This window comes from Colletotrichum acutatum, assembly GCF_030867785.1.
Source record: "Colletotrichum acutatum strain CBS 112980 chromosome Unknown BDZ83scaffold_123, whole genome shotgun sequence".
Classification (NCBI taxonomy): Eukaryota; Fungi; Ascomycota; class Sordariomycetes; order Glomerellales; family Glomerellaceae; genus Colletotrichum; species Colletotrichum acutatum.
Window position 1 is genome coordinate 1 of NW_026849117.1, and position 120,486 is coordinate 120,486.

Here is a 120,486-nt window from a genome sequence, read left to right on the forward strand (position 1 = left end):
GCCCGCTCATGGTATTGTCTTGAACTGCTCTTATCATCGTATGACAACCACCAACCTAACGACTCTGAACGTGGAACAACTCGTCTGGGAACCGATGGCACAGTCTGAGCATCTATAGCATCTAATGTATAGCATATGGGTTGGATGAAGAGATTCACCCGGCTTGGCAGTCAGGGCGTTTACAGGATCTAAGACGAATGAACTCTGGACTCGGTTTAGGCTGAGGAGTTCGGAAGGACGGAGTGAGCTCAAGAGCAGATCAGCATAACTCAGCTGTTACAGGTCCATCAAGGCGCAGACTCGTTGCATACGAAGAAACATGCACCATAGCTGACCCAACTCCTAGAAAGAGACAGGATGACTTCGACCCATTCCGAAGTCCGTTAACCACACAGACTGCGCACGCCATTTGATTAGGACCTTGACGGAATCGGACTCTGTGCTGAGGAAGATCACTCTTGTCGAAGAGCTCGCCATGTCTTCAAATGCTTTGATCAGCATAGAGCGATCGTCTCTCCATTAGATTCGGGTAAGTCTGAAAGGTTTCGTCGATCCCCAAGCCTGAGTTGGTGGTCTTGGCGAGCACCTCGTTGTGGGTTTTGGGTGAGCTCGTGAAGAACGTAATGTGTACGGGAGTTTGGTATACCAGATGAACGATAGATTGATTCGGGGGCATGAGTTAGGCAACAAGTTGTGTAAAGGCGGACGCGAAAGACGAATACTTTTATTGATTTAAGGTTATCGGTGTTGATGACACAGGTAAACATGCAAGGGTAGACATACAGCTTGCGTCGGGGACTATTGATCGACAGGAGCTGCAGTATCGACCGCATTCGCATTCCCTTGGCGTCGATCCAAGTACGCTACGTGCTGTTTGAGAAACCTGCAGTGCTGCACGGCACTTGCGAGTCGGTGATCAGACGACGTTGGTTGTGAACGGCTGAGAGCGTCATGAACCTAATGCATACAGAGGCTATGCCATCTGCCAGCCATGAAGTCATCGTCACTCCTCAAACGTCTCCAACAAGCTTGCAGATGCCACGGCCTTGCAAGACCCGCACCTAACGGGGCTCCCGTCGGGCTGGGCTGCGTCTTCTCAAACTGACTGTAAACATATCAGCCTCCGGAAGCTCGCCGGCGCACGTGCGCTTTCGGCCGTGCCGTAGCCGCAGTCAAGCAAGTCGATCGGTGAAGTCCCAGGGGCTCGGACTGGCACGTTCCTCTCGACTAGCTGCCAAGCTGCAGAAACAGAGCCCACATGTTGCGTGAAGTTTTCAAAAGTTCATGTACGCCTCACGGGTAGGCATCTCGTGACGGTGGCTGCGGGCAGTCGGTCCCGAGGTGTGGGAGATCTTGGTGGCATTCAATAGACAGCGACGCGCCTCGTTTATGCCTAGTTTAAGAATGGAGTTGATTCAAGCTTCTCGAATCTTTCAAAGACCCAGAGTTCTCTGGGATCAACGCAACAATGAACGAACCAACCGAGACCAAGGACGAGGTGAAGGATATCGTCGAGGGCGGACCGTCGAGAGCCAATTCGGGTGAGGGCCGCCGAGAAGTACTTCAACAGTCGCGCGCCGAGTCGGAGAAGAGCAAATCGACTCCATCGACAGACCAAGGAAGACGAAGCGAGCAGGAGAAGCAAGAAAAGGTCACTCAGTCGACTGAAGATGACTTCCCCGAGGGCGGCACGCGAGCATGGTCCGTGGCGGCCGGCACAGCAGCCATCTTGTTCTGCTCGCTGGGGTACACCAACTCGTTCGGCGTCTTCCAAGCGTACTACACGCGCCATCAGCTTTCGGATCATACACCCGACGACATATCATGGATCGGGTCAATACAGGCATTCTTGGTGTTTGCTTCTGGTGCTGTGGGAGGGCCAATCTTCGACCGCTATGGCGCATGGGTGAGTGAAGCTCAAGGCATAGGCGTATTGGAATCGTAATTGAGAGGATCCTAACCTTGACTAGGTCATTCGTCCCGCCGCGATTGTATACATATTCTCAGTCATGATGACGAGCTTATGCAACGAGTATTGGCAATTCATGCTCGCTCAAGGTGTGCTCAGCGGCATATCAAACGGGTTGATCATGTTTCCAGCAATGGCGGCCACGCCTCAATATTTCAAGAGGAGAAGAGGAGCAGCCATGGGTCTCGCCATCGCCGGCTCCTCGCTGGGTGCAGTCGTGTTTCCCATCGTTCTCTCAGAGCTGCTGGACACGCTGGGATTCGGATGGGCCGTTCGCATATGCGGCTTCATCATGATGCCGTTTCTCTTGTACTCGTCCGTCGCCGTCAGGGCTCGTCTTCCCCCGCGACGGAGCCAATTTTTCATCTGGAAAGCTTTCCAACAGCCACTGTTTCTGTGTCTCACTGGTGGTGTGTGCCTCATGTTTGTGGGCATGTTCATCCCCTTCTTTTACTTGCCGACGTTTGGTATTGATCACGGCTTGACCCCGTCGCTAGCGTCCTATTTGGTGGCCGTCATTAACGGTGCCTCGATCCCTGGCCGCATCATACCCGGCGTCTTGGGCGACAAATTCGGTCGCATTAACATCTTATTCACTGCGGGATTATTGACCGCCATCTCGATTCTCTGCTGGCCCAAGGCAGTGACTGAAGCTGGAATCATTGGCTTTGCCGCAGCGTATGGTCTCACTTCTGGCGCCATCATCTCAGGAGGGTCCGTGGTCTTCACCCTCTGCCCAAAGACGCCGAAGGATATCGGTACCTACATGGGAATGGGCATCGCATTCGCATCAATTGCTGTATTGATTGGGCCGCCTGTCAGCGGTGCGTTGCTCAATCGGTACCACGGTTATGACCAGATTTCCATTTTTGGCGGCGTCGTTTGCATGTTCGGGGCGGTTCTGACGCTTTGCGCAAAGCTGTTTACGACTGAGGGTCTTTTAGGATTTGTCTGAGAAGAAGCTTGAATGACGGCTAGTCAGCCTTAGTATTCAGAAAGCTGAGAGGCGGCATAACGGTTATTGAGAGAGGGAATTACTGCTATCGTGGCCTACCTACGTCATGAAGAGGTGGACGGGGCTGGATTAGTTTGACCGAGTCTGATGAATGAATACCCTCACCGAAACCTTACTAAGAACTAGTAATAAACACTCAGCATTCAACGCTTTTGCCGATTCGGCAGCGAGCCGGCCATTGATAAGTCGCAATTGCCCCACGCGGACCCCTCATCTAAACAACGGCAGTCCGTCCTAAACGATGCTCATTTCCCGTTGCCGCACCGCTTGGCCCTGGGAGAATCCAAGGATCATCACGTCCATCAGTGTTGCATTTAAACATTAAACAAGCAAACAAAGCCACCACCGAAACAGGGGCACCGAGCACAACGATTGGCGCACTTTTCTGAAGCGGAGAAGAAAGAACTCGGCTTCCTCCTTGGGCCCTGACTGGAACCCTCTCCCCGCCCCGGCAACTCTCGATCCTTCACCGTTCACGGTGTGTTTGCGGAGACGCGGAGCACACGGCTAGAGGATTGGATGACGTCTTCAAGGGTCTTGCGCCATGCCTACCGTCTTGGCAAAGGATATCTCCAAGATACCACCCGTATCTCCGTCCGGATGACCATCCAAGAAAATAGGTTCCGACCTGGCTTATTTGTAATCATTAGACGCGTGGAACGGGGAGAAGCTTAAATCTTAAAAAGATGTTGGGCAATCCCGTCCCGTCCCATAGTTTGGTCCATCCGGTCTCCGTCCGCCGTGTTTTGTGATCGACTTACCTCCAGCCCAAAACCTTCAAGATGCTCAGCAAAACTATTGTCGCCGCCCTTCTGGGCTTCGTATCTCTAACCAATGCTGCTAAGAAGTGCCCCGTTGCCGATGTTTCCGCCATTGCCCACACTGGCACCCCAATTGGCGAGGAGGTCAAGTACAATGGGCGTGAGTCTTGTCAATCTCATCGCGACGTCTATCTGGCGCACAAGCTGACGCGATTCGTATGCAGTGACCCAATATGTCACCAAGCCAAGCACCCGTGGTAACAGGACTGTTGGAGTCCTCTATCTGACCGACGTTTTCGGGATTCAGCTCGCGCAAAACAAGCTGTGAGTATCTTATACCAGCCATCGACCATGGGCCGCTATATGGCACTACCGTGCCAATCCCGGTGCTAACGCAAACGGCCAGCCTGTCCGACAGCTTTGCCCGCGCCGGTTACATCTCCGTCGCGCCGGACCTGTTCAACGGCAGCCCGGCTCCGAACGACATCAACATCCCCGGCTTCAACACGACGGCATTCCTTGCGCAGCACGGGCCCAACGTCACTGACCCGATCATCGCCAACTCCATCAAGTACCTGCGCGAGGAACTTGGCGTGAGCAAGGTCGCCGTCACGGGATACTGCTTCGGAGGCCGCTACTCTTTCCGCGTCCTCGCCGAGGGCAAGGGCGCCGATGTCGGCTTCGCCGCGCACCCGAGTCTTCTTACCGATGAGGAGATTACGGCCATCACTGGCCCCGCGAGTGTTGCTGCCGCCGGTACGTTATAATCCCGCTCCCTCTCTTCCCAGGAGGGGGTACCTGCAGAAGGGTACCTGAACTGTTCCTTGGTATTGACAATGTCGCTGTAGAAACTGATAACCTCATGTCACCCGCTCGTCGTGCCGAGGTCGAGGCCCTCCTCAGCGAGACTGGCCAGCCCTTCTCCCTCGCTGTGTATGGTGGTACCTCGCATGGATTCGGCGTTCGCGCCAATATTTCGGACCCTAGACAGAAGTTCGGCAAGGAGGAGGCTTTCTTCCAGGCTGTTCGCTTCTTTGACACCTGGGCTTGATCGAGCCTACAATTCTTGTACATATTTGAAAAATTTGCTCTCCAAACGCGATATCGACTGTACTGATTGCTTTCAACGATTGAATTCCAACAGTCACCCGCGTTTCAAAGGCTTTGTCAATGTTGTCTGTACGGTGAGGTGTGAATTCGTTTTCGTCTATTCGTCTGGAAATTTCGCGAATCGTAATATGAAGTCCAATCGTTCGTCTCATCGTCTGTATCTGCGCAGGGAGGTAAAATCGACATGTTAGCGGTGATCATGAGGTTACTTGAGAGAGAGCTGATTCGGATCCGCTCCAAGGAGATGTTTCGAGAGCCTCGCCAGGAAACGTCGTTGAATGTGAGAACAAACAGCTCATCGGCACCATGGCCACGCTCGCTGTAAGCAGCAGGCGTTGTAAATATTCTCTGCCCAAGGAGATGTATAGATGGGCACGGAACTTCCGAGAACAACTTGGTAAGTTTACCATCGTGAAGATTCATCGGCGTGACTGCAGAATCGGAGAAGCTAAGAATGGTTAATTTGACCCGCCAGGGAACATACACCTCGCTTTCCATAGTCGTAGTTCCACGCGTCGGACGCGTCTAGACCTCTTCCTCATCCGACAATTGCCGCCCGCGGCGTCAATAAGCATCATTAAACTTTTTATCCCTTTCAACGTCATGACCATCATGTGGCATTTTCTTTTGGAAAGAAAAGCTAGGATCCAATGACATCAGGGAACCCCCTAGCTGCAGCCTGCCGACAAATTCTCCGGGGGATAATGGGCTACGACGGTAGTAACGAGCCTAAGCAGCGCGTCAAGCAGTGTTTAAAACTGGCGGCAGAGTCATAATCAGCCTTACCATTCCCACTTTCCGCTAGGTGTTATCCCTAGAAAAGTACAGCTAGGTCGGATCACTTAAGCTTCCAGGACGATCGCACATTCGCAAAACCCCCACTAGTCGTAGCACCAGACCAGGCCGGCGCACCCACCTACCTCGGTTTCGGTTTCGGGGTTTGAGGTACAACCCGTCTGTTCCTGTTTTGATCGTTTCAGATCGCTCACACTCTGACTCTACAGCTCATTTGTGTTCCTAGTAGGTTCTTTACGAAGTAGTTGAATATGCCTTACCTTCAATGCTAATGAGTTCTATCCTAAGTAGGTAGGTCGAACGAATTGTAGTCGCCAAGAAATTTACGGGCCATTGAAGCCCGCAATGCGCAATGCGCTCTGCCGCCGCTCGGCCGAAACCTTTAGGCTTTTGGTGATCGGCTCGTTAGACTTTCGAGTCTAACAGATGTAGCTGGACGGATAACCGGGTAGATGATGACAGAAAAGCTGTCACATGACGGTGGCATGCTGGCGGCACCCTCAAGTTGTAGCATAGGACTGGATCATCGCATACGGCTCGTACGGCCTGTGGTAGCCCTGACTGTCTAGACTCTGCTCTCAAGTCTGAAGAGGTAGTGGCACCTCTGACGAGGCAGTTCGAGGCATGAGCGGAATATGGTAATCTAAGTTTTTGTTCTTGAATTTATTTAGCTGATGACTAAAGTTGTATACTCCTGTCGCTTATGAATGCCAAAGGCCATTTGACCATTTCTTTCCACTCTGGATCCAAGTCTGATACTATTGCCCGCGCCGAGTTGATGCCCCATCCCTGCATGAACCACGTGGTAGCTTCCGTTGAGCGTACAACGACTGAGTAGTAAGCCAGCAGAGTTAGAGCTGCAGGGTCGCGGTTCCGCAGCAGCTGTAGGTACTCTTCTGTGAGGTTAATAGGCCATGTCAAGGCCACCCGCAGCTCTGGGAACGCCGTTGTTTCGACGGCGTGCATGATCCATCCGAGAAAGACGTCAATCTCCTTGCTGACGATGGCTTTGGTTGGTTCATCGGCGCTGGATGTCTTTAAACTTATTTGGAGGTTCTCGAGATGCTGTGTGACTGCCTCTAACAAAGGCGTCGAGGCGGGAGTGACCACCTCTGTGAAGAAGTTCCTAAATGGCCCGGTCTGAATTGAGGGCTGGAATGATGATAGGATGTGGCTCATTCCTCTAACGAGTAAGAACACATCTAGTACATCGTCGACTGTCGGCGCCTCTTGTGAATGAGGCGCTCCCCTTTGATACGGGAAGGTAGAGTATGCGTTGAGCAGCAGTAATGACGACGCCGCGAACAGAGCGTGGCAGTTTTCTGTCGTGATGTTCATGAGTGACTCCCGCATGCCGGCTATCGCATCACTCTGATGTTGTGAGGCATGCAAAGCATAAGACTCGCGCTGCTCCGGGTGCAGATAACCCAGATGTAAAGCACCAATGGCGAGGATCTCGTGCATTAGGAACATGTACGTCAGACCGAGCTTTGGTACTTCAAACTGCCAGATGCTGCTCACGTCCGATGACCTGGGCATCGTGAGACTGGTAGCCGTGGAGTAGTGGTGCATCAGCTCGAGATCTGTGATCCACTTGCTCAAATGAACCGGTTCCACGGGCTCGGTTGAGAACTTGACAAAGTAGGGAAACGGGTCGGGGCTCGAGGCGGCGATAGAGGACCTCCTATTTCCGATGGATGAGCCCCGGTCGCTGACGAAGTCTGCTGGTAGATTGAGGGTGGCCTCAAGCAGACTCGGCGGCGTCAATGAATGGTCTATCGGGCTGATTGATGGCGTTTGCGTCTTGCGGCTGCCGCTGGAGCCCTTCCGCGATGAGCTCCTCCGTTGGAAACTCGGTACTCTGGAGAGTCCTGCCGCGTTAGAATTGGATGTCGGCTCCCAGCTCATGTTGTCACCGGAGCCTCCGTCCACTGAGCCCTCAAGAAGACTGCACTGGGTGTTGTGCCTGATACAGGCGCCACACGGCTTGTTCTCATCGCACTGGGTGTTAAAGTGTCAGCCGGGCCGCGTTCAATATACAGGATGAATTGTGAGTGGTAGAGAGGTTGATGAGTGTGCATGTGTATGTGTGTGGATGAATGAATGAAGGGTGGTAAGTACTTTTACACGACGCTGTTTGCACCTTGCACAGCCACCGCGAGACTTCTTGTACCCTAGGCGCGGCATCTTGCAGCAAGCGGAATAAGCAGCCCTTTTACTCTTCCTTCTCAGACCTGGGCTGTTATCTCAGATTGGCGCAAAGGGACAACAGCTGCCGTAACTTCCCCGACCTCGCGTCCGATGAAGAGTGGGCAGGCTGGACCCCAGGCAGGCGAGCGAAGTGCCTTTGGGCTGCCAGATGAGAGAACCCTCACAGCTTTGGGGAGACACCTAGACCTCAAGCCCCCTTGCTACAGAAATCCGATGAGAGCGATGAGCAGGGGAAGGAGTCGGCAATCTGACGAATCGGTTGAGTACCAGTGACGAGATGTCAGCAAGATGTGGCTCTTCTTCACTTCAAGAGCGGCGCGGTCCGCTAAAGGTACCGTAGACAACGATCGTTGGGTGTGTTGTTGAAAGTCTCGACAAGCAGGTCGAGGAGACCGAAAGCGAATATGTGGGGTTGAGAGGATGGATGGATGGTTGGTTGGTGGGTGGTGAATGGTAAATGGGTTGGGACTGAAAGAGGAGAGGCAAGTCGGGGAGATGAGTGCCGGGGCGGAGATGGTCTGTGGTATTTTCTGCAGCGGAATGGCTGAGGTAATGGTTTCGTGTGTAGACAGTAGCGTGAATAAGTGATGGATGTAGTGTAAGGTAGTGTACTAAGGTAAGGTGAGTACGAGTAGTGGTGATGTGATGTATCTATGGTTCAGTCCGTCGTCGGGGAGGAAGCTTTCTGCTGGCGCGACGAAGCCGTAGTTGAGTTCAATTCCGAATGGGGCCGGTTTTGAACATCCGCCCAGGAACGAAGCGCGGAGCAAGCCACTCGAGTTATATCGTGAAGGGAGACGCGAGCGAAGCAGTGACCAGCGACCTTGACGGGGAAGATGGTTCTTGGGATTCTCGGAGTGACTGGGAGTGAGTCTGCCCCGTCCCGTGCTGGGCAGCGCCGGGGCGGGTATTGAAGAAAAGCTGGCCCCAAACTGCGCCTTGCTGACGAGTCAAGCCGAAGCACGGGTGGGTGCGTCAGAAACACAATAACATAGCGGCTCGTACGGATCTGGAATGGCGTGTGCGTGGAGAAAGTGAAACGAACAAGGCCGTATGCTGCCCGTTCCTATTGGAGCCTAGCCCTGTTGTTGACTCTCGAGTGTAAAGATTGAAGGGGAGGGGATGGGCAGGATTGTAAAGAAGCAAGAGTGGTGTGTGTCGGTGTGTACGGTTGCGTTTCGTCTAAGCTATCATCAGGCCGAAGGGCTCTTCCTATGTGGTGCCTGTGGTCGTGGTGGTGGCTCAGGCTCCGGCTCAGGCTCTGGGGTGCCACGAGAGGGGCGGTACTCTAATAAAGATTCAACACCTCTCTCGAGATCCATGTTCGCTAAATGACGATCCACGTCGGGTTGAGGGCTCCTGATCCTGCCCGTTGGAAGCACTAGTAAGGAACTACTACTAAGTAGGAGGTATCTCTAGACATGCAGACCTGAATATCACTCATGTGGCCAAGAGCCACGGCATCAAGACGTCAATTCATCCACCAAGCCTCCATCGACGTCGGCATGCGTTGCGTGGAGTGGCATACCCAAATACATGTATTGGGTGGGCAACGCAACACAGGCAATACGTGTATGGCTGGGATCCTCTGCGCCGCTCAACCACTCAACATCCACGCAGATGAGATAAGTCAGTGTGGCAGCATAGCATTCTGTCACCAAGGTTCCTACCAAGGTTCCTCCCAAAATTATCCTCCCGTCTTGGCCAGTGCCCATGCCATCACGCCGTGATCCCGGCGACGAGATTTGTGTTAGGCTTCCGGGGTTAACGGGCAGGACGGGGCCTTGCCATGCCCCTTTACCTCCATGAACCCTAAGCTCCCGCTACTACCCGGTCCCCTGTGTCCATCAATCCAAATCTTTCTTGACGGCTGTCAGCCCGGCAGTAAGGCACACTTGCCATCCCTCCCTTTTCCCCCTTCGTACCTTACCTGTTGCTACGGATGGCCACAACCTTTCCGGGGGCGTTACAGACTACTATCTGTAAGGCTGCATTCCACCTCGCCGAGTTATACCCCAAACGAGATCCATCGAGGGCATAAAACGGCCCAATGTCCCATTCTACCGGCAAGGACGTGCGCTCAAAGGAAATCAGCTCATCTACAATCGTGGGGCGCTAGCTAAGCATTTTTTCGTGGCGCGAGCCCACTAGCCACGGGGCCGGAGAGTATCGATGAAACCGAAACCGAGCGAACCCTGAAAATGTCTTCTAGAAGAACAATGATCTTCTGTGCCCTGGTGTCATTCCTCACCTGTATCCATTTGATCGCAAGCACCACAGCCCCACGGACTCGCGGGTTATTATCTTACAGAGATCGAAATCTCTACCCCTAGCTAGACTCTAAAGTCCATGCATATTTCCGGGTTTGTAGTCTCGTGGCTTGGCTTCGGAAACTGATGTCTTTGGTCATGTCGTGTTCGTCGCGTTCGTCGCATCCGTCGTGTTCGTTGTCGTATGACGTTCGAGACCGGTCGGTCCTGTCATTCTTGGGCGATAAAGTGGCTGAGCCACCCGAAAAATCTCGTACATCGGGTATGACGGATACAATCTGATGATTGCAAAGATTGGACATCCTGTCGTTCAACAGCCAAACATGTTTGGATCTGTATCAACATGATTCTTCTGCTCGCTCGCTCACTCTAGCTCGCTCTCGACTGGTTGGGAGTTTTTCGGATCTCTCATGGCAATGTCAGTCAGTTCAGACCACCAACATTCTCGCGGAAACAGTCCCTTGTCCTGAAACCGCCATCCTGGTTTCCATGTTCCTCCAACGTCGTTTAGGCCCCAGATTAAGCGCGATGGAACGATTCATCCCGCGCAAGGACTCCTCCGGGATCGACGAAGCGTTAAAAGCTTACTTTTGATCCCGCCCACCACCCGCCGCGGCGCCCAGGTTTCTGAAAGGCCCCTTCGTCGGCCAAGTCGCCTGCTGGCGTCTACAGAGTATGACTGCCGCATCGAATCTCACACAAACATGGGACGTAGCGGCTCTCACTTGTTCGGACCGGAAATGCAGGTGTCAGATGTCACTGCCGAGAACCTGTGTCAATGAAAAGACCTATAATAGCGACGGCAGCGATTAGATCTTCCCGGCTTTAGGATTGCGATCCGACTAACTTCGCTACAAAAAGGTTCCGTTGACTAGAGCTCGGATCGTGACCGAGACTTCAGTGGAGCCTACTCTATTTGCCAATCGTCGAGGGCATAGTCCCTCTACCTTATACAACACCGCTCCTGACTTATACATAGGGTCCAAAGGGATCACCGGACGATCTGGTCTCGGGGCAGAATGCCATCAGACAAGGGGTCAAACAACCCGAGTGGATGGATTTGCCCCTCTACTTCATCCCTTTAGCCTCAGCCCTTTGTAAGAAACGGCTATCCAGACTGCACGTCTCAGATTGTGTATCTAAACCACGGCACATTATCTGCGAGCTCAGCTTCCAGCTCCTTTTGCTCTGCTGTCAACTCTTGCACTTCAACCTCACTAGCAACTTGGTCTCTGCGGGCGTTCTCCCTTCTGCACCATGTAGTCATGAACATCGTCAAAAAGAAGGCCATGCTAGTGAAGGTTAGCACGCGTCATCACTGGCCAAAGTGTCATTATGGTTCTCCCTCACCTCACAAAGCCAATAAGAATGCTGTGTCCGGTAGTGTAGCGGGGTCCATCCCGGCTCAGGTATACATAAGACGCGATGATGCCGCCGCAGTTTCCACCCATGACTTGCATCGCAATACCAGTCCCCCGCTTCAGACTTCCGCCGATGTTGCTACTGTTCCAGGCAAGACCAAGTGGGATTTGAGGATAGATGCCTTAGTCATATCAGGTTAGCACGTAGGTAGACTTTCACCGTATCACAGGTCATGGGTGTAGAAGCTTACCGATCGCGGCGAAAATAGTGCCAGCGTATTGTGCAGAAGACTTGCTAGTACCCACTAGGAGACCGAAGCCCAGGATTCCTACCAACTGGAAGCCCATCAGGAAGATGCCACGCTGTCTCACGCGATCCGCATACCAACTGGCGGCGATCGTGAAGATACAAGCGAAGCAATACGGCGGCACCGACATCAATTGAGCGGTGTTCGAGGTGTAGCCCATGTTCTTGATGATGGTTGGCAGGAACAGGGCAATCGAGTAGATTGGACAGAAACCCGCCATGCAGATGAGCATGTGGATGTAGATCTTCCAATCCTTGATGGCCTGCCAGACATACTTGATGTTGAACTCGTTGGACAAGTGGCCTGAGTCCACTTGCAGTCTACGCTGGACTTCAGATCGCTCCTTTTCTGAAAGGAATTGTGCTCTATTAATGATGACGGTCAGTTGATACTCCTTGTATAGCTTTGCCTGAGTTATCAACTTACGTGGCAGGATAGTCGTAGATTGCCCAGTACGCAGTGAAAGACACCAAGATACTCAGGAGACCCTCGAGGATGAAGATCCATGCCCAGGCCGAGAGACCGCCTACTCCATGCATCTCTGCAATTCCTCGCGCGAGAATACCCCCAAAAGCACCGGCGAGAGTGGCTGCGGAGAAGAAGAGGGCCATTCTGAAGCCACATTCGTTTCTACAGTACCTGTCCAAATCCATGTCAGAGTTTCATGCACACGAACGGCGTGTACATTGGAGCACCAGAGGAGAGAGCCTTACCATTGCGTGATGTAGTAGTTGACACCGGGAAAAAGACCACCCTCGAAAACTCCGAGAAAAACGCGAGTCGCCATAAGCCCTGAGTAGTCCTTCACGAATCCTTGTCCGATCATCGACGCAGACCAGCAAACCATGATGAATGTCAGCCAGATCGACGGCCGAAGACGCTTCATCATCATGTTGCTCGGGATCTCGGCCGCGATGTAAAACGGGAAGAGAATGGCAAGGCAGTCGTTGTACTGAATGCCCTTCAGTTTGAGGTCCTGCTCCAAGTGGTCCAGCCTAGCGTTTCCAATGTTCGTCCTGTCGAGGAAGCAGAGCCTTGATCCAGGTTAGTATCAGTGTCGCATGGCCGGATGCTGTGGTGGCATTGGCGCAATGTCTGTGCGACGACTCACAGGTAGATCAAACTCATAAATGGAATGATGTGCCAGTCTAGCTTCCTCAAGAGCTTCTTAGTCGCATGTTGGTCGAAGGGCTGCGACTCGCCGACTTCGATCGATATGGTGCGAGCGTGTTTTTCTGATACTTGGGCGCTGTCGGACTCCATTTTGACAATTGACTTGCTCAAAACCAGGACAGAAAACCGGGGAAACCAGATCAGACGAACTTCTGGGGCAGACGACTTGGCTTTGCGGGGGAGGATGCGATTGCCGAAGTCAAGCTTTTAACTCCATCTCGAACCCTCACCAAGGATTTAAACCTCCCTGTCAGCACGTCTTATCAAAGCCCTAACGATATTGCCACCGCCAGCAGGGCAAGCAGCACGCAGGCTGACTGGAACTAGTCCTGGAAGGATTCATAAATGGAACATGCAGGTAAGACAGGAGGTTGGACACGCACTCGGGTTTCTGGCCAATTGGTCTGGACCAGCAGGCCTGCATGCATCTTGCAAAGGTTAAAGGCAGATGGGAGAGGGATTTCACTTGTGACCGCTGCGGGCCGAGTACCAATGAATCAACACCCGCGAGATCTGTTGTAACCTTCCCAAAGAAGCGATGAGACTGGGGTGACATCGGGGTTCTCGTTTCCTATATCTGGTTACCGTCGGTCTGGTTTTTCTGTCCTGCGACACAAGAGAACGCCCAACGGACAAATCGTCGCTTACCGCCGAGACAAGATAGGCGTGCTCATCACTCTGCCAAAAGGGCCAATTGCTGATGGGCGGATGCACGTCGGAATGCATGGTGATGAATAAGAAATGTGTTGGGCTGAGGGACGAGGCCTCGATACCTCGGCTGGCCGCAGAAGGGAGAGATTAAAGGGACACTGTTAGGCTTCTAACTGGACACGTGGAAAATCAGCCGTAAGACCACGTATTCCACAATAGGGGGCTTTAGTCGACGTGCATATCAAGGTACGGAAGGCACCCTGGTGTTCATCGGCACACAAATCCGGAAGATGCATCATTGTCAGCGATAACATTATCTTTGACCTTGTTATACACGAGAGTACCTGCATCATCCTATCTTAGGAAAAGATGACAATTTCAGATTCATTTTGGCTCTCAGAAGATTATCCCAGTGACTATTTCTTCCTTCTCAATCGCTCGTCTACGAGATGATTTAATCGTATGCATGCGAGTTCTTAGAATCTCAGGAAATTAAGCAAGGCATACATACAATTCTGTTCCTGCTCAATATCGAGGTTCCGAGGTTCTCAGGCGTTGAATTGAGTTACAGTCCACTTCAAGAAAGCAATTCGCTGAGGGTAGTCTATTTCGTTAGCATCACAATCCTATAGAAGATGCGATACCCTTTCATCCCACAAGACGTGAACTCTTTGCAATACAATCACTCGCCTGTGACGCGCTCATGTCATGACCTATGAACTCAACTTCGTTGGCGGGGTTAGCGCCGAATGTAGATGATTATACACACTGGTAACAATACCGTAGATGCTCCCCCAGGTCGTAGTCAAGGCAGCCATTACCCATACACCCTGGTTTCTGGTGCCGATCTTTCGATCATGGCGACTCTACAGGACATGGTTCCAGTCACGCAGGTGGTTTTGTGCTTCAAGATTGATAAATACTTGACGACTCTTATGTATTGTTCGCTCAATTCTTCCTGGTTCTATTGCCATCAGCCAGCATGCCTCGAATCAAGGACATCCAGAACAGTCTGCAACATCATACCAAAACACGTCACGGTAGTCCTCTACTCTTTCTCAGCGAGTTAGTTGCTTAACGTCGAACCCTGTATTCCTCACAGTTCGGAATCCGATGATATATGCCTCTCAAATAGGTCTCCAAGCCAAGAAAGTGGCGAGATTGGTCCTGATCAATGTATGGCCGTACTAAGGGCTAGAAAGTACAGTTCAGTTGAACGGACTTCTTCATGGTTGACTGCGAGCATGTCAACGAGGCTTGGTCTTTGTACAGCTCTACACCGCTAGAGAGAGGCGACTGAATTCATGTTCACTACGTAGAGGCAGCCTTAGACTTTCTTTTTCTTTTCTTTTTTTTCTTTTTTTTTGGTAGTGTAGCTCGCTAGAGTTCAACTCCGCCCTAGCCAAAGCACAAGCTCTGAGATACTTTATCTAAATCTGGACTTTGACTTCTGGAAGCCGAATGCTTCGTGAATGTCTTTCTCATGATCCTTTTCCCGAAGGACTCATAGACGGAAAGCAAGTGGTTCGCACTGGCCCGACTGTAGTACCGGTGAAAAGGGGGCTCAATACTAGTCGCACCGAGCCAAGTCTTGTCTGCCTGACGTCAGATGAAGCTCCTGTAGCCTCCTGTGTATTTCACCAAAGACACCATATGTGATATTAGTAAATTAATCTTAGACATCAGACAAGACAGCAGCCTTCTTCGGGTCAACATCCTGTGTACTGCTGCCGTTTTGATCCGGCGGCAGTGGACTATCGTTTCATTCGGCGGGTTGAGGACTCACGGCGGAGCCATCGATGGGGGAGCTGATTTTCATAGCAAAGTCTACCCACATTCATGTTCCTTGCTGGCGACTAGCTCTTCTTCAAAGTGAGTCATGATGATGGCTTCGCACAGCAACCCAAGAATGATGGTTCCCCGTTGCAGGGGCAACTTGTTCAGAGCCATGATACGTGGACGTTCGGCGATAAAATAAGAATTGCGATAAGCGCCTAATTCAGGATGCTCTATCATACATGCTTGTCAATCTGATATAGATCATAATAGTACGTGATTGACGGTATCAAATTGAAGAGGACCATGATATGGACCGTCATACTTTCATCAAATGCAGGCGGTAGTGAGGCAGGTTAGCAATTGCCTGATTTACTCAATTAATTCTTGTTCCCATTCAGATGATTCTAGTCCTTACAAATGAAGCGCAAAGATACATTCCGCGTTCTAGCTGTGAACGTCACTCAGACGCTCATCATGACTACTACCTACGTACTTGGCATTCGCAACTTTGCAGAAACGAACCCATCTCATTACCTGGCACATGTCGAGATACAGCTCTCCCAAGGAACGATGATGAGATTGTAAAAGGTCTGCTGTATCAATAGCGATTGATGCGACTAGGAGAAAATTCCAGTCCCAACTGAGTCCATTCGAATTTCACCGACATGCACTTGATGCCTCCTTTAAACGCTGGCATCCGTCTCTTAATTCCACAGAGGCGATACTCTCTCACGGTCATCTAATCACTTCTGAACCGTAAACATGTCTATGATTGTCTCGTATCTGAGTTGTGGAACTGGTCAATTCAATCGTCAACGTCATTCGGACTGATGCAGATCACATCAACCGATATTGGCGCAACGAATCTGTGGATTTATGAGCACATGGCGCAATCGGCGAATTACTACTGATTCAAGGCATCTTAACATAATTGTTCCGCTGCTGGCCATGCACGACTCATCTTCATCGTCAAGGTACATGAGAACCTGTTCCACGTGCAGGAAAGACGTAGTCGTGAGGAGCCTCGGGGCTTAATGACTCGAAACCCACCTGGAAACCCGCCTCCGAACCCGCCTCCAGGACGCTCGATTCACCGCCTGGTCTGACACTGAGAACCTGGGTGCTTCCCGCCAGCGGGAGAGGTCCCTAGAGTGGATTCGGCATGATAGGAGTGCATCGCTGGGGAAAAGCCCGGTCAATTGCAGTGGTGATTTAACAAATCAAGGTCATGGCGGGAAAAGGCACGCACTTAAACACCATGGGGACGAAGATAATGCTATCCTGCCTTCTTGTCACATCATCTGTCAGATTGCGGATATGACCGATAGGGTTACGCAAGTGTCAAATCTTCATCTCCTGCAGCTTCCGACGTCGTTGCTACGCTATCGGCGTGGGAGAGCTGCGGCGTGGCGGCACAGTGCCAAGATTGGTTTCGCTTGGCTATCCTCTCACGATTATTATGCAACGGCTGTCTCTTTCATTAGATCAATCAATTGCGCTGGATGAAGGTTTACACATTTATCGGTAGCAAGCGTATCTTGATCCCTCGGCTGAAGTCTGTCCTTCATAAGTCAATTAATTATTATTCCGCCTGGGCGAGTTTTCATTTTACCAGAAACAGCGAGCATTTCCCAAGACCAAACATTGTGCAACCCCGGGTTGGCTAAGGTTAATGACTTGCCTGAGCTAGCAAACTCTCACGATCGCAACGCCAGGTAAGGCAAGCCAAGCCTAGAGGTAGGCGCAAGCTGAGTGCTAATTACTGCTAAGGATTGGGAAGCTCAATCCAGTGCACGAAAGATAAAGGCCTCTACAGCTGGGAACGGCCCTTGCCTCAAAGTCTAAATGCAAAATAGGCATGCGGCAGCACGTCTTCGCCATGGGTTTGGAGCACGCTAAGCATCCGTTGTCACACCGGTGTGCGGCATGTGGCCATCCCATGGTAGAGGTCCCGGCCGAAGAAGTCCGGAGTACGCGGAAGGCCGACCAACGGTATCTGTCTCTTCCATCACACCTTACGATGATGAGCTAAAGCTTGGTTCCCGAATCCCTTGATTACTCCAGGTAATCTGCAGCACTTGGCGTGGCTTGAGGCGGGCGCTTGACTCAGGGAACACCTCGTTAGAGAAGCGCGGCTGTGGCGTTAGCGTAACTGGGCCAATTCACGCCGAACCGAGCTCCTCGTTCTCGTGGTTCCGCAAGGTCGCACCATCGCACATGACCTTTGAGAAGCTCAATATTGAAGGAAATGATATGAATTGTCATATTTGCGGGTGTGGCTGCGGATAGCTCAATCAACATCCCGCCTCCGGGTTACGTCAACATCCTGATTCTTTATCGCTTCCTCTTCAAAGTCCGGGCCCGCGTTTACGACTATCGCGTGGGGACTTTGACGTGATTCAACTCAATTGCTCCACAACCAACCCCATGTGAGGGCATCAGCGCGCGCGGACTTGAATCGCTCGCGCTCTACACGTGGTTAGCCACATGGAACCGAAATGTGATAGCGGGCGGGGTGTTTGTCAACTCGTGCGGGTGCATGAGGCAAAGGCAGGGCTGCTTGCGCCAGAGTGGATAGGTTGATAGAGTACCGCTTGCAGCAAACCGCCAAAAACCACTACGATATTTGAGTTTCTTTATATTGATCAAGCAATATGATCTGCCCACCCGTTTCTCAGTGACCCAGAGAGATGGCCGGAAAGGTTGCACGGGCTCACTAGACGACATGTCAACTTGAAACCCTGACCCAGCGGACATCGGACGAACCAATGGACCTCGTTGCCGGCACCAGGGTTCATGATTCAGACTTGGATTCACCCCGCCCACCATAGTGGTCGCTCATGCCGAATTAAGCTGCGAGGCTCATAGCGTTTTGCCTTGTTCGGAGACTATTGCAACCCCAACTCAAGAACACTCGCGTGGGTCGAATCAATATCAGACGCTTTGCATGCATGTGTAGTATTTCTGGGCTCTCTGCCAAGATGCAGATGACAGACTCGCAGGGCTCGCGTACATGATAACCTAGTCGGAAATAGACATTGACCAACGGTTTGCGGATATCCAAGGTCATTCGAATCTTGAATCCGGGCTGTCAAGTCCGTCCGAAGCACATGGATTCAACATACTTATCTCAAGGCCAAGCTCTCTGGTTCGACTTCCGTCTAATGCGTGCTTCCACAAGACGCCGAAAGCCGCATTTAGGAACGATGCCCCGAGTCTCCCGAGACGTATATTCGGGCTGGATAACATTCTTCAGATAAACAAGACCTCGATAGGTCCCAGTGTTCTGGTTCTTCCACGTTTCACCTAACCATGAAGAACCACGTGCGATGGCTCCTTGCGCTGCTACCTTGCGTAGCAGGTACCATCCTCGGCCAAGACAGCACCAATGCAGCAACTTCTCCCTTGGAGCTCATGTCTCAGATCCCTCAATGCGCCGTAAGTGTCGATACCTTCAATCTCTAGTCAACTTCATCTCACCGTATGGCAGGTCTCTTGTGTTACGACAGCATTCTTCAGTTCAGGCTGCGGGCTGGACAACATCGCCTCATGTGTTTGCACCAACGTCACCCTCCTAGATGGACTATCCGGATGCGTGCAAACATCTTGTACATGGCAAGATCAGCTTTGTGAGTTTCCAGCCTGACGTACCTAGCCTGGGTTTTACTGACGGCTTCTAGCATTGTCTTATATGACAGATGACCTGTGCCGTCCTTTCCCCCACCCATCTCGAGACACCGAAATCAAGCTGGTTGTGGCGGTGTTGGCCGTGATAACCTTTCCAATTGTAATTTTGAGACTGGTATCAAGATGGATCATAGCAAGCCGCTTGGAACTTGACGACTGGATGACCATAGTCACCGCCGTAAGTTGATTGATGCCTCAACTCTACTTTCACTAGTCCTCGGCGACTGATGCTTATTTCAGGCCATACTAGCCACCACCCTTGGTTGCGTTGTTGCGAGTGAGTATTTGATGCTGATTCCTTCATTCCTTTTGGTTCAACTCATTTACTGACTTTCCAAAGCCGCTGATCTTGGCTTCGGGCTTCATTACTGGAACGTGAACCCAGAAAATGCCCAGAAGATCCTTCAAGTGAGTCAGACATGAAGGCTGGAATCTTCGTACATCTACTAAGGTCATTGTGACTAATGGATTCATCCTAGCTCTACTACGCCGTGCAAATGCTTTACGTTGTCGTCCTGATTTTGGCGAAGCTGTCCATTATTGCCCTTTTCGCTCGTGTATTCCCCGACCGCAAGTTTCAAATCATCAACAAATTGGTGTTTGTGTTCCTCGTTGGCCACGGACTGGTCTTTCTCTTTGTCATCATGTTCGAATGCACGCCCATCGCTGGAATCTGGGACCGAACTATTGAGCGGAAATGCGTCAACGTCAACGCCGTTGCTATGGCCAGCGCGATTCTCAGCATCGTTGAGGATATCGTCATTTTTGCTATGCCCATCCAGCAGCTCAGCAGGCTCCAATTGGGTTTCAAAAAGAAAATTGCGGTTGGCTTCATGTTGAGTCTTGGATCATTGTGAGTATTAACGCTGCATTGGAACTTTGAGTCTTTCAGCTAACTCATATCTCTTCCAGCGCATGCATCACTTCAATTGTGCGATTGCGCTGGCTCGTATTGTTTGCTGAGTCTTATGACACCACATGTAAGTCCAGGCGCTAGACTACATCCCAAGCAGAGGACTGACATAGCCAGGGGATAACGTCGATGTGGTGACATGGAGCATGGCCGAGATCTCGTGCGCCTTGATGTGCGGTAGTCTTCCTGCATTACGACCTCTTCTCAAGAAGATACCCGGACTTCTCACGACTATCCGAGGCACACGCCCGACGGTTGAAGTCAAGGAAACTTTTAACAGGGCAAGCAGCCGGCTTTCATTCGGAGACAAGAAGCCTGTCGCCCCAGCTCCCGTCATCACATCACGACACCGATCGGTACCATCCCCCGAGCCCTCGCCTTCAGAGGACTCATTCATGATCAAGGTTCACATTGCGGAGCATCTCGATCCGAGGATGAAGCCACTGCCACCAGCGCCATTACAGCCGCTTAGTTACCAGCCTCCGTGGAGAGATAGCGCCACATTGCAGGCTCCTAGAACGCCGATGACCCCGATGAGCATTAGGAGTTTCCGAAGAGAGGCAAATGCAGAGTACGAGTTAGACTTGAGAGGGGTCGTTAATACGAAGACCTGGATGTAGAACGCGAACATGACTTCGAGATACCCATTTGGCACATAAGGATAGAGGTTAATACCCCAGTTTTGATATAGAAGTTACTTGAATGACATAGAATATCAACTTTATTAGATGCACCTACCTCAATTGCCTTACTTAATTGCCAACTGCTGTAGGACTGAAGCGTTGAATGAAGCTGTGGTCTATGACCATCATACTCATTATAGAACGCTAGAAGGATCGTTAAGATAGAAAAGGGACTTCATCTCTCGTGCGCCAACTTGGCGGAGAATTGTCCATGAAGTTCATTTTGCGGCGGGATTGAGGATGTCAGTGGACGATTGATTCTAGGCATCGTAGCTCAGGTATTGAGTTGGGTGGCGGTATTTGCTGTTGTGTCTGATGCGAAAAGTCAAAGCCTGTTCGAATCAAGATTATTGGATACGTTCATTCGAGTCTCATAGTCTAAGCACAGAAGCAGCCTGCAGTGAGTTGAAATAAGAAAGGTTCAATTGATGAGATCTTGAAGAACAGGGATTCATCTCGTCGGGAGAGTGAGTGCCGCTCAGCCAATCAAACCGGATCAATTCTCGGATCAAATACGACAAATCATCCGAGACCCCGAAAGCGAGGCCGCGGACCCACGTGCGGGGAGGCTGCCGAACAGCTTTCGAGCAGGTCAAGTCGACATTCTGCAATTCTTCAAGCTCTTCGAGACACTAGATTATGCGTCGACTAATTCAATGCTGACCCCCAGCTACCCCAAACTGATGCCAAGCGACGTCATATGCGGAATGCGCTCGTAGGAATGGACGAGGCCGTCCCACTCGAGCTACCGTCCCATACCTTTCCTAGCCGCTACCCAGCCTAACCGAATCTACGCTCGACGAGCGCCGCCCCACGATCGCGAACCATGAACGCGGGCGAGAACGAGATCGGCCCGGCAGCATCAGTATGCACGGCGTCGGAAAAGCACACGAGCGGCAGTGGCTGCTGCTGCGGGACATGTCGCAAGAACAAGAGAAGATCACATAAGAAGTCTCGCAATGGGTGCCACAACTGTAAAAGGAGAAAAGTCAAGGCGCGTGTCTACAGGCCTCCCCGCGAAGTTGAATCGCTGTCCACCCACGCATGACGCGCAATTGAACTTTAAAGAGTAATCAAGGCTAACTGTGATGGACCTGCCAGTGCGACGAGACCAAGCCCGAATGTGGCAACTGTCTGAGATTCTCGATGCACTGCGACTTCGCTCCTCCGCCCGCAAACCTACTCACCCAATCTCCTACCGACCTGTCGCCACCGGCGCCGCGAAAACGGGGCCGTCCTCGAAAGGACTGGGACGCCGTCCGGAAGTTACCGACGCCGAGTGCCTCCGAATCCGATGCGACCAAGACGCCGCGTACACCGGCCCCTGCAACCTCCGCCGAGCCCTCCTTGTCCTCCATCGCCCCCGCGGTGTTAAACCGAGACGATCTCGAACTCCTGCATCACTACATGTGCCATACGGCAATTACCCTCGGCGAAGCACGTGTATGGCGAGAGTATGTGCCGCGGCTAGGCTTCCAACATCAATATGTCTTTCACATGGTTCTGGCGATATCAGCACAGCACCTCGCTAGACTCCGGCCATCGGAGGCCGCCCGTTACGAGACCCTCGCAGAGCGGCACTCCACCAGTGCCTTACCGGCGATCACGAACCTTATGCCGAACATCAACATAGACAATTGTCAAGCGCTATACCATACCACTGTGCTGGTCTGCCTTTCGACGTTTGCGAAGAAGCCAAGCCCGGGGCATCTATTAGTCGTCGCGGAGGACGGCGAGGTGCCTTGGTGGGGCTTGCTCCGAGGCGTCCGTATAGTCGTCCAGAAGATGGGCATACAGGCTATCATCGCGGGCTGGGAGGACGGAAACATATCTTTCGAACACACCTGGACACACTGTCCGCCACTGCCCGATCCCGTGCACAAGATGGTTGTGTGGGAACAACGGTTCGAAGAGCTTGCCGATCTAGTGGCAACAACCCCTGAGCCGGAACGGCAAATGTACACAATCTCACTCGACTTGCTCAAGGACTGCTTCAAGCAAACATTTGGCACCGAAGCTGAGCCGGAGGCGCACGTCCAGGGCCGATTTGAGGTCGTCATGCGCTGGCTGTATAGCATGAGCGACGACTTTGTAATTCGCATCCAGCACAGGGAAGCGCTATCCCTGATATTGTTAGGGCACTTCAATGTCTTGGTCCAAACCCTCGAACATTTCTGGTTCATGCAAGGCTGGTCGGAGCATCTCATGAAAGGCCTGTTCGTCACTCTACCATCTCAGTACGCCCAATGGCTTCAATGGCCAGCTGAACAGATCAAGAAGCCGGGGTCCGTCGATCATGGCGTACTTTCGGTTCAAAAGATGATTGATTGATGCTATACCTACTTCACGTATCGCACAACACTATTCAACGTATCGATGCTCATTATCAGCCAAGCGCGGCGGCCTGATGGGCTACAGTCAGCGAGCCCTCATCAGTTTCTCGGCAACCTTCCGACAGCATTTCTCAAGGTAGTGAGAGCGCCAGGCCCGATCAGCGTCGACCCCATCGAAGGAAGAGCAGGTGACCAGACGAATGCATCGAGGGCAGGGTGGAGGCTGGGTTCTCTGCACCGCTTCTGGTTCATATTGCGGCTTCTGCTTTCGACGACACGGATTGATGCCGAAATCGTGCAATCATCCACAGTTTGTTGGTTCAAGAAATTGCGCCTGCATGATCTTGCGCGTCCTACGTCAGCCTGCATCCGATCCTGCAAGCACTCATCTCGTCAAGGTAGGTTGGCCGCTTCTCTTGAAGGTCTTTGTAACTGACAAGTAACGACTCCAGCGCGAATTACGAGCAACACTGCGCCGCGGATTGAAGACTGGGGTTTGAAGGATCCGGGATGCCAATCTCGTTGTTGGCAAACCTGGTTGTTGGTAACGCGGTCATGGGTAGACTGCTTCAAGCGTGCTCACACCGCTTCAAAGTCTCCATAGGAATCAGGGGCAGCGTCGTAGGTTGCTGCGCCTCTTCCAATGGCGAGGCGTCTTGTCCTACCTCGACCCAGCGACTCGGAATCGATGGTTATGGGACCAGCGGAGCACAGATCCAGGGACACGGAGCAAATCGGCCTTTGGTGGATCGGATCCAAGCAAGGGTGTGGCAATCATCCTGCTGGGCCCGGTGTCGAAACAATCGAAACGAGTGGTTGGTTTATGTAATTTGTGTGGCAGAGAGACGGAGGGCAGGGCAGATGTTTTTACCCGTCCGTTGGGAACACCACCTCGCGACGAAGTATCCGAACAAGCAAAATGGCGACGGCCGGAAAGCAGAGATCCAGTCCGCGTGGCCACTAGTAGTAGGCCTGCACAAACGCGCCCTTCACACGGCCGTTCCCGCCAGGGGAATACAGTTTCTGACCGCTACTCTGCCGAAACCCCGGGTTTGGTGACTCTCTCACATCTCCAGAATCAGTGCAACTGCTCCTGCTCCTCTGCAACTTTGCGATCACCCCTTCGTGATCCCCAACTCGTCAACCCTGAACCAAGATCGCCCGCATGAACCCCTTGTCACGAGACCGTAGGCTCGGAACAGGAATCCATCGGCTGTTCCACATAGAGAGGGTTCGTCCATTGAGAACTCCCGTAAAAAACCTTAAATCAGGCGGTGAAGAAGTCTATCATCCATCTCTTGAATCTTGCCGATGCAACGCAGGCCTTTCCACGTACTAGAATATCCGTAGAAGCATTCCAGACTCCTGGTCCCTGGATGAGTCTAGCGCTATTGAGCTAATTCTCCGAGGGCACGTCCATAGGATCACCAGTTAAACGACCCTGGACGGTGATCTAGGGCTCTTTGTGGCTCGATTTGAAGTAATGGCACTAGTTCCAGAGTTTTCAAATTCGTGGTAGAAAAGATCGAAATCCTTTTGCGTGTTGTTCGGGTACATGTAGTCGTGGGTTTCTTTGATGCAAGCGCGGACGGTTGGCTCCCAGGCCTCCCCTTCGACGCCAAGCGAGTGCGCAAGTTGCCAGAGCAAATCAATACTCGTTTTTTCACGACCAATCACAAAGAGACTATTCAGAGACGATATTGAACAGTCTTTGCATATGAAAAACGCTGAGTTGAACATCGTTGCTGGGTTCAATCTTCCCACGTAGTGAGATCCGATGCCAAAATCCTGTCCCAAACCACCCGTGAAGCCATGTCGAACGACCACAACCCACCCAAATCGCCTCAAAACGATTGGAAATCAATCTATGGCTTCAAGAGACATGTTTGCTTTATTTTGGACCCCTTTTACATTCTCAATTGCGACCAACGGCACTTGTTGGCGGTGGCGGACGGGGCCGGGATGCCCTGATCGCAATTGCGATCGAGGATTGCTTCTTAGTCGTAAGCCGCCCCGTTGAGCCATGGATCGACTCCCTCTTTCTCTCTCATTCTGAATTCACTTTCAAGAGTGTTCTCAAGTTGTTCACGACTCTTTGTTGCCTTTTCCCATCATCTAGGATCCGGTATTTGCGCGTTTGTGTGTAGTTCCGGGTTGATGGCTGCTCTCTATGTCTATCTGACTTGATTCGAATGGTGCTCAACAACACGCCAAAGAGGTGAGTTATCCCCAATCGGGTGTAAGCCGGACCATATCCTTGGCCATGGAACTACGCTATAATCATTGAGAGTTGAACTAACTTTGGCGATTCGGTCGAGGGTAGATCTACAAGATCGCAGGGTCATTTTACTCGGCAGCAACAGCCTTCATTTTCACTCGGCTCGGTTGTCAGCAGCGACCCAAAGTACATTGGACCAAGCAACAGACTCACAGAAGCCTGGGTTCGGGAACAGCAAGCCACATTTCCGGCAAACCTCATCAAGCTCTCCGAGCAAGGATTCAAAACCGAGGCCAAGGTCACTGAACATCGTGTTCAACGTATTTATCAGATAGGAGAAGAGGTCACAGAGAACCTCGCAGCGTTTCAGGAGCCAAGAAAACCACACTTTTGGCCATCTAGTAATCATGGGCGAGAACAGCAAGCGAGTCCGGCAGCGAAGCCGTGAGTCTGTCACTCACGGCAAGTCCAGCCAGGTCTTAGAGGTCAAGCGACCCAAACTTAGCACCAATGTCCCAGTCGATGTCATCCAACAACCTACTCCCCAGTCACCAATGGGCTGGTCTAGCATGAAGGACTTCCTCATGACGGAGCTTAGGAGGGAGATGGGTCTACCCCTGCATCGTCACCAATCCAAGGACAACGTTGATGAAAAGAGCGTCAACTTGGCCTGCCCTCTTTTTATCAAAAACCCGGCAGCATTCACTCATGTACGAAACTCCTGTACTGATGGAAACATCAAGGGTGGGATCGGTAAATTAATGTGAGTTTACCACCCCTGTCCAAGTCATGCAGGTATGGCGTACTGACTTACCCAATCCAGCGAGCATATCAAGCGAGTTCATCTGAGAAGTGACAAGCAGTGCCATCACTGTGGAGCCCGATTCGGCTCAAAGCCAGCGGAATCCAAGTCATCACACTCGCGCAGCTGCAACAAGGTGTGGTCACCTCACGAACCCCCCCTGCTCTCGGAGGACCAACAACGTGTTCTGGAGAACATTTCGGTGCGGGCAAGTGGGCAATCGCTCGACTATAAGTATCGCCACAAGCTTCTGATGAAGCTCTACCCCGGTCAGGAGGACTGGGCGAAGAAAGTGGAGATTTGTAAGTTGACTCAAGCGCACTTACGAGTAGTTGACATGGCAAGCTAACTCGATGACACAGACCACGACGCCTATTCCCCCTGTCTTTTGCCTACGCAGCTCATGTTCGATGCGATGGAAAAGGCCGTTGACAGATGGGAACGGGGATACGCCACGCACTACGACTCTGACGGAAGCGATGCGGACTCGGAGAGATCTCGCGAGTACCGAAGACTCTCCGGATCCAGCCCGAGTGCATCATCAACAGATGCCTCGAGCGCATACCCGTCTGCGAGCTCCGGTGGATACAGCCGGACTATTGGAAACGGCAATGGATACAGCTCGCATACTTATCACAACTCTGGCTATCAAGACCAGAGCTGGGGCATGGACAACATGTCTCTTGCCACAGCCTCTACACAACACGTTACAACGTTTGGCGCCACCTCTTCATCACACGGCTCTCGGAAGACCCGATCAAAGAGTCGGCCCGTCGAGGCTAACTACGCGGGCATGCAGCTCCCAGCGGACTACCAAACCTATTCTCACTCCGGCACAGTGGACGACTTTGACAGCCTCGACGCCTCAGGCTTTGAAGCCTTTGAGCCCGTTTTCGACGTCGTATCAACTGTTCCATCCGACTACCATTCTTACACCATGGACACTGACCAAGTCCTCCCCTTTGATTACCCCACTCAAGGTCACTACTCAAAAGACACAATCAACCCCAAGGACATACACAACACTTTGATCGGAATGGGATCGGCGACAATGCCGCGGTATCTGATGGATAACGAGGAGGATTCTGGTATTATACTGCAGGATACTCAAGAATATTTGGGCTTTGCCGGTCAAGCCAGGAGGTCTCATAGATAGGCGGGGTTTGGGCTACACTTACGACGCTTACGACGGAATGATGCATAATGTCACGGAAACTGACTAGGTTGGGCGCCGCGGCTAAAGGGTGCCGTAATTTACTTTGTATGAGTGGCAAATTAGTATCTTGCTATCCTAATTTCAACATCTTGCTTCTTCATCTTGCTTCTTCATCTTCTGCTCGCCTCCTATGACTTCCCTTGTGTGTCATGGAACATTTCTGCTGCTTGCCTAAGCTTCGTACGAGGATATATGTGTGTCTTTCGAACCCTGAACCCGTCACATTAGGATCAGAGATTCCATGCCAGAAGCATGGTCAATCCGAGGGAGAAAGACATCTTGAGATCCATTCCAAGTTGCCTAGCTCCTGATCCTGGCGTAGCCGTAGTCGAGGTAGTCGAAATCGGCGGAGATCCTCCCGACGTGCCGCTCGAAGAACTGCCAGAGCTCCCGCCACTTCCAGCAGCCTCGACGATCGGTGCCATGGCATCCTTGATGAGTAGATTGGAAACCGCAGCCAGGACGCTCAGACCTTCACCGATGCCAGTGGTGTTGTCGGCCGTCATAGGGTCGACGAATTTGCCGCTGGTCCAGTAGAAGCCGCAGCGATTGCTGACTCCTGAGTTTCCAGACTTGCATTGTTTGACTGCAGCTTCAGCGGAAGTCTTCAAGACTGGAAGCCACGTGTTTGCCAAGAAAGGGGCGAGTTGCGTGGCCGAAGAAAGCCACCGGTGCACAAATCCTTTGTAGAAAAGGGCGTCGGTGGGACAGTGACCCTCGGCTGATTCGCAAGCCGATTCAAATATGACGCCGTCAGGGAAGAAGTCTTTCAATAGAGTATCGGAGAGACCCACGGCACGGTCACGCCAGATTTCGGAGCCGTTTGTCTACACCGATATTAGTCTTATGATTCTCTGAGTCTCGAGCCTTGTGCTCGGATAGGAGAGCTTACGTTATTATACATGAACGCTGCGCCTTGAATGATCATGGCTGGTGTGTAAGACCACTGGGCTTTCCCGATCTTGGTGCAGTTGTTCTCTGCAAGTGCCCCGTCATACACCTTCCAGTTACTGGTGTCAACAAAACCGACTCCAGTGAGCCAGTCCCATCTCTTGTCAGAGTATTCCGAGTAAGTTGTGTTGCCAGTAAACCGAGCAAGCCGGGCCCCCAAATTGAAAAAACACGCATTGGAAGCCGCTATGTGAAGTTAGTCTCAACTGCACTTGGTCTTATCACAAAAACAACATGACTCACTATGCTTCCATTCATATCCTTTATTGGATAGAGGAATCTGCCAGCGAAGGCCACCATCGCAGGTTTCATCATAGCGATCAGGCGATGCTTGAGTCGTCCACACATTCTTCGCTAGATCGATCCACTTGGCTTTTCCATCCACCTCGGGGAACCCATACTCGGCAGCCATAAGAGCAGCCGTGCCCCAGAAACACTGATCCTCATTTCCAAGGCTAGCTGTCTGATTGGGAGGCATGTAATCGTCATCGGGTCCAACCTGGAACTGTAGTGCCTTGCTGACTGTAGCTGCGTAGCTGTCGTCTCCTGTCAAGTGCCAGTAGTCGAGATAGGTGGCGAAGAAGCTACCGCTCAAGTACCACCAGTATCTGTTGATATCCTCAGACGACCACGGAAGTATACCTGGAGTCTGTCCAGGCTCGTCGCCTTTGTAGAACGTCATAAGGTCCTTAGCAAGAGACCGTGATGACTCCTTGATGCTGTCTGAGCTGCTGATATCAAGTTCCGCGACGACATTGAGGAGGTGGCCAAGGAGCAGGAGAGCCCCTGAAAGGGTTGAAACGAGCGGAGATGGCATGATGCAATTGCGAATAGAGAGTATTGATTTGGAGAGCTCAACTGAACCCTTCCACGCGCTGATCAAGGTCAGGTAAAACTCAACGAGTGTAGGTAAGTGAGTTGGAAAAGCGCGTTCAAGTTCGCAAGGGACCAATTTGCCTGCGCGCTATTTGGGTATTTGATGTTTCCCCGCCTCGTACCCGGTTTGAAAGACAACGACTTCAGCGAGGACTTCTCTGGATGAAAAGACTCGAAGTCATGTGCATGAAAGGAAGGAAGTAATATAAATATTCTCGCGGAGTTCCATACATCGCTTACATTCGAGTCGGGCGCTGTTTACCCCTGTTGTGCCGCATCGGCTAGCCGCCTTCGATCGAAATGCTCTTGGCACCACCAGCACTAGGCCTGTTATGTCAACAAGTAAGCTGTTGCCTTGCTCGTATTTACTATGGCAATGACTGATTACCATGGCAGCTGCGACTTAAATACAGTCTCTTCCCAGAGGTTGAAGTTGCCATAACTCCGATGCTATGCTAGATGCCGCTCAATAAATCCACGTCTACTTCTAACATCAATCATTCGGCTGGCTCTGTGCTTCCAACTGGCGACTCTACATCCTCAGATACCTTCTCTTCCCCTATCCCGTCGGCTGGAAGACTCTGGGATTTGTCGCTAGCGGCTTTGGTCTTCGTTTCCACGGCCCTTTTGGCCTTCTTAATTTTCTTTGCGTCATTTCGCTCATTGGCTCCTTCACTGTCGGACTGCGAAGCGAGTGCCTTAAGCGCCTTCATCTTGAGTGCTTTCTTCTTCCTCGCCTTCCGCTCGCTTGCCGCTTTCTTCCGTCGCTGCGCTTCATCCATGGCGGCTTTCTCTTCCACAACCCACGCAGCAATGCTGTTGACGGCCTCTTCCGGTGCATTTCGGTGGTTGAGCAAGAATCCCTGCAATTGTGCCGGGGTAAATATGTCGTGTGGGACTTGGCAACTAAATCCTTCTGCCAATTCGTCAAATTCCGAAGTTTGCTGCTTCAGAGCTTCGCCATCCTTGTCCGTTACAAGAGCCTCGGTTGACAAGTGGGGTCGGTACATGCGCTCGAACATGCCCTTGGCGCTTCCCTTTGAGATGTTCCCCAGAAAGATCATTCTATCGATACGACCTGGTCTTACGAGTGCTCTATCAAGTTTGTGAGCCACGTTGGATGTCATCAAGACGATGCGGCCTTCTTGGGATGCGACTCCATCCAAGACGTTAAGAAGACCTGACAAAGTACAGCGGCATCGCCCGAAAGACCTTGCGGTGCTGGAGCTGCTGTCGCTGTCTTCCGATGATGAGTCGTCCGGCTCAAACTTCTTGCGATGCTGAATCCCAATGGCGTCGATGTCCTCCAGTAAAACGATGCATTTCGGCGGTAGCGCAGTGAACAGGTTCTCCAAGTCGTTATCATCTCTAATGCTGGGAATATGAAGTAGGTAAAGTTCAAGGTTGAAGTAACTTGCTAGTGCGAGAGAAAGAGACGTCTTCCCGGTACCGGGCGGCCCGTAAAAGAGGTAGCCTCTCCTGTACGGTATCCCCCTTTCTGTGTAGAACTTCCTGGTTTTTTGGTTGAGATACGTCTCGATATCATTAACAAGCTCTGTCTTCGTCTTCTCGTCAAAGTGCACGGTTTCTAGGGGCCGTATAGGTCGAAGAATAGTGGTGTCCCAACTTTCTTGGTTATACTGATTTTTCGTTGCTCTCACCGTGATAAAAGCTTCACGTTGCTTGTCCGCAAAGAGTCTACAGTTGTTGAGGAAGTTTTTGACGGGCTGGACAGCGCGCCCTAAGCGCATCACGACGAGCGGCTCGTCACCTTCCGGGGCGGCAGAGTATTCATCAGGAACACCTGTGTACGCAGAGCCGACGCGAACCGTAGACACTCTTCGGACCATGAAGAAACCTCCCTCATAAATAAACCAGGTAGTACCGAAGGTCGGCAAATACTGGACCGGTACCCTCTTCTCATGATGGAGGTCATCTCGCTCGATAGGCTTTCGATAATACCATGCCTCATTCTGGATCACTTCGGTTCGAGCCGTTAAGACACGAGTGCCTTGGCGGGTGAGAACATGTGCCCCGAGCCAGTTGAGAACTTCTCTGTTGAGTTTGTCGTTACTCCCGATTGAGATGGAAGCGGTGAAGAAACGGGTGATCCACCAGTATATTTGAGTCCCCAGCTTCTGAATGCCTGTCAATGCCCTTGGCAGTTCTCCTCCCAGTGTTATTAGCAGGATGATAGTGGTGATGTCGAGTTTGAGCCAAGTTGTAAAGAATTTGAATCCAGGTGCAGTACGTTCCAAGAAGTCGTTGAGTCCCTGATGCAACTTTTGAGATGTTGCATCGGTGGCGCCAGTAGCGCTGGTGAGAAGCGAGGCTTTGGTGAGCCTAAAGAGTTCGCTCATGATTGCTTTCCAAACGTAATTGACTACTTAGTGAAAGTCTGATTAAGACAACAAATTGGGGGCCAGCCTTGGCTTTAAGAGTCTTTTACGAGGTTTCGAGAGGCAAGGTACTTTAAGAAGCCGCGTGAAGCTTCAGGCAGAAACGAGGCTGCCTGGGCCGTCTCACCGATGTCCGCTTACCCTGGAACTCAACTGAAATCGGTATGCGGCGCTAGCCAAATGGATCCAAAAATCAGTGACGCATGACGGAATGTGGCATAGTCCAATTCGCTGATTCTAGATCGAAAGCTGACGCCGCTTGTTGGAGCCAATCGTTGGCCGGGAGCGCCTTGATCTGTGACACAGTGAGACAGTCAGTCTTGGCTGCGGCTTTGCTCACAAGCTCATGCATATGCAATTATGATTGTGTTCAGGTCAAAACACACCGATCCTAACAGATTGGTAAATCGTACCAGTCTCATAGGTGAATTAGGTACTTAGTTTGGCACTGTCAAACAAGTTTTGGCATTAGCGATAAGTCTACACGCATGGATCGGGATATTTCCGTCTTTGAGAGGACCTATGAGATACAGTCACCATGAGAAGTTGATAAAGTCAAGAAGTAATCTGATGAGCTAATAACATTCTCAAAAGTGTTCAACTTTCAACTCACTCTTAGTCAAGATGCAGCGACTTGATTTGACGTGGCTTCCTGCAGAAACCTTTCAATGCGTCTCCTCGTCTAGATGTAACTATATATATCATGAATCGTCTTATTCTGTTTAAACTCACGGCTTCGTTCATCCGGGTTAAATCAATATGTCAGGGCATACTTCGTTATTTGTAAATACCATAATCAATGGTTTACATTCGTGAGTCATACTCGAGGCTAGACCTGCTTCAGATCATTTGCATCACGTTACATAATCCTTGAGCATTAGCATAGCATTTTTAGCGTTCAGTAGATGTTGGTAGGTTCCCTAGATGGCACATATTTTTGAGGTTCCCGTGAAGGTTTTCGAATGTGGTCAGCAAACTTGGTTTCGCGGCTTAGACGTTAAGCCAATGAAGGTAGTGTGTGTGCCAGACTAGAACTAGAGCAAGATCTATGGCGAATTGAAGTCTCCGCCCACCCGCCTTTCTGCCAAGCAGGATACGCAACAGTCTGCCTCCGCAAGGCGGAGCGAGTTTATTGGTCATTATCTACGAGAGTCCTCTCGCGAATGACCACTTCTTCGGTAAAATCTAACCATTTTGAGGATGGCCTGCATCACACTCAGCCCTATTTCTTTCCAAAGGGCCTCATTAGTACCCACGCCACTTAATGCAGTAGGGCGAACCAGACATGGACGATTCAAAGATGTCAGCCTTCAACATACTTTCTCAGCTGTGCGTTCCTGTCACAGCCGCATGAACCGTTTGGGATCAAGACTGCATTGAGGCGGCAAAACACAGTCAGCCCTTTTCAACAGTGGAGGCGGACCATGCTGACGATTTCTGAACCTCCTCAATGAAGTTAAAGACCACCCTCTCCATCTACAAGTGTACCAACGGTGATGGTCTGTGTGGCGAATCATTTCTATGTATTGATGACGTCTGTTGATGTGCGCAAGTTATTTCCAGCGCAGTAGCAGCTTCATGGAACTTGCTGCCTCGCCGAGTATTATTCCCCTCATGAATTTGATACCGTGGGTTCATCATGCGGCCTCTGTCAGAAATAATACTCTCAACGTCCCAGATTTTGCGAGAGCGGGTGGGTAAAGCGACGTGAGCTAGCTGGGTGACTTCGTAACGAAGGCATTCTGAACAGACGAGGTAGCAGGCAGCGGCGATGTTAGCTTTCGGGGAGTGGTGGATTGAACAGTGCTTCTGCCCAACGTCACCCCAACAAAGACGGACCCAGGTCAATACCCTGCTTCCGAAGACCCTCACGTTTTGCACGTGGGCTGAGGGTCAAACCTTCCAAACAAAGCCTGCATAATGACACAAGGGTCGTCTACTACGACGCTGTTGTCAGAAATCGTTGCAGAAACCAACTTGGCAAGGCAATCATCGGAACTGTCCCCAGTCAAAGACTCCTGGAGAGAAAAGTCGCAGGCAAAGTCGTTCGGGAACATTATCCTTGATGCCCCTCTTGACGTGCGCACGCACCTCTCGACAAGACCCCTATCAATCTGAATTCGGCCCATTACTGGACAATGCGACCTCGTTGGGAAGTGCCGCTGAAGAATGCTCCGCATTGAGTGCGACGCAACGAAGCTCATGAGTCGCCCGACCCGCACGCAACTGCGTAGCTCTCGCGAGAGATGTGGCAGTTGCCGTACGTTAGTGGACTCTTTCCAGGGGTTCCCGAGTTCCGGGTTGAGATTCCGGGAAGCTAGAGGCGTGCTAAAGGCGCGTCTTTCAGGGATATCACCGGGGCCGCAAGGTTACCGTTTGACAAAGGAGAGGGGAAAGGATGGATTGCGGTGAGGCGAGGGGCAGACGCGAGTTGAGTGCTGGCTCCCACAATCAGATATCACTCATATTTAATAACATGGCAACCTCTTCCTTTTCCAGTCATTGATTCAAGCTTTTGACTCTTCTGGAAATTCCCCTGCCGAGCTTACCATCCTCGCTTAACTCTTCAACACAACCCACACACCACCAACCATGTCTACCACCAAGCCCACTTTCGTCCTTGCACCTGGTGCATGGCACAAGGAGACCTGCTACTCGCCTGCTCAGCAACTCCTCGAGTCTCGCGGCTACCCCGTTGAGGCTGTTGAGTACCCCTCTGTCGGCGCTGAGCCCCCCACCAAGGGCCTCACGGACGACGCCAACGCTGTCAGAGCGGTCCTCCAGAGACTTGCCGATGAGGGCAAAGAGATTGTTCTCGTGGTACACTCCTACGGTGGTCTTGTCGGAGCCAATGCAGTCGAGGGTCTTGGCTACAAGCAGCGCGCCAAGGAGGGCAAGAAGGGCGGTGTCATCACTTTCGTCTACCTTACCGCCTTCGTGGTGCCCAAGGGCAAGTGCATCAGAGAGATGCTTGGTGGCCAATTCCTCCCGTGGATGAAGTTTGAGGTAAGATGACGCCGAAAAATTTTGCGCACGTTTGTGTTGCAATCCCGAAACTGACACTTTCACAGGGCAACTACGTGGTCATCCAATCCACATATGTATCGACAACACCAGCGTTATACAAGGCATCCGCGGCAAGGCGCCGGACTCGTCACAAGACGCGTTCCTCGAAATCCAAGAAGCGGCCAGGATATTTGATATACGGACGCACTGGTCCCCGGGACACCAGGGCATCGAAGGAAACGAGGCCGCGGACCGGCTGGCCAAAGAAGGAACGACACTGCCGGCGCGGATGGGTCAAATGGCAACACTAGCGGGCATCAAGCGGCTTGCAAGGGAAAAATTACAAAGCCAGCACAGGAGATGGTGGTATAAAGAGCGAAGGCCGCGGTACGCGGACTTGGGGCTTGAGGCAGCTCTGTCCAGCCCTCCTGAACTGGCCTTGCCGCGGGCTACGTTACATCACCTGCTGGCGGCACGATCGGGTCACGGGGACTTCGAGCAATATCACCGACGTTTCAACCACGACGACGCTCTAATGATGTGCTCTTGTGGAGAGGCGAAAGACGTGGACCACCTGGTCTACTGTCGACTAACGCTGGCGAGGAGGCAACGGTGGCCGACCCTCCACTCTCGCAGTATGCCCGAGCCCATAGGTCCTATGGGATCTCTCGAGGCCTACTTCAAGAGATTAATCACCGACCCACGAGGCTTCGAGGCCTTTCTCCGCGTGACGGACTTCTTCCAGAAGATCTGTCTGCGGTAGCAGCATCCACACCTAGGTAGATGTGAGTGCGGACTACAAAGAACCTCCCGATTCCAAGGGACGATTTGGGAAAGAATGAAACTGGGGCACCAGCGGGAACCGGGGACAGACAGAACGCGTAGTGGCCACAAGGCATGATTTGGAGGACGATGTAAAGAGACGACGTACTGTAGAGTAGGTAGCCTTGGCTCACGGCCCTCCACGCCATATACCCTTCGGGAGGTCTGCGGTAAGGGCTCTAGCCCGGCCGCCACGGCGTTAAATACAACAACAACAACAACAACAGGGCAACTACGTCTACGCCCAGACTCCCGAGGAGATCTTCTACCACGATGTTGAGTCCGAGACCCGCGCCAAGGCTATCGAGCAGCTGCAGCACCAGTCTGCCCAGGTCTTCGACGATGTTGTGACCTACGAGCCGTGGCATGAGATTGACTCTATGTTCTTCTTCTGCGACGAGGACAAGGCAATTCCCCTCGCCGTCCAGCAGGGTATGGCCACTCTTCTCGGCCCTAATGCCATTACCTACTCTTCTAAGGCCTCCCACTCCCCCTTCCTGTCCCAGCCGAGCGACGTCGCTGAGGGCTTGGAGCTTGCTGCCAAGGTTGGACAGGAGAGAGTCAGAGCCTAGAGTTTGATAGATTTCGTCATTCATGTAGAGAGCTCAGCACATTAGATATCCTGTAAAATTCACGATTCATGACCACATCCTCCATTGCTACCAGTGCCATAGCCATGAAGGATTTCCTGACTCAATGTGAGGGCCAAGTATGAGAGAAAAAAAAAAATGGTCACATGAAACCCCAAGCGCCCCAATTTCAGTCTGGGTTCTCTCGTAACTCTTGTTGATCAGTAGAATCATTCGACTCGAGATGACTCACATCGGATGATTGTGCCCAGTGAATGCTCAGATACCTAGAGTCTTCCATCTCCATGTAGAGTCGCAGGTAACCTCGAACGTAGGTGAGGCACATTCCTCGGCGAATGTACCAGGTCAGAGAGGTCGTCTTGACTCATGTCGGGCTCTAGTGACCGGGTGTTTATAGTTTGGCGTCCATCAAACCGTTGGCATTCGCTTCGGGCCGTCCCAAGCAGCAGGGTCCCACTCCTGCCCATATCGTCATGTACGACATGAAGCTTAGATGAACACCCACGCTTCCTGCGTCCGAGCGTGCTGCAATGGTACCTTGCCTCGCGAGAGTCTGCGAGATCGCTGTGGTCGGAGCCAGATAAGGAGCCTGACTCACAACCTCATTTGTCTCCTCGGTTTTGCCTATTCTTTTCGGGGGGCTATCCTGAGGAGAACCTGGGCAGCCTAACGGCGCTATACAGGCATGGATGCACAAGAATTGTCCTCAAATCATCCGACTTGCATAAGTCCCGTCTCATCAGTAGAGGAATACGTGTGTAATAAAGAGTGTTGTAGGCTGAGCCCCTATGTAGTAGCCATTTGTGGCTGTATGCCGCCACATGTCAACCCTGTCAGACTATGTGTGCACTTAATCCACTTCCACGAATGACGTGAGATTCCTCTCCAAGAAGGCGGGGAATAGGCGCGATAGGCTGAATGGAACGAGGATTGCATCCCAAGGTTTATTCTGTGGAATGTGATACAAATTACGGAAATGAGCCATCATCCGCCGTCTTTCTTCAAATCTTCGCAGCGGCAACCGAATATGAACACTCATCAGGGCCCGAAAGATGGGGGCCTATATAGCCCTCTCAATAACAATCAAGTCCGACTCCTGCGGCTGAATCCATACCCCAACTCAGATGAAGTGGGCAGTTTAGAAGTAGGGGAATTGCGCGATGCTCCTCCATACTACGCCCTCAGTCATAGCTGGACGGGCCAGCACAGCTACCGGGACGTCCTCATAAACAGTCGAGTCGTCACAATCGGAGCTGATCTCGCCGCCTGCGTTCACAGACTCTCACAACTGGCAAGAAGCAACTCCGAGCTCAACCCCCCCGTCCGTCACATCTGGATCGACAGCATCTGCATCGATCAGTCCAACCTGGACGAGCGCGCGTCCCAAGTCTCCCTCATGGGCCAGCTGTACCGCGGCGCCATCAGAACGCTCATCTGGCTTGGTCCCGACTCGAGCGACTGCTATGGCGCGTGGGAGCTGCTGAACAGCATATACCGCGTCTTTAGGCAGCAGAATCCCATAGCCACGGAGCCGAATGACATACCCACCCGCATGTACCGTCCCTCTGCACACGAAGCCTCCGGTCTACCGCCGTGGGAAGACTTTCGGTGGTCGCATCTCAAGAGCCTCGTGGGGAGGCGGTGGTTTTCTAGGATTTGGGTTGTTCAGGAGGTCGCCCTGTCGCCGCAGGATCCCATCTTCCTCCACGGGGAGCAGTATTTCCCCTGGAGTCACTTTGGCTGGGCAGCGGCTTGGCTGCGCAAAAATGGCTATATGCGTCTGTCTCAAGTGCCCGAGCAGCTGCGCAATATCGACACCATGGCTAACCTCCAGCGGGCGCAGACGCTGTGGCCTCTTGACGCGCTCGTCTCGATCACGCAGGTCAAGTTCAACGCCACCGACCAGAGGGACAAGATCTATGGACTCATGGGTCTTGCTCGCGAGTGTCAGGATCTGGCTACTATACCTCCCGAGCTGAGACCAGACTATCAGATTGGAGTGACGGATGTATACCTGAGGGTCGGGCGATACATGCTGGAACAGGGCCAGTCGCTTGCGTTCTTGACCCGGGCACGTTGTGTCGATGGCAGTATCACCAGAAGACAGCGGGAGAAGAGTCTAGATATACCCTCGTGGTGCCCGGATTGGAGCGATTTCGAGAATCCCAACGAGGGTATCGCTACAAGTCTCTCGTGGGTGCATGCCGGAGACAAGTCCAGGCCAGCCATACTCGGCTTCCTCGAACAGTTCTCTGCAGCGTCTGGGCTTGAACTTGAGATCCGTCACGAAGATGATCCGCGGGTACTCTCACTCGTGGGTATCAAAGTGAGCACGGTTGAGGTGGCTGTGCCGTTTGGCGTCAATCCTTCTCGCAAGGTTGATCCCGAGCAGCCTTTTACGGAGCAGATGACACGCATCTTGTCAGAGGCGCTGAAGGTACTCAAAAAGAATCCCATACCCACCTGGACTAGACAGTTTGTCAGCGCAACTACGGTCGAGCAGCATTCCTTTGTCGGCCGGGACTGGGAGCAGTCTGTCGCGGACGGCGCGGCCTATATCCATCATCTGCTGCTAAACGAAGTATCACTTTCATCCCTTTGCGTAGAGCAGAGCGGGGACCCGAATGCTCTTTCCGTACTCCAGCAATTATCTTCCGGTGGGGCTGCAGACTACTACAAGAGTCTAGTTCACAACTATGGTTTTGATAGGGCCTTCTTGGTTACGGCAGATGGGAGAATGGGCATTGGTCCATCGAACATTCGGCAGGGAGATGCTGTTGTCGTGCTTGCGGGCGGTGATGTGCCGTACTGTGTGCGTAAGGAGGGAGACTACTGGCTTTTGGTGGGCGAGTCGTGTGTACAGGGTCTGATGAAGGGGGAGGCTACAAAGGCAGTGAGTCACGGCTTGTTTATGAAGGAGAGAATGCGTTTTAGATAGTTGTAACGGACAGATCATGTACTTGATGAGCGAGCGTCGCACTTTTCCTTTATACGCCTACCTCTTCACCTCGATAATCAAATCTTCACCACCAAGCGCGTCACAATCAAATGTCAAGTCAAGAACAGATCTTGCTTTGTGAGCCGTTCGAAATAGCCCAAAACTAAGTGTCGATGTCAAAGATGGACATATCTATTGACAAACTTACCTTCGGATTCACGGAAGCCGCCGGCTCAGTCGAGTCAAGTTTTGACTTTGATGCTAGTGTGGAACTTCCTGTACGCCTAATTCGTGAGACAATCGCGTTCTTTCCGATGTCGATGAACTGTAGTCCCCTTGGTGGGTATGTGGAGGTGCGGGTGGAACAATCCCAACTGGATTGACGTGCTCCGTCAAGCCCGAAAGCTCCCAAATGGGTCTCGTTGCTGTCTTCCTATGTGATGGATACGTGTAGAATACCCAATGCACTTCTTCTCGGCGTCTACTGCTACAAAACAGGCGTTGGCCCAAAAGTCCGGTCTTTCGCTCTCGGTGGCATGATACTTGATTGATTACAGGACCGATTTGGGTGCATCCCAATGTTTAGGTTCGGGAAAGGAGACAACTGAGTCTTCCATCTTCATACCAATTTGCCACCTTCCAAGTCCAGGCCAGAAGTTTTCATGTTCCCCGATAATGCGGCCTTTTTCATCAGTTTGTCGAATGTCGAACCAACCTAGACTCGTCTTCTTCGAGCTTTGACCTGGCGCAATGCTGCACCAGCGATCGGTCCCTGGTAGTTCCCCCTTGCTTCCACTTCCCTCGGGCAATGGGGGCTGAACAAGAGTTGCATCCACACCAACGTACTTCAGAATGTCAAGAGAGAGGGGGAACGACGGCACATATGGGATAGGCTTGAACGTGGCTTGGAAGAGAGGCGTGGTGCTTGCCTCCGACTCTTTGATGTCACCGGATGTGTCGTGAGGAAAGACTCGCACAGAAGTGCTGCCATCTGGGTTTGTGTTCCAGTCGAAGGTTGCTAGATGTTTAGGAATGTTCCAATCTTTGTCTTTGTAAGTAACAAGCAAAGTGGTGGGCGAAACGACACAGGAAACTTACTTTTTCGCCCATTCCAGCATGTGTACTTTTGAGAAACGTAGATCCTTGTGATTCTTGCATTCTTCTTTTTGATACGCTTGCCGTTCTTCTCAACCGTGTACTCGTGAAATCCCGGGCTCAAGATCAATTCGTCATAGGGACCGACTGGACTTTCAGTGTAACGGATGATCTGGATCATGCTGATCCCTCCAAGGGGACGGCTACCATCTGGGCGAATAAATGAAGAATTCGCTTCGAGTGGAGAGTACGTGATTGTCGGGGGATGCTCTGCCTGCTTTCTGGGTACCCAGAAGCTGAAGACGTAGACGTCGCCCTTGAGCTTCCATGGTGCAGGGACAGGGGTGATTTCGCTTAACATCATGACGACACGAGCTCTTCTCCCTCGATCTTTCGGGGGCTATGAGTAAGCCAACAATGATAATTATCCGGAGATGCTGCTGCTTTAGTAGAGAGAAATTGGGAGACTGGATATAATGAACAGAACATCTGGCGTAAACCGGAACATCTATGAAGAGAAAGGTCAGATCTGGAAAAGAGTCAAGACGAGGAGCTTGCCGGCGCATGAACGGTCTTCGACTATTTGTGGGGAGTAGGATGGATGCCCTGGCAACACTTTCTGTCCCCAGCCCCTGGCCTACGCAGTAGGACAGTCGTGGCATGTTGCATCCACTTATCCATCGTTCAGACTAGACTATTCGTAGTGTAGTCGAATACCTTCTTGCGGGGTTAAGCTCCGGGCCGCAATCACAAGGGGCCTCGGTGCTTGGCATAGCACCGACGATTGAATTGCCTTCTTCGGAAGAGGTAAGGGACCATGTGATAATTTCTGGTATGCCAATAGCGAACTAGGAAACCTCGCTAATTCCTCGAAGCGCGCTTTTCATCGTCATCTTCTTCTTTTGTTGTGTTGTTTCTAAATTAGGGGTCTCTCTTATCTACCTCACATGGGACCACCTTTAGTTCCTGTCCACGCGGTAGAGAGGCGTTGAACCTGACGTCTACCAGAGTCCGCAGTGCTTCAGAAAAGGATTCGCCGGACCACTCCAGGTTACCACAGACGAAGGCAACTTCTGTCGCAACTGAAAACTCTTGGATAACCCAGGTTCTGCTCCACCATGGGCTGCTCATTAACGTTCGTAGAGCCTGCTTCGTAGGTTGAGCATCCTTGGTGAATAATAGCGACGTGACATATCGATGGCTAAGACCTTTCTTTTCTTTTGCCAAGGTCTGTATCAGGTCGATAGCGTGGTGAGTATTAGCCGTCCCCTCGCCTAGGAAAACAATGACCTTCGAAGCGTATCTGTACACTGCCCACATCCTCTTGACCTGCAGATTGACTTCGGAGCGATCCTGTTGATTGATGCATACTGCATCAATCCACAATAAGCGATCTTCTTTTGCCGACCGGAGACGATGTAAAGCCGTTTCGAGATTTTGAGTGATCTTGAATGGCTGTCCTTCTAGAAGAATTTCGACTCTTTTCGTTGTGTCGCCCCATGCGTATGACAACGCCTCATACTGGTACGGAATTCGTCCCAATGTAGATGGCTTCAATTTGCAACTGATCGGCTGAGATCCATGGCCTGCGAGCAACTGAACGCATCGGAGAGCATAGGCGAACTCCTGTGGTCCGGATCCTTCAGGTTCAGCATCCTTTAACGTCGAAAATGGACCCATCGCCGAGCAATGTCTATCAGAGACGAGGTCACTAAAGTTGAACGCTTGTCGAGTACATGTCAAATGAGAGTGATGCAGCGGTCACTCCCGCTGCATAAAGCGCCGTAGACTTCTCTTGCTTGGTTGCTGTGCGATGTTCAAGAGAGAAAATGAGGGAGGGGAAGGTGGTGCCATGTACTGCTCAGGGCTTAGCGTCTCTTCTCAATTGGCTCGCCGGAGTTGAATGATCAGTGTCGCTAGGCCCTTTAGTTGGTTGGCGCCTCGTAAACGACCTAACATTTCAATTGTAATTGGAGCGGTGCAGCCTTCATTTGCCACGTGGATGTGGGCAGGAAACCGGACTACCTTGTTTTATCATTCAAAGATCCTGTTGTTTTTCAGTCCTTGAATACGATTTCACGGGAAATTTTTGACACTCGTCCGAAGCGTAATGACTCCCATGACCCCGAATCGTGCTCTCTTAGCCGACCATCCAGAGTTTGGAGGATGGTTAAGACGCGAGATGCTTTGACGAAACCCGCTAGAAGTCAAACAGAGACCTCTGCACAATGATCTATTTCATGTTTCATTCTCCTACTTACTTTAAGCACGTAGGTGTGCGTCGTAGAGGGTATCCCACGTGTTTGATGAAGTTGCGTGAGGGAATCCGTGGACCAGGGTAAAGAATGAGAACAGGAGCACCAAAAGATTAGTCGCTATCAAATATCAGGAGTAACATGTCGAGGGGGCATCGAGAGATCAACCGTGGAATAAATAGAATATACGGACACGCATTATCACCTTGAAATTCATCAACGCACCAAGAAGGGTTGATCTCATTGTGTAACCTCCCAGACTCACTCAATCACTCTTGATGAATACATGTCAGGGTATTGCTAAGAAAATGGCGCGTTATCCCATCACCTACTACGTAGAAGATGTCAGTATACCCGTCTCTAGTCTTTCTATAACTTTTGCTTTACTCTGAACTATTCATAGGCGAATATGGGGGGAATCAGGTCGGATAGCTATATGATTCTTTATTATCTTTGAGGAAAGCACGCACATATATACTGACGCCATCTCGCAGTAGATCGGATCTTCGATTCTCTGTCAACGGAAGTATCGAGTAGATCTTACAATCGCCCCCTTATTTATAATCAATCAAAAGGCACGGAGAGCGTCTCAGATTCACGCCGAGTTCTCCGACGCCGCAGTATGCAACATACGCGCCTCAATATTTTCCAGAACAGCCATCACTAGGCATCCACAGGACGTAACCAGAGCTATCTCCTCCAACGCGGTGACAAGGATCTGCAAGATAGACCCTGCAATTCTTCATTCATAACTTTATTGACCGCGTCATGATCTGGCGCCTTTTCATTAGATCAACCCACGGTCGGTACGGGCTCGGCCACAAATTTCCAAGTTTATCCGGAAGCCAAGGCACCACGGATTCCGAAACATGACCTTGATGGCTAAATCGGCTTATATTGGACAAAAGGCGCGCGGCACACAGCCTCTTATTACCATGCAACCAATATCCATGCTTCACGTAAAGCCGCGGATTCCTGAAGGAGGGGCAACTGGGCCTGGACTCTACGTCCCTGAGTCATGAACTTATAGGGCTGCCACGCCGCTGGAACTGTCAGTCCAAACATTATTATTAAAGTTTATCTCCGTGTGATTTAAATTATCCGCATCGTGTAAGCGATTTGCACCGTTGCTAAGAATAACCGCATCAACTGCTAGCAGAGAGCTCCAGGCACGTGGGCAAGCTTCCTCACGATTATGCTTGTTAATATGGCGCAAAGTTCTCCTGACAGTAAATTGATCGACTGAACTTTACGCCAAGACGGGAAAGTTCAGATGGCAGTTATGGCCGCAGTTCATCAGCCGCTGGCAGAAGAAGGCCTGTTAGCTTGTCTTAGACGGTAAGAATTCTATATATCCTAGCAATCAGACATGATCCGGTCTAAGTCAATTGCACCTGCCCATCGCTCACTATCCTTTGACGATTATTCAATCTTTACCTTCGCTCTTTGAGCATAGTCATTCTTTACCTGCCCTTCGTTCATATGCATCCTAATGGCCTACTCCGCGGGCTCGCCCTGCTGTTACTCAGCAGCGGGGCCGTCTCACTCCCGCACCAGGATAGCCGGAACGATCTGATGCACAGCAGACGCCATCTGATGGCGAGACAAGCCCCCGTCTCAAACACCACAAGACCAGCTAGCACCAGAGCCTCCTCCACACAACCCCTAATCACTCCCGACCCCAGAACATCCACGCGCGTATCATCCGCGTGGACAACCATCGGGACGTCTAGCTCAGCACCGACAACTCAGACAATCTCTGGTGGAGAGGTCGTCGTAGCAGTTATCGGAGCAACCTACGTAGCTGGCGCTGGTGGCGGATCCCTTGTGGTTGCTGGTGTCACGCATGCACTAGCTCCTGGAGCTGTTGTGTCAATCATCGGCACTGGAGCGAATGGTGATACTCCTGAGATTGAGAACATCTCGAACCCGGCCCCATCACAAAATCCACAAACCTCGGATCCGGCAGAATCCAAACCTCCTTCTTCTGCTCCGTCGGTTCCCAGCTCTACCTCCGCAGCCCCTACTTCAACATCTGCAACATCATCTTCTACGCCATCGTCCACGGCTGTACCAAATCCCTACATCATTCTCACTTCGCAAAATTCCACAAAAGAAGAGATTCAAGATCTCAACAGCACACTCTCAAGAGATGCTGCTCCAAGGTCACTAGAGGAGGTCATTAGTGATCGCACCGGCTTGGTGGCCATGTTCAAGGCGAACATCACCACCGAGCAGGCAGACGCTATGTCAAAGCGTCCGGGTGTAAGTCTAATTCTTCCTCCTTCCGCGAGACTTCGCAGTACTAAGTGAACACATAGGTTGCTGGGGTCACTCCCGACGAGAGGCTGGAAGAAGAGCAACCGCCGTCATCTTCTGCGCCGCCATCATCTGCATCCCGCCAACCAACGGCCACTGGCCCACCTGGCTCGCCGAAGACAAGTGTTCCTAACCCGGCTGACATCGCACTACAATCGGATGCAGTTGATGAACTCAAGGCTATCTCGCAACCAGCTGGAGCAAGCATTGCAGACTTGCCTGGGTTCGGATATGCTTCAGAAGCAGGGAAGGGAGTCACTATCTATGTCATTGACACGGGCGCCAATGCTGAGAACTCGGTATGACATCTCCAAAAGACATATCCCGTCCGTGACCAATTGCTAACCCATGGCAGGAATGGACAGGCATGACGGGAACGAAGGGCTTTATGTACGCCCCTGGTGCGACGAAAGATGAGACCGACTTCTTGAATCACGGCTCGTGCGTAGCTTCAAAAGCAGCTGGACCAGCATACGGCACCGCGAAGGGGGCCGATTTGATTGCTGTCAAGCTGCCAGGAACTCTCTCGCTTTCCGCTATCTTCACGGCTCTGATTGAGATTAGCAACGATGTCTTCCAGAAGAAGCTTGAAGGCAAAGCTGTCATCAATATGTCGCTAGGATCTCGTAAGTCTCACGTTGAGCCTCGTTCTCTATCAGCCTGGCTTTGCTGCACTTCTAAGAACACACTAATCATCCACCTATGGCAGGTATCCCTGACAAGCTGTCGTCTACCACCACCGCGTACAAGCTACTTCTTGTGGCCCTTATGGCGGAGGATATCGTCATCGTCACGGCTTCTGGAAATGATGCTGTGAGTCTTCCAAAATTGTGCCTTCTATCTTTGGATTTCCATCATACTAATCACGTTTTGTTGTTCAGCAATACGGCGTCGATGATGTGACGGAGTACCCTGCTCTTTTCGGACCTACCACGGATATCATCGTCGTTGGCGCGACTGAAAATGACGGCTACCGCGCATTCTTCTCTCAAGGCAGTGGAGATCAACTGACTGTTTCCGCCCCCGGTTTTGTGGATTGTGCCTCTGGCAGATCTGCCGGCTCGCAGGAGCTTTACGGAACTTCCTTCGGTGAGCAATTGCCAATTCTTCTCGCAAAAGTTGCACTTTTAGGAGAGCTGTTAACTGACGTTCAACCCCTAGCCGCGCCTGCAGTCGCTGGCGTGATTGCAGTCTGGCTATCTCAAGACGAGCACAAGGCCCGTCTCCAGGTTCCGGGCTCAGTTGCCACAAACGTCAAGGAGATGGTCCAATCTCTCGCATACTCAAGAGTCGAGGGCGAGCCCGCAGTCATCTGGAACGGCATTGACCCTCGCGGTCTGGCATGTTCGGCTCCTGGATCTTCTGCGGGCAGACGCCGCCAAGCGGCGCCTTCGAGCGGCGCCGGTGCCTGTCAAGCAACCTCCATTGCCTCCGCAGCTCCCACTAGTACCTCTGCTCCGGAAGCTCCGACTTCGACCTCTGGTCCAGCTGTAACTCCGGCCGCGCCCTCGTCATCGGCATCTGCACAGCCTTCCCCGCCGCCAAAACCTACATGGAGTGATGCTCCCCAAGGCTTTACTAAGGTTTTGGAGCAGGATGGAGTAGCTAGTGCCGACTACGATGCCACTTCTGACAGTGCAAGTGAAGGAGTGACGAGCGGAATAGAGCAGTGGTGTCTCTCTAAGTGCACAGGTAAGTTTACCCCATCCACAAGCTATCTTTCACGTCTGACGGCTTCTCCCGAAGACCAATGCGCCTCTGTTTTCCTTTACAGAGTTCTTCAATTCAACCGTGGTGCCTACAACCCTTATTATATCTGCAACAGGTTCGTTCTCTCTATTGAAGCGTCAGTGTGTACATCGCAAACGAAAACCTAACATCCGACGCCTTAGGTACAATAAGGTCTGGTCTGATACATTTATTCAAACCGGGATCAGTTCAAGTGACGCGGGAGTTGCGTTCAAGTAAGTTGTTCCGGGAGGGCCCTATTCGTATCTTCATGGCTAACTCTGTTTCAGCAAAGTATAGAATGCACAAAAGCATGTGTCCGCGCTTGACGTTTCCAGTACTTGCGTGACACCGTGATGTTAATGCTCCTACATACTTACTCAGAGTCACACGAATAAAAAACATATTTCAAAGCGTTCAAGCAAATTTCCCGAGTGCTCTCCATGTCTAAGACGACAAGCAAGAAGAAGTCTTTCTGGCTGGTCTCTAGCCTACCTGCTTATTGTTTCCCCGCTTTCTACGATGCTACTACATACATATTTCTGATCGCTTTTTGCACTATTCAAGACTGTAGAGGCGAATTTGAACAATTCCAATTCAATGACACCTCCAAGCTTGCTGTAAGAAATGCTCGCCGAACATGGGGCTGCAATCCGTGGCTAAAGCGGCATATCCCACTCATTAAGATAGAGCCGTCAAGTGCCAGCAAGATACCATATACAAAGCAAGGTGTTTTCATTCTGACTTTGGTACTAAGGTGTCTTCAAATCGCCTCATCTGCACATACTGCACGACCTGGTCCATATTTAAAAGAGGATCAGTAGACTAACCTTGGAAAGACGACGTTGAATATTTTCTAGGGACAAGGAGCCAAGGCAACAAGGGCACAGGCTGTCTGACATTTTCCGAATGCCAAGTTGAAAGAGACTCGAGCTGGTGCCGCCCCTGCACCAGCAGTTGCGCCCCAGACACAGTCAGCAGCAGCATAGCAGGCCGTGGCCACGCCGGCGCACCCAGCCTGGCAAGTGCCGTGGGCTAGAGGGCCGGCACATGCAACAGGAATATCTGCTGTGAGAAAGATTTGGAATAAGTAAGATACCACTGTGGGAAGTTTTATCGTGATTTGGTGCCTCTGCTGTCTTGGTGTCGTTATCAAAGATGATTTTCCGTGCTGTGTAAGGTGGCAAAGACTTATTGGCAGGGAATTGTTTGACTTGCAATGTTTCCATGAATCGCCAATTCAATTAGATATATAGATATGTTTTCCAAACTTTCTCCGTTGATGCGACTGTCACAGGCCCAGAAAAGTAGTGTGCGTCATTGGATTGCTTTTCTGATCGGCCTCCTGTGGGAAAATATTCATGTTCGAAGCAGACAAAAAGTTTCACCCACGCGAAGTCGAAGCACGGAGCTAATCCATCTAAGATACAATACTACCATCCTCCTAAATTTGCTTCTCACTAGGATATCACTTACTGGTCTTGAACTTTATCCCTTGCTTCTAACACTTATCTGATCACCGTATGACGTTTCGAAGGAAGCTACGAAATAGTTCATTGCTCTTGTCGGGGTTTGAAGTACACCCACAAGGGAGGCTTGTCCCAGAAGAAGAAAACCTTTTGACCATCTGCCCAAGATTTGCTCTCCGGCGCCAGCTCCAAGTCGAAGTTCCAAATGATGCGGGCAAGAATCAATCTCATCTCGGCAAATGCAAGGCTAGATACGCATCATGTTAACAACCATCTTGGTCAAGACCTCAAGGACGAGGAAGAGCGCGTTCAAGTACGAGAAAACATACTTCATGCCCAAGCAATTGCGAGGGCCGTAAGAAAACGGCTGATGCAAGTTCTTCTGGTCGCCATCGAAACGCTTATCATCCAACCAACGCTCCGGGATAAACGCGTCCGGGTAAAGGAACTTGGTGGGATCGTGATACGCAGCATACTGCCAGATACCAAGAGTCGTCTGCATGGTATTTGATGTCAGCATAAAACTCAAGCAAGCCGCGTCGTCATGGAGGTAGGCAGACTCACCCCTCCAGTAACCCAATCCCCGGCGATCTGCGCACCGCTCGGAGGCGTCTGACGCAACAAGGCAATCGCAACGGCAGGATAAACCCGCATTGACTCTTTGAGAACAGCAAGCATGTAAGGGAGGCTCTGGACGCTGTTGACATCAATGTCCTGCTCGCTCTTGAATGCTGAGCGGACTTCGGCATTCAGCTTTGCGAGGACCTCGGGGTGGTTGCCCAAGAAGTATGTCGTTGCCGCGAGAGTCGTAGCAGTTGTCTCAGAGCCAGCAGTGGTGAGGAGGACCATGTTATCCCTCATCTCCATCGGAGACATTTCCTACACATCATATCTGTGAGACGAAAACGTAGGAAATTTGGGCTGTGAACTTGGTAGTTGGTACTTACGAGCTTCTCGCCGCTCTTCAACAAGGCTTGAACAAAGTCTGGCCGATCACCTCCGATGGCCAGCCGTTTCTTCAGATTCTCCTCCGCCATCACCTGGCTTAGATGCCGCTGCTTCAGCACATCCTTAGGGACAAAGAGGAGGAAGTAGAGAGGCTTTAGCACGGAGAAGAGAGGGAAGTCGCTAATGGCTTGAATCCATGGAATTATCTTCATGGACGCGAAGAAGCTATCCACCCACGGGTGCGAGGCCGAGTTCTGCAAACATCCAAAGGATTCGCCGAAGGCTAGATCCCCAATAATGTCAAAGGTCGTCCACTCGAACCACTTCGAAGCATCCATGGCCACCGTTCCACCTTTGCTGTGTTCATGTACTCTCTGGATGAAGAGGCTGATCCATCGGTCCATCAGGGGCTGTTGCTCCGCCATTGCTCGAGCAGAGAACGCGTGAGACAACAGTCGTCGTGCGGGCCCGTGCCTCTCGCGTGATGCCGAAATAAGGCTCTTGTCCATCTCTTCGTTGCCGTACTTTGGGTCTTTTCCGTTCTCGTCTTGCCCGCGCTTGAGGTGTCCACAGACATCCTTCCAAGCGTCAGCGTGTGCAAGTGCCAGCTCGTTGGGTCCAACGCGGACGACGTCGCCGTAGCGCTTGTGCAGTTCCAGAATGGTCAGGTGGGGAGTGCCTCGGAGGATGTTGATGGCTGCGGGTAGAGGCGTAGCTGCCCATAGCTTGGGTCCCGGGTAGTGGCGTAAGGGGTGGAAGAAGAGGTTGTAGATGACCGTTGCCACTCCATAGATGCTTAGCTGGAAAAGTGGTTAGCTTGGGCACGGCATTTGTCCTTTCGACTGGCATACCGCAGCCGCTGAAACAAGCAGCGACAGCGCGACTGAAGGCATCGCGAATATAACGACAGGCTTCGCTGCCACGACCGCTAAAAAAAGAGGGAGAATACGAGGATCAATTGGAATCTTGTGACGGAGATTGTAGTTTGGTGTATTGACTGTTGCTAGTAAAATAATGAATATCGATGCCGAGGGGTTCGATAAAGATATTTTTATTTCATGTCTATTCTCGCAACATCAACTCTAGTCGTCCGCCGAACGACGGCTTAAAAGTACAATGCTCTCTTATGAGTCCGGCCCCTGGCTCCGGCTCGGTTGCGCGACGTAGCCCGGCCCGCCGATCTCCCCGGATCTCGGGTCCCAGTTTCCCAGCCGGGGGCCGTTTCCCGAGCGGTGGATCCTGTCTTAACGGCTCCCGACCTATCGCGCGAAATCCATTGTAGCGTTCCGCTAATGAGAGTCGATGCATTTCATCTAATGCATGGTGCTTATTCTCCGACATTTCGGCACTAGGATCTACGTTGCTTTCCAGCTTACGCCATTTGCATACGAAAGGGTTGTCATCGGTTGGATGTCAGCGCTGTCCGTGAACCATTCGGGTGAACATGGGTGCTTGTAAAGCACGAGTCAACCTCCGGGATTATGGAGATTATACCGGCACGTCTGCGGGTGCTTCCTAATGGCCGAGGCGATTTGATAAAGCTGTGCGCCTGAGGTGTGCTTGAAGACGAATCAGGTCCAACTTGGCAATTCAACGACCCAAGCTCGATGCTCTTCATCGAGGGAGGCAAGTGCACCATCCTTGAGCCCCCGAACCCATTTTTCGGACCACCATCTTGCCGGAAGCCTTTGGATCATCTTGCAAAAGTACGTGTACACAACCAACGCTTCCTGTGACGCATGACGACCCTGGATCAAGGCGATCAGATCTCCCCTGTGGTCCGATACGTTGCTGATCCAGAGGAACCCGTGGAAAATATCTCTGCTTTCTGGGAACTCGGCCAGGACCGCAAAGGTTGCTTCAAGCTCTTCCGCGGCATGCAGATACGTTTCGTAATGTTCGTTCGAATCGACTTCTTTTATGCGGGCAAGCAAGGTGCTGAGGTATTGCTTCTTTGATGTCCTCTCACGATCTGCGAGCATTCCCATCGTATAGCCAATCACTGGATGGGTTAGACTGGTCGTGGTGTGCAGTGCCATTGACGCCAGCGCGATTGACCTTGATCCGTGGAAGAATACCATCCAGTCCGGGGATGATGTTTCTTTCCGACTCGGACGGCCAAAGAAGGCATCTTGGGGGTGTTCCGTCTGTGAGATGACTAGAAGAGTAACAGGGATATTAGCGCCACATATCTGTCGAGAGAAGCGAATAATGCGTACTATAAAACATGATGAACATTGAGTATAGGAAAAGGTTTTCTCGCATGGCGACATCTTCCACTTGATCTATATGGTGTATTGATGCAATAGTCGCCGCTGTCGATGTGTTGTGATGCTTCAGTGCATGTCGAAAGAGGGCTTCTTCTCGCGCTGGGTTCAGAGTTGCTAGGTGAACGGCAGACAGGGCCAATAAGCTCCGCATGACGAAGTCACAGCGGAACCCGATTTGCGCCGCATTTCTCAGCCAGAAAGTCCTGATCACAGGGCTGACTGTCAAGCTATCATATGTATAGAGTGTCCAGTGATGTATGAGTTCGAGATCAAGCATATTGAGATCAAGTGCTCCGTCCCTGAAGGAAAGACTATGAGACAGATTTGGTGTCGTAGTCTCTGTGGGAGGACATAGTTCCTTTGAAAGGAAACTGCAGGCAATAGCTTGCTTGGTGCATTGGCTACATTGCGGTCTTCGCTCATCACACTGTCCCGAGTAGCAGTCAGATCTGGGCTCAACCTGACTTGGGGTGGCCGCCTACTTTTACGTGCCTCGTCTTACAGGCAATACATCCCGTTCGAACCTTCTTATGAGCTCTCTTAGGCCCATGTCGTAAGGAAGGAAGGAGTTCCATGCCAAGGTCTGTCGTTTACAGCTCCGGTGGGCACTGATCCAGGGGCCAAAGGGCAAGCGTTAGATGCCGACGTCAGGGGTTGCTGCTGAAGAGTCTAACTGCATCAAGGCCGGCGGAAACAGGGAATGTTAGAACGAATGAAGATTTATTTTGATCAGAATGCGTTCTTTGAAAGGATTGCAGCGGACGGATGGCCTTGCGGTTGTGTTACTGACGACGGACTTACGGGTCCCGGGCAGGCGGGTTCGGATCACTTGGCCCCACTTCGTTCTCGTCGCGAGTCCGAAGTGGGGCTGCGCTTCGACTTAGACGGAGGACCAATCATGGTTAACGAATTGCGCGAAAGGCCTACAAGCTCGTGATCATTGAACAACTTGATGAGGGATCTCATGATTGTACATGAGGCCATCATTGTTTTTAAGCCCTCGTTTTCTTGTGAAATGTCTGCTTTGGTTCTGGCAAACCTATCCGAGGCCTGGCTTCGCAAGATGCTCCGACCTGGACCATGACGAGTATTACCTGGAGCCTCATGAAAGCTTCATGTCGTTGAGCTGTAAGTTGAACTCGCAGCTCTCTTCAAGTTATATTTGGAGCCAAGTTAGTAAATACTTGAGGTCCTACCCCCTGTTTCTAGTGTTCCTAGACGTCTTACCTCCAGCCCTGAGTATCAGAGCCCGGGACCCATGCATACTTCCCGGGCTTTAAGAGACACCGCTTCCCCTTCCGTTCCACCGTCTATTGCAAAGACCATCGCTCCTACCTCTGTACGAAATAGCCCTTTCTCCTGTACAACATGTCAATGGCTCTTGCAACCCAGATGCCCCGCGCCGTAGGACTCGCGACGCGATCGATTCTCCCACCAGTCAACGCTCGATGCATAGCAACTTCTCCTACTTGCCAGAAGTTTGTCTCTCCACGCCCAAATCGTCGCGAAGTTGCTCTTCCTACACAATCACAGCCCAAGTTCCTGGTGGAATACGCCGTGTAAGTATCCCAGTCCAGAGCGCATCACCCATGGGTTACTCCTAATCTGTGCTTCACTAGAACCACCCTCGACAAACTCGCCAACTGGGGTCGTCAGTCATCAATGTACCCAATGACATTCGGCCTCGCATGCTGTGCCGTAGAAATGATGCACATCGCCGGGCCACGATACGACCAAGATCGATTCGGCTTCATGTTCCGAGCGTCACCGCGCCAGTCGGATGTCATGATAGTCGCGGGTACCGTCACGAATAAGATGGCGCCCGCTTTTCGCCAAGTCTACGATCAGATGCCGGAACCACGTTGGGTTATTAGTATGGGGAGCTGCGCCAACGGCGGGGGGTATTACCACTACAGTTATTCTGTAGTCCGTGGATGTGATCGCTTGGTGCCGGTGGATATCTATGTTCCTGGATGCCCGCCGACGAGTGAGGCGTTGCTTTATGGGATGTTGCAATTGCAACGGAAAATGCGACAGGGAAGGAAGTCGAGGATGTGGTATCGCAAGTGAGCTGAAGAGATCCTCCTATTGATCTGTTATCTACACTCATTTTATCTCAGCTCCTTGATGAGTAGGAAAGAATGGAATACATTAGATACCTGGCTTTGGTGAGAAGGTCTTCATTAGAGGTCTGACAGTAGAAAAAAGCTTCATGATCCACAAGTAAGTGGGAAAGGGTTGCACTGCATGAGGCTAGGTACCTTGATGGGTTCAATCTTCAGGTAAAGGGGAAAGGGGTCATAGGATCCAAAGTTGCCTCATCTGTTATCTGCCACATCATGAGTTGGATGCTTGAGTTGTTGTCTACTTCGGCGAAGTCTCCCGAGGTATTACTGCATCCGTTGCTCAATTCCTGGTGTGGTCAGATGAATTTTCTTTTTGGCATTGCAAACCCGAGATCGTTGGTCTCTTAAGTCCGAATTCGTGAACAGAACGGTCTCAGATAGAGAACAGAGACTCTGAGAGGTAAATGAGGGTATCTGATTCGATTTTCGATCTCTAAAAGCAAGTTTTCCATTGTACCCCTGAACGCCATGCCATGCGACATCCCCGAGAACCCGCCAAAGGACCGTCCGCTTAGAAGGCGGTTCTGCGCTTGCGTCCAGTGTACTTGGAGGTAGACTTGACGACCTTTCCCTTCCTCTCCATCTGCTCCTTCTTCTTGACGATCCACGCCTTGCTCCCCTTCTTGATATCACCCTTACCACTCTGCTGGCTGGCCTTCCTCCTCGCATCCTCGACATCGACGTTGTCCATGCCGTCAACGACATTTGTGATGTCGCCTCCGCGACCACCCTCTGCGGTACCGCCGACAGTCAGCACAAGGTAGAGCTTGACATTCTTCGTCTCGGGGTCGTCCTCGAGCAGACCAGCGCCGAAGCCGGCCTTGACTGCGGCCTGGGTAATCATGTTGCGCTGGGTATCGTTCTTGGGGTAGAATTGGCACACAGCGCGACCGCCTCTGCGTAATGATGCGTAGAGGCCGTTGAAGAATCTGGTGAGGCGGCCCTCGGGCGAGGTGTCGCTGCTCTCGGCGTTGCAGAGCCATTGAATTGCGGAAATGCTGATCGCGGCGTCGAAGGAACCGGCGCGGAAGGGTACGCCCTGCCCGATATCTGCGAGGAGGAGATCGCCCTCTACGTCTCTTTGGAGAGCAATATCGAGCATAGAGGGTGACACGTCCATACCGACCCAGGTGTGTGGCCCGCCGTCTTCGGGGCCCTCGGCGGTGAGGATTTCGCCGGAGAGACCGCTGCCGCAACCGACGTCGAGGATGAAGGAGGGCTGCTTGAGGTCGAGGAGCTCGAGAGCACGGCGGGTCATGGATGCCTGAATATTTTGGATACGAGAACTCGTCGTGTACTTGCGGGCTTCGGAGTCATTGTAGTGGATGTCGGCCGCACTGAGAGCAGAGAGATTTGGTCAGCTGGAGGCACATGGCGGGGTTGGAAGGGAGGTCTGTAGCTTACAGGGTATCCTCAGGGCGCGACATATTGGGCAGTTTCTGGTAGAAGATTGACCTCGGTTGATCTTAACTGGAGACTCCCGTCAATATTCGCTTCAGAGCAGTCCGTCGTCACTCCGGCGCATCGAAGAATTGGGCGGTGAATTGTGTGTCGTGGGAAATCCTCAAAAATTCGCAACTGGGGGGTCACGGATAGTTATCGATAAGAAAACGGTCAATCACAATCAAGGGTTTATCGATAAGGATATGCTCCCCGCAGCCAGGGGTTGGTGGGGTCGAAGATAGGAGGATGCGTCCAATTAAACGATCGCTTATCTCATCCACCGCGGATCATGGAAACCCCCGAGTGCCCGTCCACTAAGGTACCCGACGCGCAAAGGCCACGCTTTCGCAAAGTGGATTTCACGACGCGCCCTGGCCAGCTCCGTCATAGCTTCAAGAGGCAATGTAGGGAGCTTCTGTGCGCAACCCTCCTACCCCGGCAGACCAATAATTCACCAACTTCACACATTCGCTCTCTTTATTTCCTACTTCACTTCATGCCACGTACTACGACGACATTCTAAACATCACATCCGTCACCATGTGGATTCTACCTTTGGTCGGCTACCTTGGCTCCATCGTGGGCTTCTGCTTCCTGACCCTCGCCATCGGTTCGTCTTGACCCCCCGATTCTCCCTTGGCACTCAGGTCGAGGATGTTTCCTTACTGACACCCTTGTGTCCAGCTTCCGGTCTGTATTACTTATCGGAGCTTGTCGAGGAGCATACCGTCTTTGCGAAACGCCTTCTTACCAAGTTGATTTATTCGGTCATTGTCCTGCAGTTGTTGCTATGCATCGTCGACCGATTCCCGTTCAAGTTGACCCTCATGGGAGTTATCTCCCACGTCGTCTACCTCGGCAACATGCGCCGCTTCCCTTTCGTTAGACTGACTGACCCTCTCTTCCTGGCCTCTTGTGGTATGTTTATGTGCTAGAGACTGACGAAAACACACTATACATTCACATTCGGAACTAACTTTTGATTGTCTAGTTCTGGTCCTCGTCAACCACTACCTTTGGTTCCGCCACTTCTCTGCCGCGCAGCAAAGATCGTATTCGAATATGCACTCTTACTACGACCAACCCGATGTCCCGAGCTTTACCGAGATCGCCTCATACTTTGGACTCTGCGTTTGGCTCATTCCCTTTGCTCTTTTCGTGAGCTTGTCCGCTAGCGACAACGTCCTGCCTACGATGGGAAGCGAAGACCCGCTGCGGGACTCCTCCGGCAAGAGCAAGCGCCAAGGTTTCGTCAAGTCTATCGTCGATACAGTTCTTGGTGCGCTCGCGGAAGTCTTCAGAACAGTCGGATGGGAGCGGAGTTGATCTTCTCATGGTGTCAGCGGTAAAATAGGCGAATTTCACATGCGGAGCATGTGGTGTGTACAATATGTCGGTAGACTACGATAACGACGGAATTATCAACCCTGAGAAGGAGCGAGAGAATAGATACCCGGAGATCTTCTCCAACCAAAAGGCCCCCTTTGGCGTTGTTCTGCCCGTGCGGCCCTTTTTCACTGAAGCTCAGCCAGCATTGTCTCAATATATGGACAAGTTGCGGATCGATTCCACAACACCTCACCATGAGGCCAGCCCAGCTGTCTAATTATGCTTTTACTACCCTATTAGCCATGACCTGCCACGCAAGCGACCGCCTCTGAAATATAGTGTTCTCGGACTGCGGCCACGGTGAGGGGGCCAATCAAGTCAATACACACAAGTACTCTGCATGACCACTGCAAGCGAGGTCCTTGTTGGCTGGAATTTGACACGTTCGGGCGGCCAAGCGGCAAAAGACCATCCTCGAAGGAGCAAACACAAACTCGGTGACAAGGTGCCAGGCTGTTGGCGCGGTCGATCATCGAACCTTTCTTTCCCCTCGCACTCTGTCATGGTCTTTTTGCACCGCAATCTCCAATGCGTTCGCATTCCTCCTGATACAATGGACAATCCGGTACCAGGAACGAACGTCCGTGCCTTGCAGTAGCCCTCGGGAGCCAAAAGTACCTGCCACGCCTGCGTACTTTTGCCTTGTTGATGTTGCAAGGTTCTTTTGAGCGGCGGTCCGCCGCCCGAGTCCCGGATCCCGGAGGCGTTGATAGGAGACAATCATCCGCGGCTCCGGACCTCATCATCATCATCACCATCATGGGCAACAACTTTCAGACTTTTTGTTCTTGTCCATAGCGAGGAGTCAGGCGCAAAAGACCCCGCTGGAAAGCCCCTGGTCTTTTTGTTGTTGAGGAGGAGGGCGAGGATGAAGAAGAGGAAGAGGAGGAGGAGGGTCCTCACGCTTCGCTCCTCATGGTGGTGAGGAGCGAGGATTTCGAGGAGCATTCATCATGACTACAAAAGCTGGGCTATCGAGCCAATTCTCCCCTTCATTCGGTCGCTCAATCTCTCATTGCAATTCACACATCTCATCTCAATCGCGGTCAAGACGAACAAGCCCCAAATTTCCACCCTCGAAGCCGCCAAGATGTCTTCCAACCAAGCTCATTCCCCCTTTCAATACACTATCATCCCCCGGCCCAGACAAGAACAATTTTCAAGCGCCTTCGCCTACGCTCAGACCAGCGGCTCTGTCAGTCTCAACACCTGGCTGACAGCCCCTCCTTCGGCGGCGCCGTTCCACAACATTGCCGCCTACCGATCGTCTACCTCCGCTTCCGGCGGCGGCGCAAACGTGCGGGGCTCCGCTCCGGCTCCGAGTAGCAACGGGGCGACGTGGGGTAGCGGGCACGGCCGGCAGAATTGAGCGCGTACCTTGGCCGCGTCGAACGCCGGACGGCAGCAGACGTTTACCTATAACGAGTGACGATGATGGTTTTGGGCGTTTTCAGGGACGGAATCTGGGATGGATAGATGGGCGTTGGGACAAAATAGCGGCACAGTTGTACATGCGTGAAGGCTTGCGAAACGGGATGGCTTATTCCAGATTGTGCTTTTCTTGGGATGCGATCGCAGGTTTTAGGACAGGCAATATTACCACATGTTTGGTCCACATATGCCAAAATGCTTCCAGATGACCCGTGCCGCAGGAACTTCTCCGACAGTGCCAATATAGTCCATTGACGATACTTGTTGGCGGTGGTATGATCTCTTAGAACCGTTAACTCCGTGCTTGAGGTCTCTCGTATAGGGAAAGCAAGACCCCCAACCCCCAATGAAGTATACCTATCTCCGGCACCACGTCCTTTACGAAGGATTACTGGGGTTTTACATGTAGCTAAACGGGGATCTATGGCCCCGAATCAACATGAAGCAGCCCATCCATCTCGTGCTTTGTGATCTTGGGGTGAACTAATTCCAAGACTATCCGTTCCAAGCGTGCTTCCAGTGAATGCGGGCCGCCTCACGTCTTACGTCCTTTAGTAGTGTTTATCCTTCGTATTGGTTGAGACTGATGGGTATATAGAGGCCGTCCCTGCGTTCTCATCATCTTGTCCGAGGGGCAGTTGCAAGCAATACCTTACTCTCTCATCCCAAACTAAGCATTACCAAACTATTCAGTACGGCACAGAAAGCTATAGCCATGTCTCCTTCTTTCAACAACGAAACCAAAGCGAGCGAGCTGGTGCCCATCTACGCCCCCCACATCGCCGGCAAGACGATACTCATCACGGGAGTCTCCCCGGGCAGCATCGGCGACAGCTTCGTCAAGCAAGTCGCCATAGCCAAGCCAGCCACACTCATCCTAGCCGGCCGCTCACCCTCAAAATTCCAACCCCTCGTCGACGAGCTCGCAACCACACACCCCGAGATCAAGGTCAAGCCCTTGACGCTAGACCTCACCTCCCTCGCCAACGTCCGCAAGGCAGCAGAGACGGTCACATCTTGGACAGACGTCCCTCACATCGACCTCCTCGTCAACAACGCCGGCATCATGGCCTCAGCCTACAGCCTCACAGAAGACGGCTATGAGAGCCAGTTCCAGACAAACCACCTAGGACACTTCCTCTTCACCAACCTCATCATGCCCAAGATCCTCGCCTCCTCTTCCTCCCCGCGCATCGTCAACGTCAGCAGCAACGCCCATAGGCTCGGCCATGTGCGCTGGACGGACTATAACTTCAACGAGGGCAAGCACTACGATAAGTGGGTGGCCTACGGGCAGTCCAAGACGGCCAACAGCCTCTTCTCCATCGCCCTTGCTGAGAGGCTGGGCACATCAAAGGGTGTGACGGCGTTTAGTCTCTGCCCGGGGTACGTCCCTACGAACCTAGCCGCGCACGAGGCGCATGACTTCCCCGGGTTTCTGGAGGCACTGCGTAAGGCTGATGTGGTGGTGGGGAGTAAGTATATGTGGGGGATGGGGGATATCAAGCCCAAGGATATGGACCAGGGTGCCGCAACGCACGTGTTTGCTGCGTTTGATCCGGAGCTGAAGGAGAAGAATGGGGAGTTTCTTAGTGATTGCCGTGTTGCTGATCCTTGGAAAGAAGAGGTGTACCCGTGGGCTAGGAGTAAAGTCGATGGGGAGATGCTGTGGGCTTTAAGCGAGAAGCTTGTTGGGCAGGAGTTCAGATACTGAGATGGCTTATGTGTATTCTCTCCCCCTTCCAATAGAATACGGCTGTGAATAATACAACTTTCATCTCAAAACCATTACCCGCAGTAGCCGAGCGGTATACAACCTGTAGAATCAGGACATGGCACAACGACCGAGATTCACAGGAATTCGAACCTCACAAGTTCGGATTCTGAACTTTTGCTTTTTTTTTTCCTCATGAAATCGTCCCCAGCCTTCGCTTACTCATGCTTCCTTGTCCTTTGCTATTCCTTAGAAATCCGAACGCTGTTGTGCTTGATGCCTTGGGGGTTTAGGGGGTTGCGGAGGTGAGCATTAGTAATGATATAAGTGCCTAGGTAGAAATCCATAAGGACTGAGAGCGATTGAGGACGTGATGTTCGAGGGTCTCGGCGGACCTTGGAAATAGAGGATGGGAGGGTAGCTTCAGCCACATCTTTTGAGCACTCGCCACAGTTCCAGAAGGCCCGTAGCACAGCCACATAGAGGGGTATCTCAACTTACCTAATCACTCACCCGGGGCGACCAGACTGCTTAGCCACAGTTTTCTCTACACAGCCACTATACTCCAATCGTTTCACCGGCTGATCCTTGCAGTCCAACGAGTGGCGAAAAAACAACCACCAACAACATCTTGGCGTTGAACGTCGTCGTCTCTAGCACCACGTTGGCTGGCTCAAAATCCTCCTCACACCGGCCTAGTCGGATTTACCCGAGCTCTGATTGGGGCTTCGAGTGCCTCCCGACGCGTACGCTCGTCATGCGTAGGGTGAGACCAGGCGAAGAAGCGAGAAGAAGTGCGACTTTGCGGCGGCCGAGTCAACAAGTTTGACAGGAAAAGTGTGCCTCCATGGCCCTCCACCTCCCACCGCGGGCTTCCTGGACGTGCCAGACAGGGAAAATGAGGCTGTGCCACTGCCGAGCTACCGACGTCATTCGTCCAACCTCGACACAAACGCGTTGGTCCCCGTCCCAAAGTTCGGTGGCTTTGCGCACATGGGATTGCTTTCAGCTTTCTCGCTGCTGTTCAAAGTCTTTTTCGCCCTGCATAATGGAGACCGAGTGGTCCTCTAGGCTCTAGCCCACAGTATCCATTCCGTCAACCTCGACTGGTCTCGGCTCTGCTATCCGACGCCGAGTGACAGACGAAATTGCAGTATCCGTATTGCCGTCGGCGGGCGAAAAAGGGCCCAAACGGATGCCTCTTGTTTGCTGGGCTGCCTCAAGCCAAGCAACATCCATGGAATGCCAACTCTAATATCGCCGTACCGCCGTATGCCCCGGTGGCGACGCGGAAGTAGGCGAAGCTTTGCCCTTTCCCCACGCCCCAAGGTCGTCACTGAGGGCTGACGACGCGGCTTTGCGACGACTTGGAGCCCAGATCCAGGCACCCTTTCATGGCTATTGGACACACTCTCACCTGAGGGGCATGTGATGTTCGGTCGAGACACGTCTCGCGCCGCAATGCAGGCTTGCGCTGCGTAACTGCGTAATCCCACATAAGCTTGTTTGTTCTTTCGTATTTGGACTGGGCGAACAGTAGTCTCCTCTTAAAAGGCTCTCCCTTCCCAGTGTTGTGCTCGCACCCTGTTCTTGAGGTCCAAGACTTTTCCTTGCGCAATCGCCCACACCACACATCTATCGAGACCAGACTGTGATGGGATCACTGTACGAGGTTCCAGAAACCAGTCGTCACCGCCCAACTAACGTCTCTCTCAGACCCGAACGCGACATGGCTCCGAACATCGACTCGGCGCTGGGGACGGCGGACATGGCGAATGAGCAGCGCGGCCTTCTCGAGCTCATTGACAAGCTGCAGTTTGCTCAGCTCGACAACGTCAAGCTTCCCCAGATCGTCGTTGTTGGCGACCAGTCCGCGGGAAAGAGTTCCGTCCTCGAGGCCATCACTGGCACCCCATTCCCTCGCGATGCCGGCGCCTGCACACGCTTCGCAACCGAAATCCGCCTACGCAGGTCGGCCGAAGCGAGTCTCAACGTCTCCATCATCCCCGACAAGAACAAGCCTTTCAGAGATCAGGAGCGGCTGAAGCAGTTTGGCGGCGCCGTCGACACCGACATGTCCTTCGAGTCTCTGATGAGATCTGCGGTGGAAATGATTGCTCCCAAGAACATTCCGGGCAGATTCGCCGCCCGCGACATTTTGGTGGTTGAGAAGAGAGGTCCCGACATGCCTCTTCTCACTCTTGTTGATCTTCCCGGTCTCGTCAAGAACGCCAACAACGACCAGTCGATGGACGACATCAAGACGATTGAGACGCTTTGCGAGCGATACATGAAGAGCTCCCGCACCATCATCCTTGCCGTCGTTGGCGGCAATACCGACTATGTCCAGGCGCCTATTCTCACAAAGGCACGCCACTTCGATCCCTCGGGCAGCCGTACCATTGGTGTTCTGACAAAACCCGATCTTTGCGAGTCCATCGGCCTGGAAGACAAGTTCATCGAGCTCGTCCAGAATAGAGACAAGCAAAACTACTTCAAGCTCGGCTGGTATGTCCTGCTGAACCCTGGACCCCGCGATCAAGGCCAGCCTTGGCCTTCAGCCCGCGAACGTCGCCAACGTGAGGAGGAATTCTTCGGCCGCGGGAAATGGCGTGCTCTTCCCAGCTCCATGTGCGGTGCCAATGCGCTCAAGCAGAAGCTGAGCGTTCAGTTGCAACGTCACATTGGCCGCCACGTCAAGACACTTCGCAAGCAGATCCAGAAGGCGCTCGACGACTGCGATTCGGAGCTCAAGTCTATGGGCACCGGCAAGGACACCGTTGAGGAGATGCGCATCGAGCTCGTTGAGCTCTTCTCCAGCTCCAAGGAACTGGTTATCCCCGCCGTCTACGGTTTCTACAAGAACCCTCCTCGCAAGAACTTTTTCCGTGCCACAGCCGATCCTCGCGGTACTCCCGCTCAGAACTTGCGTGCCCGCGCCATCGAGGAGAACGAGAAGTTCTCCCACCGCATCCGCCAGAACGGTCGCAAGTTCGGCTTCTCGTCATCCACTGCACCCGGTACCGCAGACGGTGTTACTATCAGCGACAGCAGCAAGAGAGAATTTGTCGGTAGAGAAGTCGAGATGCTTCTGCGACAGATTCGCGGTTCCGAATTTCCGATGGACCCCAAGCCTCGCGCTGTCTACATGCTCTTCCAGAGCTACTCAGAAAACTGGCCAAAGCTCGCTCAAGAGCACAAGGACAATCTCGGCGTCGTGTGCAATGAGTTCCTCAGTGAGGTCATCGACTTCGCGTGGCCTCAGCGCATGCGCGAGCCTCTGCGCTACCAATTCCTCGATGTTCAGATGAAGAAGCTGCTGGCCGACGCACAGGTCGAGCTTGAGCACCTGACGCAAGACATGAACCTCGAGATCCAGCCGTACGACCCCGAGTACGAGGAGCGTCTTCGCAAGTGGCAGATCGAGACCACCAAGGATGGAGCTACCTACACCGAGGCGCAAGAGGTCTGCGAAAAGATGTTGATCTTCTATGAACTTGCGGCCAAGACCTTCATTCGCAACACCATTACCCAGGTTGTTGAAAGACATTTGTTGCAGGGCATGTACAGCATTTTCAACTCTGTTGAGATTCTCGGCATGCCTGCCGAGACGGTCGAAGCTATCGCCGCCGAGAACAAGGAGACGCGCGACCGCAGGATGACGCTCAAGACGCAGAAGACTGCGATCGAGGAGGCCCGCGACATTTGCGCCAGTTTGGCCATGCGGAAGGAGTTGAGGATGGTAAGTTACAGCTGTTCAGCCCCTTCACAACCGAGTATGCTAACGTTTGCTTCACAGTACGCCGACGAAGACCGCGATCTAGAGGACAACAGTTCCGACTCAGACGAGGACAAGCCAAAACAGGCAACCACGCGCAAGCCCGTCAGCAACAACGCCAGTCCAAGCCGCGAAACTACTCACCGCTCAACACGTTCTCGTGATGAGCGCGAAGAGCGTCCCTCAGCGAGAACACAGCCTACTGAGTCGGCGACCAACGGCTACTCTTACGGCGGCCACCAAGCACCCGCACAGGCTCCTCCCGTCCCGACCTCCCGACCGGAGCGCGCCGAGCCCGCTAGGACAAACACCAGCACGTCGCAGTGGGAGGAGGAAGAGTACTACAGGGCTCCTTCCTCCCAACAGGCTTCCGCGCCGGCCCAGGCACCTCCCCCGCCCCCTCGTCCCCAGAAGCTGAGACCTGAGGATGCGGCATCGGATGCGTATAGTCATCGCTCGCAGTCATCGATTTCAGAGCAGCAGCATGCTAATGGCTATGGGGGCTACTATGACGCCAATGAGCATACGCCCTCGTCTACGAGACGTGTGACTGCCAAGAAGCTGTTTGGTAGAGGTTAAGACCAGGCAAGCTGATAGATGAAAGTTTTCCTAGCTGGTTCATGGGATTCAGGATTTAGCGATGCTGCTTTTTGGCGTTTAGTCAGATAATCCGGATTTCTGTCTTTAGACAGGGGGCTTGGAGATAGGGAGACATGGGACGGAAACTTGCTAGATGCAGTGGCATGAATTTAGACAGTACTTCGTATGATACCAGACTTTAGAATTATACACAATTTCAGCTGACAAACCTGGCAAATGTGACTCCCGAGCATGAGCTTCGCGATGGCAGTTATGGGTGACCGCTGCGAGACCTTTTAGCATCGTATATGACACACATAGACTAGTCTGCTTGCAAGACTGTGCGTCTCTCGTATTCTATTTTTAAGCACCTATCGTGACTTGGGTGTGTTGGAAGAAGTAACTTCATAGTCGAAAGCCTTCCCGGCGATTTCAAGGCAGCATAATAGTAGAGTCAAGAGGTACAGCAGAGGGGAAGTCCACGGTCACAACACGACTTCATTTTTGGTTCATTAGTCATCAATTGTCATTATAGTATACATCTAATATGCTTTTCCCATCCTGTTGTGCAATGCAATATTTCCATCAATCCATACTTGGCTCTCTTACTCCTGGGCAATCTTCAAGACAGCCTTGCCAAAGTTCTGGCCGGTAAGCATGCCAATGAAACCCTCAGCAGCCTGGTCAATGCTATCCGTCTGGTGAATCTTGACCTTGAGCTCGCCGTTGGCAATCATGGGCTGCACCTTCTCCTGGAAAGGCTTGTACTTCTCGGGCGACAAGTTGACGAGGAAGCCCTGGAAGGAGAGCTTCTTGGCGACGAGGTGGAAGAGGCCGCGGACGCCCTTCTGTTGCTCGCGCGGGGTGTTGTAGTCGGAGATCATACCGCAGCCGATAATGCGGCCCTGCTGGTTGAAGGACTCGAGGGCGGCCTCGAGGTGGTCGCCGCCAACGTTCTCAAAGTACATGTCGATACCCTGGGGCGCGAGGCGCTTAAGGGCGTCGTGGGGAGACTCGGTCTTGTAGTTGAAGCCGGCGTCGAAGCCGAGCTCGTTGAGGATGAAGTCGAGCTTCTCGTCGCTGCCGACGGAGCCAATGACCTTGACGCCCTCAGCCTTGGCGAGCTGACCAACAATCTGGCCGACGGCGCCGGCGGCGGAGGAGACGAAGATGGTCTCGCCCTTCTTGGGCTTGCCAATGTCGTAGAAGCCCTCGTAGGCGGTCATACCGGGCATGCCGAGAGCGCCGACGAAGAGAGGGAGGTCGACGTTGTGGGTGTTGGGGACCTTGAAGAAGCCGGGGAGGAACTTGGCGGGAATGGCGGCGTACTCGGCGTTGGGGCCCATGAAGGAGGTGACGAGATCGCCGGCGGCGAACTGGGGGGCGTCGGAGCGCTCGACGCGAGCGACGATGGAGGAGACGATGACGGCGCCCTGCTCAAAGGGAGGGATGTAGGACTTGCCGGCCTCGGCGGGCCGCATGCGGCCGCGCATGTAGGGATCGAAGGAAGAGTAAAGGACCTTGATGATGATGCCGCCGTTGAGGTCCTGCTCGAGGTCGATAGGGCGATCCTCGGTGACGAGGTCCTGGCCGGCGACAGGCAGGCCCTTGGGGACCTGCTTGAAGATGAAAGACTTGTTGGGAGTGGGAGCCATTTTGGATATGTGTGTATGGGAGTGTCTAAGTGACGGGTATCAAGAACTGCAATATTGAATGGATAGGATGTATAGGGAAGAGGTGTAAGTGATTCCTTCAAATCTCAGCTGGAAGATATGGGATTGTCTTCGTGTTAAATATATCGTAGACAGAGACCACCAGCTCCATGTCATGACGAATCCCGTCAAAGAGTCCATCGGGCCCGCGCCGGGTCCGACCCTGTGGTTCGCTTGGAACGGTTCAGAGTCCAGCTCTCCTCCAGCTTCCTAGCAAACACGGGGCGACGGAAGGCATTGGAAACGGTAACGTCATGATGGAAGAAGTGCCAGGAGGGGCACCCACTTTGCTTGTTCGACCGGTGGAGATTCTTCGACAGCCGGGGGGTCGCCGGCATTGGCCATGCCCATCAGGCCGTGTTTTGTGATGGAAAAAGGATAGCGGAATTGTCAATCGGGACTTGGCCGCTGTTGCCCCCACGGACCCTTTCTTTTGATCTGTCAGCAGCAGCACTTAAACATGGGCGCTAGATTTTTTCTACCTTTCCATTTGCCCCTCCATCTTTTTTTTGGTGAAAGGTGCCGCGGTTCATGGCGGGGCATGTCCCTCTTTGAGACGCGGAAACACATACCAGATGTCGCTTGGGTAGGCGGTGTGTCTGAGAGGTTCAATCAAGCTCATCGATGTCACTACGAAGGCTACTCAAGACTAGGGTCTCTCGAATTCTCTGATCTGCGGTCAAGATCGCTTCGTCAATCGTCGTGGACTTTGACTTGCACAGCTCCCGCCATTGTTGTTTGGTGGGCCTGCTTGCTGTATCTTTCTTCATGGTTCGAAGAGTTGACGTTTCAATGGGATGGCCGCGGCCCAGGGAACTCGAGTCAGGGTGAGGCTCATCACTGACTAGTCTTGACCCAATCTTGATTGAAGTCGCCTCTCGATTCTCCAAAACGTGCCACAAGAAAATCTCTACCCCGTACCAATGAAGCAATGATGACAAAGCACAAGCTCAATGCCGTTGTTGTTCTGGCGCTCGACCACCCGGAGGTGGCTGCCCCTTTCGGTGGAGGAGGGCCCCGATAAAATAAGAACAGCGCAGAAAACATCGGTAGTCGCCTGAGCCGTGCCGGTTGGCAGGTCCGCGGGGCGAGCGGCCGAGGCTTAGTACACCGTACGGTGCTGCCAACTGGGTCATTAATTCGTAGAATCGTGGGTATCCGCAACGAGTCTGGACCACGTCTGCTGGGTGACAGGAGCCGAGGTCCGTTTCGCGCTTTGTTGGTGGACAGCAACGGGATTCTGGCGAGGAAAACGGGGTCCGGGGCAATTGTTGGCGTGTCGCTATGTTCGGTTGAATGATTGCCCCAGTGTCAAGCAGTTTCGACCCAGCTTTCTCTTCGTGATGGGATTCTGATTTCAAAGCCAAATTTCCGCCTGGATTCCACTCCTTGCCTCGCACTCAAACGGGAGACCCCCCCCCCCCTCCGCATCGTCGATCATTCATTGATTGTTCTCGAAGTCTCGAAATCTCCGATAGCCCTGAACCTCAAATCGTGGGCGGTAAAGCTGGCCAGGGGCTCTCCCTTGTTCCAGAGGCAGCGCAGTCAAGCATCGGTGACGGGATGCAGGTGCTTTGCTAGCATCCTCGCTTGGCCTCGGACTGTCGCCGCTTCTCGCACTTCGCGTTTCTCGGGCGCGGTATCCGCTGTAACTGTGACCAGTTGGACACCTTTGCGGCCATCGTCAACCCAGAACTCCTCGTAGCCCGTCGCCTCGAAGCCCATTTTCTCAAAGCATCTTCGTCCTTCTGGCGTTGCTGTGAGTGCTGTCAAAATGTCAGATCACATCGATATCCCCCATCCCGAAAAGATGCGTGTCAATCAAAGGCCTGCAATGCCAGCATGACCAGCCATCACGAATCACTTACCTGAATAGCCGATGATCGACCATCCCTTCCTCTCTGCAGCAGCTACGACAGCCCGCATCGAAGTCTCGGCGAATCCTCGTACCTTGCCCCGCGCTTCAGGCACATCGAACCTCTCGACGTGAAAGACGTGCAGCCCAACCTTTGAACGCTCGTCACCGTCGCGAGGGAACATACTCTCGGCATCCACTTCCACTTCTTTGATCTCGCCCGCCAGCAAGTCCCGCCACGCAGGCGCCAGGATCGGGAGTGCAATGACAGCGCCGACGAGTGTCTGGGTGCTGCCGCTATCCCCGGCATCGGCAGGGAGGTAGAAGCAAGTTGCCAGCTCGGGCGCCGCTGTCGTCCAGCTCCGGAGGCGGTCCCAGGTCAGCGGCGCGGGGTACATGTCTTGGTCGGACGCGAAGATGCCCCTGAGGACTTGATCTGTCATTGGGGCCTGATTCAGAGCAGGAGCTGGTGCTGGTGCTGGCATTTCGGCGGTCTTTCTGTTCGGCTTCGATAGGAGCCGTGATGGGAAAAAGTGGCGAAGAGGTGGTTTGTGGTTGTTGGGGTGCGGAAGTGTCAAGATTTCGATCATGGAATTGGGATTGCGGTGCTGGGCAGATGTTCCTTCTTGGCTTCTTTCTGAGGGCGACATGGTGCTGGCTCGCTCCTGGAAGGCGCTGAAGAAGCTACGCTGCAGGTGTTCCCCACCCAGCGTCGCCTACAACGTGTGAGCTGAGCCCAAGCACATTTCACTTACACCAAGGTCTCTCTCATAAAGGCACAGCTCGCAGTCACCACCTCATCGTTACAGCCTTGAGTGGCTTTTCTTGGTGGCATGCTCTGTTCTCATGACTCTTGTCATCCTTACATGACATTATTCTCATGTACCCCATACCCTGTGCCCATCTATACAACTTCCCTGCACTGCCGGCTTTTTGTTGGGCTCATGTGCAAATGCAAAAGCCTGGTGTTGATGTGGTGCCTCCCGCAAGCACAAGAACTCCTTTCCTTGGCATCCTCCTAGCACAGTCAGACCAACAACGGTGCTGTGCAAACTCCAGCTGCTTCCTCTCTTGGTTGCACAAGGGCCAACGACTACATTTCGTCGCCGAACTCAAACATTGCGAGAGGGTCAGGGCCACGAGAGATCCAGCGGATCTGACCAGTCAGAGGGTCCATGATGCACATGAAGTGAGTCGACTCGTTGGTGGTAGGATAGGTAGCGATCCAGTTGCGTAGTCTGGCCTCATCAACCCCAGTCATCTCGCCAGATTTGCTGGCCTCGGCATCAAGCTCCAGATCCGTGCAGCAACTATTCTGCTTGGCCCAGGTGATGTCATTTCCGTTGGTGATACCTCGGACATGTCCAATCCACTTATCCTGGAAGGCATTCTGACGATCTGCAGACGCCTCGATCCAGTCCTCAGATTCCATGAGCTTTGCCTGGATAGGGTCGGCGCTGTGGCGTACAGTCATGCGGCCACAGCAGTGTCGATGGTCAGGGTCATGATTGCACTGAATCTGAAAGACACTGCTCGTCTTGATCTTGCCGTCACGAAGGTCTTTAAGGATGTTCACTACCTCTCTGCCATCGCAGAGGGTCAGGTAGCAGGGCGACGCCTTGGAAGAGGCAAGCTTCTTGCCGATGGACCTGATGAGAGTGAGCTTTTTGCTGTCCTCAGGGGGATTGGAGTTCTTGGTATCATAGGCATTGGCATTCTTGGTGGAGATATCCTCATTGAGGATAATACGGCGGAGCATCGAGGGGACAGACTCGCGCAAGCCAAAAAGGACCTTAATTCGGTGCTTCATAAGGCAGCCTGCACCACACTCATAGTTTGGGCGGAAATTGAGAGAGACTGATAGGCCTTTGCTAAGATAGATATTAGCCAATGTCGGTCTACAATAGAAAAGCAAAGGCAGCTTACCGGACACCAGTCAGCATGCCGACAAAGCCGGCATAGGTGACTGATCTGGCAATCACCTCATTCGAGCCATTTCTCGTATCGACATATTCAATGATGACAAGGATATCACGCAGGATATCCATGCCCCACTGTGATGGACTGTCAGCGCCAGATATCCTTCGTGGGAAAGGGGAGGGAACCATACCTCAAGAGTCCGAAAGTGCATCAGACGGTCAGGATCGCCATCAACAGCCTTGCGCTCGGAGTCACCCCGGACTAAGGCAGCTCCAGATGTGCAACCAAGCATCAGGTCAAGAAAGGTATTGAGTGCCATGAGCTGGTGAGCGGGGACGCCAGCGACCTCAGCGATGGACTTGATCTCCTTGGTCTGCTCAGGATCAAACACCTTGCGGAGGGTAAACCGGGAAGTAAACTTGGCAAAGCCAGACAGGCCCTGTGGGAAGATCGCCTCAATCACCTCATCAAAGAGGGGGCTCACTTCTCTTATCTTGGGAGCAAGATCTTTGGCGAGCTTAATGTAGCGCTTTTCAGCAGGCTTGCCCATGTCGATCTTGTAGATGGGGATGTCATCAGGCTTGAGTGTGAGCATAGTCGGGAAGGCAGTGCCATTCTCATGAAGCGTGTCTTGCAGCAGGTTGAGGGGCTCCCAAGCAGCTGCCATCTTGAGGGTATTGCGCTCTATGTCGGAGTCGGACTCAGGCATCAACTTGGATGAAGCCGCCATTGCAACACGCGTTTTGGGCGAATAATGAGATGGACTGGATGTGTCAGATTATTTCGGGCAGCAGGAAATGGAAAAAATTGAATGGGGCCTTACTGTGATGACGATAATGTGAATTGCTGATCAGGCCTGGGGCCTTGTCTTCTGTGTCGATATTAGTATTGATGAACGAGGTAAGGTTGATGACGACGACGTCAGAGTAGCCACCAAAGATAAAAGCCGAAAATGCCCTTCTCACACGATGCCAGTAATGGTAAGTAGGTAGCTATGAAGAATATTATGGTGTTTGGGTCGGGTATCACAAAGGGGAGGAGGTACGCAATGTGGTAAAAAGGTGTGGTGGAGGAGAAAGACGAGTAGTCCAGGCAGGCAGTGAGATGGGTTTCTGGGTGAGGGCAGGTCGTAGGCGAGTACAGGAAGGCGCGTCTCAGAACAATATTGTTTGACTTTCCTTCCAGATAAAATTGGGGTTTCGAACTCATTTATCAAGGCAGGAGCAACCAGATCGGTATCTTCTAGCCCCTCCTTACCCAAGGGGAAGAGAAAGAGTATGGCAGTTGAGTATCTGAATCCTAAGTGGGAATGAGTTAGTGAGATAGAATGTGTCAACGACGCCTCTGGGAATCAGCAGAGATGCCAGTCTGAGAACCTGGGGCAAAAGAGAAAGTACATGAAGTTTTGAGGCAAAGACGACGGCCAAGAGGGGGAGAGGCTAGATCCTCAGACTCCAGTCAACAGACGTCATTACCGAAGACATTGTTTAACGATTATTCCTGGGTCTTCTCTTAGTACTTTCTTAGCATCGAGCCCAAGCCGAAGCATTATCAAGTGAGTAGAAGAAAGCGCTGGGTTCATGACTATTAAGTGTGATTACGAACGAATTCTAGTCTACCTCGCCCTTTGTCCAAATTATGTATAGTAGAATGGTTCTGTTGTGAGGACCCCATCGTCCGTGGCGCCAGCGTACACATGCTTCAGCACCCTCTTGACTCTTGCGCAGCATTCTATAAGCGCCGTCTATCTCGTCTCTCTCTCCATCGTGACACCCATACTACCCTTGGGCCTCAGGGTAAAGTTGGGATTTGCAAGCTCTACCACGCCAGTGTATCCGGGACGTGGCGAGAACTTGAAGTTCCGCACGAGAGCGAAAATTACGCTCTTGACGTTCAGCAAAGCCATGTTCTTAGCGATGCAGCCCGCAGGGCCCTGGAGGAACGACTCCATGGCGTACGAGTCCTTGGATGCGCGGCCGTCGGACCAGCGGTCGGGGTCAAAGATGTCAGCGGTCTCACCCCATACAAGAGGGTTGAAGTGTGCCACAGCCGGGCAGAGCGTCACTTGTGTGCCCTTGGGGACGATGATTCCGCAGACGGTGACGTCTTCTGCTGCTTCGCGAGGGAGAAAGATTCCTATTCGTGGATTTTTGTCAGCAAATCAAACTTATACTGAGGGGTTTCATAAGTCTTACCCGGGGAGTAGAAGCGGAGCATCTCCTTGAGGAAGTTGTTGACGTAGACCAAATGCTCGGTTTCCTCATAGGTCGGGTTCCATTCTCGAGGCTTGCCGGCGCAGAGACCGAGGACTTCTTGCTTGAGGCGTTCCTGAACCTTGGGCTCTGTAGCAAGGATGTGAGCAATCCACATGGTGATAGATCCAGTGGTTTCATGGCCTTTGAGGTAGGGTCAGCGTATGTCTTCAGTTGTTCACATTCTGTTTTGCCATACCTCCGGCAATGAAGTTCAGCATCTGTTGATGAATTGTTAGCACACATCAAAGCATCGGGATCATAGGCTTACGCACGTATTCCAAGAGCTCCAAGTCAGTCCAGTTGGTTTGGGTATTGTCGAATTGGCAGTCCTCCAAGATGAAGGTCAAGATATCTCGATGCTCAGTCATCTTCTCGTTGAGGCCCAGCTTCTTCTCGGCAATCATCTCCGCACGACGGTTCTCCACGCAGGTGAGAAGCATTGTCCGAATAAGGGCAACATCCTTCAGCCATCTCTTATTGCTAGGGAGAGGAAGCCATGAGCGGACAGGGATATGGCCATCGATGAAGGTCAAAACGTGGCCAGAAGAAGGTTGGCGGATAATGCGCTCGTACACATCGTAGAAGTGTGCTTCAGGGATAGAGATGCCGTCAAGATCACAGCCGATTGAACCAATGACGAAGACGTCGAGAGTCGCCTTTCGGATATAGGGTTCGACTGGAGACAGAAGTCAGCAACAGTTCATGGCCAGGAAAGGGAAATGATGTAGCATACCATCAACAAGCTTTACGTCCTCCCCGCCCATGTCTCGAAAAATTACTTCACACATCTGGTTGGCCTTGAGCTGGAAGACTGGCAGCATTGTTCGGGTATTTTGGTTCGAGAACGCCCCTATGTAGTAACGTCAGTAAAATAAACAAAGGAGGAGACAGCTGGAAATGAAGGAACTCACGATTCAACTGGGTCCGCTGCTTCTTTCTCTCCTCACCCTCCGAGAACATAAGCCCGTGTCCGGTTATGGGTGAAAACATGCGAGCTGCCAACTGTGACTTTCGAAACGAGAATGCCTTGGTCTGTTGAACTTCCTTGAAAGCCGCCAGGTTGTTCACCATGAGCGTCTCAGCGTTGAGCATAGAGAGGTAGCGCACAAAAGGCGCTTCGGGCCATTGCTTTGTCCATGAGACGAAAATATCGGCTGGCCCCGGGGTTCTGATCTGGTTGAGCATTTGACCGATCAAGAAATGGCCGCCCTATAAGTATCGTGAATTAGCACTCCTGCAATATTTCAAAAACATGGATGGTTGCGTCAATCCTTCCGTTGTATCTGTGAGCAAAATTGAACGCTCTTACCTTAGGTCCTGGAAGGTGTCGTAGTGGTGAGAGGAAGAAAGGATAGAGGAAAGCATTATATACTAGGAGAACAGCACACTGCAAGGTGAATGAAGCCAAGAAGATCTTGAATGCACCCAAAAGATCCAGATACAAGAACCTGATGCCAATAATTGCAAGTAGAAGCGATATGCCAATGCAAAGCTTCAAAGCCATGGTCTAAGGGGCAAGGGGAAAGAACGAAGGTGGCGCAACGTTCAGGTCGGAGAGAGAGATATTAATGAAGTGATCAATGATGAACCGGGATTAAGATAATTAGGAGTTGGCGCCAGACTTCTTAAAGAATAATGGATGGGTCGGATAGAGGCGGTGGGTCGAAAGGCGAAGTGGGTGGAAGGGCGGAAAGGTGAAAGCTCGAAGTCTGGAGATTGGAATTCGAAGTGAGCCTCTTTGTAAACATTGAGAATTCCTAAAAAATCGGACGACGCTCCTTGAGAAGGAGCGTATGACCATCTTTAAGGAAGGAGTAGCAACACCCACAGCGGAGGAAAAAAGCAAGCTATTGTCAATATTCCTCCTTTCACCTTTGCCTGCATTTTCTACCGGACCTTTGACCCGCCAAACATGTCACCCAGAATGGACTTCGTCCTAGACCGAATATGCAACTTCGATGCTTACCCCCTCAAGCCATCACAATCCTTCGTCAGGGATGTTTCAAGCCATGTCCGGACCAACGGTGTCGAAGACAAGGCAGGCAAGCAATTCCAACGCAAGTCAAAACGCCACCAACTGCAACCCCCAACAATGTTCGACAAGATGACCCCGGCCCGGCATCTGCACTTCTTTGATCACAAGACAACGATAAATCAAGTCTCGTTGTAACACAGAAAACAAGCCACTAGATCTGGATGTCCGGAAAGACACGAGTGCCTGTTTCGCTGTTTACATCCCTGTCGACGAGAGCCTGACGTTGATGAGGGGTGGGGTGGGGGGTGTAAGAGAGGATCTTAGGATTCTCGAGAGTGAGACTGATCCTTGCTGCCGTATGGCTGACGCCTACGCTAGAAGAGCCGATCCGCAAACCTCCCACGAGAAGGTACGGATAAGCAACGTCTAGTTCAAGGGGGGTTAAAAGGAAGCATATGCGCCAAGAGGCCAAACAAACTCATCTTCCACGACTGCCTTGACAGAGATTATTCTGCTGACCATTGAACTTCTTAGGATTGTGCCGTTGAAGCGGGGAAGTTAAAAAGAACCGCCAACGCCCGCCGGAAAGCATGGCCTCCGCAACAGGGTAAAGACCATATGGCATACAATGTGTGCCGGCCACGGCGGATGCTGCCGCGAGGTTGCACGGGTCCCGAATCTTTGGAACAGGGCTCCCCCCCTCCTCTCGGCAGCTCGTTCTCCAGGTCGAATAAGACATCAGAGATTGCATCTGCCTGCAGAGACACCTGAAATCAAGACGTGCTGATTCGCCTTGTGCCAACTTTGGAAAGTTCCCGACCACCCAATCATTCTAGGGTAAAGACAGTGGGAGAGAAAAAAGGGGAAACTATTGATGCCGGCGTAACAAGTTGGGAAGTCCTTGCGAGTTTGGTGTTCTCTCGGCCTCTTCAGCGGTTGGCTCTTGGGTAGACGACTGTCCTGTGCCATCCCCTCACCTTCCAGGGCGAACTCGGGTTCTTGCTCCTCGAGGCCTGCTCTGCAAGACGGGTTATTGCTGCATCGTCATTTTGAGATGCACGCGCAGTGCATGCTTTGCTCGAGATGAAGTAATCTCATGCATACTTCCAGATGTTCCGAGGCTGAACTGATTCTCTCGGCTCGCGATTGGTGGATATATGCGCTCCCCGCTGACTTTCCTGTGCGACAAAGCCGACAGATGCCTCCATGCCGCGGAGGCTTCTCAAGAGGAGGCTGTGTGTGATTCGGTGTTGTAGACAATGCCTCCGTCGATACTGTCTTGCCTCGCAAGGGGAGTCTGCCAGATCTGGGTTCTGGATACCGACATATCTCGCGCGCGGCGCTCCCATGCTGAGTGACTGGGTGTCGGTTCCCATGACCCTGTTTCTGTTTCTGATCCGGCGGAGCATCTGCGGTCGATCGTACAGAGATCTACGTACAGAGATCTACCAGAGAGACCCAGGATTACGGCCGTCTTCGATTCCCGAAAATCGCTTACACAAATTGGGTGGCTGAAACTCGGCCAATGGGGACTTGTGTTGTTGACTTCCGCGGACCCTGTACGATAGCCCCCCGACGCGGCGCTTCGAGGTCAGTGTGGCCTGTTTTACTGTTTCTCAAGAGTAAAAGTGAGGCAAGATGGAGGCGATTGGCGATTGGCGATTGTGTTGCTCCTTCGGCGACTGCGTTTTCTGAAGATGCCAGGTTGGGGATTCTCTAATGTCCGTTGTTATGGTTTAGTAGGTTTGTGATGGGAGCACTGTAAACCACATGCAATGATGGGAAAGGAGTCGAGACTCGAGAACTTCGTACAAGACTGTATGACTCTCTCAGTGAGTTGTGAGAGGTAGTCAATTACCCTCTCAAGTCATAGAGAAAATCACAAGTCGCACACAAAAGGGGGAAACTCGTCAGAGATGACATGCTGTCTCAGCTTCAACCCCTCTTAAGGTCTCATATGCCTCTCATCCTGCCAAGTGGGTGATAAAATAGGATGCTAGTCAACAAGATTTTAACGCCTACTTAACTACTCTTAGTCTTTCCATCTTTTATTCTTTCTGCTATTACTTTTCTTTTTGATATATCCATTGGAGAATACTCTTTGAAGACAGAATAGGAATAGGGATAATAGGAATGGAGAAAACAGGAATAGGGACAATGAAATAAAAATAATAGGAGAAGAGCTAGGGAGTGTACCTATAGAGCGACAAGCGATCTTGTTAACCGCTTGCGTGCACCTCCAACCCCCCTTAAGGCCCCACTAGGTAGCCCCGGGGTGGATGCAGATTGTCATCCGAGATTATTAAACCCCTCGATGCGAGATATGTCACAAGACACTATGAGCGTAATCTGGGTCTACCCAGGAGCCGGGCCTGCTAAATCGGTCGTGTGCGATCAACTGTCTCTAGAGGGCTGATCGTCAGACGTGAGCTGTTATTTTTGGGTCTGCAAATTAAGCTTGTTGGACATGAGAGATGAACAAACTATCGATCTTGTCCTCATTGACTCAAATGGGGAAGTTATACGTACTGGCACTAGGAGGCTTTCACTGTGTACGAAGATTCTGTCTAGTGGGAGTGGCCGGGAGGAGCTGAAATAATGGCCAGGTGCGCATCTGTGAAGCTTGCTTAGCTCAGGTCAATCATCAGCTCGCTTATCAAAAGAATACGGCGAACTAACTCTTCCATGTTAGTTGTATGATGTTTCTTCTACGCCGCCCGTATTATTTCTCGGACTCTAAAGTTGGGCAATCCCACAAGCTGCCAGTGTTGCTTACCATGATTGCCTGCGTGGTGACATCACTGCTCTCGTCAACAGAAGGAAGAGACTTAGCAAGTCAGTTGAGCCTAGAGATACTCCAGACCTCAAAGAGACAACAGGAAGTTATTTGAATCCAGACCTAAAAGCGCTCGTAATTTGTCGAGAGCAACAGGGAACTTCTTGGATCACAAAAGACTCGTTGAATCTACTTAAATATCTACCTTTCTCTTTTAGTTCGGCTTTTTCATGTGCGTTGCGGCTCCTGTTGATGGGTAAGTTAACTCAAGTTTTCTCTGAGTTGTCACTTACCACTCAACTAAGGTAAGTCAAACATCGACTCTCGGTCTTTGAGGCAAGAATATCCCGCCACGTGATTGCAATCAGCCTTCAACACAAATTGTCACAGGATTGTGCTCGGTATGCCAAACTGAAAGTAATCAACAACTAAATCGCCTCTAAAAGACTCCTCGTTGCTGCAACAAACTCATCAAAAGCAACCAAGTTGTCTCTCATCCCCAATCGACCCACATTCTTCAATCATCTACAAGACTGAAGAAACCACACCCAGAAGGCTTAACCTCGGCAAATCCCAAAAGCCCACCAACCAAACGGCCGAGACATCGGCGGCCGAGCACCACCTCGGATTGCCGATGTTACCCGAGCCAGCATGCCGCTAGCCCTCCGAGCCGAAGCCAAACTCACGTCCGAGGCCATGCAGCCAGCAGGATCGCTGATTTGTTGGTGCAGCGTACAAATGCCCCACGCACGAGGCGAGGCTGAGAACTTCATGAACATGATGCCGTTTCGTTCGGCGCAAGGCTAGATGTACTCCGAGCAATGTCGGTGATAATAGATGCCTGATGACAATGCGAAACTGGTTTGAGGGGACACGAGTCGTCGAATAGCAGCGCGGGCATTCGTCATCGACGGATAATGGACTAAGTTTAGACTCCGGGGCAATTGTCACCTTGAATATATAAAAGACAGCACATGGGGCCAGTGGACATTGGAAGGTCTTGTTCAAACAACGAAAAAGGAACTCATATGCTTTGCGTGACTCCTATGCTACGTACAACTGGTACAACTACAATCTCCCAGCAAGACCGAGCCTTCCTCCCAGTGTCCAAAACAGAAATCTATTCCTCCGCTTGTTTATGCAATTCGACCGCGTCGGTGGTATCTATCTCCGTCCCAGTCTCGCCTCATTTCGAGTCTAATCGCGTTGTCGGGGGGAAAAGGTAGGTAAATAGGGGGTCGTTTTGAGGAAGGTGGGAAGCCGCCCGCTGTGGTTGGTTTATCGTATCGCTACAGGGATGGTGGTTTGTGTGCCTGTAGCTGTATTTACAAGGTGTCCATCTTGTCAAGGATGGCCTTGGTGAACTGGTGGGTGGTGGCCTCACCGCCCATGTCACGGGTGCGGACCTGGCTGTTAGGTTGTTAGCAGCTATCCTCATTGCCATCCCAGCAGAGATGAAAGAACTTACCCCTCGGCAATGACACCGTAGATGGCCTGGGAGATGCGGTTGGCGTGGTCATCGAGACCAAGGTGACGGAGAAGCATGGCACCGGACAGGATCAGGGCAGTGGGGTTGGCCTGGTCCTTGCCCTTGATGTCAAGACCGACGTGACGGCAACCGGGCTCGAAGACGGCAACGTCGCGGCCCATGTTGCAGCCGGGGACGATACCAGCACCACCGACGAGGGCAGCGCCAATGTTGGACAGAATGCCACCGTACAGGTTAGGCATGACCATGACGTCGAACTGCTGGGGCTTGCTGACAGCCTGCATGGAGGCGTTGTCGACAATCATGTCGTTGACCTCGAGGGTGGGGTAGTCATTGGCGACACGGTGGAAGGTGGAGCGGAAGAGACCGTCAGCCAACTTCATGATGTTGGCCTTGTGGATGCAAGTGACCTTCTTGCGGTTGTTGGCCAGGGCGAAGTTGAAGGCGAACTTGGCGATGCGCTCAGACTTGGCGCGGGTGATGATCTTGAGGGACTCAACGACACCAGGGACGGACTGGTGCTCGAGACCAGAGTACTCACCCTCGGTGTTCTCACGGATGATGGCGAGGTCGACACCCTCGTGGCGGGTCTGGTAGCCGGGGATGTTCTTGATGAGAGAGATGGAGGCGTAGATGTCGAGCTCCTGGCGCATGGCGACGTTGAAAGACTGGTGGCCGGAGCGCTCAATGGGAGTGTGCAGGATACCCTTGAGGCCGAGCTTGTTGCGGCGGAGGGAGGCGACGGACTCACGGAAGAGGTCCTCAGTCTTCTCGGGGGTGGTGGTGTTGAGACCAGAGACCTCAACCTGCTCCCACTCAATGGGGACGTTGTCGGCCTTGAAGATGGTCTTGACGCTCTCGGCGACCTCGGCACCGATACCGTCACCAGGGATCAACGTGACCGTGTACTTGCCGCCAAACTTGGTGGGCTTGAAGATGTCAGAGCCAACCGTAGCGTAGGCGCGCGCGGGCTGCGCGGTGCGCAGAATCTGCGTGGGGGAGGATTGTTAGCCATTTGTCCGTGGGTTATCGTGGCATATCTGGCTGCATGTGTGGCCATTTGCTGGTGGCCGGGTGCTTTGTGTGCCTGTGGATATGTCTGCTTCTCGTGTTCTCCTCTCATATTCTTTCATCTTGGCCGACGTAGTCATATTCTTTGCGTTATCTGCTGGGTCGCAATTTGGTATTTGTTGTTGTTTCTCCCCCTCTTACATCGCAGCCTTGCCTCTGCGATCACGATGCACAGACACACACCGAGAAAAAAACCACGTCGCGGCTTGCACAGCAAAAAAGGGACTCAATTGGGAGTTGGCAAAGAGGCAACGTACCTGCGCAGTGCGGGCGGATCCTCGGGAAAGCATCGTGACGGTCGTTGGTGCCTCGTGAGGGTATTCGCGGAGCAATAGATGTTGTTCGGGATCGGAGGAGTTGGGGAGTGGAAGAATTCAGAAAAAGAGTGGAATTCGAGAAAGGCAGAGTTGCTGGCTGTCAAATGCCGCAAGAGCAAGGTACCACGGCGACAGACGGGACGGTAACTGGGAACGGTACACGGTCAAAGTACAGACCGAAGGTGGCAGGCACTGAGGCAGGCTTTTTTTTTTGCTCCTACTCTTTCTCGGCTGGCCGTCGTGCTTTCCGTTCTTTCTCTCCAACGCCTGCGCAGGTGGGGCACCATGGGGATTCCGTAAGTGGCTGGTCTCCAATTCTCTGCCGTTTCCAGTCGTCTGAGTGGCTGGAATGGGCGCTCAGACCCGCTTTATTCTTTCCCGGGCGGTCGGAAGAATGGAGGACGACATCCGCGGGAAAGAGAGACTGCGCTGTGTCCGCGCCTGCTTCAATGTTCAGCCAGTGCAGCAGTTCTGTCACTCGGGAAGGGAAGGAACCAAACGTGGGGCACCTTGCTCTTTCCAGTCTTAGCGCCTTTTTTCTCTTTCTTCGCGGTTGAGCCTCGGATCTGGACTCACAGCATCTCATCACGTCACGTGCCTCAATTCAGTTGTCACTGGCTCATCCTCATCTAAGGTTACCAAACTCACCTCGACCTCTCATTGAGTGTTTATATGAAGCCTCATGTATCAACTTGAGGCTTCATCTCATCAGTAACCATACTTCTTACACGGGCGTTTACGGTCAACATCGGCTATTTCACATCTTCAATGAGCCGCGTCTGCCCATTCTTTCCGGAGAAATCCCCGCCAGCCCCCCTCTCCACTCCTTCTGTGAGACCGCCAAGTCGGTCTTAGGCCTCCCTGGCCGTATCTGCGATGTTGCGACTTCATTCGGCCGAGCGCGATCTTTACTCACGACAACACGGATATCAATAGAATGAGGACCGCAGTTATTGCCTCGACAAGATCGATTTTAGCTTACAATGTGATTCATTTTCGTCAAAATCAGAAAAAGAAATGTAGAGTTTGGCCGCTATTCTCAATCGAAGATTGCCGTGGCTGCGAAATCGCGGAGATATTCTCCCCAAAACATCACAACGGCTAGTCCAGCCAGTCCCCACTCTGCCAATGAATGTGGTGAGCCCGTACAAGAGAAGCGAGTACGGCCCTTTCCCGACAGCTTAATCAAGAATGTCGATTCCATTATAACCAGATGCTTCGACTCCCCATTCGAAACAGTCTGCAAACAAGCGTCCGCCATCGCTTTTGCCCAGGGGAGCTCCACCTATGATTTATCTCAGAATCAGCCAATGTGCCGTCTTCGCTGTCTTGCGCGCAGAGGGTACTTACAGTCCATATTCTCGATAGACAAGATGCGCTGCTGGCACAGCGCCTCGCTGAGTCCGTCTACTTTATCCTCAATGATGTCTTGAACAGTCTTGCCCGCAGGACAAGCAATGGTATTGTTCCTCGGCTTGATCCAGAAGTGAATCATGCCGACATCGTACAGCCTGGTCTTGTTCAACGCATCGTCGACCTGGCGGTTATAACTCGTGAAATAGTGTCCGTCCTTTCCACGTGAAACGTCCTTGACGAACTGATCGGCTCCTTGCTGTCGGATCACCTTGATGGACTGTTCGCAGAAATCCTTGACAATTGCTTTCACGGGCAGGTATGTCGGCCGGTAGTCTTTGGTGTTCCAGCATTCTCCTCTTCCATTCTCCAGCACCGCTTGTTGCTGGTATTGATACTCGAACTTTGCGATTCCACAGCCCTCGTAGTTCATATTAATTTTTTCACGCATCCAGAACTCATCGCCGCGGCCTATCGAGATACCGTCAGTATTGCTCGTCTAGGCGATGGCATGAGGTCGTAATAGGGCGTCAAGTAAGCTGATGGGGGCAGATTCACTTACACGGACCCGCGTTGCGCAAAGTACTAAAGACTTGCACGCAGCTTCCTTGACAATCCTCGCCCGTCTGTACCCAGTCGAAGGTGACTTTTCTAGCTCTGTCTATTTTGGCCTGATTGCCACCGAAGACGCCAGTCCATGGCCCGTCCGTCCAAGCTCCTCCCATCTTGGCTACTGTGCGGCACATCGTGTTGAGTAAACTGCAACGTGTTTGCTTCAGTATGCTCATTGAGCACTATATTCAGGGGACAGGTTATCTTACGGCCACCAATTATAATAGTAGACTTGCCATTTGTCAGGACAGGTGATGTTGTAGACGGGAGGGTCATCCAAGTCTGAGAGCGAGACACCATCCATATCGTTCACTCCCACTACGCCAGTCATACTGTTCTCCTTGTAGTAGGCGTTGATGTCCTCTTGAGTGAGGATGAAAGTCTTCGTCGGAGCTGCGTGCTTTGCGGTTTCGGGGAGATCGACATCGACGACGTTTGTTGGGGAGGCCTTGGCGATGCCGAGCACAGCGGAGAGCGCCCAGAGTAGGTTCAAGAAGGCCAGCATTGTGGGCGAGGTCAAGATCCTGTGTGACGAGAGAGGGGCGTAATGAGAAGTGTGATGCTTAGAAGCGAAAGCGAAAACCTCTGAATTATCAAGTACTTGAGGATGAGTATATGGCGACTGTGATGAATCTGAATGGTTGAGAAGTTGAAGAGCAGAAGTCATGAGAAAGCTGGTCTTGTCATTGCCCCTTTTATCTTCGGCCGTATCGTCTCGAAAACACCGGCAACGCTTCAATATCGCCAATCATCGTCAACCATTGCGTGCTCAGGAGATTTCGTCCCTGATGATCTGTGATACTATAAAAACGCTGGACACGATAAAGAAGTTCCTCAAGGTGGTAAGAGCGAAAATTTTTAAACACGATGTTATCTTTTGCCTCTGCAAAGCTCGTCCCACCATCGAAAGAGAATCCAATGGGGATGCACGCCTTTCGTTCCGTGCCGTTGCAGTGTGACCGCAAACAAGACCCTCGTCTAGAGCTTAAGACATCTCATCTCCCGGTCAAACTTGAAATCGCAATCACAACTCCGACGAGACTAAACCTGATGATACCTAGGCTACATCAAAGCAATCAAATGGTGTTCATCTGACCTAGGATGGCCAACACACAGCTACATTAGGAGGCACGGCATGGTACTGTATACCACGAATCCATGAATGCTATCTAACATGTGGAAACCCATCTCTCGCGACTTGAATTGTTCAGATCCCCGAATCGGTGCCAGGTCCGGAATTGATGACCGTTCGGGGTTCTCGAGCCGGGCCGTCCCAGCCCATGCCTCGAGCCCGACTGGATGACTATACACATATACTTTTCAGCTCCAGAGCTCCTTCCCAAGCTCCAGAATCTTGGGATTCTCAGGTCACGCGTCGTTGTCCATGAGATTAGATGAGCTTAAGGCCTTTGGTCTTGGGGCGAGATTTCGCCAAAAAAATGATATTGCCTAAAGATTACACGAAGCGTGGAAGAGCAAATTTCCGACGAAGTCGTCATACAGCACACAATGAATACCTCCGAAGTCACCGAGGATGAGATACGCTAAGTTGCAATTCGACATCGTAATCGCAGTGTTGCGGACATTATGCCAAAGCGAGATGGTCATCGTGATATCAGGCAACCATTTTCCATGATCCCACGTTTGTCTCATGCCGTGAAATTCTGAGAACCTCAAAGCGACGAGTCGGAAGTAACCCAATGCCTTGTCTCGCTTATTTTTGTGGCTTGAGAATGACTATTCCTAGGCGCCTGTAGAAGGGAACAGCAGACTTTGAGCAACTATCGTGGCATTTATCACGATTTCTTAGGTGACATGTGACCTCGATCAAGAGCACTAAAGCACCCAGCCGAATTTGTGTATCTAGAACAGGGCACCGCGGAAGCCTTTTCAAGGATTCCGATCCAAGATAGGTGGTCTGTTGTGTTCGAGGCGACCGTCCTCGTCCCGGGTACCGGCAGGAACCCGTCTCGTGACCGCCACACGCTGAAAGCCCGGCCTTTTCTCCGCGGGGCAACACCAAGCATCTTTTATTGGTAAATCGAGTCGACATAGTACCAATTGACTTTGTTATCTTTTAGCTCTCGTTGATGTCAAACTTCAAAGATGAGGCTGTAGAGACTAGACATTTAACTTCCAAAAGACAGTTGCAAAGGAAAGCTTCCAAGTACGCTTGCGTTCTACAAAAACCAGATGAAATGAAACCCTTGAGATCAGCTGCCAGGTTGGCTAGCGAACGAGATAAGATGTAGATGTGGCTAGCACGGCATCAGCTTGTTGAACATCTAGATTTCGGAGCGTACCTAGGGGGGGGGGGAGCCTCCTACACTAAAATCACGATCGACAAGATAGAAGGCAACATAAAATATTACATGTAGGCTGTGCTTGAACCATAAGTACTATGCTATTCCTGGAGCTTTGGATACTGAGTTGTTCTGAGTCGATCGTTAAGTTGAACCCGGGATCTACGGGTCCAGTGATACCCAGACGGCGCCAAACGCAGTTACATGTAGACATCGTCAACTTCCAAGCCATGACGGCCAGAATTGATTCCGACTGGCTTTTGTCTTTGAGAATTTGTGTTTCACGACGTGGTGGCCAGCTAGGCTAGGAATCACGATCGTGACTTTTTAACCTTGGTATAGCGCTTCTGAGGTTCCTTCACATCGTATCAGATTGGTGACGCAGCCATGCGTATATTTTGCCGAAATTCTCGGTTTCAGCAAGACACTGGTCATGAGTGCGTATTTCGACTTTTATCGCCACTCAAGAACATTGCATGTGTGAAGGGTGCATTCAATGTTGAAATTGTATTTCATAACCGTTCAATGTTGCAGTCTCAATCAATGCATCATGAGCCGTAGTATCATTATGATATCTCACGATCTATGGTCTATTATAAATCCAAGGATTAAGTTTCGAAAAGACGTATGCTCCGTATTCTAAACGACCATCGAGAGCGTGCACCCACCCTTCGCCACGCTGTCAAAGTAACATAGCACTGAAATCAACGCAATGCCATTTGAACAATCCTCCAGACTCAAAGTACCGCAAAAACAATCATTGCTTCTGCGCAATGATTCTATAACTGGTCGTCACCAACCGCATGGTGTCCATCTTGACAAAGGCCTGCCCATCCAGACAAAGTCGGTTGATGAGCGTCTTGAAGTGGGGCGGCAATAGGTGAACCTTGACCAGGCCAAGAATGACCTGCCGCAGACTGCGGAAGTAGACATCGGCCTTGTCGATGAGTGGCGCCTGCAATCCATCGATACTCGCGTTGTCAGACTTCAAAATAGCGAAACCGGCGTCTTTCAAAGCCTTTTCAAAAGTTTCGGGCGTCGGTGTCCCCACAGCTCCGATCAACGGCTTCGTCCGCCGCATCAGCTCCGCGTGCTCCGGGTTCGTCGCATCGTACGCAGGCAGGCTAACCCAATCCAGCAACGAAATCTTGGCACCGGGCTTGAGGACGCGGCGCAGCTCGTTGAAAAGCTTCGGGAGGTCTTTGCACAGGCTGAGTGCTTGGATCTGGTAGAATGCGTCAAACGAGTTGTCCTCAAAGGGCAGCGGCAGCTCGTTCATGTCCTGGATCGTGAAGCTGTTTTGCAAACCCATCTGCTCGGTGAACTCCCTGGCCTGGGCGATCTGGTTTGGGTCGATGTTGAGACCGGTGACCACGGCGCCGGTGACGGCCGCCATGTGGGCCGCGACTCTTCCGCGACCGCATCCGAGATCGAGGACCCTGTCTCCCGGTTTCAGACCAATATCCTGGGCGATGGACTCCTCGTACAGCATCTGGTTATCGAGAACGGACGACTTCTTGTCCATTAGAGGCGGGATGTACATCTTCTCCACGTCGCCCAGCGCGCAGAGATGATTCAGGACTCCATAGTAAGCTTGCAAGCAGTCGCCGACTTTAGCCTTGTAATCTGGGCCGAGCGTCTTCACCATTTGCTCCTCATCTGCCCAGTCAAGGCTGTAAATAACATAGGATGCCATGAAATCATCAACTTGTTTTGGCGTCAAGTCGAGAAGGTACTTGAATGACTTCCAGAACGTCTTGGTCCGCTTGGGCGATGCTGTGCGGTTGATTTCATGTTTTGCGCTGTTGTTGCTGTGGTTACTGTTGCTGCGGCCAAGATGCAGACCATGCTTCTTCTTCCACGATGCCTGAGCGGCGGGCTTCAATGTTGAGACGTCATCTGAGGTCTCACTGGGACGGGGACTCGTATCGCCGACTTGAGGTATTGTTGTCGCCGATGGCGGTTGCGCCATCGCTGCCGCTGCTGACATGACTGCTGGTGGGATGACAGATGACGTGCGTCTGTAGAGGATCCAGGGGGCTTGTGGTTATATCCGTGAATGAGAAGTAAGACAGCCGACGGGAGTGAGGAAATTAAGAGAGGCAGGAAAGCAAGCAAGCTGGGTATCACAGTGTGCATCCAAAAAAAATGATGGAGAGGCGAAAGGGGATAGGTGATGGGCGAGCCAAAGTCCTTTATACATGGTACTCTCATTTCTTTACTCGTCTCTTTGGCATTCGATCAATCATCAATGACCAAATGGCAAACCACCCAGTCAAAGAACGGAGAAAGATCTGACGGAACCGCAAACCGGATTGCTTTCTAATCTCTCGTGACGCTGCTCGGGATGGACGGAGGTATGTCCGATGATTCCGACTGGGCCCAACAATCACCAGACCACTCAAAAAGGACGGGAGCTCCAGCGCTGGGGCTAGCAGCCAGCCCATCATCAGCTAATAGCACAAGGGGCCGGAAAAAGCAGCGCCTTGGAAAGCTCCGAGCACATCAAGATAGAGGGAGAGGGAAGGGAAAACCCGTGGGCAGCGGACACAGCGGACGGACTTGACCCCTGGCTTACGCGCTGAGTCACCTCCGGGGCCACCTGATTGTTCGATAAAGAACTTGTACTCCGGTGCGGCGTGTGTAACTGTAATGGTCCTGTCCTTGTCTAGACTCTCTACCGCCTTGCAATAGTGTCCGCCGTTGCATCGCATTTTACGCCTCTCTCTTATTTGCCCTTGTCCATTGGCTCCTCTGTCCCGCTGTTTTCCATTCGTTGCGCGCGTGTGTTCGTTGCATTTCGACGTCATTGTGGCGCTCTCTGCATGGCTTCCAAAATTTTGTTGTTCTCTTTACCGGCTTACTCCCGGTGGATCATTATCAAAGCCCAAATCCTCCCTGCCCAGCCCCAATTTAAACCACTTTATTAAACACGTTCGGCATGGCACGCGGATCCCGTGTTCGTCGCGATAGGGCTGATGTGGCTGGAGCTGTGTGGTTAGGGCGGACATGAAGCGCCGGTGAAAAAGCGAGGGCGCCAGAGGTCATTGCGTCCGCTTGTGTTTCGCCATGTGTGGCTCAGCTGTTGCTCTGAGGTGTGGTTACGTCGTGGATTCATCACCAGCGGAGAGATGTGATGGATGTGTGAGTTGTCAATACGATGAAACTGCTCCCTGGATCAGAGAGGACCTGCTACTTGGATCAAGATTAATTAAGCTATACCTTGTCATCTTCTGCCACACTTGCCGTCCAACCGTCGTCACATTTGCCTTTTTAAATTACACATAGCCTCCGCTTAGTATCGTGCAATGTCTTGCTCTCATGAGCCGAAATGCAGCCTGGACGGGTCCGCATTTGCTGTAGCCCATGAGTCTATCCAAAGCATGCATTGTTCTTTACCGGGCTTACCTCGTCACATACGTTCGGCTGTTAGATGCTCAGGTAAATTTGTTGGCGTGTTACGGTCTTTGGCGGCGGCCTCTTCATTTCATGCGGTCGTCCGTACCAGGAGTGGCGTGGCCTGTCTCATTTCTAATTGTTGGAGTCCAAGCTCAAAGTCAATCCAAGTCATCGCCTATCGAGATCGGTTGAGGTACCCAATCATGGCTATCAACGGTATTCGACTTCGATTCGCCACTTCACTGTTATGCCTATCTTACCTAGATTGCAGGCGATCTTTCGTACAGTTGCTGCAAGGACGTCAAACAATGAATTCGTACAACGACTAACGGGTGATTCATGTCTTGAAATGAGGACTCATTCCTCGTGTGGAGGTAGGAAAAGGTGCCTAGGTTGAGGACCGTAGTATCTCCTGACAGAATAGCGCATGCCCTTTTGGCTGTTATGCCTCGATACAGTGCCTCGATACAACACTTGCATCAACAGTGGTCGTTGGCTTTGGATGACTTGCTGAGAGGAAACGCTCTTATTGTGATCTGCCATTCTTGAGTGGCTGAACTCAATTCTGAATCCGGACATCAAACAATATGTTCTAATGGTTCCACCGCCTGTAAACATTTGGAGACTGGTGCTCATGAAGGGCTGCCCCAATTCTGCGGAAGAGTCTTTTGAAGCCTCATGTAAAGTATTGAGCCTTACAAAGTCATGTTTGGAAAGAGAAGTGGTGTTTCAATGCAGACACCTAGAGGGTCTAGTCACCTTTCCCCGCCATCCGTAATTTGAGCCAAGATATAGAAATCCTTCCTCCAATAGCACTCGCAATCAGATGCCTTGAGCTCAGACGTATGGTAAAACGTTATATTACTGTTAAATTTGCTGCAGGGCGTTAACTTACAAAGCCTCTCTTCGAACTCTGCCCGTGAGCTGTTTAGATGTGCCATCGCCCCCATCTGTCCGGACCCATTGACTTGAATCGCGTTGGCATTGTGGAAAGCGTACGAATGGTACTTGATTGACAAGAGTAGTTGGTCGTTTTGCTAGGAGAACATCCAACTCCCATCGGGGCTTAAGTGTCTCTAACAAAACCAACCGTCCTTGTGCCTACATCGGGTATTGAGAACTGAGGCGTTGAGACAAGCGTAATAGCAAAAGGTGGGAGGTTTTGCCGAGCTAACTAACTAATTGACCGCATCCGCTGGCTAGCTTATATCACAACCTTTCGCCAACCGCCACAAGAATGATGGGACAGTTGCTGGCTTCTCACTCCAGACTTCGGGGGTACATGTAGCAAAGCCAAAGCCGCACCAATGGTCGAAGGTGTTGAGTACATCACCGCTGTCACGTCAATTATCTCAGGACTGACTTGATCCTACATGTGATCACCTTGAGGTCTAGAAATAAGTTGAAAGAAGATTTTCTGCAATAGATGATATGACCAACGGCGTGCTGAGGAGATCACACGTCGGGAAGATATTCACCGTGTTTCTCATATCTCTTTCTCCCATTCGCGTACCCAGTCCTGTCGAATGAGTTGAGGTAAGACCTTGGATCCGGCCATCTCGGCTCCCTGTTCAATAGAATATTTTGAAACTCTATGGACATCTTTGGCCTCGTTCTCGACAATTCAAGCACGTGCTTCAGGTAAGGCCCGCAAAGCCGACCATGATGAGCGTAGAGCACAACCTTCCTGAGCTCGGGAGCCCAGCTGGGCCGTCTCGCTAGCTCATCAAAGAATTCTTCGTGCACAAAGAGAGCTCTATTGGCAGCTTCGCCAGTTATCTGCAAGTGCTTCAGTCCTGGACAATGTTGACAGAATGCGATCGAAGATCTGTGACCCAATTGGGTGGTAGCCCGCAATTTGACAGAACGAAGATTAGGGCACGCCGCCGCCAGCCTCACAATAGTGTCGTCCGTCAAGTCTCTGGCGTGGTTATCGGGATGATAGCCGTCGCCCAAGTGTAGGAATTCAATGTGCCACAGGTTACGACAAACTTTGGGAAAAGAAATGAGCTCATCCATGATTTCGCTGGGGACATTGGTAAGCAGATGCAATGCTATTGAGTCAAGCGGTGCAATGAGCGTAAAAGCAAATCTGACTTCTTCTATAACCGAACTGGTCGAGGGTGAATGGGATATGCATCATTAGATAATAACTTACGGTGTCAGTTGCGTTTCGGTTCCGAAAACAATTTGTCTTGTCGAAGATCCCAGTCTGTCCAGATGTTCCGTTCCCCAACTCCGATTGCCTTGGAAAAGAATACTCTTGGTGCCCTTCTGAGCGTCTGGGCGCCTGATACGTTTCAACTGCTGGATTGATGATGCTGTTGATTTTGGCGGCTGGGGCTCAGACGGAACAGTGACTGTCTGAGGCACTACGGCAGGCAAGACCACTTTGTCCGTCGTCACCAATTCAATGACGTCGTCTCCTTCCTCAGGTGGAGTCTTTGAGTCCGTCGGTGTCGTTGTCATTGAAGAGGCTGGTGGTGTGGCCGATTGTGAGATTGGCGGGGGTTCTACATGTTGAGGTGCTTCTAACATCTTTGGTGCCTTTGGCTGGACTTTGATAGCGGGGGCTAGAGCTTCGTTTCTGTCTACCTTTACGAAGAAGGCTGCAAGAGAGCCAGACTTCCTCGCTGCGGAAGACTTTTCTGTCCGGATTGGAAGCATCTTGGACGATAAATATAGAAAGTCAAAGAGAATACCACGGTGCGTGATGAAGATGGAAATGCAGAAACAGTCGGAGAAGAAAGGGGGGGGGGGGGGCGAGTTATTAGGTTTCGCGAAGAGTGGAGGCTGGCTGGCAGGCACAACAACGATAGATGAAGTAATTAGCATTGTCGTCTACCTAGTCTAGGGCAGCAATTGAGGAGCATGTGACGAATGCCACGGTCATTCATTGCTGCAGCTCTGCATTGAAAAAGAGATGGCAGAGAGACATTATACGATGTCTGTTCTACCTTATTGTTCTGGTGGTAGAGGATACAAAATGTCTCGTTGCTGGTATTTAATAGTTGCCAGAGTCAGGATAGTACAACGCTCCGGCCCCGCGGAGTTGCCGGAGCACTACCGGCGCACTACCGGCGCGCCGTTGCCGCGTATTCACCGGTTTATATTAGCAGGAAGGGATCTAACAACAGATCTCACGCCATTTTCTTACAGCGCCAGATTCGAGCTGAGAAGCAGCCCTGTTTGCAACAAATATGTCTTGTTCTGCCTGTCATTGCAATGCTGCATGAATTTAGCATCGACGAGAGATTGAGCCCGGCACTGACTCTCTACTGTTGGTAGGACTAGTATGATGGAGAAGTGTTTTCCATGAGCTTTGTGCACATGCTGGCCACTGGCAACTAGCATTGGCGACGCGTCGGTCAAGGCCTATTAAGTCCAATGACCAGCGATGGTGCTCTTATATATAAGATAGCTTTGCGAAAAGGCCTGCGAGTACAGATGAAAGTGGCCAAAGTTGAGCGTGAAGTCAAGTCCTGTGAATGGGCTGCCTGCTATTACTCTTTATTTCGGGTTCGAAGGCAACTTCATATTTTCACAATTGTTGCAGCTCCGAGGTGAGGTGCAAAATCCACGACTTAGGCGACAGAGCCTATTTCTTTCTGAGGAAGTGACCTGTATTTCTTACACGCAGTTCGTACTGGACAGTTTCTCAGTTGATGGCGTTGATGCAAATCTTGGTCGTAAACAGCCGAGGCCTGACTCGGCATTCATATACGTTTAGCTGGTGCAACGCGTCGTAGCAAACTATTTTTGACGCATGCCATTGATGAGATGAGACGATATTCGCCGTGGCAGGATTTATGTGCGCTATCCCTATTGTCAGTTGTTTGCAGGTGAGATCATCGACGGAGCAGTCCGAAGGCTGCGGTTTTAATGTGCGACAGCTCCTGATCACTGAAACAAGGTATCCTCGACCCTAGTGACAAAGCTAATTTGAGCTCCACGAGCTTCTTTGAGTTTCATATGGACGGTCCAATGAATCTATTGGAAACCCCATGACAGGCGGATTATAGCATGCCATCTTAACGACGATCAGACTGACCTAGAACATCGCGTAGATCCCCCCAAACTCCACAAGGTGACTATGTGAAGGGGCAACGTGTCAGACAGGTCAAAGGATGCCTTTAACGATACCGAATACGTAAAATAGGGCTATGTATCCCGTTGACAGCGATCACGCCGAGAACAAATGGGATGACAGACAAGGATCTCGAATTTCCTGAATCATGCTCTGAGTCAACCTCGGATTTGCAAAGATTCTGGAACATTGGGATGGTCAGAGAATTGCAGGAACCCACTAAAGGACAAGTCGGGATAGGCAACTCGAGATAAGATTGGCCATCACTTCCCTCGTATAAATAGGAAACATCTCGTTCGTCTCTCGATTCGACTGAATTCAAATTATTCCCATCTTGTCTGGTGCAGAATCTCACTGTCAAGTACGATCGCATAGCCATATTTTGTACCATCTCGTTAGCATCTATTCGATCATCTGTCATCAAATACCCACTCAGTTATCTACCTCTTTTCATCCCTCAAAATGCAGCTGATCACTCTGACAGCTTGCCTGATGCTTTTAGTGAGCCCTTTGTTTGCTCGTAAGTACTTAGCCTTTTATCTGTAGCAAGTGTTGACTTTGGTGTCCTCATTCGCTGGAACAGAGAAATTGACTATCGCTTGGTTACTGACTTGCCCGACTTCACTCCCGTACCCGATGAGACATGATTGAACTGTGTAGATTGGAGTTGAACTAAGCCAAAACTAATGAAACTTCTAGAAAGTTGTAACAACGGCCGGGGGTTTTGCAAAGGCGGACGATGCGAGCCTAATAACGACCCGAGCGGCGCTGGCCCATTTGTCGGTAACTTCAAGGAATGTCAGACCGAAAACGGACGATCTCAAGTCGACGACTTCATCTTGGGAGGTGGTAACCAGGATGCTCAAGTCAACGCTGGCGCTGCTTGTAACAACGGCAGAGGAACTTGCAGCGCTCGCGGTGCTTGCGAACCTAACAATGACCCCAGTGGCGCTGGACCATTTGTGGGAACTTTTGAGGAGTGCTTCAATTAGAGACGGCGACTTCCACATTCAATACAGCCAATCTTTCACGTTTATTTGCGGGTATGGTCCCTGCCGAGTCAACCACAGGCCAAGTGAGACAGACGCGATGTTGTGTTGTTAGTCTTCATGGTGGGCGGCGGAGTTTATGTATCCTATCTTAAGTCCGGCTCTAATTTAGGGCAAAGAGCCTTACCAGGACCAGTCGTCCAAAGCAATGCCCCCATCAAATCTACCATAGCTCAAGCTTACCTCAAGAGCTAATTCCGAATCATAGTTGTTTTGGTAGTCAGCAAGCTGCACAAACAGTTGGTGGGTTTGACGAAGTAGGCCAGTGATCAGCGCAGTGCGGGGTAGCTCCTCGCCTCTCGGTTCCATCACCGACCCGCGCTGTGACCCCTCCAAAGTATGTCGCGATCGGGCTTGATGACGTTTGCGCTGCTAACATAGCTACTATATAGGTCACCTCTCTGCCCTTTACAACCATCCATAATCTTTTTTGTTAGTCAATTGACTGCTAGCCAGTCTCTATAGATCATATCATATTCAACCGTACAATATCTTATCCGTCAAGAACTCAGCACAACTTGCAATAATGGCATCCAAGGAGCTCCCAGCACGCCTGAAGGAAAGTATCGATAGCACCAAGGTCGAGTACCGCCAGCTCGGAAAGTCCGGATTGCGTGTTTCAGTTCCCATCTTTGGCTGCATGAGCTTTGGAGACTCTCAGTCCATCGATTGGGCTCTGAATGAGGACGAGGTATACTCATCGCTTACGCCATGATCTTGACCAACGTGGCTAAGAATATAATATGTAGGCACTTCCGCTTCTGAAGGCGGCTTACGATCGAGGGTTGAATACTTGGGATACTGCCAACGCGTACTCGAATGGCGCATCCGAGCGGACGATTGCCAAGGCCCTGAAGAAATACAACATCCCCCGCGAGAAGGTGGTCATTTTGACCAAGTGTTTCTTTGCTGTCGGTGAAGAGCCTGGTATGTGACTTGGTACTTTATGCTGTGACAATCATGGGTCGCACTGCTGACGACCTTCTCAATTTGCAGAGACTCGTCACTTCAACTACCGCGAGGAGATCAACAAATCGAAGGATTACCAAAACCAATGGGGTTTGTCCAGAGCTTCTATCTTCAATCAGGTAGAGGCATCGTTGAAGAGACTGGACACTCCGTACATCGACCTTCTCCAGATCCACAGATTCGACCCCAGGACACCCGTAGAAGAGACGATGAAGGCGCTGCATGACTTGGTGCAGTCGGGGAAAGTTCGGTACATCGGTGCCAGCAGCATGTGGGGTACTCAATTTGCCCAGATGCAGTTCACTGCTGAGAGGAATGGCTGGACGAAGTTCGTGAGCATGCAGAATCACTACAATCTGCTGTATCGTGAAGAAGAAAGGGAGATGAACCGATTCTGTAATGACACTGGAGTCGGACTCATTCCGTGGGCTCCTCTTTGTAAGTTAATGGCTCTTACGTTCAGGTTCGGCTCATGCTAATTGGTGACATCAACTAGGCCGTGGTCATCTAGCCCGACCCCCGAAGGACTTTGGCTCCACTTCACGCAGCAAGACCGAGAAGGAGGGTCAGCCCGGAAGCCATGGAACGGTGGAGCCGGATCTCACCATCATCAAGCGAGTCCAGGAGATCGCCGAGAAGCGGGACTGGCCCATGTCCCACGTGGCTCTTGCATGGATCAACAAACGAATCACGAGCCCCATCATTGGCTTCAGTAGCGTTGAGAGAATTGATCAAGCAATCACTGCCGACGGCAAGGTCTTGACCGATGAGGAGGAGAAGTACCTTGAAGAATTGTACCAACCCAAGGCCATCTCGGGGCATGCGTAAGCTGGCTGCGGGGAAGGATCGATCTAGCCTTTGAGCAATAATAAAGTAGAACCAATCGGATCTTTCTTCAAGCCTTTTCCGAATGAGTCTACATAGCATCAGAAGTGCACAATTTTGGTCAGCATCTTCCTGGAAGTTGGCAATAATTGACTCTTCCAATACATTGAAGAAGCTTCGCTTAAGCTATCAGCGCTCCCCGAGATCTGTCCCCCAGAACTACTTGAATTACGGTGCCGAACACGAATTCGGAGGTATGAATATTCGGACCCTAGATTGGCTGAAGCGGTCTTCGTCTGATGTGCCTCAAAATCCTCGCAACACAGACCGTCGCAGAACATGGGTTTTTGCCTGATTCGGCGACGGGACTCTAACCAACACGATCTCCAACCTAGCCGATGCAACCATTTCAAGCCGATTTCAGCTCTTGTTGTTCTTTTTCTCCGCTTACATTACACTACTCATTCATCCGGGGTCGTATCTCAAGTCGCAGCCATCTGAAAGCATAATCGCATGACACCTGCCGACCCATCGTATGCGGTCTCGCTGCCGAGGGTGGAAAGAAACGTGCTTCCACCCATAGGGTCAGGTTGCAGGGAGAGCTCCTCGTTGAAGCTCTTGAGAGGCTCAACGAACAGCCCACGACCTTGGAATACTGTCGAAATATAGGAACACTTCCGTTTTGGGCCATGCGATGCGAAGAATCACCCACAGTTTCCGCCATTACGCTACCTCCCGCGCGGCGCTACCTGGTTCATCTGGAAATAAGCTCATTGGACAAACCCAAGCGGAAGCGATGGGATCTTGGTTCATCGATCGTAATGAGGTCATTGCCTTTCCAACCATTCCGAGGACGAGCTGCAGGGAGAATGACTCTCGCGCCATATATCGATCCCAATCCGCCGCCACAACCCCATTTGGATTGATGGATTTGCCTTAGTGGAAGGTTGAGAACAAACTAAATGAGCCTTTCTCGGCTCTTGCATACTTTGCTACCTCATCATGATTATCTCGACTTTGGTCTTCATCTCTCTATGTGCCCAGACATGGGCTGCACCGCAGCAAGGTGGCGGCGGAACCCCTCGAGTCACCATCAAGGCACCTCAAGCAAACCTGAAAGGTACAACGAAAGGATTTCTTGGGGCCAAGGCTGGTGAAGTTGAATCATTCAACGGAATCCCCTTTGCCAAGCCTCCCATCGGGGACTTGAGGTTCAAGCCACCTGTACGGCTTACCGAAGCCATGGGCGAAGTCGATGCCACCACGGAACAACCAGAGTCATGCCCGCAGTTCATCCTACAGCCAGACTTTGGCTCGCCTCTCATCCCTCCAGACCTTCTCGATAAGGTCCTCAATCTACCGATTCTTAAGAACTTGGCCGTTGGACAAGAAGACTGTCTCACTATTAATGTGCAACGCCCTGCCGGAACCAAAGAGGGAGACAAGTTGCCGGTGATGTATTGGATCTTTGGCGGTGGGTTCGAACTAGGCAGCACCTCCATGTATAACGGAGCTGGACTCATCGCAGAAGGAATGTCTACAGGCAAGCCGTTTGTTTTCGTGGCAGTCAACTACCGTGTAGGTGCTTGGGGATTCATGCCGGGGAAGGATCTCATGCAGGAAGGTAGCTCTAATGCTGGTCTTCTGGACCAAAGGATGGGACTGGAATGGGTCCAGGACAACATTGCGAGCTTTGGGTAAGTCTCAAAGTCCTCTGAATCAGAAAGTGAAATACAAAGATGCTGACTGCTTGTCTGCCAGTGGCGACCCGGATAAGGTCACTCTGTGGGGAGAGTCGGCCGGTGCTATATCGATCTTCAGCCAACTCTCGCTCTACAACGGCAACATCACACGCAATGGCAAGGCACTCTTCCGCGGCGCCATAATGAACTCCGGATCTGCTGTTCCGACTGATCCAATGGACTCACCGAAAGCCACGAAGGTTTATGACAAGGTTCTGTCTGCTGCCGGATGTGATGGAGCACCTGATCGATTGAAGTGCCTGCGAGATCTCTCTTACGATGTAAGGCTATCTAGTGTACCTCTATCTCTGAATGTAATGGCTGACATATGCGGCTAGGACATGCGCAAAGCTGCAAACTCCGTACCAGGCCTTCTGAGCTACAGTTCAGTGGCTCTTTCCTACCTCCCGAGACCTGACGGGAAGAATATTGTGTCAAGCCCAGAGGTATTCGCAACGTCTGGGAAGCTACCGAAGGTGCCCTTCATTCTAGGAGATCAAGAAGACGAGGGCACCCTTTTCGCTTTGTTCCAACCAAACATCACCAGGACTCGAGAAGTTGAAGAGTACCTCGGCGAACTATACTTCAACAATGCCTCCCCACAACAAATCAAGGACCTAGTAGGCACTTACGCTGCCCGCCCATCTGAAGGATCGCCGTTCAGAACCGCAGGTTTCAACGAAGTCCGGCCGCAGTTCAAGAGACTAGCTGCCATCTTAGGTGACACGGTTTTCACCCTTACCCGTCGAGCTGTGTTCAACATCTCCCAAACAGTCCAGCCAGAAGTCAACACCTGGAGCTACCTCGCCAGTTACGACTACGGTACTCCTGTCCTCGGAACATTCCACGGATCGGATCTCCTCCAGGTATTTTACGGGATCAAGCCGAACTACGCTGCTTCGGCGACGCGGGCGTACTACTTTAACTTTGCTTACAATCTGGACCCCAATGACTCCTCTGGTGGCACGGGGAAGGCAAAGGTGAAGTTAATTGATTGGCCTAAGTGGAGAGACGGAAACAAGATGCTGCACATGATGGCCAAGAGTGCGGATTTGATAGATGATGATTTCCGACAGGACAGCTTCAACTTCTTGCTGAATAATGTAGAGAAGTTACGCTTCTAAATTTTTGGGAGATGGTACGGTTCGTTTTGGGCTTGGAGCTGGCTTCCATGGTCTTTTGAAGTTTGGGGGTTGGAAGGACAAGGTCTTTCGCAGTGCCACCACTGGCGTTTGTGCTATGCGCACCTATGGCGCCGCTCTTATCACTTAATACTCGACTAAACCAATTCTTCATGAATTTATACCGATTATTGTCCCAAAAGCATGCATGTAGTCGCCCTGGCCACCCCCATAACCATCTCAGTGTCAGTGTGGCCAATACGGTTGTCGTCTGATAACAAACTTGCGACGATAAAAACGCCGCCTAAGCTTAAAGGAGCAAACTGATGCGATCTTTCACATGAGATCTCGCGTCAGCATGACAACAGCCATACAACACCATTTTATCTGATTCTTTTTGTACAGTACTCTGTCTACTTGTATGACTCTCTCATTCTATCGGCTCTAGTAGGGTACTTCAAATCCGGCCAATTCCTGCGCCAAGTTTGACAATGGGTGCTACCAAAGGCAGAGGAGTGAGCTTGAACTGATAGGGCGCCTTGTAGAAGTCACCCTTCTGGGTAATGTTGACACCAGCTTTTCCCCAGTCATTGGCTAAAACCATATTAGTATATCCTAAGATTGACACGAACGAGTGACGGGACAAGCAAATACTTACGTGCACCAAGATTAGCAAAGCCATCCAATTCCTCGTCACCACAGACACAAGTATTTGGAGAGTCATCGGGGATTACGAGGCCGTAAGTGCTGAGCGCCTCACGGGTGTTTCCACGGAAGACGTTGCCCTCGACCAAAACCTGGTTGTCGGAGCGAGAGTGAATGGCCTGGTAGAGGAAGTCCTCGTAGAGGTTGCTGTAGATATGCTGGTGTCCAAATCGACCGGCAGGCCCGCGAGTGCCTTCGTTCTTCCAATAGTTGTGATGGTATGTGACGTGAAGATGACCGAAGTCGAGGTCGCGGAATGTAGCATCGTTACCGACAAGGGATGACTTCCAGTGATCGTGAAAATAGTTCCATGAAACGGTGATCCAGTCCGAAGCACGGATTATATCGACCTGACCGTCCTGTTCCACAGAAGTTAGCGACACTCTCAAGCAGGAAGTCCACACGAAAGCAGTTCACTAACATAGAAGTCCGGGCCTTTAGTGATATCCGAGGTGAATTCATTGTGATCCACCCAGACCCTAGTAGAATTACGGATCGTGATGCAGTCATTGTCCAAGATGTGGCTGATCTTGAGATTCTGCAAGATGACATTGGTTGCGTTGTAGACATTGAGGCCCTTGCCGGTAATGTGTGCTGTGTTCTTGTAGCCAACCAAGCTTTTGTTTGATCCGACGTTGAGGCGTGCGGGCAAGACGAACTCGCCCTTAAGGACCACAATCTTGGGATCACTGCCTGTCACCGCCGTCTGGAGCTCGGGAACACTTGAGACTGTCAAAGTTGGGCCCCCTTTGCCTCCGGTAGTCTTGCCAATTGGGTTGTCTTTGGCGAAGCCTTCAACTTCCCAGGAGGCAAGACCGAGCCAGTCGAGGGGGTTGGCTGTGGTCAAGCCTAGGAAAGCGTAGAAAACTACCGGGACGTTGATTCTCATGGTGGTAATTTTCTTGCGAAGAAAACGGGACCGGAAATGAGGAAGAGGGAACCGCACAAAGGGGAGAACGACCAATGCTGACGACAGAGTACGTGATCTACAAAAAGGGCTCATTGACTCGAGTGCCAGTGCCTGGTCCTACTTATACACAATTCATGGCAGCCATGAGCTCACTGTTTAATTATCAATCAGCATCCCTCATACCCCGAAGCGAGCCTTGGTCCCGAATCCAAGCTACTGGAGCTGCAGCTATTCCGCGATTCTATCAACGTCATGAACATTTTCCTATGAGCATGCGGAGAACCCTGTCTGCCTTGCAGAAATTACAGAAGCTATCACCAATGATAGTCATTCAAGATACCAGGTCGAGCATCTTGGCCAAGCCACACGACCACGGAAAGACCATGCCAAGATCCGGCTAGCGATGGCGGTCAGCCGCCAGTGGTGGAAAATGGAGACTCCGGGCCATGATGGGATGCGGCAGAAATGGCACGGGATGTTGCAGAGCATTTTCCTGTTAGGAAAGACGAGCTGTTGGACGCAGCCAAGGACGACTCCAACTGCTGAAAACCAAGCGAAATGAAGAGTATTTTGCCTGAGGTGATGGTGCTCGATGAGGGTTATCAGAGGAAGGATATCTGCAGGTGCAATAGGGCAGGTTGCAGGGACGGTGGGGGATGCAGTTGGCTGGTACTAAAGCCTAATCTACGGGAAATGGGGTAAACCCTGCTCCAATGCAACAAGAATACTTGACGTTGGTTGGATGATCCATCATCCCATCGAATAAGCTCATGGACTTCCCGGAAGTCAAAAAAAGACTCTAAGCGGCGCCGATCGGGAACAACATCAATCGTCCAAGGATCTTTGTGTGGAGTGCTAGTCGCAGGAAGAAAGTAGCAACGTACGGTTTAGAAGCTTGTGCACTTCTTGCATTGTCCAGAGCAATGTTCGCGTCTGGCTGTCCCAATTCTGAAGCCCAGACTTTTGAATATCACTCCGGGGGCTAAAGAATCATTACCCCTCATGGAATGCACATAATGCAGGGCGCTTATGCAATGCCGCGACACACAGGGTAAATCAGCCTAAGAAATTCGTGAAAACGGAGCTGGATCTCGTCCGAGAATGCCCTCGGGCTCAATGGTCCTTTCGTTCCTTGGGTTCGGAGGCGTTCGGGAATCCAAGCCACGCGGAGCCCTTGTCCAGATTCTTCCATGAACCACGTTGTCGAGTGACACTACGTCTAGTCGACCGATTCCTCTTGTTTCACTTACTCATTATTTCAGGAAGTGAGTCAAATCTTTCTCAATGCTGGTCGAGCTCAAGAATCCGGTTGATTCTCTATCAGCCCATCATCATGATATCTCTCATCGATTTCTGGGAAAGTCTCGGAGGCTTCTGAGACAACTCAGCTATTGTCTCAAGAAAGTTGTTCCATGCATTCTTTCCACCTGCAGAGAACTTTACGCAAGGGGCTTTCAAGGCGCTTGCGGTCTCACTCCAGCCCTTTCGGCCAAACCCGTCTGCTTCGGGACCTCAGCTCCGGCCCAACCGGCGATCTAGACTCTGCCCCGCCGACACGGCCCCACCAGGGCTTGCCTCCCTCGCTTGACGACTCAAATCCCACACTTCCTCTGCCCCCTACAGCAACGATTCGTATTGCCCAATTTCCGCCTCCTCTTTCAACAATTCAAATGGTCTGGTGGTGTAGTTGGTTATCACGTCAGTCTAACAGATTCGAGGCAACTCGGACTGAGCACACTGAAGGTCTCCGGTTCAAGTCCGGGCTAGATCACTATGGGCGATTGGTTTAGTGGTATAATGACCGCTTAGCATGCGGTAGGTCCTGGGTTCGATTCCCAGATCGTCCATTCTTTTGCTCTCTTGAGCTATTGTTGCTTTTGCGTTTGCTCTTTTTTTTTTTTTTTTTTTTTTGGCTTAATTTGGCTGTTCCTTGCCCTTCTCTACCCCTTGATATGGTTCTACTCGAAGCATCCCCCCAGCGACCTTTACATAGAAGAGATTTGACACAATTTGTCAGGCTTTATTAAATTCGAAAGGTCTATGGTTCTCATTTTGCTCTAATGACGAAGTAGGAAGATCGAATGGCTGCGCAGACGCCTACTCTTGTTTCGCAGGCTTGCGCCCAACCATCAGATACATGGGCGTGAAAATCTTCTCCTTACCACCGAGTACAAGCGCATCAGCAGCGACACAAAGGCTATCCGACATCTTCATCATCCCAGGGGGCGCAAGTCTCAAAGTCTCCATGAGTCCAAGGAACCCATGCGTAAACGCCCGTCCCAGCCCAGTCATGCGGAAGGTGTAGAGCAAGTCGCCCACCGTCTGCGCGTGTCTCCAGCTACCGGCATCCAATGGCCAGTACCACGGGCTCGGGTCCGGGCGCTCGGCCATGTCTTCGTTCTGGATCATTTCGAAGCCGGCTGCCTGGAAGGCGCGCACTGCTTCGGATGCCTTGACCATGTTGGCGATGCCGTCTCCTTGTTCAATGTCGATGCGGATCTTGCGCAGACGCAGGTCTTCGTTGTCGTACTTTTCCGTCATGACCCATTCGTAGACGCCAAAGACGCCGCCGGGCTTGAGGACTCTGAAGATCTCGGAGTACACGTCTTGTAGAGACGGGGCGTGGACTGTGGCTTCGATGGCGTAGACTGCGTCAAAGGTGTTGTCTTCGAAGGGTATTTTCTATGTAAGATTTGGTGTCAGTTGAGTTTACAAGAGTCCTTCGTTAAAAGTGGGATGCCATACCATGAAGTCGCCTTGGACGAATTGGACCTGCTTATCCAATTTGGACTGAACAGCATACTTCGTGGCCCGTTCCACCTGGTATTCGTTAATGTTGAGACCGGTGATGTACGCCCCCGTGAACTTGGCAATCTCCCGAGCAGGTCCGCCTACGCCGCAGCCAACGTCCAGCACCTTCATATCCTTCTTGATACCGATGGCGTGGGCGAGATAGTGTTCGTGTCTTGCGATGCTCTGCTTAAAGGATTCGCCAGCAGAAGGCCGAGAAAAGTGGAAGCTTTGGCCAAAGCCATACTCGTAGAAATCGGTCGCCAAATTGTAATATCTGGAAAGCAAATAGTTAGACAATGGAATCGCTTTTTGGTCTGGGTTTCGAGGACTTACTGTCGGGTAAGAGAAGCGTAGTCTGCTGTACGAGCCTGTATGACAACAATAGTTAGGCAAAGTTGGGTAAAAGTTTGGTCACAATGATGAACGTACCTCACGGTCTTCTTTCGTTTCTTTTTGTGCGCTCTTGTTGTCCCAATGACTGAAGTATTCGTCTGTGGCTGCTTTCTGGGCTTCGTAGTCCTTCTTCAACATTGCTGACATGCCGACATCTTTGAACGTTCCCTTGTGAAGAATCTTCTCAAACGTGGTATCTTTGGCCAAGAGCATTTGCCCTTCCTCTGGAATTGTTCCAACCATAATGATGAATAACGAGGTGAATTTCGTAGATGATGATAACGTGTAATTGTGTTGAAAACGGCTGTTTTTGTAATACCTGTAGTGGGTAGGAAGCTAGCAGAACTTGTTGAAAGACGCAGTTCTCGAGGTGTTGTTATCCCTGCTTTTCAACACGAGCGTCTTTTCTTGCCTTTAAATGTTTTTTCTTCGATTTCACTTACACCCATTGATCCAAAAAGTTGAACATATTGTATTTATCAATTGCAAAGTAAGGAAGGCTGAGATCTCAGACACGAATACGTGATAAGCTCTTCGATGATAATCAAATCCGAATACGAATGCGCCTTCCTGCCCCCCTGCGGACGTCAGAACCGTCAACTCGGGCACTGATCTGGAGTCCTTCTGATTCGTTGACGCTGCCTAAATGGGAAAGACGGTGGATCACGAAGATGATGCAACAACCCGTTCGCTCCCGCAGATCCGTGTGTTCACTCAATGGAGGATCTTGATGGAATTTGTGGATATTTCTCGAGATGTTCTCTTTATTCTGCAGGCATCATCTCGCTTTACCATGCTTTCTGATGAAATTACTGACATTCGGGAGACCCATATTTCGAGCCAATTGAGGAAAAGCGCCGGTCTGACCTGTCAGTGCCGCTCTCAGAGCCATGGACACGAATACGAAGAACGGCCAGATCCAACACTACTTGCCTTGCTATTGAATTGTCGGCACAGAGCGACACCGGATGCTGGCATATCGTAGGTGTTCATAATATCGGAATGAATGAATATTTCATGGTTTGAATCCTATTTACACTTCTTGCCATCATTGATATCCCTGTGTAAAACCCCGCTTAATGGCGCAGCATGGACCGTGGCAGCCACAGGCAAGTAGGCTCCATCCAGGCCCAGTGTTTGTCTCCGAGCCTGCTAGCAGAAATTGCTCGTTGTCCTTGAGATTGCTGTGGCGTTCGACTCCCCCTAACAATCATCAATCCGCCCCAAGTCGTGAAGCCAATGCATGATTTGCTAACACATGATCATGTTGTCAAGTCAGAACAATGGAGCAATGATTGTGATTACATAAGGCAATGATGAACTGATTTTCATCAGGCAGGTTGCAGTTGAGGGGCGAAGAGTTTGCGACAGGAACAGACAGGACTATGGGCTATTGTCATATCTGTAACGGGCCGAGCTCTGCTGTGCTCTCCGATGGCGGGGCATTCTAGCCGTAATGTTTCTGCCCGTCCCGTTGCTGGTGTGGGGCAGAGCTTGGGTGCCCGGGGACGGGTCCGGGCTCAAGGGTCCCGGGAACTTCGGAAGACAGCCGGCGGGCTTAGCATGTGATAATCGGAGCAGTGGAGATGAGACGGACCCGGCAACTTGGTGCTGCCCCGTTTTGATGCTGCGGTAACGATGGGCTAAGGCCCGAACCCGATTATGGCTCCACTTACGGTGCATTTCGAACGGAGCCGTGACTCGTGACTCGCAATGGTCCTATCCGGATCGTACAGTGGGATACTCGTGCCATCCTTGTCACTCCCGTCGGCAATCTTGTGTGGTAGCCTTCGTCAGCCTCAATGGCTAGTCATTTCCTAGGCTCACGTCTCATTGACACGATAGTGAGTTCGCCCTAAGCCGCCTTGAAAACCCCGGGTTGGCCAGATTTGCGGTTGTCTGTCTAAGGATCTGACAGTAGATCTGACAGAGCCGCATTATGCATTGCCCTGAAGAAGTCGGGATATATCATATATCCTGTCGTGTCACATAGATACGATGGATTTGGGGCAGAAGATACGATCAGCTGCTGACTGCCCGTAGATATACGAGGCACGTGTAAGATCTATCCGGTGAGCTTGGTTTCCACATCTGAAGATGATTGGAGGGCCAAGACTCGGGATGATCACGAAGGGCTGCGGGGGGGATGTCGCACAAGCGAGCAATGACGACAACGTGGCAGGTGGGAAAGGGTACTTATTGGTTCTCACGGATGCCTGCTTGATCTTGTGTCTACTACAAGTTCCATCCCCAGACTCGACCTCTTTGTTCCACAGTGCCCCCGTGGGGAGAGATGCTGTCGACTTTGTCGAGTCTCGACGATGACCCAGGAATCCAGGTGAGGCCGGCATCGCGCCGAACAAAATTGGGCAGAAAGATTGGGGAATGGTTGAGAGGAGCTCCTGATTTCAGCGAAATTCTGCTCGCGCGTGATACGTCCGAGTGCTTTTTTGAGTTTCGCGGACTTGGAACTCGTTCAGTCCGGGGGCGCTCACCCGCCCAACCCTCTTTCCGAAGTCCCAAGTTTCCTCACTCCACCGTGCCCCCCGCCAGAGACTCAGACAAGAGACCAGAGACCAGACCAACGAACCTTCAACGTTGCGTAAAGAAGGTATTGACCAATCGCTGGAACTCTGGTGCCAATCCCCGCCTAAAGTCCCGCAATATTCTTGAGGTGTCTGCTGGAGGCTACGCGGGGAAGAACGCTGCCGTTCGCCGTTTGATCATCAGGCGGTTTGCTAAGAAAAAGACGCTTGTCTATTGGGAGTTGGTACGGATACGGCACACGTACGCAGTAGTGTACGGCAATAGTGGGATAACTTGATGGGGGTCCATCGCTGCTAGATCTCTCTTCTCACTCGCAGCCCCCAAGTGTCAGGACCGTATGTAAAGAAAGGGAATTGAACCAACAGGAGCAACCAACGCCAACCCCAGAACACCCACAGCAACAGTCATCCCATCTGCAAGTGTTTGTTGCAGGGATGCCTAGTTTCAGCGACGTCAGGTAAGAAAACCTATTGGCCGTACCGCCATACGAAATCTCGCAGAAATCTTCGCCCCAATTGCCGGTGGGTGGAAACGCCGAATGTTCTCTGTGCCGCCATTCGTCAGACATGGATTCTTACACAGGATCTTTGCCAAGCTACTCCCTGATGGGAAAGGCTCGCTGACCCGAAGCAGCATCAGGTACGCCACATGTGCGCAGGGATGTACGCGGTGTCGCCGGCGAACACTTCTAGTGCACGGTACGGCAAGTCTAGACATCCAGCTGGCACTACCGTCTCACTCTGTGGTCCTGTCTTTTTGAGTTTTGGGCTGACAGTTTTTCTCTTCTTTTGGGTGAGGCGAGAAGTGACCGCTAATGCCTAAGCAATGCTATCCCGTACTTTGTCTGATGTGGGTTTCTTCTCCTTTTGCCGTGACCCTCCCACCCCTTTCCTTTCCCAATACTTGACCCATCCACATCCGTATGCGACCCAGCCGTTCGAGACATCTCGCTGTCAATCCCCAACCAGCAAACAAGTACCAACCACACTGCATCTCCAACCCCAGACCATCCATCCCTCGACTTTCCCCGCGCGAGCCAATGGGTCGCGGAGAAAGTGGAGCATAGCGTGGTCCTTAGTCCCGGATTCCAAGCCTTGGGTCCTAGACTGCTAGGGGGGACGGGCGAAAAGGAAGCCTTGGGGTCTTTGGTTTTGTCTTCTCGCATTGAAGTGCGGCGACTTAAGACACGGATGGTCCATAACGTCAACATCATACATACCTTCTTTCCGCCACTTGAGAATTGAATTTGAGCGAGCCAGTCAGAAGCCGCGCCGCTTAATCGACTACCTTGCTTCTCCAGGAAGAACTATCACCACCACCTCCTTGGCCCATAGCATCAGGTTGATCGAGCAAACTTCCAGGCAAGATATAAGATGATCTGAAATCCCCAAGTCCCAACACATCTTCAGAACATCAGCTTCAGCAGTTTCATCGGGATTGCCAACAATTCAAGCTCGAGCAACGTCAACTCCCTTTGACAGGAGTCCCAGAACACCCGCTCTGATCTTATAAGATCGAGCTCGAACCCACATTCATCCCCGGTTTAGCAACACTTCACCTCTCCCCATTTTCACCCCAGTACACCGCAACCATGGTGCACATCGGATCATCCGCGGGCAGGGCGCCGACCGAGACCATCCAGATCGACTCGGAGGCCACCCGCCGCATGTCCATTGCCGACGCCGACGCCGCCGGGCTCGCCCGTGAGGCGGCCAAAGCGACCGAGGCCGAGCTCAGTATGGGCCTCATGGCATCGATCAAGCTCTATCCCCGGGCCGTCATGTGGTCGCTCTTCTTCAGCACCGCCGTCATCATGGAGGGTTTCGACAAAACCCTCATCGGCAACCTCTACGCCTACGATGTTTTCCAGCGCAAGTTTGGTGAAATACAGCCTGACGGCAGCTATCAGTTGACTGCGGCGTGGCAGGCTGGTCTCAGCAACGGCGCGCTTGTTGGCGAGATCACCGGTCTGTTCCTCAACGGTATCATTGCCGAGAGGTTTGGATACCGCAAGACCATGATTGGTGGCCTCGTTGGCGTCACGGCTTTCATCTTCATCATCTTCTTCTCCGAGACCCTTGTCCAGCTCCTGATCGGAGAGATGCTCATTGGTATTCCATGGGGTATCTTCCAGACCCTGACTGTCACCTACGCCTCCGAAGTCTGCCCCACACATCTACGAGCCTACCTTGTGAGTCCCAATATTCCCGCCAAATCCCTTTTGGGGCTAATCGCTAACTCTCTATTCAGACTACCTACGTCAACCTCTGCTGGGTTATTGGCCAACTCATTGCCAGCGGTGTCCTTCGAGGTGTCATCACCCGTACCGACGAGTGGGGATACAAGATTCCCTTTGCCCTTCAGTGGATGTGGCCCGTCCCCCTCATCATCGGCATCTTCTTCGCCCCCGAGTCTCCCTGGTGGCTCATTCGCAAGGAGCGCCTCGACGACGCTAGGAAGTCTCTCATCCGCCTCACCAGCCGCAACCAACAGCAAAACTTCAACGCCGACGAGACCATCTCCATGATGGTCCACACCAACGAGCTGGAGAAGGCCGCACAGAGCGGAACGAGCTACATTGACTGCTTCAAGGGCACCGATCTTCGCCGTACCGAGATTGTTTGCGTCACATGGGCCATCCAGACCCTTTGCGGCTCAACATTCATGGGATATTCGACATACTTCTACCAGCAAGCCGGCATGGCCAAGGAGAACGCATTCACCATGTCCTTGGCCCAGTACGCTCTCGGCGCTCTCGGCACAGTCTTCTCCTGGTTCCTGATGCAGCACTTTGGCAGACGCACTCTCTACCTCTCTGGCCAGGGCATCATGTGCGCCATCCTCGCAGCCATCGGCTTCGCCTCCTTGGCTGGAAAGTCCAACGTCGCCGCACAGTGGGCCATTGGCAGCTTGCTCCTCGTCTATACCTTCATGTACGACTGCACCGTCGGCCCCGTCTGCTACTCTCTCGTCTCCGAACTCAGCTCGACCCGCCTGAGGACCAAGACTGTCGTGCTCGCGCGTAACCTATACAACATCACCGGTATCACGACTAACATCCTGACACCACTGATGCTCAACCCTTCTGCGTGGAACTGGGGCGCCAAGAGTGGTTTCTTCTGGGCTGTTAGCTGCGCCGTCTGCTTCGTCTGGACCTGGTTCCGTCTGCCTGAGCCCAGAGGCCGCACATATGGCGAGCTTGAGATTCTCTTTGACCAGCGCATCCCGGCACGCAAGTTCAGGAAGACTGAGATCGCTGGTCTCACTCACGGAGCTCAATTCACTGACAGGATCTCCGAGAAGGAGTCCATGGCAGCCGTCAGCCAGATTGAGAAGACTGCCTCAGCATAGAGGCCTGTAAGGAATTGAAGGAGAAGGAAGATTATTCCGGGATCATTTTACGTATACCATTGGATCAGGGAAGGTTTTGGATTTTCAGCAGCAAGCATTTTGCACACATATTGTCTTTAGATTTTTGTCAAAGAATAATTTCATAAATTTCGTACTCAATCGTTCCATATTGATCTTGTTGTGCCCAGACTGTCAACGCTTTCTCGCGACAGTTGTTTACATGCTAATTATGGAGATCTTTAGATGATGGGTTCAACATAAGATCCTTTACAGATGTCGGTTTTCACTCAAAACAGGAGGCTCTATGCAACGCACCCACCTTTCACTTTTCGACATAGTACTTACCTGAAGTGCAGTTATACTGAACTTGAAGTAGTGAAAACCAGCGGAAGAGAAAAACCATCATTCAACGAAATCAGCACTCATAACCACGCTCTCCGAGCCCCGGGAAGCGGGACGGGGCATGAGAGCCGGGAACCCGCTGCCGCAAAACCGGAGGTTGTGCAGCTGTGCCTGTGCGAACGTGTCCTGATCATTTTGAAGTTGGCCGGCTTACCCCGATGGCTGGATACGTCTTTACCCCCGCGATATCCAAGAAGCAGTATCATACTTGCAACCGGAGTTCACCTCCGTCACAGGAACATGATAAGTCTTTGTTGAATGCACTGCAAATTCCTGTCGCCTAGGATGGAATCCTGGACTAGAACTTTGGGTGACTCATTCTCTTTTCGTTCCGGTTCCACTCTAGGACTTACAAAAACTTAGGCAGCACACTTCCACTATAAGACCCGGATACAGCTTCTGGGAAGCCTTCTCCAAAGGATTCAGGATGTGGCTGGTGTAGGCAATTACAAACCTTGCCTGGTCGTGAGGATCGTACGCCAAGACGCCAGAGCTTCCGAAAGCCGTTGCCTAATTACAGCCTCCACAGTTGACAGGGCAGAAGTCGCTAAATTGAGGGTCTGATCCCCTGGAATCAAAGCGTCCCATGGCCGCAACACTCAACATCGAGAGTCGAGATGGAGGGGTCATCATAGCTGTTGCAGTCCTGGTTCGCCTAAACCATGACTGGAAGCTGCCAGATAGGTGCCTATTCGTAGAGGCAACAAGTGATCCGCCTTGGCTTGTCTATTGATAGCTGGTTTAAGCTTAAAAGTTGGAGAGCCATAATCCCATGCTGTCTGTGGTGGTGGTCCATGTGGATGCAGTTTGGTGGCTTACATGGGTAAAGCCAACAACAAGCCCAAACCCCGAAGATAATGAACAGACTTGAGAAGTCTTTGTCTGTGATGATTTTGGTAAAGATTGTAGTTGCTGTGAACCGGCATGAAACGTTTTACTCTGCAATTATTTGGTAAACTTCGGTTCTTTGTCTGAATGAAGGAAGTATTTGCTATTCGGCCGAGTCCCACGTCGAGCAGTCACAAGTCGTCTTGTACAACCCCTCGACTCCCGCTCGAAACTCACGACATCGCTTAGTCGTGATGCCATCGTCAACAGCCTCAAAGTGCGAGAGCAATTGGACTCTTGAGTCATTGCACCCGCCTATTCAAGAAGAAGACATGATAGCTCTCGCCCAATTGAGAAAAATAATCAAAAACAAATCCACCATGGATTTCCTGGGCGAAGCTAGCAAGCCTCCCCTGCAGCGAAACCAACGATCCTCTTCTTCCACCCATCACCACCCCCAAACCATCTACCCTCGCACAATCTCCGCTGCGCCACGTAGCACAAGGATCCCCATCCGCAAACACCAAGACGATTATTCCTTCTCCCCATCTCGCTTGAGGCCGTTACCCGTCTGTGTGGGGGAAAGGAATATAAGAAGCGCCCACCATGCCTCACCCTTCGCAGCTCATCTCCCCCCCGCCTCCCGGCACCGATCCTGCTCTTCTCTACTTTGGCGGTTGGCCCGAGATCACCTACCGCACCACCCTCGAGCCCGGCGACCTCACCTCCGACCCGGACGACGAGCTTGAGCCCCTTCTCGGCCTCAGCAGTAGCGAGATCATGGCCTACGGCGATCAGCAGGGCGCCGCCGCTGGTGGTGGTACTACCGCCGGCCAGAGCAGCATTCAGAACCGCATGTGCCCCAACATGCGTACTTGCTGGGCTTTCTCCTGGGAGTCGTACAATCTGAAGACTTCTGACAAGGCTGTGCTCCTTCGACGCATCTGCATGATCATCATTCTCGGTATCAGAACCGCCATCTCCATCTTCGGCATCGTTTACGACGTTACCTACGCCCAGATCGTCAGCCTGATTCTCGACATCATCCTCGGAATCTTGGGATTCTTGTTCATTGCCTGGGCCCTTGCCGTCATTGGCCAGGCCGAGGGTCGTCGCAAGGTTTTGGGCGTCATGGTTGTGAGTACTTGTCTGAGATGAGGTGGAGCTTGGTGAGATGAGAGGACCACAGCTAATAATATTTATTTTTCCACCATAGGGCCGCTGGCACTTCGACATTTTCCTGCTCGTCACCGCCTTCATTCACGCCGCCATTCTCGTCGGCAGCATCATCGGCTTTGGCAACGGCGGCCGTTACGCTACATGGCTCATCATGTGGCTCCTCATCTTCGGCGTCGCCTGGGTCGCTACCTGGCCTGCTGAGGCTGAGAGCTACGCCTAGTCGAGCAGCATAGCATTGCCACGATGGCGTTTTCTTGAAGCGACACATTCGAAATAATTTGCCAATTGAGGAGTTACAAGTCGCGTGATGAAATTGGGCTGGATCGAAGAAGCAGAAACTTTGGGCGTTACAATGCTGGTATAGAAGGGCAAGGACGGAAGAGAGGCCCATGAAAACCGATGCTTTACTCTGGAATTCGCGATACCCTAGCATAGGTAGCTGAGACTTGCTGGATTGCGTGAGCAGTACGGCTTGGTCAGGCTGAATGAGATCAAATGAGATACCAAGTGCTTTCATGAGCCTCGTGAACGCATCGCAATGAATAACGACTGCACTGTTGTTCAGTCCGACGTATGCCTCATAGAAACGAGCTAGAGCTCCCTGGACATATGTGTGGGATGTGAGCCACGCTCATCAGACCTCGAGGTGGGTGAGATAGGACCACGTGATGCGTGTCCCCTCTTGATCGCTCTGGATGAGCCAAATCCGGGCGAGGTAAGCTTGAGGATCCCCCAAGTCTCATTGCGCAAGGTGTCTGAGTGAGGCACCTGTGATGCATCGAGTCGCTCGAATCGCTTATCATTGCGTCGATTCGCTCGCGCGGTTCCGGAGCGGGCTCCGAAGATGCTGTATTTACCGGCGGTGAAGCGGGTCTCGCCCCACGTGATGCTTGGTGGTTTCCGAGCGATGGCTTGAGTGAGTCCTGTTGCGGCAGGTGATCTCATTTGAGGAGGTGTACTGGATTTCCTCCAGTTTTTTTTATCGCTTTACTGTGAGTCTGGGGCATTTCAATCACGTCTTCTCACTCTTGCGAGAATATCGCGCCAATTGAAGCACCTGGTTGAGGTTGTTGCCAATCCAATGTGAGATCTCAGAGATTGGCGACCCATTAGACGGTCTGAGATGTCGTATAATTATCACAGGGTAAGGCTGCTGCGAATGGGGGGAATAAGCTCTTTTTAAATTCGCTCTCAGGGAGTATCGCATGCAATCGTGGAAATGAAAGACAACTTGGACAGATAGACAAACCGACCGACCCTTATTGAACCCCAAAAGAAAAAGAAGGAAAAGTCCAAGGGCTACCAAAAGAGGGCGATTGACCCCGCTCATTTGTAGCCCAGTCTCTCCAGAATAGATTGACCAGCGGGAGCGCCGCCTTGTCCCTTTCTCAGGCCGGCGTCGACACCCTTCACATAGTCGAGGACGCGGATGTGTTCCTTCTTAAGCTCCTCAAAGTCGTGGGACAGCTGCTCGTGCCATGGGTACAGGACGAAGACCTGGAAGCCGAGAGCCGACGAAGCGACCAGGAAGTTGGTGAGCGAGATGGCTCGCGTAATGAGGACCATTGTGGCGGTTTATTTGCTGTTGTCTATGTGTGTATCGAGTGTTGTTTATTCTCACTTCTTTTTTGCGAAGTGTTCGGTTTGCTCGGAATCTGGAGTCACGCGAGCCTGGTCAGCGAATGCGACTGCGACTTCGCGGGGTATCTTGGCCCGAGCAAGAGTTAGGTAGGGGGTGATCGCGGCTTACTTGATTTTATGATTCTGTAGATGTAAAAGCCTGGATCTATACGTGGCCGATCTGTCGTAAAATAAAGCGTGAAGAGAGAGGAGATTGATCTACTAGGTATTGAGGAATGAAAACGATTAAGGAAAAAAGGAAAAAGTGTGGTGTAGGAGAGGAAGTTCGACGATTGACGGCAAAGAAACGGGCAGAATTGTTATTCAAGAGGCAACCCGGGGATGATACCTGAAAGACCCTTTTGGGACAATGGGAACCTCCCCAGGTGATTACCTCACCGACAGCGGCCCGGCGGCAAGGTGGGACCCCCGATGAGCACGCTCGGACTTGGGCGGGTTGGTTGGCTCCCACGACATGGAGGAGGCACAGGGCTTGGAAAGGATCACGCCGAGGAACACGAGCAACACATATTGTTGTGGTACATCCGCCTGCCGAGTACCTTACGTGGGGGTGTTCATGTAAGTTAGTTGTAACTGTCACTTTTCTCCTCGTTCTCGTCGCTGGTCTGGGCCTTGAACATGACCTCGAATGGTGCCAACGCCAGCACCGGAAGGAGAGGAAGAACAGCAAAGCGACAGCTGGTCAGGCGTATCAAGCGTATCCGAATGCTCGGCAACCATGTCTAGGTACCGCAAAATCGCAAACGAAAGCATGTCAAGTGACGGCTGGAAGCCCCGAGAAAGGAGGGAATGATTCAAGGCGGATGGGGTCGAGGTGGCCTGACTTTTATGGAGCCCGTCTTTGCCGTCAGAACTGCCTAATGAAAACTAGAGAACTTCCCGGGGTGGAGCCGGGAGACCGAGGGTCCAAAGTGCCCAAAACCAACGGGCCTCCCCGACTGGCTTGCGGCGTCCAACGCCCTTCTCTCGCACAACGCAGTCCTGCAGCTTTTCTCCAAGGGCCCTATCCTCTAGAAAGAAACTCAGAGTGACAATGTGACCTCGAGCTCGTACCCCTGGTCCCTCGGCCTCTTTGTTTGGTTCAGCCGGGAACCATTTTGAGGATTCGATGGGGGGTTCATCGGGGCAGAAAACATGCGTCTGCAGGGGACGAATGACGCATGTGAAAGCCTTCCCGGGTGTGAACGAGCCAACTGCGACGAAAACTCACCCGCAGTGGCCACTGAAAGCAATCTCACTACTAATAAATACAAAAATTGGTTACGATAAGTCACATTGGTCGCGTTTGACTTTAACAACCTAGCAAGGTGATGAGTAATGTTTCTCTATTTCTCTATCCATTTTGTCTTAGTCGGAACGTACTTACACTGTAGAAACAGTGATGACCTGTTACTTGAGGTCGTTCTGTTGCCCAAACATATGGGTGACTCGGTGCATTTGACACCGTCTCAACCTGACACACCCTCACAGGAAAGACTGTCGGCCAAAGTAAGGCTCGACAACTAACCCGCCCGGACTGGAGATCCCCAGCGCCGCCCCCATACTCCGGCGACCTTTGAGTCGTTGAAGAATCGAATATGCTGTTTGCCCCGCAGACCGCAGGCCCGGGTCGACGCCGGTAGCGGGAGCTGGAGCGGGGCACATCAGCTCGGGCTGCCACGTGTTGGTGGAGCATTGCCTTTCCGAAAGCTGCCGATGCCGGGCCCACAGCCGTCGCTCTTTCGCTTTGGCTCTCTGCATGTCTCTCTGACAGTCGAGCGCTTTGTATTTGAATTCTATCTCTTGATGCACTAGTTCTAGATATGAAAATGAATAACTATAGACCAAACTCTTGCATCGACAACCGAAGTCTTGCCATCCGTCATGCCTTGATGACTTATGTTGAGAGCCCTTTGGATTACTGACTTCACCAACAACCTAAGTTTTCAAGGACTGCTGGTGTCAGCGCTCGACAGAGACTGAGCGGGAAATTGTGAAGCTCAACTTGAGTTTTGTCATGAACTCCAGATATGTGACGAGCATCGTTATAGAAGTTGAGTTGTGTCATCCGAAGTTAGGTTGAGGATTGTGCTTGGGGATTCAACACATGTATGAACTCAAGTACCAAGTGTTTACTACAGGCCGGCATGTGTCTGTCAATATTGATTCACAACACAGAATTCACGGTAGTAATTATAGTGTCATGAGCTTTCTCGTTCAATGTTGATGTATCAGAAGACGAAAGCATCTGAAAATCGCGCAATGATCTGGAAACAACTTTCGGAAACCCAAGTCCAGCGCGCCTTCCGCTGGATCTTATCCAACTGTCGAGATGCACTCTTTCGTGTGATTTAACATTATACGAGTTGCTTAGGAAGTTAATTAGCTCTGGCCTTCTCAGACCCTAAGCTGACTTAAGCTTGACGAGTCAACAACTGACAGCTTTCCGTCGATTTCACAAACGCAAGTGAATGTGCGCTTTTCATGCCTTTTGGTTTCCCGGAGTTCCTAAATAATAGGATAGCTGAATTAGATTGAACATGGAAATTTGACTTGCTTTGTAAATTTATGTCAACATCGACTAACTCTCCCCCTGGCGAATCGCATACTATTACGGGCTAGACCCGATTAGTAGATCCGAGCCTTAGCCCGGATACTACTACGGCTTACTACGCCGCTTTTGTAAAGGTCCGATTTAAACGCTTTTCCTTTATAAAACCTCTATAAAACCTCCGCTCTAAAAACCTCTATTCCTTAACTTAAATTCTATATATTAAAATCCTTTTAATATAGATTTATATAAGTTAGACTTTTAATATATTTAAGCTCTTCTTTTTATTTATTTTATTATTAATTATATTATATAATAAAAGTAAATATAATTATTAATATACTGCTAAGTATTTAGTTAGCGGGAGCTATAACGTAAACCTAAAAATAGATTATTTAGGGCCTATAGGAGTTAATAAAAGCCTAGAAGTAGGGCGAAATAAAAAAAATAGTAAATATAATAAAATAAAAATATAAATATAAAAAGTTTAACGAGATCCTATAGTTATTATAAAAGTAGTTTTAATAAATAAACGGACCCCCCGCGCTTTTTATTAAAAAACCCGACCTTTATAGAACCCCTATTAGCTTAGAGGCGCCCTTTAATAATAGAGCTCTTTATAAAAAACCCTTATTAAACCTAGCGAAGTTCTTAAATAATAAAGACGAATATAATATTTAAAAAGCCTAGATATATAATAAGCTCATTATTAATATACTATTTTACTATACCGATAAAGAACGGAAATACTTTATCTTTTTATACTTCGCCCCTCGGGTTTAAAAAATAATAAATTAGTTTTATTATAAAAGAGAGAAAAATAGGAAACGAGGGTTTAACGAACTCTTCGTATACTTTTTATAAATATATAGCGACCTTTATTAAACTAAAAACGCTTTTAACGAATTATTAACGATAACTATAAAAAAGGGCGAAAAGTTTATAATATTTTTATTTTAATTTAAAAAAACCTTAGTTAACGCTAAAGATTAAAAGTAACCTATAGACGTTACGATTTAATACTTTACTTATATTTTAACTTTATAATTAAAAAAATATATAATCGCTACGTTTTAAAATAAGTCGTCGTATATTAACTTCCTTTATAACGTCTAGGTAATAGTTAGTAATATAAAGGGCTACGATTTTAACTAATATAACCCCTAAATTTTAATATAAAAAGGATATTATATAATAAAAGAACGCGTTAATAGCGATAGAAATATAACTATAACTAGAACTATAAAGGTTATAAAGCCCGAGCGAGAAACAAAGCTATTAATAAAGCTAAAGACTTAGGACTATTTTAATTATAATAAAATTGGATATATTATAAAAAACTATAAATAAAAATAAAAAGCCCGCGTAGCTTAGGCAGTACCCGCAAAGTACTATATAAAGGAAGTAAATTTAAATAATAACGAATATTATTTAAAAAAAGAATAGCTCCGGTATAAAATTAGGTACCGGAGCCTATAGATAAAGAACGGATAAAATAGGAGTTATTTAATTAATAACGGATTATAAGCGGGCCTTCGGTACTATTTACTATAAAAATTAATAAAATATATAAAACTTTAACGTTAATAAACTACGGATATAATATATATTTTATAATAAACTCTTAATTAGCCCGCCGTTTTCGCTTTTTATATATAAATAGAACGAAGTATAAACTTTATAAATTTATAGATAAGTCTATCTAAACTACGATTAAAGGGGTCGTTATTTTTAACCTCGAATAGTAGCTATATAGAGAAAGTATATACGTATATCGTTAAAGGCCTAGATATAGACGTATTCTTTAAAAAACCCTAAATAGAATAGAACTACGTTATATATAATATAGCTAAACAGTAGATTTAATATAAAAAAGGCGGAATAAAAATATATTTTAATAAATAAAAAAAAGGTATTATAATATAAAAGATTTATAAAGTACGAAGCCTAAGAGCCCCCTCTTTTATTACTTTATATTATAAAGTTATTATAAAAAAAAAGCGCTAACTAAACGAGTATACTACGAGGATCTAAATAATTAGCTTTATTAATATTAATAAAGCCCTAAAGCTAAAAAGTAAAACCGACTATTTCTTTTAGCTATTATAATAAATAAAAAAGGAATATAACGACCTCTTCGAGCTATTTAAAATATACCCCTTTTTACTAGCTTAGCTAAAAATCGACTTTATAATTAACTTCGAGTAGTAATCTAATAAATAAAAAACGCCCCTCCCCTAAGGCCCCCTTTATTTTATATTTTACGAAAAGCTATTAATACTATATAATACCCTTAAAAACCTATTTAATAAAGGCTTTATTTAAATTAATAACTCCTCTATTAAAGCCCCCGTTCTTTTTATTAAAAAACTAAGGGGTAGCCTACGCTTTTATTATAATTATAAAGCGTTAAACATAATTATATAGAAAGACCGCTACCCTTTATTATTAATTAATAAAACCCTTTAAAAAGTTAGTTTAATAAAATAGTTTATAAAGCTAGACGTTATAGCGGCTTTTTATAAAATTAAAGTAGCCGAAGGGTATTAAAAAAAGACCGCTTTTTAAACGCAGTACGGCCTTTTTAAATAAATAGTTTATCTATTCGGCCTAACTAAAGCGCCCACTATATTCTAAAAATATATAAACTAGACTTTAAAAGAATTCCTCGACAACTTTACCTTTATATATATAGACGATATATTAATATATTTAAATAGATTAAAAGCGGACTATAAAAAGAAAATATAGTAAATATTATACGCCCTCGTAGCAGCGGGCCTTAATCTCGACTTAATTAAAAGCGAGTTCTTTATTTAAACTATAAAATACGTTAAATTTATTTTTAAAATAGGATAAAAGATTACGTACGACTTAAAAAAAGTATATACTATTTATAAATAGCTCGCGCTTAAGATAATAAAAAGGGTTAAAAGCTTCTTTAATTTTACTAACTACTACTATATATTTATATATAACTACTCCGCTATTATTAAACCCTTTAATACCCTAATTAAAAAAAGGGCGCTATTTAAATAAATAGCTAAGTAAAACGCCGCTTTTAAAACGCTTAAAAAGCGTTTTATATCTGCGCCCCTATTTTAAAGCTTTAACCCTAACTTAGTAATAGTCGTCGAGACCGATTATTTTAAATTTATATTTAGAAGCTCTTTTATATAAGAGGATCCGTTAAGTATATATTAATTAATCGCTTTTTATTTATAAAAGCTTATGCCTATTTAATATAACTACCTAATTTATAATAAAGAGCTCCTCGCTATAATATCTTATTTAAACGTATAAAATATAGAGCTATAGAGCTCTTACAGATTTAAAATTATTACGGATTATAAAAAGTTAAAGTATTTTATATAAAAATAAAAACTAACCGAGCGCTAAAGCCGTTAAATAGAATAACTTTTATAATATTACTTTAAAATCGAATACTACCTAGGCCGTTTATCGGCCACCCTAAACGCACTCTCTAAATATAAATAAAACGCCCTAACCGGCTAAGATAATAAAAAAAAGAAAAAAAGGATTATTTAAGTAATTCCTAACTCTACTTAGCCGGTAACCGGCGCAGTTTATTAAACTAAAACTATAAAAATACCCGAGCTACCCGAGACCGATATCTTTATAAACGACGCAGAGCTTTAATAATAATAAAATAAAATAAAAGCAAAAGATAAATAATATTTTAAAATATATAAAGCGGTATTAAATAGAGCTAGGGCGCTCCCCCCTAAGTTAGGCCTTAAGCTATAAATCGCAAAATATAGTATTAATATACTCTTAAAATTAACTTAGTAAAAAAGATTATAGGTCCCTAAATATAAAAACCCGGACTATAACGATAACGCGCTCTAAATAAAAATAATTTAATATTACTATAGATCTTTAATAACGAACTACTTTAATAAAAACGCTACCGCGGCTATCCTATTTAAATAGTTCTACTAACTAGGCTAGTTTAGTATAATAAAAAGGTTTATTTAAAACTATAATATTTATAGAGGGAGTACTATATAATAATAAACTAAACGCGGCCTTTTATAGCCTCTCGTAGTACTAAAATAAATAAAAAGCGACTTAATAATAGACTTTATTATTAACCTCCCCCTATTATTAAAAAGCGGCGCCCGGTTTTTATAAATAATAATTAACCGCTTCGTAAAGTCTATTACTTTTAAATTAATAGTATCTATAGAAATAAAAGCCTACGTAGACCGCTTTATTAATTACTACTTCTAATTCTATAAAATACCTTAGTTTATTATAAACGATCGTAGTAATAATTAAATTAATAAATTCTAGCGCCGATTTTATATAAAAATAAAAATAGAGTAGTGCCTAAATACTGCTTTTTATTTATAAACTAATAGGTTAACTAAACGATTTAACTAAAAGATTAAAATAATTTATAATATATAATTATATATATTTAAAATAATTAAGAGGACTAGCTATTAACTATTTAACTAAGCTTTAATAACTAAATAGCTTTAATAATAGAGCTCTTACCTTTTTTTATAGAGTACGGTATAACGTTGAGCCCCTAAGGATTTAAAAAAGCGTATTAAAAGCGGCGAACGAATAAAAAATAAAAGCCGATTCTATAATATAAAAACTTATAAAAATAACGAAGTTCGCCTAGGCTACTATAGCCGCTTTATAAAAACGGATAGAGCGTTTAGTTAATAAATAAAGAGTACTAGTAGAGCGCTTTAAAGTCGGTAATAAAGTATAGTTATATATAAATAATTATAAGTCCCCTAGACCTAATAAAAAATTAAACTAATTATATTATAAATATAAAATAGTTAAAGTTATAAAACCTATTATTATATAGCTTAACGTATTTAATAATATTTACTTTTATTTTTATATTAATATACTACGGTATATAGCAAATAACCTTTTACTAAGCTAATAGCGGATAAATAAAAGGCCCCCTCTAATTAAAAAAAATAACGGGGACTATTAATTAATTAAAAAAATACTTATAATATAATAAAAATATATAGGCCGTAAATAGCGAAAGGAAGTCTTTATTAAATAGGAGGGCTATTAAAAGCTAATATAAAAACCCCTATTTTTATTCTACTTAATGGACGCTCTAAAAAAGTTCGAACTATGCTATAGGCTTATTAAAAAGTCTAATAATAACCCGAACTACTAAAATAAAATTAAAAAGCGCTAAAAGCCTATAGTAATTATATAAATTATAATAATAAAAAAAAAATGGGTATTAAATAAAAAATAGAAAAGTAATTAAGTTAAAGCCCGTAAGCTAAAAGACTATTTAGCCCCGTAGGGTATAATATAAAGTTAATAGTAATATTATAAATATAAAAAGGGGCCGCTTAAAGTTTAAAAACCGAGGGCTAGCTACCCTTCCCGGCCTAAATAGGGGGAGGTTAATAACGAGCTATAGCTTAAAAACGGATTAGTTATAAAAAAAGAGAGTATAAAAAAAATATTTATAGTAATATAGAGGGAGGTAAGGGCTTAGTAATGCTCGCTAATAATATAGGCTTCTTTTATAATTAAAAAGGCTATGCTTTTAATAATAAGGGTAGCGATAAAGGCAGTAGCGGGGGTTACGTAAATAAAGGTCGCGCTAATAAAAATTATATAGGAGGTAAACGTTTTAATAATAAAAGAAGTAGTTATAGCGCGGGCGTTATAACGAGTACGGGCCTCTTTATTTTTAATTTTAATTTAAATAGTAGCGGCGATATATAAATAGTTAAAAGTATTTATAAAGTCTTTATATTAATAATAAAAAAAGAACGGTTAATAATATATAAATAATAGATATTAAGCGGACGTATAATAACCTTAAAAGCGGGGTTGCTTATAATAGGGGTCGATAGCTAGTAATACTCCTCAACTATTTAAAAGAACTCTACCTAAATAACCTTAATAGCGTCGTTAAGTTAAAAATAATAAGTTAGTAATTATAAAGTAAATAAAGAATAATAACGGTAAATATATAGGGTTATAATAGCGGTTAGCTTTGCTATTAGTATAAGTAACGTAATAAATAATACCTCTAACTTTATAATAAATTAATAACCTATAAATAAATAAATAACGGCGGCTTAATATATAAAAATAGTTACGATAGCCGACGCTAGCTAGGGCATTATTACCCTTAGCTAGCGCCTATATATAAAGGAAGTAAAGGACTTTACGTAGGGCGCCTAATATAGGAGCCTTTTTAAGCTTATACTCTTTTTTTTTTTCTTCTTCCTTTTTCTTTCTTTTACCCTTTTTATTAAATATTAATTAAACGTAAAGTTAGCGGACTTTATAAATAAAGAATAGATATATTATATAAATTTAATATACTATTTAGATATCCGATTTATTTTTAGAGAGGTAAATAAATAATAGCTCGGAGTTAGAACTAAACTTTAACTTTTTATTATCTATATTACCTTCGTTATTAAATAAAATAACGGGCTCGGTAAGCGTAATAATAATAATAGGCTAATTAACGGGAACGAACTATTAAAGCGTTAATAACGGATAGAAAACTAAAAAGCCGCAGAGTAATAATATATAGAAAATATAATAGCAGCGGCGTATAAAATATTTATTTAACTATTTCCTAAGTTAAAAAAGGGTTTTTAAATATATATAAGTGCGCGAGCGTAAAAAAAAGATTATATATATAAAAATAACAGCGGGGTATTACGACCTAACACATATAATAAAGCTAGGGCCTACTCTATAGGACCTATAACGACTACTATACTATATATATAAAAACAACGGGCTTAAAATAACTCCTCTCAGGACAAAAGAACTATAGACAAGTTACGTAACTACGATTACATAATAAAATAAAAAACGGATACCCGTAAATAAATAAAACGTATAATTATAATTAAATAGGACGGACGACTATTTAGTAAATAAATTAGATAATAATAAATAGAGGTATTATAAAAGATATATTTAAAAACGAGACTTATATATAATATA

The 120,486-nt window shown here is 50.2% G+C and overlaps 40 protein-coding genes and 2 non-coding genes across 42 annotated transcripts; 20 read left to right on the forward strand and 22 right to left on the reverse strand.

Annotated features, from left to right (window-relative positions):
* Positions 1-1,841: 1,841 nt before the first annotated feature.
* On the forward strand, positions 1,842-3,028 carry BDZ83DRAFT_635777 (major facilitator superfamily domain-containing protein). Its single transcript, XM_060509203.1, has one exon. It carries the CDS (start codon positions 2,010-2,012, stop codon positions 2,922-2,924), a length of 915 nt encoding a protein of 304 aa, XP_060360235.1. The 5' UTR covers positions 1,842-2,009; the 3' UTR covers positions 2,925-3,028.
* A 738-nt stretch (positions 3,029-3,766) lies between these two features.
* On the forward strand, positions 3,767-4,796 carry BDZ83DRAFT_655824 (dienelactone hydrolase; the record flags this gene model as incomplete). Its single annotated transcript, XM_060510822.1, has 4 exons — positions 3,767-3,905; positions 3,970-4,069; positions 4,152-4,501; positions 4,594-4,796. 4 exons carry the CDS (start codon positions 3,767-3,769, stop codon positions 4,794-4,796), a joined length of 792 nt encoding a protein of 263 aa, XP_060360236.1.
* A 1,532-nt stretch (positions 4,797-6,328) lies between these two features.
* Positions 6,329-7,558, reverse strand: BDZ83DRAFT_588145 (uncharacterized protein; the record flags this gene model as incomplete). The annotated part of the gene is made up of 1 exon (XM_060506104.1): positions 6,329-7,558. The coding sequence occupies one exon, from the start codon at positions 7,556-7,558 to the stop codon at positions 6,329-6,331; it is 1,230 nt and encodes a 409-aa protein (XP_060360237.1).
* A 3,287-nt stretch (positions 7,559-10,845) lies between these two features.
* Positions 10,846-13,153, reverse strand: BDZ83DRAFT_57084 (high-affinity nicotinic acid transporter). Its single transcript, XM_060504347.1, has 6 exons — positions 12,912-13,153; positions 12,514-12,834; positions 12,227-12,439; positions 11,744-12,165; positions 11,482-11,674; positions 10,846-11,423 (listed from the first exon to the last, which is right to left on the reverse strand). Exons 1-6 carry the CDS (start codon positions 13,061-13,063, stop codon positions 11,258-11,260), a joined length of 1,467 nt encoding a protein of 488 aa, XP_060360238.1. The 5' UTR covers positions 13,064-13,153; the 3' UTR covers positions 10,846-11,257.
* A 5,321-nt stretch (positions 13,154-18,474) lies between these two features.
* BDZ83DRAFT_57257 (uncharacterized protein) lies at positions 18,475-20,812 on the forward strand. The gene is made up of 8 exons (XM_060504524.1): positions 18,475-18,841; positions 18,894-19,032; positions 19,084-19,268; positions 19,331-19,367; positions 19,431-19,498; positions 19,570-19,943; positions 20,003-20,070; positions 20,121-20,812. The coding sequence occupies exons 1-8, from the start codon at positions 18,716-18,718 to the stop codon at positions 20,621-20,623; spliced, it is 1,500 nt and encodes a 499-aa protein (XP_060360239.1). The 5' UTR covers positions 18,475-18,715; the 3' UTR covers positions 20,624-20,812.
* Positions 20,813-21,808: 996 nt separating this feature from the next.
* BDZ83DRAFT_635799 (uncharacterized protein) lies at positions 21,809-23,492 on the forward strand. The gene has a single exon (XM_060509204.1). It carries the CDS (start codon positions 21,833-21,835, stop codon positions 23,015-23,017), a length of 1,185 nt encoding a protein of 394 aa, XP_060360240.1. The 5' UTR covers positions 21,809-21,832; the 3' UTR covers positions 23,018-23,492.
* BDZ83DRAFT_57297 (uncharacterized protein) lies at positions 23,461-24,264 on the forward strand. Its single transcript, XM_060504574.1, has one exon. It carries the CDS (start codon positions 23,530-23,532, stop codon positions 24,076-24,078), a length of 549 nt encoding a protein of 182 aa, XP_060360241.1. The 5' UTR covers positions 23,461-23,529; the 3' UTR covers positions 24,079-24,264.
* Positions 24,265-25,214: 950 nt separating this feature from the next.
* Positions 25,215-27,279, forward strand: BDZ83DRAFT_635802 (uncharacterized protein). Its single transcript, XM_060509205.1, has 3 exons — positions 25,215-26,000; positions 26,061-26,341; positions 26,402-27,279. Exons 1-3 carry the CDS (start codon positions 25,645-25,647, stop codon positions 27,193-27,195), a joined length of 1,431 nt encoding a protein of 476 aa, XP_060360242.1. The 5' UTR covers positions 25,215-25,644; the 3' UTR covers positions 27,196-27,279.
* A 206-nt stretch (positions 27,280-27,485) lies between these two features.
* On the reverse strand, positions 27,486-29,023 carry BDZ83DRAFT_588170 (family 76 glycoside hydrolase; the record flags this gene model as incomplete). The annotated part of the gene is made up of 3 exons (XM_060506109.1): positions 27,486-28,082; positions 28,148-28,392; positions 28,450-29,023. The coding sequence occupies 3 exons, from the start codon at positions 29,021-29,023 to the stop codon at positions 27,486-27,488; spliced, it is 1,416 nt and encodes a 471-aa protein (XP_060360243.1).
* Positions 29,024-29,579: 556 nt separating this feature from the next.
* On the reverse strand, positions 29,580-31,442 carry BDZ83DRAFT_588164 (P-loop containing nucleoside triphosphate hydrolase protein; the record flags this gene model as incomplete). Its single annotated transcript, XM_060506107.1, has 1 exon — positions 29,580-31,442. One exon carries the CDS (start codon positions 31,440-31,442, stop codon positions 29,580-29,582), a length of 1,863 nt encoding a protein of 620 aa, XP_060360244.1.
* Positions 31,443-36,926: 5,484 nt separating this feature from the next.
* Positions 36,927-38,837, forward strand: BDZ83DRAFT_588167 (HET domain-containing protein; the record flags this gene model as incomplete). Its single annotated transcript, XM_060506108.1, has 1 exon — positions 36,927-38,837. The coding sequence occupies one exon, from the start codon at positions 36,927-36,929 to the stop codon at positions 38,835-38,837; it is 1,911 nt and encodes a 636-aa protein (XP_060360245.1).
* A 551-nt stretch (positions 38,838-39,388) lies between these two features.
* BDZ83DRAFT_588178 (uncharacterized protein) lies at positions 39,389-40,296 on the reverse strand (the record flags this gene model as incomplete). Its single annotated transcript, XM_060506110.1, has 2 exons — positions 39,389-39,879; positions 39,936-40,296. The coding sequence occupies 2 exons, from the start codon at positions 40,294-40,296 to the stop codon at positions 39,389-39,391; spliced, it is 852 nt and encodes a 283-aa protein (XP_060360246.1).
* Positions 40,297-40,723: 427 nt separating this feature from the next.
* Positions 40,724-41,809, reverse strand: BDZ83DRAFT_635819 (heterokaryon incompatibility protein-domain-containing protein). Its single transcript, XM_060509206.1, has one exon. The coding sequence runs from the start codon at positions 41,610-41,612 to the stop codon at positions 40,854-40,856; it is 759 nt and encodes a 252-aa protein (XP_060360247.1). The 5' UTR covers positions 41,613-41,809; the 3' UTR covers positions 40,724-40,853.
* A 1,860-nt stretch (positions 41,810-43,669) lies between these two features.
* Positions 43,670-46,534, forward strand: BDZ83DRAFT_756309 (peptidase S8/S53 domain-containing protein; the record flags this gene model as incomplete). Its single annotated transcript, XM_060514728.1, has 9 exons — positions 43,670-44,452; positions 44,509-44,805; positions 44,862-45,132; positions 45,216-45,319; positions 45,388-45,595; positions 45,668-46,198; positions 46,253-46,331; positions 46,399-46,470; positions 46,525-46,534. 9 exons carry the CDS (start codon positions 43,670-43,672, stop codon positions 46,532-46,534), a joined length of 2,355 nt encoding a protein of 784 aa, XP_060360248.1.
* Positions 46,535-47,675: 1,141 nt separating this feature from the next.
* On the reverse strand, positions 47,676-48,989 carry BDZ83DRAFT_680542 (cytochrome P450 monooxygenase; the record flags this gene model as incomplete). The annotated part of the gene is made up of 4 exons (XM_060511201.1): positions 47,676-47,950; positions 48,033-48,199; positions 48,268-48,582; positions 48,651-48,989. The coding sequence occupies 4 exons, from the start codon at positions 48,987-48,989 to the stop codon at positions 47,788-47,790; spliced, it is 984 nt and encodes a 327-aa protein (XP_060360249.1). The 3' UTR covers positions 47,676-47,787.
* Positions 48,990-49,130: 141 nt separating this feature from the next.
* Positions 49,131-49,451, reverse strand: BDZ83DRAFT_563442 (cytochrome P450 monooxygenase; the record flags this gene model as incomplete). The annotated part of the gene is made up of 1 exon (XM_060503584.1): positions 49,131-49,451. A coding segment is annotated over one exon (321 nt), but the record flags the coding sequence as incomplete, so codon positions are not given.
* Positions 49,452-49,736: 285 nt separating this feature from the next.
* BDZ83DRAFT_635827 (C6 zinc finger protein) lies at positions 49,737-51,693 on the reverse strand. The gene is made up of 3 exons (XM_060509207.1): positions 51,404-51,693; positions 50,871-51,348; positions 49,737-50,809 (listed from the first exon to the last, which is right to left on the reverse strand). Exons 1-3 carry the CDS (start codon positions 51,494-51,496, stop codon positions 50,223-50,225), a joined length of 1,158 nt encoding a protein of 385 aa, XP_060360251.1. The 5' UTR covers positions 51,497-51,693; the 3' UTR covers positions 49,737-50,222.
* A 486-nt stretch (positions 51,694-52,179) lies between these two features.
* BDZ83DRAFT_723043 (uncharacterized protein) lies at positions 52,180-52,991 on the forward strand (the record flags this gene model as incomplete). The annotated part of the gene is made up of 3 exons (XM_060512523.1): positions 52,180-52,260; positions 52,398-52,480; positions 52,541-52,991. The coding sequence occupies 3 exons, from the start codon at positions 52,180-52,182 to the stop codon at positions 52,989-52,991; spliced, it is 615 nt and encodes a 204-aa protein (XP_060360252.1).
* Positions 52,992-53,260: 269 nt separating this feature from the next.
* On the reverse strand, positions 53,261-54,609 carry BDZ83DRAFT_635831 (methyltransferase domain-containing protein). The gene is made up of 2 exons (XM_060509208.1): positions 54,452-54,609; positions 53,261-54,384 (listed from the first exon to the last, which is right to left on the reverse strand). Exons 1-2 carry the CDS (start codon positions 54,472-54,474, stop codon positions 53,559-53,561), a joined length of 849 nt encoding a protein of 282 aa, XP_060360253.1. The 5' UTR covers positions 54,475-54,609; the 3' UTR covers positions 53,261-53,558.
* Positions 54,610-54,795: 186 nt separating this feature from the next.
* On the forward strand, positions 54,796-55,816 carry BDZ83DRAFT_708517 (transmembrane adaptor Erv26; the record flags this gene model as incomplete). The annotated part of the gene is made up of 3 exons (XM_060511561.1): positions 54,796-55,100; positions 55,175-55,408; positions 55,482-55,816. The coding sequence occupies exons 1-3, from the start codon at positions 55,031-55,033 to the stop codon at positions 55,814-55,816; spliced, it is 639 nt and encodes a 212-aa protein (XP_060360254.1). The 5' UTR covers positions 54,796-55,030.
* A 2,209-nt stretch (positions 55,817-58,025) lies between these two features.
* Positions 58,026-59,024, forward strand: BDZ83DRAFT_588144 (short-chain dehydrogenase; the record flags this gene model as incomplete). The annotated part of the gene is made up of 1 exon (XM_060506103.1): positions 58,026-59,024. The coding sequence occupies one exon, from the start codon at positions 58,026-58,028 to the stop codon at positions 59,022-59,024; it is 999 nt and encodes a 332-aa protein (XP_060360255.1).
* Positions 59,025-60,753: 1,729 nt separating this feature from the next.
* BDZ83DRAFT_539299 (dynamin family protein) lies at positions 60,754-62,847 on the forward strand (the record flags this gene model as incomplete). The annotated part of the gene is made up of 2 exons (XM_060503386.1): positions 60,754-62,766; positions 62,824-62,847. Coding segments are annotated over 2 exons (2,037 nt in total), but the record flags the coding sequence as incomplete, so codon positions are not given.
* Positions 62,848-63,986: 1,139 nt separating this feature from the next.
* Positions 63,987-65,036, reverse strand: BDZ83DRAFT_588179 (zinc-binding dehydrogenase; the record flags this gene model as incomplete). The annotated part of the gene is made up of 1 exon (XM_060506111.1): positions 63,987-65,036. One exon carries the CDS (start codon positions 65,034-65,036, stop codon positions 63,987-63,989), a length of 1,050 nt encoding a protein of 349 aa, XP_060360257.1.
* Positions 65,037-66,638: 1,602 nt separating this feature from the next.
* BDZ83DRAFT_723049 (uncharacterized protein) lies at positions 66,639-67,433 on the reverse strand (the record flags this gene model as incomplete). Its single annotated transcript, XM_060512524.1, has 2 exons — positions 66,639-66,859; positions 66,962-67,433. The coding sequence occupies 2 exons, from the start codon at positions 67,431-67,433 to the stop codon at positions 66,639-66,641; spliced, it is 693 nt and encodes a 230-aa protein (XP_060360258.1).
* Positions 67,434-68,041: 608 nt separating this feature from the next.
* On the reverse strand, positions 68,042-69,463 carry BDZ83DRAFT_588161 (beta subunit of N-acylethanolamine-hydrolyzing acid amidase-domain-containing protein; the record flags this gene model as incomplete). The annotated part of the gene is made up of 3 exons (XM_060506106.1): positions 68,042-68,819; positions 68,875-69,002; positions 69,059-69,463. 3 exons carry the CDS (start codon positions 69,461-69,463, stop codon positions 68,042-68,044), a joined length of 1,311 nt encoding a protein of 436 aa, XP_060360259.1.
* A 998-nt stretch (positions 69,464-70,461) lies between these two features.
* BDZ83DRAFT_635840 (cytochrome P450) lies at positions 70,462-72,542 on the reverse strand. The gene is made up of 7 exons (XM_060509209.1): positions 72,433-72,542; positions 72,035-72,332; positions 71,857-71,973; positions 71,396-71,799; positions 71,320-71,341; positions 71,064-71,264; positions 70,462-71,004 (listed from the first exon to the last, which is right to left on the reverse strand). Exons 2-7 carry the CDS (start codon positions 72,306-72,308, stop codon positions 70,613-70,615), a joined length of 1,410 nt encoding a protein of 469 aa, XP_060360260.1. The 5' UTR covers positions 72,309-72,332; positions 72,433-72,542; the 3' UTR covers positions 70,462-70,612.
* A 4,341-nt stretch (positions 72,543-76,883) lies between these two features.
* Positions 76,884-78,724, reverse strand: BDZ83DRAFT_796059 (isocitrate dehydrogenase subunit 1; the record flags this gene model as incomplete). The annotated part of the gene is made up of 3 exons (XM_060515857.1): positions 76,884-77,284; positions 77,343-78,352; positions 78,692-78,724. The coding sequence occupies 3 exons, from the start codon at positions 78,722-78,724 to the stop codon at positions 77,200-77,202; spliced, it is 1,128 nt and encodes a 375-aa protein (XP_060360261.1). The 3' UTR covers positions 76,884-77,199.
* A 1,113-nt stretch (positions 78,725-79,837) lies between these two features.
* Positions 79,838-81,057, reverse strand: BDZ83DRAFT_680575 (uncharacterized protein). The gene is made up of 4 exons (XM_060511202.1): positions 80,926-81,057; positions 80,667-80,863; positions 80,102-80,575; positions 79,838-80,036 (listed from the first exon to the last, which is right to left on the reverse strand). The coding sequence occupies exons 1-4, from the start codon at positions 81,045-81,047 to the stop codon at positions 79,933-79,935; spliced, it is 897 nt and encodes a 298-aa protein (XP_060360262.1). The 5' UTR covers positions 81,048-81,057; the 3' UTR covers positions 79,838-79,932.
* A 2,719-nt stretch (positions 81,058-83,776) lies between these two features.
* Positions 83,777-84,991, reverse strand: BDZ83DRAFT_588149 (methyltransferase domain-containing protein; the record flags this gene model as incomplete). Its single annotated transcript, XM_060506105.1, has 1 exon — positions 83,777-84,991. The coding sequence occupies one exon, from the start codon at positions 84,989-84,991 to the stop codon at positions 83,777-83,779; it is 1,215 nt and encodes a 404-aa protein (XP_060360263.1).
* Positions 84,992-87,904: 2,913 nt separating this feature from the next.
* Positions 87,905-89,085, reverse strand: BDZ83DRAFT_655850 (uncharacterized protein; the record flags this gene model as incomplete). The annotated part of the gene is made up of 3 exons (XM_060510823.1): positions 87,905-87,985; positions 88,102-88,444; positions 88,577-89,085. The coding sequence occupies 3 exons, from the start codon at positions 89,083-89,085 to the stop codon at positions 87,905-87,907; spliced, it is 933 nt and encodes a 310-aa protein (XP_060360264.1).
* Positions 89,086-90,834: 1,749 nt separating this feature from the next.
* Positions 90,835-91,722, forward strand: BDZ83DRAFT_635861 (uncharacterized protein). Its single transcript, XM_060509210.1, has 2 exons — positions 90,835-91,025; positions 91,205-91,722. Exons 1-2 carry the CDS (start codon positions 90,968-90,970, stop codon positions 91,495-91,497), a joined length of 351 nt encoding a protein of 116 aa, XP_060360265.1. The 5' UTR covers positions 90,835-90,967; the 3' UTR covers positions 91,498-91,722.
* On the forward strand, positions 91,721-93,497 carry BDZ83DRAFT_635865 (aldo/keto reductase). The gene is made up of 5 exons (XM_060509211.1): positions 91,721-91,891; positions 91,947-92,245; positions 92,304-92,481; positions 92,551-92,961; positions 93,020-93,497. Exons 2-5 carry the CDS (start codon positions 92,081-92,083, stop codon positions 93,349-93,351), a joined length of 1,086 nt encoding a protein of 361 aa, XP_060360266.1. The 5' UTR covers positions 91,721-91,891; positions 91,947-92,080; the 3' UTR covers positions 93,352-93,497.
* Positions 93,498-94,350: 853 nt separating this feature from the next.
* Positions 94,351-96,214, forward strand: BDZ83DRAFT_756326 (carboxylesterase; the record flags this gene model as incomplete). The annotated part of the gene is made up of 3 exons (XM_060514729.1): positions 94,351-95,045; positions 95,110-95,371; positions 95,429-96,214. The coding sequence occupies 3 exons, from the start codon at positions 94,351-94,353 to the stop codon at positions 96,212-96,214; spliced, it is 1,743 nt and encodes a 580-aa protein (XP_060360267.1).
* Positions 96,215-96,668: 454 nt separating this feature from the next.
* BDZ83DRAFT_756327 (pectate lyase) lies at positions 96,669-97,805 on the reverse strand (the record flags this gene model as incomplete). The annotated part of the gene is made up of 3 exons (XM_060514730.1): positions 96,669-96,805; positions 96,870-97,275; positions 97,338-97,805. The coding sequence occupies 3 exons, from the start codon at positions 97,803-97,805 to the stop codon at positions 96,669-96,671; spliced, it is 1,011 nt and encodes a 336-aa protein (XP_060360268.1).
* A 1,693-nt stretch (positions 97,806-99,498) lies between these two features.
* Positions 99,499-99,597, forward strand: BDZ83DRAFT_t265. Its single transcript has one exon. It is a non-coding gene; the product is annotated as a tRNA-Val (tRNA).
* A 4-nt stretch (positions 99,598-99,601) lies between these two features.
* On the forward strand, positions 99,602-99,673 carry BDZ83DRAFT_t266. Its single transcript has one exon. It is a non-coding gene; the product is annotated as a tRNA-Ala (tRNA).
* Positions 99,674-99,738: 65 nt separating this feature from the next.
* Positions 99,739-101,472, reverse strand: BDZ83DRAFT_635872 (S-adenosyl-L-methionine-dependent methyltransferase). The gene is made up of 4 exons (XM_060509212.1): positions 101,049-101,472; positions 100,953-100,987; positions 100,572-100,893; positions 99,739-100,508 (listed from the first exon to the last, which is right to left on the reverse strand). The coding sequence occupies exons 1-4, from the start codon at positions 101,253-101,255 to the stop codon at positions 99,924-99,926; spliced, it is 1,149 nt and encodes a 382-aa protein (XP_060360269.1). The 5' UTR covers positions 101,256-101,472; the 3' UTR covers positions 99,739-99,923.
* Positions 101,473-102,185: 713 nt separating this feature from the next.
* Positions 102,186-104,251, forward strand: BDZ83DRAFT_734305 (uncharacterized protein; the record flags this gene model as incomplete). The annotated part of the gene is given in 5 exon segments (XM_060512941.1): positions 102,186-102,644; positions 103,326-103,782; positions 103,877-104,016; positions 104,142-104,198; positions 104,218-104,251. 5 exon segments carry the CDS (start codon positions 102,469-102,471, stop codon positions 104,249-104,251), a joined length of 864 nt encoding a protein of 287 aa, XP_060360270.1. The 5' UTR covers positions 102,186-102,468.
* An 899-nt stretch (positions 104,252-105,150) lies between these two features.
* Positions 105,151-106,910, forward strand: BDZ83DRAFT_588106 (alpha glucoside transporter; the record flags this gene model as incomplete). The annotated part of the gene is made up of 2 exons (XM_060506102.1): positions 105,151-105,750; positions 105,810-106,910. The coding sequence occupies 2 exons, from the start codon at positions 105,151-105,153 to the stop codon at positions 106,908-106,910; spliced, it is 1,701 nt and encodes a 566-aa protein (XP_060360271.1).
* Positions 106,911-108,773: 1,863 nt separating this feature from the next.
* Positions 108,774-109,539, forward strand: BDZ83DRAFT_558200 (uncharacterized protein; the record flags this gene model as incomplete). The annotated part of the gene is made up of 2 exons (XM_060503535.1): positions 108,774-109,277; positions 109,357-109,539. Coding segments are annotated over 2 exons (687 nt in total), but the record flags the coding sequence as incomplete, so codon positions are not given.
* A 545-nt stretch (positions 109,540-110,084) lies between these two features.
* Positions 110,085-111,010, reverse strand: BDZ83DRAFT_58017 (uncharacterized protein). Its single transcript, XM_060505320.1, has one exon. The coding sequence runs from the start codon at positions 110,647-110,649 to the stop codon at positions 110,332-110,334; it is 318 nt and encodes a 105-aa protein (XP_060360273.1). The 5' UTR covers positions 110,650-111,010; the 3' UTR covers positions 110,085-110,331.
* On the reverse strand, positions 110,507-111,230 carry BDZ83DRAFT_57970 (uncharacterized protein). The gene is made up of 2 exons (XM_060505272.1): positions 111,070-111,230; positions 110,507-110,974 (listed from the first exon to the last, which is right to left on the reverse strand). The coding sequence occupies exon 2, from the start codon at positions 110,883-110,885 to the stop codon at positions 110,646-110,648; it is 240 nt and encodes a 79-aa protein (XP_060360274.1). The 5' UTR covers positions 110,886-110,974; positions 111,070-111,230; the 3' UTR covers positions 110,507-110,645.
* Between the last annotated feature and the right edge of the window lie 9,256 nt (positions 111,231-120,486).

Coding starts and splice junctions, on each gene's coding strand:
- BDZ83DRAFT_57257 (XM_060504524.1), top strand. CDS start 18,716: ATGAAGAACCACGTGCGATGGCTCCTTGCGCTGCTACCTTGCGTAGCA. Junction 19,269..19,330: donor GGATGACCATAGTCACCGCC/GTAAGTTGATTG, acceptor TGCTTATTTCAG/GCCATACTAGCCACCACCCT. Junction 19,368..19,430: donor CCTTGGTTGCGTTGTTGCGA/GTGAGTATTTGA, acceptor GACTTTCCAAAG/CCGCTGATCTTGGCTTCGGG.
- BDZ83DRAFT_635819 (XM_060509206.1), bottom strand. CDS start 41,612: ATGGGTCCATTTTCGACGTTAAAGGATGCTGAACCTGAAGGATCCGGA.
- BDZ83DRAFT_680575 (XM_060511202.1), bottom strand. CDS start 81,047: ATGACTGGCGTAGTGGGAGTGAACGATATGGATGGTGTCTCGCTCTCA. Junction 80,864..80,925: donor TACTATTATAATTGGTGGCC/GTAAGATAACCT, acceptor AACACGTTGCAG/TTTACTCAACACGATGTGCC. Junction 80,576..80,666: donor TTTGCGCAACGCGGGTCCGT/GTAAGTGAATCT, acceptor GTATCTCGATAG/GCCGCGGCGATGAGTTCTGG.
- BDZ83DRAFT_635872 (XM_060509212.1), bottom strand. CDS start 101,255: ATGGTTGGAACAATTCCAGAGGAAGGGCAAATGCTCTTGGCCAAAGAT. Junction 100,894..100,952: donor TACGCTTCTCTTACCCGACA/GTAAGTCCTCGA, acceptor TTTGCTTTCCAG/ATATTACAATTTGGCGACCG. Junction 100,509..100,571: donor TCGTCCAAGGCGACTTCATG/GTATGGCATCCC, acceptor AATCTTACATAG/AAAATACCCTTCGAAGACAA.
- BDZ83DRAFT_635831 (XM_060509208.1), bottom strand. CDS start 54,474: ATGTCGCGCCCTGAGGATACCCT. Junction 54,385..54,451: donor TCGCGCCCTGAGGATACCCT/GTAAGCTACAGA, acceptor CTCTGCTCTCAG/TGCGGCCGACATCCACTACA.
- BDZ83DRAFT_635865 (XM_060509211.1), top strand. CDS start 92,081: ATGGCATCCAAGGAGCTCCCAGCACGCCTGAAGGAAAGTATCGATAGC. Junction 92,246..92,303: donor GGGCTCTGAATGAGGACGAG/GTATACTCATCG, acceptor TATAATATGTAG/GCACTTCCGCTTCTGAAGGC. Junction 92,962..93,019: donor CATTCCGTGGGCTCCTCTTT/GTAAGTTAATGG, acceptor GACATCAACTAG/GCCGTGGTCATCTAGCCCGA.
- BDZ83DRAFT_57297 (XM_060504574.1), top strand. CDS start 23,530: ATGCCAATCTCGTTGTTGGCAAACCTGGTTGTTGGTAACGCGGTCATG.
- BDZ83DRAFT_58017 (XM_060505320.1), bottom strand. CDS start 110,649: ATGAGCGGGGTCAATCGCCCTCTTTTGGTAGCCCTTGGACTTTTCCTT.
- BDZ83DRAFT_635861 (XM_060509210.1), top strand. CDS start 90,968: ATGCAGCTGATCACTCTGACAGCTTGCCTGATGCTTTTAGTGAGCCCT. Junction 91,026..91,204: donor AGTGAGCCCTTTGTTTGCTC/GTAAGTACTTAG, acceptor TGAAACTTCTAG/AAAGTTGTAACAACGGCCGG.
- BDZ83DRAFT_635799 (XM_060509204.1), top strand. CDS start 21,833: ATGCACTGCGACTTCGCTCCTCCGCCCGCAAACCTACTCACCCAATCT.
- BDZ83DRAFT_57970 (XM_060505272.1), bottom strand. CDS start 110,885: ATGGTCCTCATTACGCGAGCCATCTCGCTCACCAACTTCCTGGTCGCT.
- BDZ83DRAFT_635777 (XM_060509203.1), top strand. CDS start 2,010: ATGATGACGAGCTTATGCAACGAGTATTGGCAATTCATGCTCGCTCAA.
- BDZ83DRAFT_635840 (XM_060509209.1), bottom strand. CDS start 72,308: ATGCTCAACCAGATCAGAACCCCGGGGCCAGCCGATATTTTCGTCTCA. Junction 71,342..71,395: donor ACTTGGAGCTCTTGGAATAC/GTGCGTAAGCCT, acceptor ATTCATCAACAG/ATGCTGAACTTCATTGCCGG. Junction 71,265..71,319: donor GCTGAACTTCATTGCCGGAG/GTATGGCAAAAC, acceptor CCTACCTCAAAG/GCCATGAAACCACTGGATCT.
- BDZ83DRAFT_57084 (XM_060504347.1), bottom strand. CDS start 13,063: ATGGAGTCCGACAGCGCCCAAGTATCAGAAAAACACGCTCGCACCATA. Junction 12,166..12,226: donor ATCTACGACTATCCTGCCAC/GTAAGTTGATAA, acceptor CATCATTAATAG/AGCACAATTCCTTTCAGAAA. Junction 11,675..11,743: donor CACTATTTTCGCCGCGATCG/GTAAGCTTCTAC, acceptor GATATGACTAAG/GCATCTATCCTCAAATCCCA.
- BDZ83DRAFT_635827 (XM_060509207.1), bottom strand. CDS start 51,496: ATGGAACTCCTTCCTTCCTTACGACATGGGCCTAAGAGAGCTCATAAG. Junction 51,349..51,403: donor GTAAGACGAGGCACGTAAAA/GTAGGCGGCCAC, acceptor TACTCGGGACAG/TGTGATGAGCGAAGACCGCA. Junction 50,810..50,870: donor AATGTTCATCATGTTTTATA/GTACGCATTATT, acceptor TTACTCTTCTAG/TCATCTCACAGACGGAACAC.
- BDZ83DRAFT_635802 (XM_060509205.1), top strand. CDS start 25,645: ATGGGCGAGAACAGCAAGCGAGTCCGGCAGCGAAGCCGTGAGTCTGTC. Junction 26,001..26,060: donor GGTGGGATCGGTAAATTAAT/GTGAGTTTACCA, acceptor TACCCAATCCAG/CGAGCATATCAAGCGAGTTC. Junction 26,342..26,401: donor GGCGAAGAAAGTGGAGATTT/GTAAGTTGACTC, acceptor TCGATGACACAG/ACCACGACGCCTATTCCCCC.